Here is a 144,179-nt window from a genome sequence, read left to right on the forward strand (position 1 = left end):
AAATTAATGACTTTGTATGTCACAAATATGACTTAATGTCATAATTATAACTTTCCATTTCATAATTTAGATTTACCAAAGCATTATTTTTTTTTTTTCTTATGTGGCGGAAATGGGCTTCCAAAAATAGCTGTAAAAGATATTTGTTGACCTATCTACACCACTCATAATATTGAAGGTGTCTGAAATGCATTGGCAAGCAGTGCTGCAACCACTGTAGGCACTGAAGGGGACACTTCACACCAAATATTCTGATGGCTTGTTGACCAATATGTTTTTATCCTTACAGTATGTTTTCCTTTAACGAAGGATACAGTTACAACCTTGTTTGGAAGTAAACACTATTTTTACAATCTTGTTTAAGCTATGAAAATCTTCGACTATAAAGATAAAAAGATAAAGATTTCAGTGAGCAATCTGCATGTCACGTGTACACGAGCGCTCTGTGTATTACGGTAGACAGAGCTGCGCTGATATTGTGTATGTGTGACATTACGGTAAATTTATAGATCCGTCGGAGTCTTGGTTGTTTGCAAACCCAAAGAGCACTGCAATGTAAATGTATCCAGAGAATAATCGGACAGCATACCGAAAATAGCGCAGCAGAAACGCAGAAGACCTCAGAAAGCTTCTTTCAACTAAACTGGTAAGAAATATATTATTTTTTGTGGATTTTTATTACAGGTTAAATATCTTTGTGCGGACGCTACACCTATCCATCTCACATAGTTATACACAGGAGTACTGGCTATTCTCATTTGATTTATAACCGACCAAACCTATTAGAGAAACGCACGCGGTGTCGCGGGAATGACAAAAAGTGTGTTTTCTTGCAGTAGGAAGTCAATTTTAATTCACTCTTGAACAGACCACGCTCAACACCGCTCAACATGTGGTGTATAAAGTAAAATAGAGTATACAAACAGCTTGGAGTAGTACTGAAGGTATGCGCGCGCGCTCGAGCACGCGACAACTTACTACTCCACAACACAAAACTGACTCTGGTTTGACAGTTATGAACGTTTACTTAAGAAGCACTTCCTTTAAAACGTAAGATTGGATTGAAAAGACTTGTGTTGTGTAATATCCCACTTTCTGAGTTGCTTGAATCACATTTCTGTCTTTAAAAATGGTCACCAACCGGCGCGGCTCTGGACGTTGGTGAGACGATCCGGATTCCCTCACATTCTGTAATGCGCACAGGATTGTTATTATTCTGTTATTTGTCTTTAGGTTCGGTCATTCCGGTGAATGAGCCTCTTTTTCATGTTGAAAAAGTGATTTTAAAGTAGATGTTAAGGATTTGAGGACATTCCTGCCATCTCAAACTAAAAGGAAACAGCCTGTATAGGCTATATGTTGGGACAAAAATACTATAGTGTTTTTGAACCATACTATAGTAAAGTACTTGAATTAATTTGTTGTGGTAACTCTATAGTTGCTGCTGTGGTAATATAACAACTATAGTAATATAAACAAATTACTTTACCCAAAACTGTACTAAGTTTTATACAACTATTGGGTATATTACTACAATTCACTACAGTTTACTGTAGTAAAAACTAAAGTATACTACAGTATTTATTACAGTTTATCAGTTCTCTATAGTTAATACTACAGTATGCTGTAGAATTCATTAACAAAGTGTTGTAAATACTATAATATATACAGTATACTACAATTTCTATAGTATGGCACAAAAACACTTGTATTTACTATAAATTACGATAGTATTTTTTCATGTGTGCCTTTCTACAAATAATCAGTTTTTAATATTAAGTTTCCTTTAATAAAGGAACAGTATTGAAAACACGGGTCAAAAAGACATCCTCATTATACTGTTATTTTTTAATATGTGAAGAAAAATGCCTGTAATAACACACAAATATGGTTTAGAGTTCTATACTTTCTGTCACTTTCAGTTGTACTCAAAATTATTTTTTAACCGCATGTGCATACTTTAATGCTTGTTTATCTGTTGGTGATTACTGGGCAAAGTCTAGATATGTTTTTAAAAGTTAAATGAAAGTCTGCAGCACTGCACTGTTTACTCTCAGAAATGTTTTTTTCTTTGCACAGACAGAGATTTTGAGCAAAGCAGGGGCTGAATTTTTAAACTGTAATAATATTAAAAAAAGCCATACTGAATGCCATTTCTATGCAAGAAGCTTTTGAAAAAGACCCACGGTTGTGTCAAGAAAAGTCCATTTTCTCCTCTCAGACTACCAGCATTTGAGCTTTGTTGGGGTTTCAAGTATTTACTATCAGTGGTCTTGTTGCATATAATCGTGTTCTTGGCATTGTAAATGCTTTCTTGGAAGTCTCCAGCTCTCAGCTCCCTGTCTGATGTGTTACTTGCTCTGCTTAAGGTCAGAGAGTAATTGTTGCTTACAGTCTTAGTAAAACGCCATGGACAAGGACAGTTGCAAGGAAATGTTTTTGTAATGTCTGGCTGTTTTATGTCCTTGTTTCCTGTCATGTTTACACCTTTTTTCACCATTTGTTTCTGTGTGGTTTGTCACATAACAGCTCAACTCAAATAACCATCATGGTCTCATTGGCTGAGGTGATTCCTCAAGCTGATGATTTATGAGAAAATCCTCGTTGCAGAGATCCTTTTTGAGCTTCTGGCGTTTTTGATCATCAAAGCATAATGCAGCGGTTGTAGTCATTCCTGATCTTCATTCTGGAGACAGGTGTGGGTGGTGAATGTGTGGGAATTTATTTCTCAAAGGAGGAGGGAACGGTATCCCGTTCTTCCCGATTCTGTTACCATGGTAACATAGGGATGCAGGGGCTATGAATTTTATATAAAGTGCGGATACTGACCATTTGCTTTGTTTGAAATAGGGGGCTTGAAAGGGCATGATAATCTAAATCTAAATCATATGTACACAGGACCAGAATCGCCTTCAGATGTCTCATGAGAACAGAATTCATAGTTATGCCCGTCTCTGTGGTTGAAATATGGAAGAAAACACCTTTTTTTTGTTTGCAAACTTCAGTCTAAGATTGATTATGGTGAGCTGCATGAAATATCTTCTTAATAGATGACATTTCTGGGTGGCAATGCTATGAAGTGACCTGTAAAAAGTGTCATTATCCCTTAGGCTATTGCAGCTTTTATCCTTACTTTCATTCGATGAGGCTGGGAAGTGCTCTTCAAGTCAATATGATCATTATGTTTTACTAATCATATCGATAGTGATGATGATAATGATTTAATGTCACTGCAGAGAGGCAAACCACTCTGTTGCTAGTCCTCGAGAGCGCAGCACTCTGGGAAAGACAAGCAGATGGTGACCTGCTTTCTGTCCTGTCTTATTCTATCACTGGGTTGATTAATCAAGCACTGTCCTGTGAAACTGTGACGGCACCATATTTTCAGATACTTGGACCAATGAATCTTCAATTGCTGTATGATCCTGTGGTGTTGGAGAGTTTGGTAGAAATTGCTGCAGTGAAAAGGATGATTTATTATTGCTGACAGGGATGCACAATATATCGGCCACCATCTCTGTATCGGCCGATTATATGTTCATTTTTAATATTATCGTTATCGGCCCAATAAGAAAATTTGGCCGATATATTAAAGCCAATAAATAATGGATTATTTCCTTCAGCTGAGACACTTCAGATGCGCACTGTCCGCCATGATGGTTTTGAATTGCTTGAAATATGATTGAAATCACTTAAAAAAGGAAAGTACAGTTAAGTGCAACATGTGCAGTGCAAGTTTGTCATATAGGCTACATAATATTACAATGAGAACATTATAATTGTGTGCTTGGGACATGGCTTTTAATGGTGAGACTTTTGTTTTTGTAATCAGACTCCCAAAAATTATATAAAAAATTTGGATTCAGATTTATCGGCTTTCAAATATAAAGAATTATCGGTTATCGGTATCGGCCGAAATTTTCCTATCGGTTCATCCCTAATTGCTGATGTTAATAGTAGTGTTTGTAGCATTTTTGTTGTTGTTTCTATATTAAAATTTAGGCTACCTGTTATCAAAGTGCTTTTCATAGGACTGCGGTGTTTCTAAAGAGAACAAACACTTGAGTTGGATGTCTGAGTTACATCCTAACACTTTGTAGGCAAATCGCAAAAACAAAACAAAAATAACGGCTTTATTCAAAAATTCCGTCTCCTCCCTGTCATTGTCATACACTGTTTACGTTCACCACTTCCAGGTTCTACATCAGAACGGCAGCTCGTTATTGGCCGGCTCCTGCATCAGCATCACACGCATGCGTCGTGCTGCTCACGTGTGCAGCGTCGCCAATACCGAGTCTGCGTTCGGACGTAGAACCTGGAAGTGCTGAACGTAAACAGCGTAGGAGAATGACAGGGAGGAGATGGAATTGTTGAATAAAGTCGTTATTTTTGTTTTGTTTTTGCACACAAAAAGTATTCTCGTCACTTCATAACATTAAGGTTGAACCACTGTGGTCATGTGGACTATTTTAACGATGTCTTTACTACCTTTCTGGGCCTTGAAATGTGCAATGATGTTGTTGCCTATGTGTGGTTCAGAAACCTCTTGGATTTCATGAAAAATATCTTAATTTGTGTTCCGAAGATGAGGTCTTATGGGTTTGGAACGACACAAGAGTGAGTAATTAATGACAGAAATTTAATTTTTGGGTGAACTAACCTTTTAACCACAGAGCTTATTTCAGCCATTTAACCAAAAACCCATTAAAAAAACACATTGACTTTGGAACGATGGAACCGGAAGTGCTAAAAGGCTAACATGCTTCCGGGTTTTGGCCTACAAAAATGCATCGTAGTTCCACCATCTCAGTTATTGGCCAAAATTTAATGACTAATTCTTTTACATTTTTTGGTATTATCCCATATTAGCTATATATTGGTAGATATTTGAGGCTTTATTTATTTGGATATTATAATGTTGTGATGCCTAAAATATAATTTTATTCCTTGTGAGTATTATTTTAATTTTTATTCATAAAAAGTATAGTATAACATTTTTAAATCGACCATATAATGAAAATAATTATTGGCTTCAATCAATATTGGCCAGAATATTATTATCGGTACATCATTCCCTACATGCACACGGATTCCAGTCCAATATTTGGTCTTGGTGGCCATGAACTTGAAAGCTACAAATATGGTCATCTATTTTGAAAGATTGAAAGCTTGTGTCTTGTAACTGTTGTATTTCAGAAACCTCTTTCTGAAAAGAATTTTGTACGCTGACATGTACAGCACTAAAGGTGGTGACTATACTATTTATATAACATATGATTTTATATCAAGTATCTGTCAAGTGTCAAGTATTGATTGGTCCCTCAGAGTGAGGGTCTAGTTTAGCTTCTAGTTTAATTTCCTCCAACACTGTTATGTCAGCAGGGCACCGCTGTGCCACAAAATGAGCAGATGTCCTCCCCTGGATTTCTCACAGATTGGATTACTACGCCTAGGCAGCCCAGGCTCTTTAGAGACTGCATTGTTGCAAGGATGAAAACAATTCCTTTGATTTTAGCCAAGGTTTAATATGGTAAAACCGAGACGAAAAGAATGTTTTACACATTTTTGGGCTAAATATTTCTAAATTGGTGAATAAGTTTCTGTCAAAAACATCTTAGCTCCTGAAGCTCATGCTTGGCCTTATCAGGTTACAGAGGGTGCAGTTTGGGATTTAATTTGTTGCACGGTTTGATGTGAGTCGTTCTGACTTGTATTATGTCTAGTGTCTACACAACCTGCTTTTGTTTGGCATGACTCAGGCAAGCGGACTTCTGTGTAGAGTTCAAAACAACTTAAGCTCTGTCAGAAGCATCTGTCAGTTGCTGCAGGAAATGATTTCAACTTCGACAGAGAGTAAAAGTATATATGGTGAATATCCAATGCCGCAAAGGTATAGAGCTTAAGTTGAATTAACCTTTCTTTAGATACACCAGTAGTCCTAGGGCTAGGGCTTAGTTTGAGATGGTTAGTTTGATTTATCACCATAAGGTGTAATTAACTGGATTGAAATTTTCAACCCTTATGTGTCCCCCTCTGATAAATCAGCACACTCTTTTGCCCGGTTTCACAGACCACTGTCTTCAGTCGGAAAGAAATTAAGGTTTTTGAGGAAAACATTCCAGGATTTTTCTCCATATAGTGGACTTCAGTGGGGTTCACCGGGTGGAAGGTCCAAATTGCAGTTTCAATGCAGCTTCAAAGCGCTCTACACGATCCCAGACGAGGAATAAGGGTCTTGTCTTGCGAAACAATCGGTCACTTTTTAAAAAAAAAAAAAACATTTATATACTTTTTAACTACAAATGCTCGTCTTGCGCTGCTCTGCGATGCCCCACGCGTTACGTTGAAAGGTCACGCGTGACGTAGGTGGAAGTACCGCAGTTGTTTTACCTTTTTTTTTTTTTTTTTTGTAAAGGCCGTTTGGCTTAATCTTTGCATGTTCACTTTGTAGACACTGGATTGGTACTTCCGCCTACGTCATGTGTGACCTTTGTAACGTGATTACGTCATGCGTGCGAATCGCAGAGCTAGTGCAAGACGAGCATTTTTGGTTAAAAGGTATATAAATTGTTTTTTTTTTTTTTTTAGAAAATGACCAATCATTTCGCTAGATAAAATCCTTATTCCACGGCTGGGATCATGTAGAGACCTTTGAAGCTGCATTGAAACCCCTTCAACCCGTTGAACCTCACTGAAGTCCACTATATGGAGAAAAATCCTGGAATGTTTTTTTTGACTGAAGAAAGAAAGGCATGAACATCTTGGATGACACGGGGGTGAGTAAATGTTCATTCAGAGGTGAACTAATTCTTTAAATATCCTAATTTAACTAAGGCCTAGTCCTGGCTTAGTCTAAGCCCTGTCTGTGAATCCAGGCCTTTGATCTCTAAGTTAATCAAGGCCTGCACTTTCAAGGCTCTTTGACTGCTCTCTATTGTTCTATTTTGCAGACTGTACGAAATGGAAACAGGTAAGGTTACTGACTGTGTTTATGCAACACATTGCAGCACATGACCGTCTTAAATTAGAAAGGGTAGATCTTTTCCATACTGTTAGAGATGGTCATGCTGTCTTAACTACGTTCTTCTCATTATTAGCTCTAGCTCAGCTATGTTTTATTGTCATTACTGGTGAGAAAGAGCATGCTCTTTTCTAACACTACCCAGTGGACCTTTCTCACTTGTGCGAGACAAACAGCAACCAATAAGCAAAGCACTACAGGGCTCGGGGACATACTGATATAATTTCTAGGAGTGATTTTTCTCATGAAATTGGGTTATGCTATTAAAATGCTGTATTGCCACATGAGTATCCAAAAGTCTGTTTAGCTGGTGTCTGTGTTCAGTTCTCTGCAATCTTTTCAAGGGCTCAGCATGCAGTTTTGTTCCTCTGTGATGTATTTGGTGATGCAGGTTGACACAGATTAAGCAGATTTTGTGTCTCTTAAAGGGTTAGTTCACCCAAAAATGAAATATCTGTCATTAATTACTCACCCTCATGTCGTTCCAAACCCGTAAGACCTTCGTTCATCTTCAGAACACAAATTAAGATATTTTGATGAAATCCGAGAGCGCTCTGACTCGTCCATAGACCGCAATTTAACCACCACTTTCAAGGTTTAGAAAGGTAAGAAAGACATTATTAAAATAGTCAATATGACTTCAGTGGTTAATGTTAGGAAATGTTGTGAAACACAGAAGCGCTGAACTGCGTTCACTGCGTCAACTGCGTACGAGTTGAATAAAGTCGTTATTTTTGTTTTGTTTTTGCGCACAAAAAGTATTCTCGTCGCTTCATTACATTAAGGTTGAACCACAGTAGTCACATTGACTATTTTAACAATGTCTTTACTACTTTTCTGGACCTTGAATGATGGCAATAATTATGTTACTTTCTATGGTGGATAAAAAAAAAACCTCTTGGATTTCTTCATTAATATCTTAATTTGTGTTCCGAAGATGAACGAAGGTCTTACAGGTTTGGAACGACATAAGGGTGAGTAATTAATGACAGAATTTACATTTTTGGGTGAACTAACCCTTTAATCTTAATCAAAAGTTTGAAATTGAAGTATTTATTAAAAATAATAAACAACACATTCTTTTATGTGACCCAGGACCACAAAACCAGTCTTAAGGGTCAATTTTTGGAAATTAAGATTTATACATCGTCTGAAAGCTGAATAAATAAGCTTTCCATTGATGTATGGTTTGTCCGAATATTTGGCCAAGATACAACTATTAGAAAATCTGGAATCTGATGGTGCAAAAAAATCAAAATATTGAGAAAATCACCTTTAAAGTTGTCCAAATGAAGTCCTTAGCAATGCATATCCACTCACAAAAATAATTTTTTGATATATTTACAGTATGAAATTTACAAAATATCTTCATGGAACATGATCTTTACTTAATATCCTAATGATTTTTGGCATAAAAGAAAAATCGACAATTTTGACCCATACAATGTATTGTTGGCTATTGCTACAAATATACCCATGCGACTTGTGACTAGTTTTGTGGTCCAGGGTCACAGATGTCTCTGAAAGACAACAGTGCTGAGTTGAACAGACCTGAAACAGCCTTTCGTGACTTTCGAATTCTCCAGTGTAATGCAGAATACAGTGCAGTTTATTCTCATTAATTATGCGGACCGAGCCTCTTAATAATGAACTGAGTCACTCTGAGACCCTCACTGTTATTACGAGGCGCACGCGCTTCAAAACATGCAGCGCATATTTATATAATTAAATCACGGCTTTTGCGATTCAAAAATCACACTTAGCAATATCGCAATTTCTATTTAATGTTGGTGTATCATGCAGCCCTAGACTAAACTGTTTGTGTGTGTGTGACTTTGTGCGACCCACCTTTTCCCACTCTGCGACCCACAGTTTGAAAAGCCATGGTCTAGACCAAATCAGGGCAAAAATCTGAGCAAAAGTCGTGTAGTGTCTTCCAGCCTTTAGGTGTATCAGAAGTGTTTACTGTTCTTTCTTCTGTGGAATGTTGTTGTAGTAATTCCACTTCAATTGAAATGGCTACAGCAGTTCTTTAATCCATGCATGGAGTGGAAACATAGTTATTTTACTCCTTAAGATTAGTAACCAGAGCAGCAGTCAAACAATAACATTCCTTTGCTTGATAAAATATATTTTTACCTCTGTGTTCTACTGGATTGTTGAGCCTAGTTCATTACATTACTTTTAAATTGTAATAATATCTCATAATATTACTGTCTTGTTGATCAAATAATTGCAGCATCGGTGAGCGTAAGAGACTTCTTTCAAAAACATTATTAAAAAAAAAACCGACTCCAAACTTTTGAACGGTATTGTACTTTTTAGATGCACATTCCTGGTCTTATTGTGACTGATTCAGTGGTATATTTTAAAGGGGTCCTTGATTATGGTTTCACTTTTTTAACTTTAGTTAGTGTGCACAAAAGATTAACATGACGGCACATGCTAGTCGATGAGTTGAATCAACTCCACAGCAACTACATAAATTTATCCACTAACCATTCAGAAACGTCCAGTTTCATTCTAAAAGTTGTAACTTCTTCCTGAGTCTCTCCATCAGTGTCCGACTCCGGTTTGAGCAATGTAAGGCTGAACACCGTTACTGACAATCCTCATTTTGGCTGCGTGAGACTCTCCAGCTTTGTTGTTGTTGAGCAACCGAAGTGTGAGCTGTTAAAGCTCCGCCCTCTTCTGGAAAAGGGGCCGGGAGCAGCAGCTCATTTGCATTTAAAGGGACACACACAAAAACTGCGTGTTTTTGCTTACACCAAAATGGGGGTAAATTTGACAAGCTATAATAAATGATCTGTGGGGTATTTTGAGCTGAAACTTCACAGACACATCCCGGGGACACCAGAGACGTACATCTTGTAAAAGGAGCATTATAGATCTCCTTTAATACAAACAATTTAATAAAAATGTAACTTGCTTTTCCTCTGAAATAACTTTCCTTTTCTGCTGAAGTCACTTACACAGACTATAATGTTAACTAATAGTTATTTTGGCAAACGTGCATTTGGCCTGGCACAATCATGTTGTTTATTGGCCAGATTTCACAATCCAAGCAATTCCCAGTGGATATTGTATTGGATTGACTTTAAGGAGAACCAGTCGTGCAGCCCACACAGAATCTGTGCTGATAAAGAGAGAAGATTGCTTCCAAAATCAGTGAAATAATTGTAAATATAGTAAAGTTTCTGCAAAATGCAGTTACAATAACATAAACATAAAAAGTTCTGAGGAAATGTTCAAAGCTGTGGGCACTGATTCCATGCGGGAAACGAATCAGACCAATTTTTTCTTGTTAAAGCGAGCAGGAGTGGCTGTGGTGGGAAGCTTATCTGGCCTTTTGAGCATGACTGAAGTATATTCTGTTAAATTTATCATAACTTATGATGGTGGTATACAGGTTTGGTATATGCCCTGCTCATAAATGGTGGCGTTTACAGTCAGAACCTTATAAAAGAACCATTAATGGTGGCTTGCAAGCCTTGGGCAAAACTGACAGTGTTTCAAACAGAAGCACTGTTTTGACGCAACTAAGGCTTTGTAGCAGCAATGAATGTATGTTCATAGTAGAACATTGTGTGGTGTGTGTGCCGGTGTCATGTTTCATTGGCAGTGTGAACACAGATCTCTTTCACATTTGTTTCAGTGGTCTATGGCCGTAATTCATCTTGTTGCATGGCAGTGTTTGAGGGTGTGGTGATGGAAGAGAGACAGAGAAGTACAGTAAATCTCCAAAATTAGCTGGTCTCCTAGTCCATGTTTCATCTTTCACATCTGTTCCCTCCAGCGCTCTCACTTGAATCCCTCTATTTATGAGCTTCTAGATAATTGGGATTGAAGATGGATAGAGAATGGGATTTTAGCACACCTGTTGGTGTGCAGTGAAGTTTACTGCATAGACATCTCACACTGAGTTCAGACTATTTTTTTGCCTTTAAAGCAAGTTTTGAAATGAACAACACTTTGGAGGAATGATGAGATGAAGACCATGAAGTATGATTGACCAAGTTATTGCTACTACTAATAATCAAAATTACAATAATAATGCTTTTACTTTCATATATTTCTATGAGTGCTTTAGAAAGCATAAACATAACTGCAATACTTTGATTCTATTATATTCAATTGTAATATCAGTGACATTGTTTTCATTCGCATTTATTAAAAACAGTTTACTCGTGTCTAGTTAATATGATATATAATAAATTCACTGTGTTCTGTGTGACTTCTGCTGCAAACTTGTTTCAAAGGATTACATAATGTTAAACAAGACTACACTTTAAACCTTAAAATGTATAGCATTTTTGTAATCATTTAACCATTATTTATCATGTAATATTTATTTTGTTTGCCGTGGGATTCAAAAGGCATTTTCTCAGTGTAGTCCTATGCTGTGACTGACAGTAGAAACATAAAATATATCAAAAATGCAACATAAATTCACAAAAGTAATCAATTTTATTAGTGCGCTGTAATCCAAATCTTTAAAATCCATACGATTGTGAGAAACAGACCCAAATTCAAGCCTTTATTCAGTGATCATATTTTCCATTCTCAGCAGCGACCGTAAACGTCAAATCCTGCTCTCGCTATAAATTCAAAAATTGCCGCCTCAAAGCTTTACAACACGTTTTATGGCAGTTCAGTTCACATTTATTTCTATAGCACTTTTCACAAAACATGTAATTTCAAAACAGCTTTACAGAAAATGCATGTTTTGTACATTACAATTTAGAGTAATCTGCAATACCAAAGTAATACCTCAGTCTTATCTGAATTTAATAAAAGAAAATTACTGGTCATCCAGTTTTTTATCTTTAACACACTCTGTCAACTTGGATAATTTAGAGATTTCATCTGGACGTGATGAAATGTATAACTGAGTACAGCACAGCACAACTGCTTTTAACATTGACAATAATAAGAAATGTCTGCTGAGCACCAAATCAACATATTAGTAAGATTTCTTTAGAATCATGTGACACTGAAGACTGGAATAATGGCTGCTGAAAATTCAGCATTGCCATCACAGAAATAAATTACACTTTAATTTGTAATAATATTTAACAATATTATAGGGATGCACCAATATGATTTTTTGGGGCCGATACCGATTTTAACAAACAATTATTGGCCGAAACCGATATTTGTCACTTCCTCTCTTATGTGAAATTTTGTCATCAAAATAGATAGTATTTTGATCATGTTTTAAATAAGCAAAGTTCAAAAACACCTGCATTAAAATATACTAGCAGGTTTATTACTGCATCATCAAATAATTTTTAATGAACATTGATTGGATCCATTTGACATTCAGCAGGCCTACATAAAGACAACAGAACAAAGATACATATGAAACAGTGCTTTTTAGGTATGTTTAATAGTTTTGAGGTAAAGAAATAAAGTAAACAAATGTAAAATAACACTGCATATTCTTCACTGTATAAATTATATACATATTAATCCTTCTTTATTGTAACAGACTTCTAACATCTTCTAATTTGTTTTTGTATACATTTTAATATTTTTTGTAAGTTTAAATATGTATGAGATCTCCTTTACTAAGGCGGGACTCTTATTTTGACGGGTTTTCTCGTCTACGGAATGACAAGGAGTGCACGCAGTTCTTCAGAGATATTTTGCAGATTTAAAGTTTGTCAGTTTATTAAGCACCCCCAAAAAGGTATAAGATCTGTATGAGTTTGTTTACTGTTAGTTGTAAAGTGGATGATAATGCAATGGAGAGAGAGAGAGTTTAATGCGCACTTCTTGTGGTCTGTATTGTTTAGCTTTTGTGGTGATTTTTTTTTTTTTGGAGTGAAAATGGACGCAAATAGGCTTAATAAAACATCAGTTTTAGTCATCATTCGGATGGGGTCCGCTACACTTACGAAAGTTACGGAAGTTATTTAGTCAAGAATAGTGTGATTTGATTAGGATTAAAAGCGCAGACAGCAGCGCTAGGATTACGCAATAGTCATTATAAAGCTCAGCGCCTTCATGCAGTTGATTAAAAAACCATATTTGGTTTGTTATATCGGCCTTTTTCCTCCTACAGCCGATATGCCGATGGTTTTAAATTGAGCAAAAATCGGCCGATAAATATCGGCGGCCGGTGCATTCCTACAATATTACTATTTTCACTGTATTTTTGAACAAATAAATACAGCCTTGGTGAGCATAAGAGACCTTTAAATAACAAAAAAAAAAGTACTGATCCCAGAGTTTTGAATGGTAGCGTATAGAGGTCGACCGATTCATCGGCCGGACGATATATCGGGCCGATTTTTGGCATTTTTTAATTAATCGGCATCGGCCGATTGTGCTGCAAATTAGGCCAAATAATAGGCAGGCGCGATTGCCATTCCACCGGCATAAAGGACCAGTTATACTTCATTTTCCGCATTCCGCTGCATCTCGCGCACAGTTGAGCACGCGAGCCTTTCAAAGTATACCCCTTTGGCCGTGAGCACGGAAAAAGGGATTTAGTGGACTGCTGTTTTGAAGCTCTCAAGTCACTCACACATACCCTGTTGTGCACGCGGACGGGGTGTGTGAGCCTTTAACCAGCTGTAGTTTAGGCTACAGGTAGGCGCGGGTGCCAAAACCTGGTAACGAGCCCAGCGGCTAAATTATTATACAAGCCTGCATTGTATAGATAAACTCTGACGTTATCAATTCTGTTTCTGTACGTTACTGGAGAATTTCTCTCCCTCTGAGGCTGCGTGTGAGACGGAGCAACTCACACTCTGCAGCCGTGCCTTGTTGACACACAGCTTCAACTAACGATGGCAGGGGAAAACAGACCGTTTTGAAAGAGTAATTACGTTGTAGCCTACTAGAATTGATGCCGACCATGTTTATCACAAGTGCAACAAGTCATTTTGCATGTGAAAGTAGAAACGTGCAATTCAGACGAAACTTCTGGCTAAAACGTGCATATTAACTTTCCTCATTAAATGTGTCTGTGTGTCTGACACATAGCCTCCACGACGTCATCGCTCGTGGCCAGTGCACTCGATGCAGTTATGAGCAGCAGGCTGTGCAAAATGGGTGAACTCTTATTTTTGTTATCACTTAGATTATGGCTATTTGACTTACAGTATAGAAGCATGCTTCAGAATAGTTTTGAGCAGGTGCTTAAAAAGTTGAGCCATGTATTACTATGAATTAGGCTACTACTAAGTTAATTTGACAGTCTAGATTACCTGTTTTGTGTATTTAATATTTAACGTATAAATTATTTTTAGTGCACTGATTGGAGAGGCTTGTGTTGTTCAGTAAATGTTTAATTTAAGCAATTTTCTGTATAACTTCTTATTACTTAACTGTTGGATTTTATGAGATGAAGGGGGAAAAATAGAAAATTGGCCAAACATATCAGCCAAAAAAATCGGCATCATATATCGGCCATCGGCTGCCCTGATTTCTAAATATTGGCGTCGGCATCGGCATCTAGTACCTGCAGGTCATTGTCAGAGGGGATGTTCAGTGTGTCACAGTTTCCTGTTTCATCCCCCACAAGCAGTGAGGAATGTAGGCTATGCAGCTAGTTTCCTGCTCCTGCACACATTAAACATACTGCCATGACGTAATACAGTGGCCTTAATTCACTCTGTTTACAGTCTGTTATTTTAAGTTTGCTTGCAGAGAAGCCTTGAATGGGTGGAGGGAGTTTTCTGTTCTTTGTTTATTTTTTGTTATTTCATCTATTTTAATTCAAGGCCAAACATGATATGCTGGTTATCTCAGTCGTTTGAACATGACAAGAATTTATCAAAAATGTATAAAGCAGACTACGTGCAATGTGAGTCTAAAGTGCTATGCAAAGATGAAATTTCTGTCATTTACTCACCCTCACATTTTCCAAACTCATTTGCTGTTATTGTTTATGTGGAACACAAAAGGAGAATTGTTATTCAGCTCATGCCATATAAAAGTTTATAGTAAAAAAAAGTATATATTCCCACTATATTCTTTTGAATCCATATGATAGACTGAAATTCACTGAAAAGATGCATAATGATTCTTAAAAAAATTTGTAATTTTGTTTTCCATTAACAAAAATAACAGCACCATATGGGTTTGGAGAGACGTGATGATGAGTAAATAATAACAGACTTTAATTTTGGGGTGAACTAATCTCTGGAAAGTTATGTGGTTATTGGGCTTTTTTTCCAGTATTTTTATTGCTAAACGATTCTTTTTTTCTCTGATTAAGTTTGTTGACATGATTCAAAAAGATTACATTTAATTTTAAACCTCTAGTGTGCTGTTATTTGAAGTCACAATGAAATCAAAATGGAGTATTTATCAATGATTTATTTGTGAACATCATAATTCAAGTGTCCTCATAATCTTTGACGACCTTTCTGCAATCTTTCTATAATCCAATCAATTCCCATCCTACATTTTTTTTTTTTTTTCTTGTTCAATAAGTCGTTTCTCTCGGATACACATTGCAATATTAAAGAAAAGTCAGTCACAATTCCTGGATCATGCTGACTTTAAAAAATAAATCGATTCCTCATCCCATAATGTGATTTTGAAAATGGTAATGGCTACAAATAAAAACAAGCCATTACAAGATTGAATGATTTTCATGGGGGCAGATGCAATATTATATGACTTGCTGCTCAATTGACCTTTTAGGCCATTTTTTTTGTTATTCCTTGTCCTGTTTGGCACCTTATTCCTCAGTGAAACATATCCAAATAATTTTGAGAGAAATTAAGCCAAATATATGTTAATGAATGCAAATGTATGCCAACAACCTGGCCACCTGCTGACTGAGTGTTTGAAATCCATGATCCAGTCACATAATGCAGGTTTAAATCCTGCTGAATTACCTCTCAAAATAGACCTTTATTATGGTGAAGATGTACTCTGTCAAGAGATGAAGCAAGACTGACAGGCATGGAGAGTGATAGAGTCGAATGAGAGAAGGAACACTGGAGACAACTTCAATGTGCTGGAGTAATTGAAAATCCCATTTCTAACCTCTTAGCCGAGTTGTATTCTCACATTATGCTTTCTTGCTTAACCCTTTCGGTATATCTTCTGCTAGCAGCCTTTGGCCAAAAAGCCTAGTTGTTGAGGATGAATGGGCAGTAGAAAGCGCTCAAGCATCAGAATGTGTGATGCTGACGTTCAGCATCCCCTCGAGAAAACAGCTTTGTATGATTTTTCTGTTAAGCAAATTGGAGCTCTGTAATAGCCTCCAGGAAAGTTCATTTCCATCAATATAATTTTGTATGAAAAGAGCATACTTGTGTCAGGAGGCATTGATTTAATCTGTTCCGGTAGAAATTCTCATTCATAGATCCAGATTCAATTGAAGCCATTCTTTTTAATGTGATGTTTATTGCCTTTTCTAAAAATATAGAAAGGTACAAACAGAAACGCACAGCATGGGAGGAAGAACGCTCACTGACTGATTAACATAATCAGAATTTGGAAAAGCTCACAAATTAGATTAGCATGAAATGTACTGAAAGCGTTTGCGCTGTTTGTTCCAGTTTTGCCCTGAAAACACAATGTTATTAAGGGGATATGAATTGGAAGATGTTATTGTTAACCATTATAAAGCACCGGAAATTAAATGCTCTTATGATTGAAACTGTGTTGAACTGTTTTTAATGGCTACCAGAAAGAAGTGATAAACCTTCAGTTTCGCTGAAAGACCTACTCACATTAGTGCGTTTACACAGACACACACACACACACAGACACAGACAGACACACACACACACACACACACACACACACACACACACACACACAGACACAGACAGACACACACACACACACACAATTGTGTTCGGGTCATTTCAGGTAAATGAAATAATGAAAGATTATAAGGAAAATTGACTTCTTTGACAGGGTGCTGAGTCACGGCTGCTGTAATTTAGAGCCTTGCAAATTACAGTGTATACTCAAAAAAATGCTGGGTTAAAAACAACCCAAGTTGGGTTGAAAATGGATAAACCCAGCGATTGGGTTGTTTTAACCCAGTGAATGGGTTGTTTAATGGGTGGTTTTATTTAACTCAACTATTGTTTAAAAAATACTGTATTGCTTGCTTAAAATGAACCCAAAGTATGTTGGAAATTAATGTTTAATAAATGAACATTTCTAAATAAGTTTAATGAATAATAATTAAACAATAAACATTTATTCAATTGCTTATTAATAAATGTTCACATTTTAATTATTATTGTTGCCTCTAGTAATTATGTGTCTGATTTTTAATTTTCACCCTATTTTGGGTTAATTTTAAGCCAGTCATATAGTCATTTTTAAACAATAGTTGGGTTAAATAAAACTGCCCAGCAGGTTGGGCAAACATTTAACCCAACCGCTGGGTTTGTCCATTTTCAACCCAACTTGGGTTGTTTTTAACCCAGCATTTTTTAGAGTGTACTGTCTTTGACTATAATAGCATATTATAGTATATACAATATAAATGAATAAATAATAGTATACAGTATATTGTTTTGAGGATATATATCACCAGATAATATGCACAAACCTCTGGTTTAATAGTCATTTTGATGGATCTTCAACACATACAGGATTTCCTGTTTAGTTTTTTTTATTATTATTATTATTATTATGTGTATACACCAAACAAATCCTTGGTGGCGATTCTTCAGACAACTGTGAAAAACACTTGTTTTCACCTCTTGCCAAGTGACATTATGTGTGTGTGTGAGATAAAGTGTGAGTGAGGAAGAAGGGGAATGAGAGAGCAATAGAGACTGAAGTGTTATTCTTTGGTTGCTTATATTGAACAACAAAAGAACAATAGTGTAGTACTTAGGACAAGGCTGAAATGATAATATTGTCAAGGGAAATATTGTTTTCAAACTTTAGAATAGTTTCAGTGTACTTGAGTCACACTGTGTCCCAATCCTAAATATTATGCAAGATCAGAAATAGAAAGTCAAGAGTCATTAAAAGTAGTATACCAAAGATGGCCAGATGGTATACTGATTTACAAAGTGTGCATCCATTTAAGACCTTTTCTGGTAATCATGGATGACTGGTGGAAAACAAAACAAAACATGTATATTTATCAAATAGAAACACTGGACATTGTGTTCTATGGTGTCAATACTCATTTCTACACTCTAAAAAAATGCTGGGTTGTTTCAACCCATGTTTGGGTCAAATATGGACAAACCCAACTGTTGGCTTTAAAATTTAATTTAAAAACTTAAACCAATGGTTGGGTTTGTCCATATTTCACCCAAACTCTTTGAAATTGCATACTATCATAGTATGCTTGTGCTAAATTTGATAGAAGTCCACACTCTAAAAGAAATTTGGGTTAAAAACAACCCAAGTTGGGTTAAATATGGACAAACCCAGCGGTTGGGTTAAATGTTTGACCCAACCTGCTAGGCAGTTTTATTTAACTCAACTATTGTTTAATAATTACTATATGGCTGGCTTAAAATGTACCCAAAATAGGTTGGAAATTAAAAATCAGACACATAATTACTAGAGGCAACAGTAATAATCAAAAGGTGAACATTTATTAATAAGCAATTTAATAAATGTTTATAATTTAATCATTATGAAACTTATTAACAAATGTTCATTTCCAACCTATTTAGGGTGTGTTTTAAGCGAGCAGTATAGTAATTTTTAAACAATAGTCGAGTTTAATAAAACTACCCAGCAGGTTGGGCAAACATTTAACCCTAACCGCTTGGGTTTGTCCATATTTAACCCAACTTGGGTTATTTTTAACCCATCGTTCATCACCATTCGAATTGGCTTTTAAAAATCAGCAGCAGGTTGTAGATTGTGTGATTACGACAAAACCATTTTGCCATTTGAATCATTTATAGTTGAATCTATTGCACTTTTGTACTGTATGCTATTAGAACATTAGTATACAATTATGTGCTTGGTAGACAGAAATCGTGCATGTGGAAGTATGCTGTACAGTAAAAATCTATCAAATAAAATACAGAACACATTCAGCTTTGCTTAGCCAAAATGTCATAAAGCCACGGAAGGTTGAAATGAATTGCTGTTTACAACCCATTTTACTTCTGTAATGACATTTCTGACTGAAACGGGATAGAGAAAAGAAGTGAAAATGTAGGGAATTGTTTGGATTGTAAAAAGTAGGCTTTATACACCAGAAAGGAGCCAGACTGAATGCCAGTTTGCTAAAACAGTCAGTCTAAATAGCTCTTTGGCTATTGTTTAACATCCATTATCCATGAAACATTAACAGATCAGGAAGCAGAAACTTGCAGTAAGGAAGTTAATGGCGTTCATTTTGATTTCATGTTGACTGTCTGAATTAATTAGGAAATGATATTTGTTGACACCTTAACCCAGCTCTAACCTAAACCTCAGTAATGATCATCTTTCTAAACTGGCTATTGGTGCTGGCAGAATGGTGAAGGGTTTTTGATCAGTTGCTTCTGACGCTTGTCTTCAAGCATCTCTAAACTTCTCTGTGGAGCTCCACCCACCACACCAATTCAAAAGCATGACAGATCAAGCTGTAGGGCCGTGTAACACTGCTAAAAAGTTGCTTCACTTTAAAAAAAGCAAGCAGGATTTAGCAGTGAGGACAGGTCAAAATATATCAAGATGTCTGTTGATGATACGCTTGCAGTCAGCGCTTTCAGTGCTGGAGTATAATGCAATGTCATATGTCAAGAGTGCTTCTCAGTTTGGCAATGTGATTGCAAAAGTTAAGCCCCCGCAACATGGGAAACTGGAAATTCAGGCTTTTTCGTTGTGTATACAATGCAGTGCTCTGTGAAAGAAAACAATAAACCTTGTATCTTGCGCATTTTCAATTCTTTGACGTTTTGTCACTGGGAACATTGATGGAACTGCAAAGGTACCTACAAATAAACGCTGTCGTGTTTGTGCCACTCTGTGGGGGCTAAACAGATAATGGTGTGTCTGTCAATATTCCAGGATTAGAACCTGAGTCCAAATAGCCTGAAACTGTTGCTACAGGAGACCAAATGTCATTGGTGGAGACTCATGCTGATGGAAATTGCACAATTATCGATGGTTCAGTTGAGGACCTTAAAAACCTGCCCACTCAAGAGGAACATTTTGTCTTGCATGCTTTTCTTGCAAGATTTGCACAGTTTTATTAATTTTTTTTAGGTTTGAGATAGCCAAAGAGTAGCCTAAATACTCAATGGAGAAATCAAAGGTTTCAGACACTTAACTGCTGTACTTTGTGAGTCTGTTGCTATTTTAAGCCATCTAGTCTTCTTGCTTCATTAATTTCACAAGCCATAAAAGACAGATTTCAGCAGAGGTGAGCTTGTGTTTTCGAATCACAACTACTTCAGAGTGTAAAAGGTCTAACCCAGCTCAAAAGTAACTATCAGTGACGTAAGTGTACGCTGATTCGTCGAATGCAAAAAAAAAAAAAGGGACAAACATGGAAAACAGTGATAGATGGACCTCTCAACCTTATGCTAAGAAGAAAATCCAGCATGACTTTGAGCGGACCAAGCAAAACATAATTATGTATTTCTGCTTAGCTAGCGACATTAGGCATCAACCACACGGCAAAAGGTAATACTTTTTCATATACTGTCTACTTTCTTTGTATAACGTTCTACCTAATAACATATTAGACATGACTGTTAAACAGATCATACAAACTGATGAAGATGGAGAATGTTCTCATCACCTTCAAAATAAAAGTTAAAAAAACAAGCGCCGTTTACCTCACTTCAGAGTTCCTACTGGCGGTGCGAATGCAACCTGGAAAATGGCCCTAGGGGCACATTAGTTCTCGGGGAACCACCCTGGTGGAGCCTCTAGGAGAAGAAACCAAACCAATGTATAGTTGACATTTTGAGGCAAAATGCAAAAAAAAAGAATAAGAAAATAAAAACAATAAAAAAGAAGGAAGAATGTTTTCAGCTTGTTTTTTTTATTTTTACATAAAAATATGGCATGCACTTGCTTTAAACAATGGTATAAAGCGATTCAAAACATCATTCAATGTAATTGTGATAATCGTAATTAATAATTGCAATTACTATTTTAAGGGAATAATCGACAGTTATGATTTTTGTCAAAATCGTACAGCCCTAACTGTATTGTTCACAAAGAGCATCAGAAAAGGGCCTTTGATTGGCACCTATTATACATTGCTTGATAGTAATCCTGACATGAAAGGGATATCATTAAAGATAATGGAATGTCAATTTTAGAGTATAAGTCGTCTTTACCTTGTATTCACCTGTGGCAAATCCGTGCAGAGGTCTGCTGTGTTTGTAAAAAGTTTTCAGTGTGGTCTAAGGCTTTTAAAACTTTTTCCCCAAGACTTTCAAACAACATTTATTAAGCCAACATTGAAAAGTTGTCTTGATAAGATTAGCCACAAAATTGTGGCAGCACATTTTAGGGTTTAAGAGACTTCCTAATTCAGTTTTGAGTGGTGGACGATCCTGTCATACAGTATATGCATCATGGTTTATATGCACCTTACTTCTAAATATAAAATATATATTTTTATGAAGTATATAAAATATTTAATCAATGCCGTAATATAGATATGGTGTCAAGCCACAGCGTATGTGTGAAAACTGCAATACGTTTTTAATGAAATTTAATTGAACAGCAGTTTATGTACAGAATCTGCCATAAACTTAAGGACTATTGGAATGAGCTTTTGAAATTGTATTTTTTCGGAAATGGATGCCTTTGTTTTTACATCATTTTACAACTTTCTAATGATCTCTCCCCCCGATCAAGCCTGCTGCTCAGCTCTAATAGAGGAATACAGTCACAGTGAGTTGTGCCAGAGGACATGCAACACGGAATTGGTAAGAGACTGGAAAGTTCCTGCTATATCACTGTTGTGCCCTTGAGCAAGACACTTGACCCACAATTGCTCCTGTGGTTGGAGTGCTGAAGTCACTTCAGATGAAAGTGTGATTCACTCAATGGCAAGGAATGAGTAAGTGGAGTGATCTGAGGTACTTTAAAGGGATCATAAACTGCCTTGTTTTATTGTTTGATAATGTTTCCTGGGGTGCACTTATAACATTAGTATGCTTTTATAATATTTTATCATAATTTAGAAATAAAAGGCATTTTTGCTGCCCTGATTTTAACCCTCTTATTTGAACGCTCTGTTTTAAGTGGCGTGTCTGCTGTGAGACTTCAGTGTAAACGCCCACTGATGTGATTGGCTAACATCTATGCATATGAAATAGCTAAGTATTACTCTCTCGAAAACTTTTAGCATGTTTTTCTATTACAGCTTTTAAGGTTAACCAATCGTGAAAAGTGTTACATTTAGATCTGTGGCATTATATTTAGATTGTGGCATGAAAGGTTGCAGTGATGAACATTGTGGCCGATGACAGAGTGCAGTGATCTCGTCATTGCAACTCAATTTCTTCACACTAACGAATGCTTTCATCGTCACTAACAGTGCAAACGTGATTCAACTAAAGAGATTCATTGAATAAAACGGGAGTTTTGGCGCGAGTGTCACTCAGTCACTGATAAATGCTGTTTGATTGACAGCTCCAGTGATTGTAAAGGGAGCGTTCTTTGATCAATAATGTTATTTTTAGTCTTGTATTGCTCTTCTCTCCTCGTAATCTCACTAACACGCCAGTGGGCGGGGCTAACGTTGCAATGATGAAGTAGCCGTTGATTTCTTCTGCGAAGGCGGAGTTTCACCTATCTATGATAGGCACATTCCAGGATCAGTCGTTCATTGGGCCCGGTGTCAATAAAAGCTTTTATTGGACTAACAAGGAAGTTTTCAGTTCTGGAACTTACAGGATATTCTTAAAGAATGATATATCAAAAGCTCAAGGAAAAGTTGATTTCTCAATTCATGATCCCTTTAAATGGCTCAAAGGCTGTTGGCAATGCCAGAATGTGCAGCCAATGGTCTTCAACATCCTGCTAGACTAGTGCACTGTGAATGTCTGCTTATGTGCTGTGAGGAGATCCGGTGTCATTTGTTGTTTACTTCAGCAGAAGAAATACGTTGGTCGAAAGATCAGGCGTGTGCTGGGATGGACAAGATGTTTGAGTGGCTTTTTCTTCACACTTTCATCACATTAGCACGAACAGAGGCTTAATGAGCTGTCAGCAAGCTGCTGCCACTCATGGGGCCAACCTCTTCCGAACGTCTCGGGAGGGAGGCTTTCTGTGTGTGCGTTCGTCCTGCCATCCTCCACTTGGTGAAGGGTGAAATGGCTTAAGACAGAGTATTATTATTATGGCACTCTAACCATTTCCAAACAAAGCTGAATCATCTCCTTTGCAAATGTTTTGATTTCAAGGCCATCTGTCTCTGCGTGTTTGGAGCGCAAACGACTTGAGCTTCACTGGCGGCTCTTCACACACCCACTCAAAGAGAACAAACTAGTCTCGTATATGTAACGTCAGTACGTGTGATCCTTTAATCTCTCAATCTCAATGCCTATAGAGTTGTTCATTTGTAGTCCTAAAACCCTGAAGAGTATTATGGGTTCCCATAGGAATTTCTAGAATAGTGGTTTTTGATTTATGAGTAAAATAAGGTCTCTGGTTAACATTACTTCAAAAAAAATTTCACATTTTGCTCTACAACATAAATTGATTCTGTAGCTACAGCAAAGATGTGAGTTTATGTGCTTATGTAACGGCTCAGGGTCTGAAATTAACTTTATAGCCTGCCAACCAAGGTGGATGGTAGATGCTAAAAAAAAAAAAAATTAAAGCAATTTTAAAGCAATCTTTTGCCTTTTTTGTTTATCGAAGAAACAAGGCAATTGTTGTTAAATATTTAGGTGTATTCTCTACAATTTGTGTGCTAAATAAGTGATAATATACATTCAGCTGATTGTTATCGCAATCAAACAAGCAAGCTCAGAACAGCACAATAAACCCAGACACAGTGATCAGTCTTGTATATCACCCTTAATGAGCTTATTTTGCAACAACAACCGGCTGGATGCAAGTTATCACGATTATTACATGGCTTGCCTCATAAGTATATCATTAGCAGTGTGGGGGAAAGTTACTTATAAAAGTAATGCATTACAATATTGCATTACTCCTGAAAAAAGTTACTTATTTTGTTACTTAGTAACTACTTTTTATGGATAGTAATGCGTTACGTTACTTTTGCGTCACATTTCCTCATCTGTTCTGAGCTTGCTTGTTTGATTGTTAATAACAAAAAAAGTTATATTGGTAAATATAAAGTCCCTTTTACACCCAAAGTGAAAATAATGTTTAAGCTGAAGGAAATGCAAATTCATGCCTGTACAGTAGATGATGCAGCTCAAATCTTTAAGCTGTGCAGCCATTCTGGACTGCAGAAGAACAGGATGCAGGAAAGCGAGTTCAACCAAAGACTATAGATATAGTCTTTGGTTGAACTCGAAAGACTGTTCACTACTATTAGTTATGAATGGGAGAAATTTCAACGTGCAATATGGCGGAATCCGTCCTACCTTCTAAGTAAAAGTGCCAATCGCTGATTGATAAAGTCATTGCGTCACTGCAGCTGCTGTTAGAAGCTCCAGTTCCCACAAAAACCTGAGACTCGCGCTTAGGTCTGCACATGCTGGTCTAGCCTGAAAAATAAGCTTTTTTTTAATGCTATTTGAGTGTAAGAAACAACGTTTATGAGATAGTTTATGTCAGATTTTGTTGCTGGTTTAAAATAAGTTATTTAATTGGGAGTTCGCCAAGTAGTTTTTGAGATTTCAGGATTTCCCCATTGAAATCGATAGGACTTGGTTGCACAAAATATCTGTCCAGAGGCACTGTAAATATGGCCGCCGAGTGAACAGACTTTCCTTGAAAGGGACTTTGGTTCTACACTCTTGCTTCAGCAATAAAAACAAAAAATGAACCACAAATAGCAATTTCAAGGGATATATATAATTTCAAGGGATAATTACACACCCCTGTTTTCAGTTGATGAATGAACGGAACATTGTAGTGCACCTCCCATCCAATAAATCGCAATAATCTTTGTGCTTTGTTACTTTTGATATGAAACAAAGTTTAAAATTATGTCCATTATGAAATTCAAAAAATAAATACCGTCTTGGCGCTGTTTAATGTGGCGTGACAGACCGCTGTAACACCTCAGATCAACACGAAGGGCACTTGAACTGATCATTTCCTCCTCTTTACCGAAAATCCTCTTTAACCTTTAATATTATGGTAATGTAGTACCAACTGACTCCATGAATAGTTTACAGCATTAGTTAGCATTAGATCTTTTTTTACTCAAGAAAATTTGACATGTACTATATCTGATATACATTCAAAATTTGATATTGAATCAAATTGCAAGCTTGTGAATTAAAATCGAATCAAATCAAGAAATTTGTGTCAATAACCAGCCTTAAAAAAACATTTTTTTTTAAAGTATCTTGTATTCCATTTTTGGGTGAACAATCTCTTTAAGTGTAGGCACACAGCAGTTTCAAAATTTACATTTGAGGTACATGGAACATGGAGTTAATTGATTCAAGTAGACCACAGACCTTATTTTATTCACAACCCCCCAAATAAGCCATTCTTAAAACCTACAATACATTCCCAAAGGAACCCATAGTGAATTAGCCTCCCGGGTTGGTCTACAAATTGACGTCATGACTGAACGGCTATATTTGTGTGAACTGTGGCCCTTCACATTGGTCAAAGTAAGAAAGACGTCTTGATGACCCTCTTGAGTAATGCTGGAAGGTTGTTTCCTGCCTGCAGTATTATGAATCACAGTGGTGTCTGTTTATTACATAAAAGTCCAATTAAGAGCAGCTTTGTTTGTTTCAGTGTGTTAAATGTACAGTACCTTGTGTTTATGCGTATTTCCTTTTGCATCGATTATTGTTGCTCTTGTTCGTGTCTTGAAATTGAATGAATTGTTTGGTCAGACTGTGATCCATCAGTTATCTTACAATATTTTAAATGTCACTGAGATATTGTGGCAGTGTCCTGTCTGATGTCATTGTTTACAGAGATTGTGAGAGCCCCCCCCCATAATAATGGACTTTTTTTTACAGCTAGTGCTGACAGGGCGTCACTTTCTGGCGTCTCGATGAAGATTGTGGATGGATGTACAACTTTCTGGTAGCATCAGGCCTAATGTCATGTCTCTAGGGATGTACCGCTGGTCTGTTGATTAAACCAAATGACAGCTTTTGTATTATTTATCAGCCAAAAGGGGAAACATCTAATGTCAGTGGATGATCTTATACAAGACCTGTTGACTGACTGCAAGAGACTCGGCTGGATTTGTTAGCACATCCACCTCCTGTGCGTTTGGCTCAGTGTGATGTGGATCGACTTTGCATATGATCTGCATTGATTTTGTTTTTCATTCTACAAAGATGCAGGCAGCTGAGCTACAATGAGTTCCTCTGGGAGTGAGAAATGAATCAGTGCACAACTGCTAGTTGAGGGCATGTGCTAAATGTAACACAGATTGTGCTGAGACATTTTAATCAGCTACATTTACATAATACCAAATAAAATACTATTTCCTTCATTTCTTTTCTGAAGCGGATACAGTAGCATTGCATGTTCAGTTAAGCTCACTGGTATTCTCTTATTTAAGGAGAACCAATAAACACAGAAAATGAATGATTTTCATGATGTCCAGTTCTGTTAGCGATTCTTGACTGGTGAATGGAACACTAAATGACTCCAATTCATGACAAGAGGATTCTTTTGAGTTGCAGTTCTTTTGAATTGGTCAAATTGGAAGTTCATCTTTAAAAATCTGAAAATTAATGTACATTTTTTTTATACTGTATTTGTGGTGCATTTTAAAATGAAACCCTATGATAATCCTTATTTAAAATTAAAAAATAATAGATTTTTTGGTTTTTAGTGCTTAATTTTTCATTTATTTGGACAAAATACTAGTAAAATAGTATGTGTCAAGCCCTACAAAATAGCTCCGAAAAATTTTCTTGCCATTTTGGATTTTCTTACTTTTTCAAACTCCTCCTAGGCCATTGGTCCAATCTTCACCAAAATAGGCGCACAGCAGCTAGGGAGAGTGCTGGCAAAAAATTATCAAAAGAACTTTGTTTGTCATAGCATTGCAAAAAAAGAAAAAAGGTTAATTAATCGTTGAAGCAATGCCAATTTTTACGATTTAACCTATAGCTGCTGAACGCATTGTCCAAGCTTAATGAAACTTGACACACAAAGACAGCGGGACATTCTGAGGACTCACACCAAATGTGGTACAATTCCAACAACAGGGGGCGCTACAACTAAAAAAACAATTATAACACTTTAACCAAATGATCCATAAAGTTGAAAATTAGTAAATTGGTATGCATCTTTTTTGGTGAACGTCAAGTCAAGTCATCTTCATTTATATAGAGCTTTTCACAGTACATATTGTTTCAAAGCAGCTTCACAGTGACAATAGGAAAATTATTATCGAGCTAAAGTTGGTCTTGATTGAATGACTTCCGTTGTAAAAATTGTTAATTATTACTTTATGGGCCGCTTAAATTACACTTTTCCTACTGAAAAAACCAGAATACCTTTAATGCATTCTTGCCGTTCATTTATGTGTTTAGTCTATAGGTTTGCGTGTTTGAGTGTGTATGTGCACAGAAATAACATATCCTAACGTCCTAACATATGTTCTAGTATGACTAAAAAAACATGGCCGCCAGCAGCCAATCAAATTTCAGTGGCTAATAACATCAAATCTGAATGGCCTACCGTTACAAAAATGGATATGTTTGTACATTATGTGAAAATGAATATATGTACCAAATTTTGTGAAAATTGGCCTCAAGGTGGCGCTATAATAAGCTAATAATTCTGCGACCGTTTGTGACCGAATCAAAATTCTTGTTTCTTCTGAATTCTTGCTTTAAGCCCCAACAGTAGCAAATTAAAAACATTGCTGTCGATATAAAATGAAGAGACAATTTTATGTCTTTTCACAATAATATATATTATACAATTTCTATAAAGACACTTATTTTTTGTTGTGGTATGAATAATAAAACGCTTGTGTGTTAAACTCTAAGCATAAGATTGGAAAGCAAATACATAAACAGTAGAAATAAATTATAAAATGAGAAGGGCGTTGATATAAATGCTTCAGATAAAGTTTTGAGCTGCAAATCTTTACATTATTTGAAATTGTCCTGTCCATGCGTTTCATCTAAATTTAAATGTTGAATATGAATCCACCCATACACCACATAAATTTTGATCAAAGCCTAACTTTCAGTGAAGATTCAATCTTTGCTATAAAAACACATCATAAGATACATTTCAGTTGAATCTCTAATCATCCATTGGTGCTTGGACCCTGATGAATGCTGCTTGTGGCTTTATTTGTTTGTGTATTTATTTGTTTGTTTGCATATCTCTAGCAGTCATTTGCTGATGTATTAGGTTTCACAATCAGAAATCTTCCCCTCAGTGAAATCCAATCACAAGTGGGCTCAGGAGACGTTTTTGAGATGCATGTTAATATCCGCTGTAAATGTCATTCAGTTTTGTGATCGGATTGCCAAAGTGAATATAAACAGAGCCTACAAGAATGTAACCAATCCAGGACTGTAGAAAACAGAACAATTTTCAACGTAAAAGACCAGAAGCTGGACACATTTTTTTTAATTACAAATAAGGAACTGATGCAGTTGCATTACTGATCTGAATTTGACATCTTTTTTTTTTTTTTGATTTGTTTACTTTCTGCATGTAAAATGTTTTGTCTTACAGGTGTACCAACACAACGCAGTTGCCACTTAGTCTCTCAGTTGTGTTTCTGTGTAAATAAAGGTAATGTTTACTGCTGAGCTCTGCCGAGGGAGCCAATGTCTCAGCTGGGTGCATCAACAAGAACGTTCCACTTTTTTGGCCCGTCACTCACAGTAAGCTCTTGTGACAGACCATGAAAAAGTGTAAATAGACAAGTGCAGGAAAGCTCCTCAAGCTCAAACAGATAGAAAAACTCATCACATCTGTCCTGATGCAGCAAATGTAGGAAATGCCCTACAGTTTATAACTGCTGATGTCTTTTTCAAGGCCTGTACTATGACTGTAAAATCAGTGCTGTGATTATTACGTAATTCATGCAATTGCGAATGTGTAGTACTATGTGTGCCACCCATATTAGTGCATTTTACTGTGAAATGTTCATAAACGTATGAGACAGAGTGTCAATGCCAATTATAAAATGAATGCTTCCTTAATTATGAAAGCTGTGATTGCTGAAACTGGAAGTTCTGTAGTAGTAATCAAGAGACGTTACTAATATCTTTAATCAAGTATATACTGTAGCCTTGTGTTAATATGTTCCACTCCCCTAATAATGGCATGTTATTACTGCAGTCTGCTAAATATGGGGGAAATTACTATGCCCTTAAATTATATGCCTTTATATAAGAGGAGTTTTAAATAGGGATGGGCATTTTTGGCAGTTTTTCATTTCAATCATCGATCATCAACAAAAACGAGTAATCAAGTACTCAGGGGGCGGGGCGTGTGCGGGGGGCGGGGCATGGCGATAATAAAAATATCTGAAGACTGTTATGAAAATTATTGTTAAAAATAAAAATATGACATGAAAACATGAACATGTAATTAGAACACTGTTAGAGATTATGAGGCAGCAATGTTATTAAGAAGCATCTAAAAGGAAGAGCTGCCTGAGGTGAAGAGTGACTTTATGCCAATAAACTGAAGCCCGTTCTATGACACATCCTATGATATTAATCAGATTACTTAGATACATAACATAGACGTAACATTACAACTTGTATCTGCATAAAAGGATGCAAATGCCAGTGAACTTTAAGTTACGTGCTATAGCGCGAGTGTGAGAGAGAGAGAGAGAGAGAGAGAGAGAGAGAGAGAGCTCCCGCCGTGATGCGCTTTCATGACAGCACACTAAAACATGGGCAAGGAAAGAATTTACTATAGATTTCTATAAAGTTCTCATTATAATGCTATGTTTATGGCAAATTTGTGCTTTATTTTCATCTACATTATTAAGTGATTCCATTCCATAAATCGCCTGCGCATTTTCAAAGCCATACGAATTATACGAAAAGCATATGCCATTGAACAAATATGACGAAAAAAGCACTGCTGCATTATTATAACATCAGTATTTTTTTTTAAAGAAACATCTAGCCTAAAAGCAATATGACCGTCTCAAATAACTCAGATATCGGGCATTGTATTTGAGCATGAAACTAAACACTGATATGCAGCGCATTCAGCATATTAATACATGTTGATATTCCAACGCATCCTATATTAGATTAATCAGATGTAGCTATTACAACTTTCATCTGCAAAAAGTTTGTGAATGCAATCGTGAGCTTGACCAAAAGTATATCTCCGATTGCGGTTTAAAACGAAAGCCAACGAAATGAAAGCACAACAAATTCACATTCTATTAGGCTACATTAGTGTCACTATTGTAATTTTTTTATTTATTCTAATATTTCAGCAAAATTTTGGATTCAATTTGCACTTTCTGATTAACTAAAATGTTATTTTACAGCATGAAAATCACTGATTATTGCTAAATTAATTATTAATATAATTTAAAGGATATTTTCAGCACAAGATAAAAGCTTGGCGCTGCACAGCTTGCATTGAACTGAATTTTAATCTGTCTTGTCAAAGTGAAGCCAGACATTCTCTCTCACGTCTTTTGACGCATGCTGTGGCAAGCTAAACAATCAGAGCTCAGGGCGTCGCCCAAAGTGCTGCTATAACCAATCAGGAGAAGAAAAGAAATTTCGATCATCGTTTACATGATCGATCGTCGCTGTCACGGTCGAGTACTCGATCGCTGTTGCACATCCCTAGTTTTAAAGGGGTCATGACATGAGAAATCAAATTTGCCTTGATTTTTTTTTTTGACATAAAAGAGGTCTTTGTACCATTAAAACATCCTGCAAGTTTCATATCTTAAAACGTCCTCCTCATTATAAACAAAGCATTTATTTAATCAGGTTCTAAAAGTGGCTCGTTTTAATATTGTGGGATCTGTGACGTCACATGGGCAAATACATTTGCATATGACCTCCAGAGCAAGACATCGATGAATAGTTATAGATCATCACTCTGTAGGCGCCGCCACTGGCATTCAGTTATTTAATGGCTGACATTTGCCCACACTGGATGTAAGTGTTGCGTCAAAAGCAAATAAAACTATTATTTTCAACCTTCATTCTGACACTCCTTCTGAAATGATCCGTTTTTATGGGCGGCTCCTCCTACAGTACAATGACTCTTCCATTTGTCCTGTTGTCGGCAGACTCAAGTGCCATGTCAGAAACTGAATATGCATCTGTATATTGTATCAGCGTCAGTGATTATGATGGGTTTTCCCGCATATATATTTGTCTTTTTGTGCAAAAAACGTTATTAATATTATAATTGAATCTCAGGGAACATTAAAATAATAAAAATCTACATCATGAGCCCTTTAATTATAATTATATAGGGTTTTAATTGCAGTTATACAAGGTAAATTGCAAATATTTTGTTATACAAAGTATAACAAATTCTATATAGTAAACACCCTTTTTTATTAGGACTACACCAATGATTAGCAACTGCACCAAATTGCATATTTTTGCTCAGTTTTTTTTTTTTTTTTTTTTTTTTTTTTTTTGAAAAACTAAAGTGTTTTTTCCCCTCTTAGAGCCATGAATGCCTGATGTATCAAATATGATACTCAACAAAAATACGTAAAAATTGTCTAAAGGTTCAATAAACTGTTAGATTATATTGATTAAGCATTTTCTCCTTCCCCTTATTCTGTCTATCTACTAACATTTAGGTTGTTGTTCTTGGCAGAGATTACCTAACAAATCTGACCTTTAAAAATGAGTGCAGCAGATATTTAAATCCACAAGTCTGTAGTCTTGAAAATAGGTGGTTGAGTTGCAGCAGATATAATCTTGAGAAAAGAAACCTCACTAATGAATCAGTGATCAGTATAATCATAATATACAAAGTATAAATATGTATACAAACATGTTAATCTAACCATAACAAACAAACCATAAGTGTCTGATGCACAGAGAGTACTTGTACATCCCAGATGGATGTCTAGAGAGAGTTGGAGAGGAGAGATTTAACAGGTGTGATGTAAAGATGATGGAGTCTGTTTTAAGTAGGTCTCTTCAGCAGCTGCACTAGCTGCAACATTTTACTGCTGTGCAAGTTTATGTATGGCTAGCCGAGACACCACAAAACTAGATCGTCTGCAGTGTAAACATGAAGTAAAACATGCCTTTGTATGTCAAATTAATATATACTTTGAATACCATTAGTTGTTAAATGTCCACGACTGTAAATTTTCTACAGCATTGCAAACTGAGAACCTCATTAGTTATTTTAATCCACTTGTATAGTTTTAACCAAAATGTTTATTTGCATTTCATTCAGCAGTCCATCTTTAACAGACGTTGAGTGTGAATGTGTAAGAAATCTCTTGCTTTACTGAGAGAAATTCAGTTTGTGTAGCAGTAGCCATACAAAGAGCTCTTCAGTGCAGTTACTAAAGTCCCCAATATTCTTCAAGCGAAATCGAAGAAGGAACTGGTGTGATTTTCAAATCAAAATCAGGCCTAAACAAAGTTAATTTTGGGAGTTCGAAACAGCTTGCGTTGCACCATTAAACTTGAAGCGTTACTCTACATAAACTAAATATTTCCATAAGCCTCCGATCAGGAGTAACTGTTGGAATAATATATAACTGACTGAACTGCATCAATAAGCTCTTGTTTTACCCAAGTGTGCCGTACAACAATGTTTCGATCGCCCCCAGGGCCCTGTACCATGATGGTAGTTGAACAAACTCAGGGTTATAGGATTAGTTTCGAGTTGACAAATTCGAGAGATTGAAGAAAATGAAGAATTCAAACGCATTTACACTAAAGAAAATACTTGTCCATGGGAAAAATAAAAGAAATGATCTTGCTCTATCAGTGCAAGTGAAACTTGTGAAGTTAGTTTATATAGTTGCTTGATAATATATAGCAATAGAGACTCAAACATGTAAGGTCACATGTAGTCATTTTTAAAGAGTTATCTATTTATTCTACAGCTTATTTATATTACATATGATCTGTATATATTAATATTCATTTAAACTAAATGCTTAATAATAACTGTTAAACTAAAATTGCTTGTGTGCAATGGATTAATAATAATATAGATCATATAATAATTATATAAATCATAAAATAATTCTAATTATCATTAAAGCCAGACAATTTCATCTTTAAATATTTTTTACTATATAGTGACCTTTAATTTGGAGGAAGTGAAACCGGGGGCATGACTTTATTGCGTTGGATGTGTCAGTATCACTTTGCTCACATCTGATTGGTCCAATTTCGGTTTGAGATCTCTTGCCCAGAACATAACCTGCCCCGGAGCAGGTTAGCTGTGGAGCGTAAGTTACTATGGTGATGAACACCGCTAAAAGCCAAGTCACTTTCATGGTACCTAAAACCCAGGATTGGCACAAACTAATCTGAAACTTACCTGGCTAGCCAGTGAATCCGGCTTCATGGTACAGGCCCCCGGTGGCTGGATGCAGTATAGGTCATAAACCCTGCCCTCTCCATGTAATCGAATGGGACGTGAGACAAACTAAACTATCAAATTACACTTCAAAAACATTTTTTTCAAAGATGGTTTCTGTCATTTTAGGTAGTTTTTATCACATTGATGTAAGTTCAAGTGTTTGTTTCTTTTTTTTAAATAAGTTTGGTTTTAGTTAGTTATTTGATGCTATAAAAATGGGGGTGTGACGTCATGATTGACAGCTTCTGAGGGAAGTAGTCACTGATGCACCAACAGACTTTTTTCATGATTTTGGAAGGAGATTGGAGCTTTAACTTTAATTTCTATATTTCCATAACTATTTATTTCACACCGATATAATGACGATCTAAGTGCATGGTCTGAAGCTCATGGCGCAGGTGCACTTACGGCGTGTCCGAATCCACTTTTGCTAGTATAACGACGGGAAAAAAATGGTCGCCGCACCAGTTGCATGGTCCAAAAGGGTTGTACCTAGTCTCTTAATGAGTCATGGGTGTGTTTTGGGCGTAACGTACAATAAACCAATCAGAGTGACATCTCACATTCCCTTTAGAAGACGTGCACCAACGAGTCAGTTTAAATACATGTGTGTATTGCCACGATTAATCAAATAAATTACTGCAAATAGGCAATTCTGATACATGCAATGACTATCCATTATGACATGTAGGCATTTTAATCTTAATGTTCACAATAATAATCTTTTTACATTTGTAATCCTTTTATTTTTAATATTTGACACGTTTGTGTGCTGCTGCGTGTCCCTATGTGTGTAATAAGCAGAGTGTACGTGCGTTGTGCACCCACCTATAGGTGCATATTACTAACACGCCCTTTAAATAACAAAAAAAAAAAAAAAAACTGTGGAATTAACTTTAGACCAGGTTTTTGTTGGTCAGTGGCGCAGTCGTTTTCAATTGCCTCAAAATAGCAACACGCCAACAATGCGCCTGAACACCTCGTTTTCAGACCAGCAAATGCGAACAAATGGACGCGAGTGCATTTGCTTTTTAAACTACGTGGTGCAAGTGATAACTGCGTCATGCTGAAACTAGCAAAAAACACTTGCGTTGCGCCTGGCATCGCATTGCGCCGGGTGTATGATAGGGCCCAATGAGTTGTTCTGCAGTAAACTGTATTAACCAATTCTGCAGGAGTGTGGGCAGGGCCCTGATACCGCGTCTCCACTACTGCGCAGACTCGAGTTTCAAGATGTCACCGCCATATTGGGACATTGCCAGCTTCACTTTATTAAAGTGGAAGAGAGTCAATATGCATTGTCTCTTACCCGATAGACTTCAATTCTTTAGACCTATATGATAATATAGGTTTTTTCCAGTTGAAATATACCGAGCCCCACACATGACATGCGAGGGGAAAAAAAGTATGTCGTGGCCACGAATTAACAATTAGTTCTCAGGACTTAATACATTTTACCAATTCATGTCATGTGCGGGGATGAACTGAACTGAATAAACTGAAAAGCAGCTATCAGTTTGACATTTGTGTGGCATCGGGTTTAATAACTTCTGCGGCAGCTTGTGCTTGTCCAGCAGCTGGTTAGCATCAGGAGGAGATTCCTTGCTTTGTTTTTGTCATGTTGTCACAAGCTGTCAATTAGAGGCTTGTTCCTTTTAGCCTGCAGCTTATTTGCCCTTTTCTCACAACGCATCCTGCCATAGTCAAGAGAACGACATGATGGCAGCAATTACTATAGGAGCAATGGACTCTGACACATCTAACTCAACTGGTTTTGCTTTTAGGACCAGGTGTATGAAAAAGTATGGAAAAATATTTGTGGCTCCAGACTATTGCCCCTCTTCAGTTTTCTAAACTATAAAATAAAGAATTTCTCAAAATGTATCACATAAGTGAGTGTTTTTATGGCAAAAGTTTAGTGATTGTCGAACACGACTGAATTCATTCAAGGCATTTATTTTCATTACGCAAATCTGTCTTTACCATAAGCTAGTCTCTTTTGAACTTCACTAAACGAATGTTTACTCAAATGCCACTCAAACCAGCAACAGATAAAGTAGCAAACGATCATCTAAATCAGACTGTACTTTGCTGTTTGGTGATCGTTATCAAGCGAAAGATGAATATGTACCGAAATACCATTTTGTTTAATTGTGAGGCAGCAGACAAAACAAAAATTTCATTCTTTTAAGATCCACTAATAAAATTAGGTGCTAATAAAAAAAATCTTCTATATTATAAATATAAGAAATGTAATTTGCCAAAAATCACTTCTAATTTTTGAATGGTCGTCAATGGGCAAAATGTATTTTTTGTTCCCGAAAGTGTTGTACTGCGTCAACCGTGGGTTTGTAATCTTAATTTAAAATAATTTCAGCTGTAATGTTAATGGAGAACATAAGCTCAATGAGCAATGAGAGAGATGCATTTGCAAGACTGAACACCCAAATCAGATGCACGTCTATGTTTATGACAGATGCTTTCAGGAAATAAAAGCAGCATGCTTTGTCCCAGTGTTGAGGACTAATGGACTAGCAACAGTACATCACATTGTAGCTGTTTGTTAAAATGCGTACATTTCAATTTTATTGTGTATGAAATGCATTTAGACTGCACTTTGATAAAGGACTTTTTAATTAAGATGTTGTCGTGGGTGATGAACACCATTCAGCCTCTGCACAGTCTTTATTTGAGGTGTGTACTTATCAAGAGTTCTGATGACTACTCTGAAGATGGATTATAATTTAATGCAAAGTTAATAAGCCACAGATTCTACGGGACAGCATGCTTTGAGACTGATGTAATCACTTTGCTTCTTGTAAATGAAAATGATCATGTCATCCAAGATGTTTATGTCTTTAGTCGAAAAGAAATTAAGGTTTTTGAGGAAAACATTCCAGGATTTTTCTCCATATAATGGACTTCAACAGTTACCAACGGGTTGAAGGTCCAAATTGCAGTTTCAATGCAGTTTCAATGCAAAAAAGTTTCAGTGTTTTTTTTAAAGGGCTCTACACGATCCCGGCCGAGGAAAAAGGATCTTATCTAGTGAAACTATCGGCCATTTTCTAAAAAAATAAAAATTTATATACTTTTTGACCACAAATACTCATCTTGCAGTGCTCTGTGCTGCGCCACGCATTACGTAATCACTTTGAAAAGGTCATGCGTGACGTAGGCGGGAGTAAAACTCTCATTTTGTTACGTCAATGCAAAGACACAAATAGACATCCTGTGATGCGATCCGCACAAATGAGGCGGCGCGAATTGAGCGTTTCGGGCAAATCACCCGAGTTGAAAAATCTGAACTTTGGCGAATATTCGCGCCGCGTTAACCAATCAGGAGCTTGCTCTAGTAGTGACGTGATTACGACGTAGCGAGCAGATGCAGAAATCCGAAACAACAATGGAGGACAAAATCATCGTCACTGTACAATACATCTTTGTACTTTTATAGAAACAGGAATAAAAAGGATCTTGCTTGGAAGAAAGTGAGTGAGGAGGACCCTTATTCCTCGTCTGGGATCATGTAGAGCTCTTTGAAGCTGCACTGAAACTGCAATTAGGACCTTCAACCCGTTGGTAACAGTTGAAGTCCACTATATGGAGAAAAATCCTGGAATATTTTCCTCAAAAACCTTAATTTCTTTTCAATCCTTAGTAGACTGGTGGGAGTGGCCTTGGACGGCAACATGCCCAGTGCATTATGGGTGTTGAAGTTTTCCTACCTATTTGGCAAAAGGGAAGACAGTCTTTTTTCTCATAGTTTTCCATAGTCATTTAGCATTGATTTCAAATTTTCCCACCTTTCTACTGTATAGGCAGACAAGTTTTACTGAAAGCCCATCTTGCCAGTGGTGAAGTACCCCTTCAAGTAGTGTAACGAAATGTAGAGATCTTCTCATCAGTGAAATCCAATTAGAAGTGGACTCAAGAGACATTTGAGATACACATTAATATCAGCAATAAATATTTATTAATTAATTAATTAATTAATTAATTAATTAATTAATTAATTTGTGTATTCATTTATTGTTGTTTTATTCTTTTAACTCTGGCAACAAATTATTTCAAGTATATGTCTTGTCATTGTCATCATGCGTAATAATTGTTTACAAGACCATTAAGAAAATTACTTAAAGGTGTGTGTATGAATTGAATGACATGACATGAAAAAAAAAAAACAATTAATTGATAATTGCAATCATTTGTATGTCCAGAGATGTATACGTGTATGACTGTACAGGAAATGGCACTCGTTTTATTGTTTTATATATTTATAAGATGCAAGGGCTGTGGAAGATTATTTGACTCAAACTTACACAAGCAATTATGTGTAGTATCAGAGGGCTAATTAATGCTAGTGATGATTGCTTACTTGTTTCATTCATTCGCCTTGACTGGCAGTTCTAATATTATACAGTAATAAAGTAAAATAATTTATTTATAACATGAGTTCTCCAAGATTATTGATGAAATTGTCAGTTATAAAATTCCATTCAGTTCACATGCTATCATGATCATTCCCATTGGCATATTGTATAAATGTTTAATATCCCCAACATACTTATGCTGGGGAGAAATGCTTTGGCGGGCTTTTGTCCTGCAGCTAATTTCTTTCATTCACACACATAAGCACATACTTGTCTATTTTTCATGCAGTTGCAATCTGTTGCTGTTTAGAAAATCGATTAAAGTGGACCTATAATACCTCTTTCTCAAGATGTATGAAGTCTCTGGTGTCCCCAGAATGTGTCTGTGAAGTTTCAGCTCAAAATACACCACAGATCATTTATTATAGCTTGTCAAATTTGCCCCTATTTTGTGTGTGTCCCTTGAAATGCAAATGAGCTGCTGCTTCCGGCCCCCTTTCCAAAAGAGGGCGGAGCTTTAACAGCTTGCGCTTCGGTTGCTCCACGACAACAAAGCTGGAGAATCTCACGCAGCCAAAATGACGATTGTGTTCAGCCTTACATTGTTCAAACCGGAGTCGACACTGATGGAGAGACTCAGGAAGTTTGAGTCCCTACCAACCGTTTGTTGTAGTCCTTAAAAAGTGATTTCCGTGAAAGAAAATATCTCCCTTTGCATTGAACTTTGAGCGTTGTAACTTTGCAGATGTTGTTTATGCTCAAACAGCAACATTACACACTAACTAAAGTTAAAAAAGTGAAATCATAATCAACCCTTTTAATATTTAATTTCTCCTTTATATACTCACCATCTAAGGCTGAAGACTTCTCAAAATGTGTCTGGATGCTTTTTGTAGATTTTTGTGGATTTTTGAAATGAACAATGAAGCCTTTTCTTCATCTTTCCATCTGTCATTAGCTTCAGAATTCTATATACGGTAGCCGCACTTTAAAAATTCCTCATCCCATGGAGCCTTTAACCTGACAAATCCAGACGATAAAACTTGCACATGGCCGCGAGATCTTCAACTTGCGTCAAAGGCGTGATTTGACCGCCAGAAGGGTAACAATGGGGTGAGTTGTCAAGATGAACAGAGCCTCGTCACAGAATATATACTTTCAATAATGAGGGAGGGTGCCAAATGCGCAATCTGTGGGGTTGCTAGGCAACTGCATCAGCATCACTCCAGCAACCTCATGTCAAGAAACGCATTTGAACCACGCTTTTGAATGGCATCGCCTGGCTCGTTTATGTGATTTGCAGCACATTGATTGAAGCATGGCCCATTGCCTGCCTATTATCCGTGATGGTAAATTCACACACAGGTTGAGTCGCTCCGTAAAGGAAGTAATGATTCATTCCCATCACCAGTTGGCAGCATTAGTGTGACTATTGTTGTGGATTTGGTGTCTACTCAAGTCTTCAGTCACAAAGTATCACCACCAGTTGACAAATGACCATGTTTCACATTTCAGAACATTCCGTTGCCCTTCGTCTGTATGTAATGCTATGATCAGTTATGAGCAGCCCAGCGTTGAAGGTCTTGCTGTGTGATCATTAGTTAGTAATCAGTAGGACATGATCAAACTGTGAACTGCTCGCTAGTGTCATTGCTGATGGCAACAGAGCACATTTATAAAAGAGAATCTGTGCTCATTAATTCAGATTTACAGCCCTAGCAGATTATACATTTATATACTTATAAATAGGCAACACAAAGCTACTATTCCTACCGGGATTTAGCATCAGTCTTTTCATCTTCCCTCACTTGAAGTTTTCCTGTGTAACAATCAGCTGATGTTTTTTTTTAAAATGCCGATACCACTATTTTTGTTTGCATTAAAAAAATGCGTAGCCTACAAATATAAAATATAAATTAAATAAAAAATCAATATAATAATTATAACTTCAGCAAAAAGATACGTTCCACCAGATACTACTTTTGATATTGTTCCTCCCCTTTGATCAGGGACTCATTATTCCATTTCTGTTCATCAGATGACTATGAAATTAGTAGAAAGTGAGAGGACGTTTCTTTTTTTGCAGAGTATATATGTATTATATATGACACTACCGCTCAAAAGTTTGGGATTGGTAAGACTTTTTTTTTTTGAGTCTCTTTTGCTCATCAAGGGTTAGAGCTGCACGATTAATCTCGATTCAAACATCCACACGATCTTATTTATTATTGGCAATGATTCACCTGTGTCTATTAAACCTTTGACAAAATCATACTGGAACATTCAAATCTGTGTTTGTGCTGCCGCTGAGCCAGAGAAAGCAGTTTTTGAACCACACACTATAGTTATTTCTGTTACAAATATTCAAATTATCACAGTATTATCACTTTAAAAGTTTATAGTTTGGATATAAACACTGATGTCTATGATAGTGATCAAAATCAGGATTGCTAGGTTTTCACAACAAAACCCACCCTGGTAAAATTCGCATCAGGGGCTAAATATCATGTTATTTGGGGTTGCTTCCACCCGTGGACATGAAAAACAACCCGTGACAACAGTGTTAAAGTAGCCCAATTCTGCGAGAAAACTACAGACTTGGCAACACTGATCAAAATAGAGCAAATCACCTTTTGAAACTAACTTCAAATAACGGTTGTATCATTATATTGTTATGCCACCAGGTGGCGACAAGTGACTGTTAAAAATGTGTTTGTCATTGAATTATTCATTAAAAAGATTTGTTCAAAAACACTGATTCATCCAGTAAAGGCGGGCGTACATGCACACATCACGAGTGAGTTTATCTGAAAATAGTACGGACGCAGTGATACACGATTTTACGTCCTGCCGATTTCCGAAGCAATCGCACAGAGTTCTGTGTGAGAGTGTGTGTGTGTGTGTGTGTGTGTGTGTGTGTGTGTGTGTGTTTGAGAGAGAGAGAGAGAGAGAGAGAGAGAGAATTAAAAAGCCTAGTTACACACTATAACTAGCAATAGCTGTAGCTATAGGTAACATCTCATCTGATAACTGTAGCTCTTGGGCGATCCGCTGTAAAATATAATTTCGGACGACCCTATCATGGTACACACTGTTTGACACCTCATACAGCGCTCGCTGTTCCTGCCAGAGTTCAGTGGTAGTCTTTACTACAGTTAAGGCCACTGGACATGCGCACATCAATATTGCGTCCTTTAATATTTATTTATTTCATTTAATAACTGTATTTGCAGTATTGTAAAGGTAGGTTTAGGGTTGGGGGTAGGTGTAGTCGTTAATAAAACACAATCTGGTAAGTAGCAAATTAATTTACTGTTATTTTATTGTGAAATTTTGGCTCACTTTTGGCCATTGCTGTATCCCTTCTAGACACAACCGAGTTCAGTAAGTTAATCCTCCTTTACAATGGTCCAAATTCGCCGTGGCACTGTCATCTTTCTTCTTCTGTTGTTTTCCTTAGCTCCTGATTTGTCAACTTCAGATAGATAGACAAATCGTCTCGTTCAACCGCACATGTCACAAATTCAAACCGATAGCTTCTGAACTTTTTCGACATATTTAAAAATGATCGGGAGGTCGGGAAGTGCTATTCATCACACACGAAACAAGCCGCAACCATACGAGCATCAACAATTTCCACGTGATTGAAAAAAGTCGCCTGCGAGCTTGTACGACAGCAAAAATCACACCGTGTACGCCCGTCTTAATGAAACAAGCATATTAGGGAGTCATTGAATCATTCTTTCAAAACCATTAAAAAAAAAAAAATCATTCAAATTAATTAAACATTTTTAAATATGCTGCTGTAATTTATATTTTGTCAGAACCTCTAGTAAATTACATGTTATTTCGTTTAGTTGTCTGTTCAGAATCATTGGAGAATTGTGATCTCTATTTTAAACAAAAAAATTTTGATTCTCATGTTATCCAGTATCGTGCAGCTCTTTTTAAAAAGTCTTCAGTGTCACATGATCCTTCAGAAATCATTCTAATATGCTGTTTTGGTGCTCAAGAAACATTTCTTATTAATTTTCAAAACAATTGCCACTTATTTTGATATATTAATCATATATTTTAGTTATTTACTTTATATTGTACATACTGTGTGTTTACAGTTTTAAAGAGTGTAGTTCAAACGGATAGCTCTTATGCAGACAGCTTTCAATCATAATTTCTAAATGTATAGCTTTATTATTAACAGAATTTAAATTACATGTTATATCTTTAAATTAGTAGCCTGTAATTTCATCTGTTGGTTTTGTTAGGTTCGTTTCATCAGTCTTGGACAGAGTGACCAAAAATGATTGCAGTGTGTTGCAGTGGTTGATTTATTCCTTTTATTAATGCATTCATCTATAATTTAATTCCAAATTTTTTATTATTTTTTTTAAATCTGATGGTGTAATGACATTTTCATTAGTACTGAAATGAATACTACTTAGCTTTTTATATACTTCTACATCTTGCTGTCCGAAGAGCACACTGGTGATGGCTGTACTTTTAAAATCTACCCCTGTTTTTGCTCTTGCAGCTTCCTGAACACCTCCAGGCTCAATAGTGCTGGAGCCTCAGACGCATTTCATACTTTCCTCATCGATTGTGACGCCAAACTCCTCTCTCCCTCTGCTGAGGGAGCGCTTGCTGACCCTCTGTACCTCTGCTGTCCAGTACACAAAAGCAGGTGACTTGAGTGCACACATTGAAAGACAGTCCTTTTATACTCACAAGTTCCCTGTGCCTTTTCCTTCACCTGAGATATCATATTCCTGCAGACCAAGCAGTACATGCTATAGTTCTGTCTACATCTGACATTCAAATGTCCTTTTTCTATTTGCATCTGGGGAACAAACCTAGTTGAAGGCCTCGCATGTCACAATTGTGAAAAGTAATGTCCAAATAACAGGAAATTACATTGCAGACTTGAAAAATAAGGCCACAATTGCAAGATGAAAAAGCTGCAGTGGCTTATGTCCTCATGTCAGGATGCTCATATTCATGTTCTCTCACAGAAGTGCTGTCCCCGAATTGACCGCAAATGTGCCGCAGGAACTAAGGAGCTGGTCAAAACCGATATTGTCCCATGTGATGTCTTTTTAGTGCCTTTTTGAGAGCAACATATAATTGATTCCCTTGATCCTTTGCCTCATAGGGGGTTCACTGTATATTTGTCGCACATCAAATTTGGCTGAGAAATTACCCTCAAAAGATGATTTAAAGTCATTATTGTGTTAAATTAGAAAAGCATCAAATAGACATTACAAAAAGTGGCTTTAAAAAGAAATATTTTTATTTGATTCAACAGAGAAGTTATTACATATAAACTTTTTTTTTTTCAGAAGCTGCATCTGAATTAGTATTCAGATATATTTACAGACCGTTTATTGCAGCTCAGAGGTGGCAGGAATGCATTTACACTGCAATTACATCTGCATAAATAATGCATGTGATTTAATGGGTTTTAAATGGGTATTTAAGGGATATGAACATTTTGTCATCATTTACTCTCCCTCATGTCCTTTCAAACATGTATTTCTTTCTTTCTTCTGTGACGCATAAAAGAAGATGATTTGAGAAATGTCTCAGTATTTTTTGTTTGTGCAATGGGAAGTCAGTGGTAAACAATTGGGATTTAAACTATTGAGCACTTGTATACATATATATTTTGAGTCTCTTATGCTCAACAATTCTGCATTTATTTGATGAAAAGTATATTAAAAACCGAAAACAGCTATTTTAAATTGTAGTAATATTTCACAATATTACTATTTAAAAATATTTTAACATGTAATTTTTTACTGTGATAGCAAAGCTACATTTTCAGCAGCCATTACTCCATAATCCTTCAGAAATCATTCTAAAATGCTGATTTGCTGCTGTCCCCAGTTTAACTGCAAACATGCCACAGGAACTAAGGATCTTGTCAAGACTGATTATATCTCATGTGATGTCGTTTTACTGCCTTTTTGAGAGCAAAATATAATTGATTCCCTTGAGTAATCCATTGCCTCATAAGGAGGTTCTCTGGTATGTCAGGACAGCCTGATGCGCTAGAGGATTGTACATAGTAAAGATCTTGTCTTGTTAGACTCCATTCCCAGTGCACATAAGTACATGCATGAACATGAATGTACACAAATCAGATCTGATCTTGTTCTCACACTCCTCTTCTCCTCTGTAGACTGCTGGAATGGCTTCCAAATCTCATCCACCTCTCATGAAGAAACACAGTCAGACCGATCTGGTGAGCCGACTCAAGACTCGCAAGATCCTGGGCGTGGGTGGAGAGGATGATGATGGAGAGGTGCACAGGTCAAAGGTCAGTATTTGTATCTTGCATCCTTGCCCAAGTTCCGTGACTTGCATAGCAACTTAAACACACTGACGTGTATGTTAATGTTTTGCATTCGGAAACAGATGTTCATATTGTCAGTGTTCGATTAGGAGCTGTACAAAAACCAGCAGTGCAATCTGCTTGAAATAGTTGCACTAATAGGCTCATTAATTTTACCTGAGTAGCATTTTTTGAGTAGTGTGTTGCCATTAGTAGTGTTTTACGAAATTCCTGTCCAATGTGAGTAAAACTTGTCCTTGTCGAATAAATACATTTTACTCGACCTTAGACGGTAAGATTATAATTCATGGCTTTCAAATTAAATTATTATGTGAAAGATCTGTTGTTGATGTAAGTGACATGCAAGATTTAAAGCAGATATACAAACCGTCTTCTAAAGAAATCTGCCATGACTCGCACGTCTCACCTCAGTGGAAAAGTTTTAGAATGCATTTCTTTCCCTCCAGAACTCATTACACATGAAATATCCCTTGCACTACAGCAGAAAAACTAAATTATGAAGAACGTGCTTAGGATTTTTTGACCTGCGATATATGATACGCATAGCCAAAAAAAAAAAAAATCCATTTGCCATAAGGGCAAAAATTATTTATCACCAGTGAAATGTATTTGCAGCTGGCAAATAAACTTTTTTATTCTGATTTTACTTGTAAGTTGTTAAAAAAATCTTTAAAGGGGTCATGAATATTTTGACATACAGTAAGAGGTCATGGTGCTATACAAACATATGATTTCAGAGCACAATTTTTTTTATTTTTTTAATAAAACCAAGCTGGCAGTATGACCTGTTTTCTGTTTCTGACTGAATAGATCATCACTTGACTTCCTGGAAAAGGGTCATTGCATTTGTGTGCTCATCAGACATGACTGTGATCGGCTACAATGCTCATCACTGCAACCTTTTATGCAATGGGTGTAGATTTAAATATAATGCTGTAATCAACATTTTTCAGGATTAGTAAATTTTGTCAGCTGTAATAGTAAAAACATACTAAAAGTTTTCAAAATAGTTCATGTACTAATAATAATATTAATAATGCTTATACTACTACTACTAATACTTATTTCATATGCAAAGTTAATGGGCTTTTATTTTGAAGTCTTAAAGGAGACCTGCCCATTTAAACAGAGTGTTTAAATCAAAAGGGTTAATAACAGGGTATTTTTATGACTTTTTTTTTTTTCTTTCTTTTTTTAAGATTTATTTGGTAACACTTTACAATAAGGTTCGGGGACAGTAAGGGGGACAGAGATCGGGAAAGGACCGCGAACTGGGACTTGAACTCGGATCGCCCGAAGCGCATTGGCGCTACATGTCAGCGGGCTGCCCACGAGGCCATCGGCACCGACAAATGATGGCAATTTTTAATGTAAAAATAATACTAACATTATAAGTGCACCTCAGGAAACATTACAAAATAAGTTTATGAACCCCTTTAAAGAGGTCATGACATGAGAAATCAAATGTGCCTTGATCTTTTGACATATAAGAGGTCTTTTTACCAATAAAACATTTTGCAATTTTTCAGAGCTTAAAACTTCCTCTTCATTATAAACAAAGCATTTATTTAATCAAGCTTCAAAAACAGCTCGTTCTGATATTGGGTGCCCTGTGACGTTACAAGGGCAAATACATTTGCATATGACTGCCTCCAGAGCAAGATATTGATGAATAGTTAAACATCATCACATCATAGGCCCCGCCCACTGGCGTTCAGTCACTTAACGACTGAAATTTGACCACACCAGATGTCTCCCGGCTCGCGCCAAAGGATTATATGTTTGTTCGGAGCATTTTGTTTTGTAAACGAGGTAAAAATGAAAGATGAAGCTGCCAATTCTTTGTTTGTAAATGATGGTTTTATATGGATCATTTTTTTTCAAAACACAATAGCGAGTAGGCGTTGATACCGTTTCCTATTAAATGACGCTAGCGAATCATAACAGTAGCCATTTACTGACAAACCTTAAAGGAGCCACCCCATAAAAACAGATAATTTCAGACAGAGGGTCAGAATGAGGGTTGTGCAAAAAACTTTATTAACATTTTAAGGAACATATTAAAAAAAATCCATGTCATGACCCCTTTAAAAAAACTGTTTGACCTCACTGTTAAATTATAAAAAGTGTCATATGTATTGTATTTTCCTTCATCTGATCACTCCTATTGCTATAAAGCAAGTAAAGCTTGTGTTAAGATACCGTTTGCTTGGTACTTGTACACAAAGAGCTTTTTGCATTGAAAATGAGATCTGCACAACGTAATCCAGCATCTCTTGGGTGATATGAAAAATTGAAACATCTATATACTTCCGTGCTATATATAAATGTACAGTGCTCATGTTCACAAATATGCTCTGTGGTGCTTGTACCTATTTCTGAGGCGGTTTGTCCTCGCTTGTGAGCTGGTTTGCGAGACAGGAAGATGGACCCATTCACAACTAAAAATATATAAAGGAAGCACTCTATTTTACTTTTCAGTCATCCTTAATCTGTACACCCACAGGACAGTGATGCGGTGAAACGGCTGTTGTTTTCTTCATGAGCAGGAGGGTTGAATTTCCTGTATAAAGAGTGAAGGTCTTGGTTTGTGTGGAGACGTTAGAGTTACTCAGAGCTGTGGTATGAGCCCTGTGCTGCACTTCCCCTTTCAGCACATTTGATTCAGCTCTGTGGTTATTTCACTAATATAGGATCTTTTGTAGGATTTAACAGAGCCATTCAGCAGTAATTCTGGTGAACACACAGTGGCTATTCAGTATAATTTGAAAAGACTAATGCAATTGTATGATTTAGACATCTAACAAGCTCCAATTTGCAGAGGTTGCAGTGAAAGATCTTCTGGTTTGCACAACTGTGCAGTGCGGTGTTGCTTGCCAGTTACAAGGTTACTCATGATTTAAATTAAACTTCAGTCAAGCTATCCTTATGGGGAAAAAGAAAGTAGTTAACTACTTTGAAGCTGCGGTGTATTTTTAAGTAAGCAGACTGGCTGTATGTATTAATAAGAGCAATATTTCACTGACTCAACAATAATAGGACTTTAAATACATTTCGACAACTAAACGACTCAGGGTTCTCATGCTTCTTGAAAGTACTTGAATTTCAAGGAGTGAAAAGTATGTGAAAACAAACATAGGTCCTTGAAAGTGGTTGAATTCAACATAAACTAAAATTTTGTTGACGTGCTGGGTTGAAAATGGACAAACCCAACAATTGGGGTTGTTTTAACCCAGAGGTTGGGTTAAATGTCTGCCCCACCTGCTGGGTAGTTTTATTTAACTCAACTATTGTTTAAAAATTACTATATTGCTGGCTTAAAATGAACCCAAAATAGGTTGGAAATTAACATTTATTAATAAGTTTAATGAATAATTATTAAACAACAAACATTAAATTGGTTTTTTTTTTTTAATAAATGCAATGGCTTTTAATTATTATTGTTGCCTCTAGTAATTATGTGTCTGATTTTTAATTTCCAACCTATTTTGGGTTCATTTTAAGCCAGCCATATAGTAATTTTTAAACAATAGTTGGATTAAATAAAACTACCCAGCACGTTGGGCAAACATTTAACCCAACCGCTGTGTTAAAACAACCCATTTTCTACCAAACTTGTGTTTTTTACCCATCATTTTTTAAAGTGTATTATCATTTCTTTTTATTATCAATTTTGAAAACAGTTGTGCTGCTTAATATTTTTCTAGAAAACCATGATACATTTTTTTTTTCCAGGATTCTTTGATGAATAGAAAGTTAAATGCATTAAATGAAATGGAAATCTTTTGCAACATTATAAATGTCTTTACTGTCACTTTTGATCAATTTAATGTTGTTGTTGAATAAAAGTATTAATTTTTTAAGAAAAAATCTTACTGACCCCAAACTTTTGAAGAGTTGTATACAGTGTAGAAAGTATTCACAGCGCTTCACTTTTACAACATTTTATGTGTTACAGCCTTATTCCAAAAGGGATTCAATTCATTATTTTCCTCAAAATTCTACAAACAATACCCCATAATGACAACGTGAAAGAAGTTTGTTTGAAATCTTTGCAAATTTATTTAAAAAAAAAAAAGAAAAAAAAAAAAATCACATGTACATAAGTATTCACAGCCTTTGCTCAATACTTCGTTGAAGCAACTTTAACACCAACTACAGCCTCAAGTCTTTTCAGTATGATGCTACAAGCTTGGCACACCTATTTTTGGGCAGCTTCTTCCCATTCTTCTTTGCAGGACCTCTCAAGCTCCAACAGGTTGGATGGGGAGCGTCGGTGCACAGCCATTTTCAGATCTCTCCAGAGATTTTCATTCAGTCAGGTTCAAGTCAGGGCTCTAGCTGGGCCACTCAAGGACATTCACAGAGTTGTCACATAGCCACTCCTTTCTTATCTTGGCTGTGTGCTTAGGGTCATTGTCCTGTTGGAAGATGAACCTTCGCCCCAGTCTGAGGTCCAGAGCACTCTGGAGCAGATTTTCATCAAGGATGTCTCTGCATTTATCTTTCCCTCGATCCTGACTAGTCTCCCAGTTCCTGCCGCTGAAAAACATCCCCACAGCATGATGCTGCCACCACCATGCTTCACTTAGGGATGGTATTGGCCAGGTCATGAGCGGTGCCTGGTTTCCTCCAGACATGACGCTTGCTATTCAGGCCAAAGAGTTCAATCTTTGTTTCATCAGACCAGAGAATTTTGTTTCTCATGGTCTGAGAGTCCTCCAGGCGGGCTGTCATGTGCCTTTTACTGAGGAGTGGCTTCCGTCTGGCCACTCTACCATACAGGCCTGATTGGTGGAGTGCTGCAGAGATGGTTGTTCTTCTGGAAGGTTCTCCTCTCTCCACAGAGAAACGCTGGAGCTCTGTCAGAGTGACCATCAGGTTCTTGGTCACCTCCCTGACTAAGGCCTTTCTCCCCCGATCGCTCAGTTTGGCCGGGCGGCCCACTCTAGGAAGAGTCCTGGTGGTTCCAAACTTCTTCCATTTACAGATGATGGAGGCCACTGTGTTCATTAAGACCTTCAATGCTGCAGAATTTTTTCTGCACCCTTCCCCAGATCTGTGCCTCGATACAATCCTGTCTCGGAGGTCTACAGACAATTCCTTGGACTTCATGGCTTGGTTTGTGCTCTGAGATGCACTGTTAACTGTGGGACCTTATATAGACAGGTGTTTGCCTTTCCAAATCATGTCCAATCAACTGAATTTACCACAGGTGGACTAAGTTGTAGAAACATCTCAGGGATGATCAGTGGAAACAGGATGCACCTGAGCTCAATTTTGAGTGTCATGGCAAAGGCTGTGAATGCTTATGTACATGTGATTTTTTTCGTTTTTTATTTTTAATAAATTTGCAAAGATTTCAAACAAACTTCTTTCACATTGTCATTATGGGGTATTGTTTGTAAAATTTTGAGGAAATTAATGAATTTGATCCCTTTTGGAATAAGGCTGTAACATAACAAAATGTGGAAAAAGTGAAACGCTGTGAATACTTTCCGGGACACTGTATATATGAAAGAGAGGAACATTAAAAGGGATATTTTGATCAAAAAATTAAACTTTTGTCATTATTTACTCACCTTCATCTTCAAAAGAAGATATTTTGAAGAATGTTTCAACCATTTTTTGTCCATACAATGAAAATCAATGGTGTCCAGAACAACGCTGGATGGCACTGGCTTTCATTGTATGGGAAAAAAAAAATTGTTACACAGAAGAAAGAGTCATACAGGTTTAGAAATGGCATGTGGGTGAGTAAATTATGACAAAAGTTTCATTTTTAAGTCAACTATCCCTTTACTGGAGAGCTTTTTTTAATGATCACATCTTGCTTGGTTGTAAAGGTGCGTTTACACCACTGTTTGTTGGTAGTTAAATTAGATTAGAGGTCACAATAGTACTCCCTAACATTGTGGGTCACATCCTTCCGGTGACAGATTTACTGTAGGATTTCTGTTGCTTTCCTTTCCCGGCATTGCAAACTTTTTTTCCTTCACGCATATGTGCCGGTGCTTGATGAAGGATGAAGGAGCAGGCGGTCACACACAGCAGATTATTCTCTCCAAAACAGCATTGTTTATTTCTTCCTCTTCCTGCCTTCCCTCTGCCTCGGTTCACTGGCCTGTGCCACACTATTCTGCATTATTATTCCTGCTAAATGCGTCTCACGCTCATGATTCAGGTCTGCTTCCTGGAGTAGGGTCTGTTCCTGTGAAAACCACGCATGTTAGAATGACTGTACAGATGCATGATTCAGTAATGTCACAGCAGCCAGAGGCCAAACTCCCTTTCAAACAGATGCACATGTCAGAACACATGCACAATCACATGATGCACACCTAGGGGAAGCACTGTTTTTATTTGTGCATGACCTTTTGGTGTAAATGGCCCGCAAAGTATCCTAATGGAGGTTGTTTTGACTGCAGTACAGAGAGACAGAGCCAGTGTAAAGATGTGGTAATAAACCCACTGATTCCGCCATTTCCTTTTGCAGTGTTTGATATCCTGAAAAGCACAATTTATTTTTTATATATCTTCCACACAAGTCGACCTGGGCTTTGGTTATAGCTCCCATGAGATCACTCTCATTGCTATGCCTGGCTTTTATCTTCTGCGTAGACTCTGACCTGCAGTAGCCTCTAATCAGGATGTTGGTACTCACTGAGAATTTCTTGCAGAGGCCAAAGCAGTCAGCAAATTGAAATATTTGTGCTGTTTTAGAGCTCAGAAAGGTCTCGGCTGCTCACACTGCTTGAATAAGATGGCCATCAGAGAACCAACCACCAGAGGAAATGCAATTTGCAGTTAGGCAGTTGGGAAAGCATGCTTTAGAGCCTGAAATCTTTACTGCTGTGAATCCTAATGAAATATGACAGCTCTAAAATTAAAACTGGATTGGATGTAAATATAATCTAATAATGTCATCACTACAGTTGATCACCTCTGACCTGGAAGCAGAAGTTTCTAATTAGTGATGTAACTCTGTGTAATGTCTTTTTAATTCTTGTAAATTACAGATAAATTTTATTTATATTTATTTTTTTTATTGCCATAACCTAGTTGTCTGGATTTTTTCCTGGTGAGCTCAACAACATACACTAAAAGACATTAAAAGCATAAATACAAAGAATGAAATCACAACTCATACATAACATAAAACATACATACATACATACATACATACATATTCCATCAATTACAAGGAATGAAATGCATAAATACCAGAGGAATTAAAAGCATGAACAACCTACTATAAGTGCTTGTCATCCAAATGTTTATGTCTTTCTTTCTTCAGTCGAAAAGAAATTCTGGTTTTTGAGTAAAACATTCCAGGATTTTTCTCAATATAGTGGACTTCAGCAGTTACCAACGGGTTGAAGGTCCAAATTGCAGTTTCAGTGCAGCTTCAAAGAGCTCTACACGATCCCAGACGAGGAATAAGAGTCTTATCTAGAGAAACGATTGGTCATTTTCTAAAAAATATAAAAATGTATATACTTTTTAACCACAAATGCTCATCTTGCAGTGCTCTGCGATGCGCCACGCATTACGTAATCAAATTGGAAAGGTCACATGTGACGTGTTTTCCTCAAAAACCTTAATTTCTTTTCGACTGAAGAAAGAAAGACAGAAATATCTTGGATGACATGGGGGTGAGTAAATTATCATTCTGAAGTGAACTAATCCTTTAAGAGGTGTCCGGACCTGGGTGTTAGACCTTTTTTCTGCAAACGTGAGACATAAATGTCATCAGTGGTGGAAAGATCGTGACCTATAATTTGAGGCAGACCGCACTATTACCGATCTGACTTCTGCTGAACTGTGGAGCTGCCAAACCACACTGTAGTTGAGAAAGTCAGTATGCTTTCTATAAAAATTGACCATAGCAACTTTAAATACACCAAACATTTTAAGCTGTTTTAAATCTTTAATGGGATTTTTTAACAATGCATCTTAGGTTATCATCCCTCTTTAACAATGCAGAGATGGTGGTTCGCAAGAAACTTAAGGCTCAACACATTCTCACTCCCAACTCACATATTGACGCTTGGTCAGGACCCCTTGATGTCACCTTTTAACACAGGGTACAGGTACCCCTTTAGTGTCATTTTTCGATGTGCAGGGTACTCCATTGCTTTCAATGAGTAACCTTTGGCATCATACACAGGCGTGGGAATTTTATCGTCATGATGGGTATAATTTTGCCATTATGACCAACCAGCATAATTTTATTTACATTTATTTTACTTTACACTATTTAGACATGTTTGAGCAAAGCCAAACGATTGATTTCTGTGAGAAACAGACCCAAAAACGATCACCGTCTCCATCTGCCATCAAGCTCAGATCTGTGCGCACACATTCAAAAATTGTCAACAGAAGAAGTGTTACGTCAGCTTTAATTGTGAAATGGCACTGGCTCTTGTGTGTCTTGTGACCGATTGCATCATGCTGTTGTTCGGGTGTATCTTTTGAATGAGATATGACTGTTTTCACTCTGTTTGTATGGCTTCAGAAGACTGCAACACGAGTTGTTTGTAATACTTTTATACTGTTTTTTTGGTCAGTTTTTGCAATAAATACCTGTGACTGTGCTTTTATTCACCTGTTATATTTTTGAGAAGTGGGTAGGAGTGGGGTTATGTGTTTTAAAATATCTGTTTATAAATATTCATAAAATCATTTCCTCTTTTATAAATACAGAAGTAAATGTGTCAGAATTAAATCTGACACATAAGACAAACATCTGAAAGCAACGGAGTACCCTGTACATTAAAAATGACACTAAAGGGGTACCCTGTGTGTTTAAAATTGACGCTGAGGGGTTCTGACCGAGCGTCAATATGTGACAAGTTGGAAGCGAGAATGTGTTTTAAAGCTATGCCCATTTTCAGTGACCTGACTTATAATGGTTAATGGCTGAACAGCATTTTTTCTCCATCGGAAATCAAACACCATTTCCTTTGCATGTCCTAAAAACAGCTTAAGATTATGGGTGCAACTCCATTCAATCAGTGTAGACACCTCCCTTCCATAGTCCAATTCATTATTGTCTGTAATCACAGGGCTCCAGCCATTGGCTCCTATAGGGGGAAAACCAGGCGCCAAATAATTTTTTTTTAAGAGCCAAACAAGGAACTTACATTTTTTTTAAATCACTTACTTTTAGTCATCCTGTTGTGTTTATATATCTCCCTTTACAGTTTATATATATATATAATATATATATATATATATATATATATATATATATATATATATAATTATTAACATGTCCAAAAGCAACTTGTTGAGCTTTGTATAATTCCGTCCTCGTATAGTTTTTTTTCTCATTAAAACCAAAGGTGTTCATCAGTGATTGTATTTCAAGAGCAAAGACATGTTTGTGTGCATTTTGTTTTGTGCTTTTAGCAGAATGAAGCGCTCGATCGTCTGTGTGAAGATTGCATTGTGCACGAGCGCCACGAGAACTGATAACAGCGGCAACAAGCAAAAACAACTAATTCCAGCGAAAGATTGCCTCTTATTTAACACAGACCAACGAATTTCTTATCGAATTGAGATGTTTCTTTCTTTTAGGTACATCCGTTCGTGCTGCAAGATCGTCCCACCCGCAAATTATGCCTATACAATAAGTAGGCCTAGCCTAGCCTACTTTGAGGAAACTATTAAAATATTCCACAAAATGAATAGTCTTGTTTTATTTGTTATATGTCATATGTCGTTGTATTAGAAACACCCTCGCAGCATTAACATTCACAACATGAGTCAGGAGAAATTGTGCATCTCTTTAGTTTCATACAGATTACATTGCAGGAGAATATTTGATTTAAATGTGAATTGTGTTATTTAAAAGACATTTCATGCTTTCTTTAGACATATGTTTCATGTTTGTGTGATAATTATTCGCTGAGTTTCAGTTCGTTTTTTAGACATTTCAGAAAGATTCAAAGACAAATGAAAGCGCATCCCGTTTTTTTATTTTATTTTATTTTACAAAAGCAGAAGGTTTTGTTTTTATTGTGAGCGTACACAAATAAAAGCAGACCATTTGTAGTTTGTGATGATGTCTTGCACTAATCTGTATTGCCAAAAATGACGGAGTAGGCCTATTTTAAGTTGTTTCAGCTGTCATGAGGAAAAATCCATCAGAACGCGCCGGCGCGTTCGTCGGCCAGAGGGTCAAAGAAAACGTAGCCTAGCTATTTAGTTTCATATTTATGTTTAAATATTAGACTATAGCCTAATATTAGTTTTTAAATTTCATTTTGTTGATCATGAAAAGTGAACAGCATGACTAAGATAGGCTAATAAGATGCGCAATATGTCAGGAGACATGCAGTGGGTCAGACGTGATTTTGACCATTTCAATAAGTTTTGTTTTGTAGTAAGCTTTCTTTAAAGTGAATTTTGTTTTGTATAAATTGTATCTTAATTTTAATCAATGTTTTATCAACCAATTGCCTGGATTTAATAAATAGGAAGAAAACCAAGAATGTTGGATGTAAACGTCATAATTAATTGATAAGATATTGTTGGTCTAACAATATATTTTAGGTGAACATTATCTGTAGACATCACAAGTACTGGAACCTTAAAATGATCATTAATACTCTTGTTATACCATTTAAGGTACTGAAGACTTTTATGCCCTTAAATTTATCTGATGAGCATGAGCGGAGTGGAATAATGAAAGTGATCATGATTGATATTCAAAACGGTAAGCACGCGATGCATTGTGTGTGTATCTGCAGTATTTTTTGCACCGACGCGAGGCGACAACACAGTCGGCTTTCATCAGTGATAGTTCTTTGGCGTCTGTTTGGTGTATGATATCTTCCCCTACCAGTTCATATTTCGGTGCTCTAACCCAATGAAACTTTAAGTCAACACAACAAATGATGTGATAGGCTACTGGTCACAGAACACGCAAATAACTGCAAATTTTACAGTCATAACGTGTGAATCTGTATGGTCGCCAATGGCGACCTCAGCAAAAATATCACTCGCAAATTAATATTTTTAGTCGCAAATACGACCATTTTAGGCGCAGTCTGGAGCCCTAAATCAGGCTATTATGTAATCAAAATTGACAATTCTTATTTTTAATGGAACATTGTGGTATTTATTATAAATGATTTATTTGTGCACATCATTCTTTTTTTTGTGCACTCATAATCTTTAATCCAAATCAAAATAAAACCTTCAATAAAAATGGATTGTCCTTGGTATATCTGTCTGAAATACCTGATGTTTTATTCATAGAGATTTTGATTTTGAGGTCAAGCTTGAACAGGCATGTAACTGTGCTGTCCAGAGTCTGAGACCACTAGTGAAAATCCTTCTGTATTGCATTCTTTTCTCATTTAATGCAGGTTTTTCATTATAAATTAAATGATCAACATAACAGTTTGAATGAATAGTTGATTTAACAAGAATTTCTGAGTGCCTTTAGTATTTTGGTTGGTTTGGTTGACAGCAGCAGTTGAGCTGCATGAATGATGTAGGCTAATCAAAATCTTTAGAATTCATACGATTGTGAGGAACAGACCAAAATTCAAGCCTTTATTCAGCGACCTTCATCTCCATTCTCAGCAGCGACAGTAACCGTCAAATCCCACACTCATTATACATTAAAAAATTGCCACCTCAAGAAGCTTTACAATACATTTTACGGCAGTGATACCAAACGCTCATTGGCTCTCACCTGCTTCGTCACAGATTCAATTGATGTGCGTTTGAATGAGAAATGCGCACCTTCACAGAGTGGATCGGGATAAGATTTTCAATGATTAATAACTTCAGTTCCGCTCTGTACCTCATACATAACTATTATATACTGCCATAAAGGACTACGACTGCAACACATTGTCTTTTGGTACCGCTTTTGACATTTTTGCAATAAGTTATTGTGATTACACTTATCTCTGTCTGTTATGTTTTTCTTTATAACCATACATATTTTTAAGAAACGGTTATGGGTAGGTTTCAAGGTAGGACTGGAATTAGCAGCTCAAAATATCTTTTTAAAGGGGTGGTTTATTATGATTTCACTTTTTTAACTTTAGTTAGTCTGTAATGTTGCTGTTTGAGCATAAACAACATCTGCACGATGACAGTTATGACGCTCAAAGTTCAATGCAAAGGGAGATATTTTCTTTTAAAGAATTTTTTGTTTAAGGACTACAACAAATGGCTGGTAGGGACTACAGCAAGCTTCTTCCTGGGTTAGAGACATCACTAACCCTAAAATTTACATAACCCTGCCCCCGGGAACACGTAACAAAGGGGGTGAGGCCATGTTGGGCTGCTTTAGAGAAGAGGAAGAATTGTTGTAGTAGAGTGTTGTTGCCATGCCGCCATTTTACACCGGACTGCTTCACAAATGAGGGTCAATTCAACGCTGGATTTGCACAAAAGATTAACATGACGGCACATGCTAGTCGATGAGTTGAATCAACTCCACAGCAACTACATAAATTTATCCACTAACCATTTAGAAACTTTCAGTTTCATTCTAAAAGTTGTAACTACTTCTTCCTGAGTCTCTCCATCAGTGTCGACTCCAGTTTGAACAATGTAAGGCTGAACACCGTTACTGACAATCCTCATTTTGGCTGCGTGAGATTCTCCAGCTTTGTTGTTGTTGAGCAACCGAAGCGTGAGCTGTTAAAGCTCCGCCCTCTTCTGGAAAGTGGGCCGGGAGCAGCAGCTCATTTGCATTTAAAGGGACACACACAAAAACTACATATTTTTGTTCACACCCAAATAGGGGCAAATTTGACAAGCTATAATAAATGATCTGTGGGGTATTTTGAGGTGAACCTTCACAGACACATTCTGGAGACATCAGAGACTTATATTACCTCTTGTAAAAGAGGCATTATAGGTCCCCTTTAATGCTGTATTGTCAAGCTCAAAACCAAGACTGAATACATGCAGTAATCTTATTTCAGAATCATTTTTCTTTTGAACAACCCATTTTCAAGATATGATTCAAATTACTTGAACAGCTGGGCCCTGATAATCATTTGATCTGGCATGATTTGAAATGATCTAAAGAGTGTCTTTAGCTTTAATGGAAGAACTACATCTGACCTTCTGTACAAAGATCAATGTCATCAATGTCAGAATGTAACAAAAATAGTTCAGAAACTGAAATATTTCTTGTTCATTTTACTTTTACATTTAACTTTTATTTGCTTTTACACGTTTCAAAATTCCAATAGCCCGTTCACACACAGAACGATAACTATGAAGATGAATATAACTATATTAGTGTCCACACCAACGCACGATATCGTTCAGTTTATTATAAACATGCGCTGAAGTTGTCTGCCGCTTTAAATGATCAAACTCTTTAAAGCAGGATGGATTCTGATTGGCTGCCAATGTTTTTGTCATTCATTAGCTGGATATTTAGAACATTTTTAGAACTTTACCTTTATTGTTATCGTTATATACTTGGTGTAAGCAGGCCTTATATTTTGACATTTGCACCCCACAATGTAATTTTATTCGCTGTGTTTTATAGTTTGACATTTCTTGTCTTGTCGTGGAGAAATCTGATTTTGCTCTGTTCTTTCAGCACTCTTCAACTGGAAAATAAGCCTGTCTGTCTGTTCTTTGAGAGAAATTGTGGTATTGTGTTGTTGTTTCATTAACTTGAACAGTCCCTCAGCAGAGGCTCAGTTGAAATACATGTTGTATGGCAGCACGATGCGGCAGTTTCGGATGTAACGGGGAAAAACAATCCTATTATTTCTCTTGTTTACTTTGGGTGATATTGGAAGTTGTGGTGATTGTTTGGGCAGCTCTGGGCATCTGCATTCTGGCAGTCACCAAATCTAATTTATTTTCGAGTCATTAGCACATCCCAGTATGAATCCCAGCAGCAGCATCTGCTGTATCACTGTGGCAGGATCTACAGGGACCTGCACAATCACAGCCCTCGTAGTGCGCATTCTCTCTTTATCTCTGCATGCTTATTTCCCCACCTCCATTCTGTCTTTTACAATCATTTTCTCTTTATCATCTCCCTTTTGTGCTCCCATTCTGCCTTATTTCACAGTCTTTAAGGAAATCCATACAGAGTGGGATGCTGGAGGTTTGGCTCTTTATTGACATTAGCTGAACACCCACTGAGAATAAATGAAACACATCCCGCTCATATCCGTCACAGCATTTATAATGTCATTAATCAGCAAACCTGGAGTTGTGGCGCAAAATTAAAATCCTTCTTCCTTGCACAAATCAATAGAAAAGCAATACATCTTGTGATTCTGGTTCTACTAACCTCCTATCTCAACAGACCTTGTAACATACAAACATAAATACATTCACAGACATTCATGCTGATTTAGACTCAAATGTTATGTTATGCTGATCATATACACTACCGTTCAAAAGTTTAGGGTCAGTAAGGTTTGTTTTTTGGAAAGAAATGAATGTTTATTCATCAAGGACACAGTTGATCAAAAGTGACAGTAAACACATTTGTAATTTTACAAAAGAATCTGTTTAAAATCAATGCTGTTCTTTTGAACTTTCTATTCATCAAAAAATCTTGAAAAAATGTGTTCGTTTCCACAAAAAATATTAAGCAGCACAACAGTTTTGAACATTGATAATAATAAGAGATGTTTTTGAGCAGCAAATCAGCATATTAAAATGATTTCTGAAGGATCATGTGACACTGAAGCCTGGAGTAATGATGCTGAAAATTCAGCTTTGATCTCAGGAATAAATTACATTTTAAAACATATTATATAGAAAACAGCTGTAATAATATTTCACAATCTTTACTGTATTTTTGACAAAATAAATGGTGAGCATAAAAACATTAAAAAATCTTACCACCCCCATACTTTTAAACAGTAGTGTATCTATATGAACTAATAATAATAATAATAATAATAATATATTATTATTATTATTATTATTATTATTAATATTATTATTATTTCATATAGACATTAATTCAAATTATTTTATTTATTTTAATTAATTGTTTATATTTTTAAGTGTGGGTTAAAAACAACATCACATATTTGCATCACAGCAATAAATTACATTTTAATAGAAACCAGTTATTTTAAATTGTAGTAATATTTCACAATATTTCTTTCAAAAACTTTCAAAAACCTTACCAAACCTTTGAACGATATTGTACATACATACTGCAAAGTTTTAGAAGTGACTTTTCAAATTGCAGTGGAAGGATTGTAGGGTAATATACTTCCAGATTCAATTCTGATTCACAAGCACTTGTTTCAATTCAGTTTGATTCCATTTGATTCAATTCCCATTAATTTGGATATATTTCAATGTCAATTTACATTTAAGAAAAATTTCGTCTTGACTAATGCTGTAAATTATGCAGGACAAAACAAGCAACTCAATATTTTAAATTATTCATTGAAGGATTAGTTCACTTCAGAATTCAAATTTCCTGATAATTTACTCACCTCCATGTCATCCAAGATGTTTGTCTTTCTTTCTTCAGTCGAAAAGAAATTAAGGTTTTTGAGGAAAACATAACAGGATTTTTCTCCATATAGTGGACTACAACGGGTTGAAGGTCCAAATGTCAGTTTCAGTGCAGCTTCAAAGAGCTCTACATGATCCCAGATGAGGAATAAGGGTCTTATCTAGCGAAACGATCTGTCATTTTCAAAAAAAAAAAAAAAAAAAAAATGATATACTTTTTAACCACAAATGCTCGTTTTCCACTGCTCTGCGATGTGCCACACATTGGAATCATTGGAAAGGTCACACGTGACATAGGTGGAAGTACCGCTCCAGTGTTCACAAAGTGAACGTGCAAAGACCAAGTCAGATGGCCTTTACAAAAAAAGGTAAAACAGCGATGTCAGGGTGAATTTGAAGTTTTTCACCCTACCGCGATACTTCCGCCTACGTCACGAGTGACTTTTCCAACGTGATTACGTAAAATAATGAATCTGTGAAGCTCTAGTGCGACTCCCCCCCCCCCAAAAAATACTCTTTTTGTTTGTTCTTTTAATGAATATTTTCTTGGTTCTTAAATAAAAGATTTCCTTGGAAACCATAATGCTCTTTTTGGAGAAATTAATGCTCTTAAATTTTATTAAACAGTTTGAAGCAGCCATATGGGAATGCGTGATATGCTGCTAACAGTCTCACCTCCCAAAAAGGTGATTAAACAAAGGAGGAGTTTGCCAACACTTTTATTTCCTTGTTGTGTTGCCATCTTTGTTTAACAGCTATGAAGAAGTAGGTGGCTGCGTTGAATGACAGCCATAAACCTGAATATGTGTGAATCTGTGGAAATCATCCGAGAGTCAGTGTGGGTGGCTGCATTTGCTAATTTATCATCAAATTGGGTTTCATGCTAAATATAGTGTTATTAATCCACCTATTCACCGGTGGCCACCAGACGTCAATGTTCACAACAGGTTTCTTCGCTTTAATTAAAGACGTTTTCCTGATTCGCCCCACACCACTGTGGATAACTCACCATGCACTATTAATTCATCATGCTTCAGACTGATTTAGTTGTTTTTGTTCATCCGAAGTGAATTCAGAATGGAAGTTTCTGTTGCTGGATGTCAATTTTTTATTATTTTGAGTGTTGCGTTTTTTTCCCTTGTGTCTTTCTCTCTCTCTCTCTCCCCATCCTTCTTTATTCCTCACTTCACTTCCTTCTCTTTCAGATCAGTCAGATGCTGGGGAATGAGATCAAGTTTGCGGTTCGAGAGCCTGTGGGACTGAGGTAAGACAACATCTCTCTCTTCACTGTGGTACTTGGGAGTTTGCTCTCATACACCTCATTTATTACATTCTGCCTTGGGTCAGCAGTGCAGAAAATAGCAGGCCTTTAATTAAAGCGCAGTTATTTTGACAGGCCACAGCTGAACCCTGAACTCGATAATTGTACAAATTCATCTGCTGTTTCAGAAACATGTAGCATTTTGTCTGTCTATGGACACTAAACAAATGATTTATGTAAGAAGAATTCCCTGAAATATTATTAACTCCTAATTTATGTGCATTATTTGTGAAGTCTCCATACCTCAGTTTGAATTATGCACCATTCCACACGTAACACACTTCTATGAGGTCCAAACGTCTGAGACCACTAGTGAAAATGCTAATATTTAGCATTTTTCTTATTAAAAACTTTTTTAAATCATCATTCACACTATTGTTTAAATATGTGGAGTTTTTGTTTATGTTCTGTTAATATTATTTATTTAATTAGTGCCCTAAAAATAGGGTAGAATCCAAAATATTTCTCATTCATTTATCTGACCTTCTGTAAAAAGTGTCATATAATCAATGTCACAAATTTGATTAGTTACTTAAAATAGGGTAGAATCTAAAATATTTCTAATTAATATTTTAATTTTACATTACATTACATTTAATTTTACAAGGGGTTATGGCATGAGAAATCAAATTTGTCTTATCTTTTGACATAAGAGGTCTTTGTACCATTAAAACATCCTGCAAGTTTCAGAGCTTAAAACGTCCTCCTCATTATAAACAAAGCATTTATTTAATCAAGCTCCAAAAACGGCTCGTTCTGATTTTGGGTGCCCTGTGATGTCACACGGGCAAATACATTTGCATATGACCGCCTCCAGAGCAAGACATCGACAAATAGTTATACATCATCGCACCATAGGCCCCGCCCACTGGTGTTCAGTTGGCTGACATTTGCATACACTGGACGTGAGCGTCGCGTCAAAAGCTAATAGTACTCATTATAATCACTGATGCTGTCTACACTGATACAGTATACAGATGTGTGTTCAGTTTCTGACATGCTTGAGTCCGTCAACAACAGGACAAACGGAAGTGTGAAAGAACATTCGCTTTGACGCGTCTAGTTTAAACAGCTCGCTTGCGTCTCTGTACAGACTTCAGAAGAATCCCAGTGTCGGAAACAAGTAGATGGTTTATTTTAATGGTGTCCCAGATCACACCTAAAGGCATGTTTTCATTCACTTCTCCTGGTCGAGTGTTTGGTGCTACGCTATTTCTTTTTTCTCATAATGCTTTTTCTGTAAATTACGGTTTCATATGGATAATGTTTTCAAAAAACTTGCTCATGTGCAATAACAAGTGGGTGTCATTTCTATGGAAACTTGTTTCTGCCACTAATTAAAAAAATAAAAAAGGTAATTGCAACTTTTTATCTCGCAATTCTGACTTCATTTCTCAGAATTGCAAGATATAAACTCGCAATTGCGTGTTATGTGCAATTTTATCTCAGAATTATGTTTATATCTCACAATTCTGACTTTATAACTTGCAATTGTGAGTTTATATCTCGCAGTTCTGAGAAAAAAAATCTGAATTGTGTGATATAAAGTCAGGATTGCAAGATAAAGTCACAATTCTGACTTTATATATCACAATTCTGACTATCTCGCAATTCTGACTTTATATCTCGCAATTCTGACTTTATGTCTCGCAATTCTGACTTTATATCACGCAATTCTGACTTTATTTTGCAATTCTGACTTTATATCTTGCAATTCTGACTTTACTATGCAATTCTGACTTTATATCTCGCAATTCTGACTTTACTATGCAATTCTGACTTTATATCTCGCAATTCTGACTTTATAACTCGCAATTCTGACTTTATATCTCGCAATTCTGACTTTATATCTCGCAATTCTGACTTTATATCTCGCAATTCTGACTTTATATCACGCAATTCTGACTATAACTCGCAAATCTGACTTTATTATGCAATTCTGACTTTATAAATTGCAAATCTGAGAAAAAAGTCAGAATTGTGATATAAACTTGCAATTGTGAGAAAAAAAGTCAGAATTGTGAGATATAAACTCGCAATTACCTTTTTTTTAATTTTTTTATTTCATGGTGGAAACAAGCTTCCATACATTTCAGACAGAGGGTCAGAATGAAACTTGAAAATAGCCACATAAATATTTGTCTTATGCAAAAAGCTTTACCAACATTATAAGTGAACCTCAAAGAACAACAACAACAAAAAAAATCCATGTCAGGACCTCTTTAAAAAAGTTTCTTTGTTTATTTCCAGCTTTAAAAGCAATTTTGAACCCCAGATATTTGGTCACAGGCTTTTAAATCCCTCTGTATAGCATTGCTAAACTGCCCATGGCATTTTGAATAGAGAATATGCAATCAAAGTTAGCCATTTTCTCTACTGACTCTGATGTTTTTCCTTCTCTCAAGGTTATGGATTCTCTTCTCTGCTGTGGTTTTCACAGTCATGGCCCTGATGGTGAGTTTCAGTACTTGCAGCTCCATAAGTTCTCAGGACCATTGCATTCTTACTATCTTCAGTACCACAATGAATCTATTCATCATTAAGTGATTGTGTGTGTGTGATTTATAGGCCCTAGTCTTCCCCAACCAGCTGTATGAGGTTGTATTTGATCAGGAGCAAACAGCCACCAGTGTCTCTATACGTCTCTATGGAGGGGCCATTCTCAGTAAGTCATATTCCTCTCATTTTGTATTTTTAATAATGCAGCATTACCTAATGATCTCTCACAGCCTTAGTTAGAAGTTGTCATGAGGTCAGCGCATCTATTAATGGGCTGTAAACAGACTGCTCTGTCTTTTTACCCTTCTACTCAAGGGGCTCTTAGGATGTGTGTTTTTGTGTTTACGCGAGTAAATGGCCAGTCAGCCAGTTGATTGTGAAGGGAAGCGAGGAGGAAATATTCCCTGCAGGACTGCACGCTCTCCGCTGCTCATTCATTTAATTGCACATTAAATCTGACTCTTTCTGGTCCACTGCAGACAACAAATTTGCACAAATTAGTTGTGCAATTATTCCCCTCTCTACCTGCTTCCTTTTCATATCTTGCCCTCAAAATTTATTTAATAGACGAGACATGTTTTTAATATTACTCATTGAATCCTCCTGGTGATTGCCAAATCTGTCAGTACATGTCAGCCGCTGTTCTTTGGTGTCTCAAAGTGAACAGGAAGGATTTTATATCTCAGCTCAATGAAACACTGGTGTCATCTCGCTCATTTCTTAGTCTCTTTTATGCCACTTTTTTTCTGTTTTTATCTGCCATTTCTACAATTCACTTCATGTATTCATTGGTTTAAACTTAAATTAACTAAACTCGACCAAGTATTTGAAAGTTGAGCTGCAAGCTCATTGTCTGCTGATACAGCAGGAACCAATCAGCTGTGCCCTATAGAAAACAGGGTGATTGCAACCAGATTGAGTTAAGGACATGTCAGCCCGTGCCATCTAGAGTTTCATGACAGAACTTTGTATATTTATATTATATAATTATTTTATTATATTTTATTGTATTATTTTATCTAAATGATGTTTGAGGCACATTGTGAGACACAAGGTTTGTTGAATATTTGTTTATCAGTTAAAAAGTTTGGGGTCAATAGGAATTTTTTCTCTTATGCTCACCAAGGCTGCATTCATTTGATCAAAAATACAGTAAAATATACTATAAAATTGTGAAATATTGTTACAATTTAAAGTAGACATTTTAGATTGTAATATATTTTAAAATGTAATTTATTCCTCTGATGCAAGTCTTCATTGTCACATGACCCTTATTATTAATGTTGAAAACCGTTGTGCTGCTTAGAACTTAGAATGGAAAGTTCAAGAGGAACACGATTGATTTGAAATGGAAAACTTTTGTAACATTATAAATGTTTTACTGTCACTTTTGATCAATTTAAAGTATACTTACTGAATAAAAGTATTAAAAAAAAAAAAAAAAAACTAATCCAAACTTTTGAAACGGTAGCATACATTTATCACATTACCTCACTTTTTGCCCTCTTTTTGTCAGGTCTCTCTCTGATCATGTGGAATGGCTTGTACACTGCTGAAAAGGTTATCATCCAGTGGACGTTACTTAGCGAGGCCTGCTACTTTGCCATCCAGTTTTTAGGTTTGTATCAATGAGCACTTGAGTCTTACGCATGCTGTATTTTGTCAGTTCTAGATGGGTCCTGTAATGTCAGGATGGCACTGCCCTCTAGTGGTTGTGATCTCTCAATGAATTAATTCAAGTACAGTACATACAATATATATTGTAACGAACATTTTCTGTGGCTTTTTACACATGTAGTTGGCTGAAATGTTTCAAGAAGTAATATTAATTTATATTTTTTATAATATTAACATATTGAGCAGTTGTCCCAAATATGGTAGTACAATAGCATTATCAACAAATAAACTTATTACACGACTACTTACCAGATAAATAAGTAAATGGCCCTGAAAAAAATTATATTGAAATTGATTTATTTACCTGATTTTATTAATAAAAATTTTTTATTAACTTTATTTAACAGTGTAACATGTCTTTGTGTCTCTTACCTTTTTGTCTCTGACCTTTTTCTTCTGAGTGAAAAAGGGCATTTTTATTACACTCAGTTGTAGTAATTGTTTTGAGATGCAAGATGTGACCAGTTAAGTTGATGTAGAAAAAAGAGAACTTAGAGTAATATCAAAAACAAAACACTGATATGTTGCAGTGAAATAGGTTAAGGGTTGGGGTTATTATATAAATATACTGCCACAAGTATTGCAGAGAGCTGCGTAGCATTTCAAAATGTTAGTCAATAAGTTTTTTTTTTTTTAAAGAAATTTATATTTTTATATAGAAAAGTTTAAAATAATCAAAAGTGACAGTGAAGACAATTATGAAAAAAAAAAAGTATTTAAAAAATATGTAGTTTTTTTTTAACTTTCTATTAATCAAAGAATCATGAAAAAACAGTTTTCAACATTGATAATAACATTGATTCTTAAGCTGCAAATCAGCATATTAGATTGATTTCTGAAGGATCTAAAGACAAGAGTAATGCTGAAAATTCAGCTTTGACATCACAGGAATAAAATACATTTTAAAATATACTCAAATAGAAAACGGTTGTTTTAAATTGAAAAAATATTTTACAATTTTACTGTCTTGACAGTATTTTTGATCAAATAAATGCAGCCTTGGTTAGCGGAAGAGACTTTTTCAAAAACATTGAAATATCTTACCAGCTCCAAATATTTGAACGGTAGTGAAACACGATTTCCTAACCAGACGCGATGCGATAAGTTTCCAGCGACAAACAATTTGTCTATCCACACTAGACGCAACCTGACGCGACTTTGAGACGTGATAAAGTCAATAAAAAATCACAGCCAATCAGAAGAGGGCGTGGGCGGCTCTCTCTGCAAGCTCCTGGTGTCATGAGAAATTGAGTCCCCCCCAGGAATCGGGTCTCCTTTAGGACCCATGCGGTTACCTGATCAAAAGTTGTTATTGTGATGTCTTTACTAATTATAACCTATTTCACTATTGTATGATGTTTACTACATTAAGTGCACAAACAACAGGCTTGAAATATAAAATGAATGCCTATGTATTGCATAATAAAACAAACTGGAAGCAGATATTGGAAGCAAGAAACATACCAAATATAATATAATATAAACTAAGCTAGCAGCCTAATCAGGTAGATGTATGCTATGCTAGCACATAAGCTAACTTAAAAAACAGTAAGAACGAGAAATGCTTGATTTCACAACCTACAGCTTCAGTTATATACTAGTATATGAACCATGTCATTTAAAAGACATTAATGGTCATTATAACACATTTTAAACATATATATCATAACGTGATTTTGCAGGAATTATAATCAGGCGCTAAAAATACTACTCGTTAAAAGCCTGTTGAACCAATGGGATCACTCGGGGTCCTAAAGGAGACCCGATTCCTGGGGGGACTCAATTTCTCACTACACCAGCACTCGCAACGAAATGGATAAGTACATAATCAAATTCATGAATATTACACCATTTTAACATTATTAAAAATACACACTGAGTTACTGAAACAATCTTTGTCATATAATACCCTAGTCTGTTCACAATGAGTTGACAGATTGAACGTTCTTGTTTCCTTTCATTTATTTTGAAGATCTGAGGTGAATTATAAATTGTTGCTTTCAGTACGGCTATAAAAGACACACAAAATGATATTCAAACTCATATTAGACACTTTTAACATTAAATAAAGCACATAAACAGTAACTGAGATTATCACTACAATACTTTGTGGTGTTGTTTCAGCCGCGACGTCGCAGAAAAATAGAAACCGTTTTTTAAAAATGAATCGTCGCGTGTCGCGGCTGGTTAGGACAAAAACTCTGATTAACATGGAAAAGATACCTTTTATCACGTTGCGCCGTCGCGTCGCGTCTGGTTAGGACACTGTGTAACTTAATTAGTCATTGTGATATTTATAATCATTTACCATTCATAATAATTTCCTCAATTTTTTTTAACTTTGGATCATGTATGTCTCTGTACTTGTCTGTGTTGCAGTGACTTCTGTCACTCTGGTGGAACTGGGCTCCCTGCCAAACGCTGCCATCCTCCTCCTCCTCAGTCGCGTATTCTTCCTCACTGTCACGCTGTCCTACTACTACAATCTGGGACGCCGGCCCAAGAAGATCTGAGAGCCCCGCACACACCTAAGTGACGCTGGGCTAGAGTTTCCATCTGAAGCTTTGAACAGTGACACAGTCAAACAACATCAACCTGTTCATCTGGCGTCGAGCCTCACTGCAAGGACGACGCCAACCAGGCCTTCATTTTAATTTCAACTTACACACAACACAGGAGTTTGCCTTTTTAATGGGAAATGCTCACAATCTGGTCAAATAAATTCCATTTTTAAATTTCAGATAGTGTGCAGTCACAGTGTAGCCCTCCTCATTCAACGTTTATCACGTAAAGTATTGCACACCGTAGCCGAGCTTGAAATGCTGGCGTAATTGTCTGTAGCTAAGGTATCAATAAAACTGTAAATCATTTCATGTAATAATGCCAATGACTTTGAGCTTGTAGTCATGTGACGTGCGTGAGGGTGGCTAGTGAACACTAGAATGTGTGTTTTCTGTGCAGGTCATTCAGTATTTGAGCAGTTGTTACTGGTTGGTGTATTTGTGTCACTGCTGTATCACTGAACCAGGAACATCCTGCTCTATGTGGAACGAGTTCTCATATGAGAATGGTTATAAAAAGTTTATGGATGACACACACAACAGGTTAGTTTGTTTGGTTAGCTAGTTGGTGCATTGACCTCGAAAACCCCCTCTAGTCGCACTGTTTCAGGAACTTCAATTTGAACTAATTATCCATGTTTCAAATAACAACTTTATCCATGTTTTTCTTATTGCCAAGTTCATTTTCATCAAGTGTATATGAACAAGACACTTTTTTCTTTTAGTAGTAATGCCACAGAACATGGTTTTGTAGCACAATGGTATGTTTCATTCATTTTAATAAGCAATGTAGCAGTATTTTCCCTCACATTTCCCTAATGTTGCCTTAATATGCCAAACTGCACAAGCGTTCCACATGTCAGCACACTGCCAGTTGTTTGTATTCCTCAAAAGAGCTGTATAAATATACATATTTTTTGTTGATTTGCAATTTTCCAGTTGCTTATTTATTGGCCTGCCCAAAAGTTTTTGCATACAGTAGGTTATTTTTTTTGTGGTATCACTTGCATGTTTATTGTCTGAGTTGTTCAGTCATTGTATGCCCTTGATGACAATTCTTGTGCGAGTTCTGCTGAGACAAACTGCAAAATTAACATGAGCGGTGTGTGTGTTTTTACACGTTTGCTGCCTTGTGTGTAGTGTTGTCAAAAGTACCGACCGTGATACAAGTCGATAGTGAAACACCTCTGATTGGCCATCGTGTTCACGTGCTCATCAGATATGTCTGTGATTGGCTACAATGATCAACGCACGGGAGCGTTTGAAAGTAAACAAGTGTTCGAATTTGGAAGCGTGAAATGTGAAATACACATTTTATGTGTTGTTGACGTGTTAAAATTCATGTGTTTTTGAACCATTTGACCTTCCATATGCTGATAGACGCCTGCTTTCAAACGCTCCCGTGTGTATCTATGTAAACATATCGTAAATAGACATCAACGACGCTCTTCACCGAGCGCTTACACAGATACACACAGGAGCGTTTGAAAGCAGGCGTCTGTCAGCGTATGGAAGGTCAAAAGGTTCAAAAACGTGAATTTTAACACATCAACAACACATAAAATATGTGTATTTCACGCGTTGAATGCGTTTGCGCTTGAAAAATCAGCGCAAAAATATATTTAACACGTATTTAACGTGCAAACAATGCGTATTTAATGCGTGAAATACGTGTGAAATACACATATTTTACGTGTTGTTGACGTGTTCAAAATCACGTGTTTTTAAACCTGTACGGATGGCCAAAAGGTTCAAAAACACTTGAATTTTAATAGGTCAACAACACAAAATACGAATATTTAACGCATATTTCACGTGCAAACAACGCGTGTTTAACATGTGAAATACGTGTAAAATACACATTTTACGTGTTGTTAATGTGTTAAAATTCACGTGTTTTTGAACCTTTTGGCCTTCCATACGCTGATAGACGCCTGCTTTCAAACGCTTCCGTGTGTATGTATTTTACGTGTTAAATACGTGTTGCTTGCGCGTAAAATACGTGTTAAATACACACATTTTACGTGTTGTTGACTTGTTTAAAATTCACGTTTTTTTTAACCTTTTGGCCTCCGATATTCGCTGATAGACGCCTGCTTTCAAATTCTTCACTTTCAAAAGGCTTTCAAACGCTCTCGTTCATTGATCATTGTAGCCAATCACAGACATATCTGATGAGTGCATAAACACAAAGGCCAATCAGAGGAATCCGCTCAACAGCGCTCAAAGCGTCACATTTTTTAAATTTCTGTACCCACTTGGTACCGAAGTCTGTACTTTTGACAACACTACTTGTGTGTATTTGCTGTTATTTTTGAAAGTGTCCATTAGTTACAACAGTGACAACATCTGCTGAAAGCATAATCGAATTGAAAGCATTTTATAACTTTAATAGCATAACTTTTTTGGATTTTGGAAAAATGTTGATCGGATATATTGAAGGAAGCAATACAACCTATACAGGAAATTTCTGTTAAATGTTACGTGCGAGGCTACCATGCTTGTTGGGTATTTTCATATATGATAGAGCTTCAGTGGAGAAAAAAAGTCTGTATGTTTGTGTACGGTATGTGGACAGAAGTAGCAGTTACTCTCTCTAAGGTTTATTTAGGTTTTCGCATTTAACTAATGGGTAATAAAGAAGTTCAGCCTTGTAGAGGCTTACGTTTCTTTCACAACCCAGTTTGATTTAGTCTCTTTGTTTGTTGTCTTTACTTACGAACATGTAGTTCAAATCTCAGTACAAACCTTTCCTCTTACTGTTCTGAAAATATATTAAACCAAACCAATCCTAGCTAGTAATTCAGAATAGGCACGGCTGTTACTGTATGTTCTGTTCCTCTCATTAAAAAGCAAGCTCTCGTCCCTCTTTACACTCGCTCAGCTAAATATGATGACGGCAAATGGCAAACATGAATCATTTGTTATTCATGTCTCCATGATGAGAATTGTGTTGCCATGCTATTAGAAATAAATAGTTAGCTGCTAGTGGCTTCAGCTGTCTGCCGACGGTATACATAATGCCTCTGAAGGGATGTTAATGTACTTTTTAAATGTGTGTGTAAATATTTAATTGAGAAATGTTATTGTTATGGACCTGCATCGTTATCTTTTTGGAATAAAGAAAATGTACATTTATCGAATCTGTCACTCAGGGTCTTTTTTTGTTGGTGAATAATGAGCTTCCACCTCACACTAGCTTTTTTTTTGTTGGCATATACAACAATATTGCTTGGAAATATTACCAAAAGAAAAATAGACCTACTATGGTCTCAGTTAAGTCCTTGCTGAATTAAAAAGGTTATTTGTAATGACCTTAGCACTTTGTAACATATTAAAAGTATTCCAGGGACTGTATTTTGTAGCTTTTCCTAGAATTTGTACCCGCTTGAGCACTAAAATTTCCTCTACAACTATTTACATTTTGATGAGTGTTTATCAATTATTAAATGCCATTTCAAGTGATTCCACCTCACTAGCACTTGTTCACACTTTGATATGATTAGTGATGTTTAATCATCATTTTGTGCCAGGGCCAAAAAACAGATTTTTCCACGTTTGGCCTGAGGAGGGCAGTATTGTCAAAACAATAAATAACTCCATTACTGATCACTTGCATTGTAACAGTAATGGGATCAGACTTCATCAGTTGGTGGGCAAAGAATCCCTCAAGCTCTTAGTGACTGAAGTAGAAAGAAGATATTTTGACGAATGTTGGTAACCAGACAGTTGATGGTAGCCATTGACTTCCATAGTATTTTTTTTTTTTCCTACTATGGAAGTCAATGGCTACCATCAACTGTTTGATTACCAACATTCTTCAAAATATCTTCTTTTGCGTTCAACAGAAAAAAGAAACTCATACAGCTTTGGAATAACATGAGGGTGAGTAAATGATGACAGAATTATCATTTTTGGGTGAACTGTCCCTTTAAAGGATTTGTTCACTTCCCCAAGCTTTACTCACTCTCAAGCCATCTTAGGTGTATATGACTTTCTTCTTTCTGATGAACACAATCAGAGAAATATTAATAAATATCCTGACTCATCCGAGCTTTATAATTGGCATCCACATCTAATCATCATAAACATAATCCACACGGCTCCGGGGGGATAATAAAGGCCTTCTGAAGCGAAGCGATGCATTTGTGTAAAAAAAAATATATCCATATTTAACAAGCTATGAAGTAAAATATCTAGCTTCCGCCAGACCGCTTTCCGTATTCAAATTATGGAAAAAAACGGAACTGGCGTCGCATCAGTTAAGCTTTTCCCGTAAGTTTAATAGGGAAGGCGTAGGACGTAGCGTAAGCTTTTTGAACTGCGAGAGTTAAATATGAAAGGCGGTCTAGCGGAAGCTAGATATTTGACTTTATAACTTGTTAAATATGGATATTTTTTTTTACACAAATGCATCACTTCGCTTCAGAAGGACTTTATTAACCCCCCGGAGCCGTGTGGAGTATGTTTATGATGGATGGATGTGGATGGAAGCACTTTCTTCAGCTCATATCGTTGATCCCGCTCACTGCCATTGGATGCGTCAGGATATTTTTTAATATATCTCCGATTGTGTTCATCAGAAAGAAGAAAGTCATATCACCTAGTATGGCTTGAGTGTGAGTAAAGCTTGGGCTAATTTTCATTTGAAAGTGAACTAATCCTTTAAAGGGACAGTTCACCCAAAAATGATAATTCTGTCATCATTTACTCACCCTCATGTTATTCCAAACCTGTATGAGTTTCTTTCTTCTGAGTAAAGCTTGGGGTAATTTTAATGTGAAAGTGAACATCCTTTAAGATACATTAAAAAGCTAACAATAAAATAAGCCTTGCAAAGGAAAGGTGTTAACTGTTTTTTATTACCATCATTGTGTTTCTGCGGAAATACCAGTTACTACAATAAAAAAGGAGGAAACATGGTATTTGCCAACTCCGTCATTAAAAAAATGCAATTAAACAGACAGGATGGTCCAGAAAGCTTTTTGTAATTTTTAAAAGAGATCCTTTTAGTTTTTAGTTTTTTTAATCAATTATAATTTTTACAGTAGGCACCAGGGACGTGCACAGACATTTTGGGGGGCAGGGGCTCAAGTGGAAAAAAGGGCACTTCTCATAATTATTTATTTAAAAAAAATAATAAACCCTTAAATATATTAAGCCAATTTTGACTTCCTTACCAATTTATTTTAATTCCCTTACACTCGCGCAATTGTTTTATACTCCACAGGTTTCTACAAAATAATCAGTTCACACAGAGACCATGGTCTTCTTTAGTATTCACTAGGTTTATCACAAGAGAAGGAAACAGCAACTATTTTCAAGTAGCTATATATTTAGAATAAATGACTGCACCAAGGAGAGGGACATAGTTTCACTAATAATTTGTTTATTTTGCACAAATCAATAAATCGTTTTAATTCTTTTGGTGTTATTGGAATACTTCTTTCATGTAGAGGACAATTTTAAGATTGTGGTCCATTTTTGCTTCCATGTCTTTTACGCTAATGGAAAGAAAACTTAACCCTAACCCTACACATTTAGATGGTGTTTGTTTTAAGCCTACTACCCTCCATCTGTTTGCACCTGTAGATTTCTTCTAAATTAACCAAAACGAGCTAATCTGCATATTTAAACACATCAAGAGTTTTTTTTCTCCTGAAATGTTATAAATACATTATATATTATAACAAATGCCTGCAGAGGGCGCCAAACGCCTGCTGATTTTTGTTGTTACACAGCACAATCAAAGCCAACCACCATGATTAAAAATATATTATTAGTTAAATAATAATATTCGGACACTTTTTTTATAGAAATGCTACAGCCACTGTAATTTCTTCAACAAGAATATGTGGACATCAAACATGCAAAGACAGAGTGAGGGTTTAAACTTTTATTGATGTATTATCCTGTGTAAGCGTAGATTTAAGAATAGCATTATGTATTATGATTTTTAAATAGTTTTAATTGGAATAACGCGGTTCATGGATGCTCGTCCGTGGGATTCTCCTCTTCTGGTATTGACAGCCCTACAGATATCTTTACCATGGTTCAAAACGCAATGCATGGCACATTAAAATAATTCACATGTTTGAGAACATACATAGGCTACCTGAAAGAAATGCACGGGATGGATCCATCTAGGGCTTTTTTCTTTTTCGCTTCTCATCGCCAGACAGCAGTTGCATTTTCCCGTGCATAGTTGTCACAAGTTTTCAGCCAGCAGCAAACACGAGGTGGGGCGTTTCGCGCATGGGTGCGGGAATGAATGGCGTGTTGAGGAGGGAGAGGATCTGAACTCGACAAAGCCGACCTGATATTTATTTATTTTTTTATTTTTATTTTTATTTTTTTATTTTTTCAGTAGCCTAAATATATTTGTTTGACATGGAAGCTGTGCGCAAACAGGAATATATGTTCATTTATTTAAAAAAAAAAAAAAAAAAAAAAAAAAAAAAAAAAAGCACCCCCCAAAAAAAGGGCAGGGGCTCAAGCCCCTTTTATGTCTATGTGTGCACGTTCCTGGTAGGCACAATAACTAGTGATTATGGCAGAACTCTGACTTTGGCGGAAACTATGGTCTTTATGGTAATTGGTGTTCAATCAGTCAGTCAGGGCAGTAAAGGGTTAAACAGGGGGTTCTCCAGCTTCTCTCGTCTTTTTGTTCAGACTGCAGAACGACAACGAACTTACTGACATCTGCTCAACGGATCTTCCTTTTGACTTGACACAAAAGAGGTAAATGAGTTTCCCTTGCATCTAAAAGGCCGTACATATCGTAAAAAAGTGACTGATGAAGTAGTGCAAGTAAGTTAATCTAAACTTATTAGTAAATAAGGTCCTGGGGTCGGTTGCGTAAAGTGCTAAGACTAGTCTTACAAGTTAGTCACCTTTTTTTTCTTTAAGACTGGTCATAACTTTTTTAAGTCAGTTACATAAAAACATAGATTGGTCTAATTTGATACAGTAAAGTAAGACTGATTAACTAACTGTTCGTACTAGTTCTTAAGACACAGACTTAACATAATGGCTATGTTTATGCAACTGGCGCCTTGTTAACTTTGTACCTTATTCGCGTTTTCTATCATAGTAAGCTAACTAGTTCTGTGGAGCAGTTTGTAAGTGCGTTTTCTTCTGTGTGTATAGCTTTAAATCTTCGCTGATGTGGCACTGGCAGGTTTAACCGTTTTCTGTGATCAAACGCGGCTCGACACGCACATTTACTTCGTTCCCACGTGCAACTGTGGTTTCGCTAGTTTTTAATGATGATTAGGCTTGTTTAGAAGTTAATGATGATCAACAAGCTGTCTGCTTTGAAACGGAGAGCAGCGAAACTGCCTCTTTGGTTTGAAAAATAAGTTCTAGTAGTCGCGTGAAGTTTAGCTTTGTTTGTATAACGTTAGGTGAATTGAGAAACTTCATTCCGTTGAGACGAAACATGTCAGACCACAATTCATAACGCATTAACGTCTTTTTCAGGTCAATTACTGTCTATTTTAGCCATTTCACGTCTTAGTACTTGAGTAAAATACGTTTCTGGTCTTACGTTTAAATGTCTGAGACATTAAAGGGATAGTTCACACAAAAATGAAAATTCTGTCATCATTTACTCGCCCTCAAGTTGTTCCAAACTTGTATGAATTTCTTTCTTCATAATAACATAATAGAAGATATTTTGAAGAATATGGGTAACCAAACAGTTGATGGACCCCATAGTATGGAAAAAATTACAATATAAGTCACATATCTCAGTGCCAAGGAGACAATATAGAGTTAACTACAAATGTTTGTGCCATCAAACCGGATGTATTGTTATCTTATAACATATTGACGTTAGGTAACCTGTTTAACAAGATTATTTTCTGTTGCTCTGACATGGCAGTACTTGTCCTGAGAGAAAAACATTTAATAAACATACTCTGGGATTATAGGGGCACTGGTTTTCTGTCAGAATGGCACATGAAAAAACAATGAAAATAAAAAATGAAAACACAGATGTGAAAATAGGTCAGAATTGACTTTGGGCTAAGTACTGGATGCTTCTTCAGGTCCATAAGAGGTTAAGGGCTGGCAGACCTCCCTGGATGTGTCTTGACTAGAATGAGCCCACTGAGAGAGAGAGAGAGAGACAGGATACAGATGTTCCTCTTCTTTTACTTCATTTTTCCTTGCTGGAAAACTCCTGCTCTTGGAGCCAGCTAAAAATGGGATGCCACTGCGTTTGAGAGCTGCCTTGCCAAGACAGACCCGCAGCAGAAACTTAACAGTCAGATCATTTTCATAGGGGGAAATTTAGGTTTGGGGGCTTTCTAAAAAAAGATTTAATGTGGAACAACATTTATTTTTGCAAACAAGTAAACCAGTGATGGTCTTTGCTTCCCTATTGTGACACATCTGAATGAAACAGCTTCTCAAACAAGAAACATTGTATGGCGGATATTGATTTTGTTAATAATTGATTGAATGGTTGTGGATACTTCTGTTTCATTTGCAGCACTTCTCCAATCATTTAGTCCACTTAGTCTCATTTTCATCTGCCTCCACTTTTGAGTGCAACAGCTACATTTAAATATCCAGTCAACAACTGATGCGTAGAGCCAAGTCGATCATTTGTTACACTCAGATGTACGTCACAATATGGAAGAAAAGATTTGTGACTAGTTCTGTTTCATCGTGACTTTAAAATGAAAGTCCTATTTGCACAAAGGGGTTTTCATACTGTGTCTGAAACCTCATTAATAAAAGTGATGGTGTCACAGCCCTTTAAGTGATGATTTCTGTCATGCAGAGGTTGCGTGCAATGCTTTTGATGTCCATGGCACATTTCACGTAGTGTAAATGTAGTTCGATTAAAGGTGCAATATGTAAGATTTTTGCAGTAAAATATCCAAAAACCACTAGGCCAGTGTTATATATTTTGTTCACTTGAGTACTTACAATATCCCAAATATTTCCAACTATTTGTAAATCGAAAATATCAAAATCAAAAGAAAATAGCAATTTTAACCAAGGCTCCGGGACGTGTGAGGAGTCGCCTGTCAATTGCGTCATACCCGCGTTACCCTCGGTTTCCGGTTTTATTTTGTAGAAACCATGGAAACACCAAAGACGCTTTATATATTACACGTTTTAATAGACAAGGGCACAACTGTTTTGATATATTTATAGACAGAAAACTAATTGTTGTTATATAGCTCAACACTTTGTCTTATTGTTTAGATTTAATTTTCTTCATTTTTTGCGAGTACCATGCTTTACCATGCCTCAGAGAAAAACACTTTTGTCAGATAGCTAACATAGCATAATCTGATGCAGCTTTATTTTTAGTAACAGTAATACAGCATTTTCTCCATCATACAATACGTTTTAAAATTAATTGCATGCCATGTATCAACACAAGCCACCCAGTATTTAATATGATATTCTAAAATTTTACTGCAGTGTGTCTCAAACAAGTGTCTCACAGCAGCCACCAAGCGAACGCACAGAGTAACGTTATAACATCATTTTCAACACACTCAAATGTATCTGATATGATAAACAGAGCTGCGTTACCTCATACTCATGACCGGAAAAGCAGAAGCAGCGCCGGCGACTGTGACATAATAAATGTTCCTCTGCTCGTGAGGCGTGTGTTGCGCAATCACTCCAGCGGCCTCATTCAGCTCCCACAACACTCGGTCCTGCTCTGCTTCATACTACAGTAACGTTAATAATCGCATCCATGAACGTGATTTCTTCCCAAATCCTATCCCTATTCTTTTGCACTGTTCGTTGAGGTGAAGACCACATGTCCCAAGATTCCACGCTCAAACTTGGCGTCATCAAGCTATGCCTTTGTTTTAAATAGGCCTCTATCGACATCTAGCAGACATAAATCTTACATACTGCACCTTTAAGGGTGTTTTCACACTTGTAGTTCTTTTGGTCCGGACCAAAAAAGAAAATGGTACATTTAGTCCTGGTTCGCTTAGCATTCACAGTCATTTTTAACATCAGACCAAAAGATAAGAAATAATAAAAAAACAGCTTTTAAGATGTACATTTTTCAATGCAACTTTCCAAACATCCAAAACAATCCGTGTGCGCGTATTGTATGTGCGTTCATATGACATTTTTACCAGCTGAGAACTCACAAAGAGCTTATAAAATGTATAAAGGAGTCAAAACAGCACCTGGAATTCCTCATCATGTCCTGTTTTTGGTTTGGAGTTTCTTTGGAAGTGGACTGAGACCCAACTTTTCCAATTGTTTGGTGCGCACCAGGTTTCGGATGACAGCGTTCACACTTAGGCTCGCGTTCATCTGCCTCCACTTTGGAGTGCAACAAAAACACGCCATTTTTGTCTGTGTCCCTTTAAATGCAAATGAGCTGCTGCTCCCGGCCCCCTTTCCAGAAGAGGGTGGAGCTTTAACAGCTCGCGCTTCGGTTGCTCAACAACAACAAAGCTGGAGAATCTCACGCAGCCAAAATGAGGATTGTCAGTAATGGTGTTCAGCTTTAAATTGTTCAAACCGGAGTCGGACACTGATGGAGAGACTCAGGAAGAAGTTACAACTTTTAGAATGAAACTGGACGTTTCTGAACGGTTAGTGGATACATTTATGTAGTTGCTGCGGAGTTGATTCAGCTCATCGACTAGCATGTGCCGTCATGTTAACCTTTTGTGCAAATCCAGCATTGAATTGACCCTCGTTTGTGAAGCAGTCCGGCGTAAAATGGCGGCATGGCAACAACACTACTACAACAACTCTTCCTCTTCTCTAAAGCTGCCCAACATGGCCTCACCCCCTTTGTTGCATGTTCTCGGGGGCAGGGTTTATGTAAATTTTGGGGTTAGTGATGTCACTATCCCAGGAAGAAGCTTGTTGTAGTCCCTACTAGCGGTTTGTTGTAGTCCTTAAGAATCGATTTCTGTAAAGGAAATCTCCCTTTGCATTGAACTTTGAGCGTCGTAACTTTGCGGATGTTGTTTGTGCTCAAACAGCAACATTACACACTAACTAAAGTTAGTGAAAAAAGTGAAATTATAATCAACCACCCCTTTAGAATGAAAGTCCTATATTGCACAAAGGGGTTTTCATATTTTGTGTCAAAAAACCTCATTAGTGAACCACACTAACAGAGCAACCAATCCAGAGTTTGTTCAAATATATCCAAAATGTGAACACACCCTAAAAGTGCATCAATACAAAGTACCATAATGAGCCAGAAATTTTCAACAGACACTCCAATCCCCTGAAACTATGGAAGGCTGCTTTGCAAATATTTGCAGAGAATGATGTAGGATAACTAAAATGTGTCGACAAATATAGCACAGGAAATTAAGTTGATGGTATAATTGTTTCCCCCTATGATTGTAGTGCTTGTGATGTGGCTGTTGAAGACCCGGCTCTCATTTAGCTCTGGCTCGACCTTCTTCTTGATGGAGGGGGACACTCGTGGGTAACTGGGGCGTGAGACCATTTCCCCTCTTTAAGTGGAGCATTCACGCTGCCTCAATTATGGTTGCCATAGGAATGCCCTTAGAGTATAAAAGATGTTGGCTGGGGCGAAATCATAGGGTTATGCAAAAATAGTGTCTTGTGTGACCTAGAAGGGGGCGAATTAGTACTTGGATAGTAATTTGGGTCTTTGGGATCAGCCTAAATTACTAACAAACGATAGAGGCCTTGGTTAGTAATGTTTGAACTGTTTTTTTTTTTTATAGTTGACTTTTGAACTTGAGGATGTAAGGAAAGAACGCAGACATGAAAATTGTATAGTTCTGTTATGCATGCTCTTGGCATCCACCCAGAATAGTGTATGATATTAGCATAATGATGGTTAAATGTTCTGCCTCCTCCTTTCCCTGAAGACAGCACTAATAATTTCGCTGCACCTCCTTTTAATTTGTTTTCTGTTGAGCACATGGTGGCTCTCACACAAGAGACAAACTTGTGTTGTGTACCCATCCATTATCCATTACACTGATACACATCTGGTTTACACCCAACTGTCTACCTTCACTTGAGACATAGCCGGCTGTGTTTACATGAATAGGCTTCTCCACATGATGAGTATTTTGACATAATTGCTTATGTATTCGATAGGGCTGGGACAATATATTGATGAATAGCGAATTGAGAAATAATTCTGGATGGATTCTGAGATTTTCTGAATGCATCGCGATTCTCTCTCGAATCGATTCTGAGTTTAGTTTTTAACAGCAGATGGCACTGCGTGCTTTAGAAACAGCCGTACTCTACTTGATTCAAATTCCTTACGCACACACCACTTTCTATAACGTTCTATAAAAGGTTGAAGCGAATTACAAGGGTGTTTGCAGTGGGCTGTTTACATTAATCTCACATCAAAAAAGCACTCTGAGGGGCAAATACATTCTTAGACTCAACTGCATGCTCAAATGCTCATGAAGAAGAGCGCTCGTGCATTCAGCTAAAAACTAGCCTTGAGCGCCTTCTGCTGTTAAAAACTAAGTTCAGAATCAATTCGAGAGAGAATCGCGCTGCATTCGGAAAATATCAGAATTGATCCACGAATTGCGATGCATCGATATATTGTCCCAGCCCTAGTATTCGACCATTCAAACGCAATTAGACATGAAAGCGAACAGAATTAGCAATCACGTTTTTTTGCGCACGCACTTAAGCTGTGTGTCAGTCAGCGCATGCACCGCATTGAGTTCTCTTTCACTGATTATTGTGCTTAATAACACTTTTTAATATTGAGCACGTCCCAAATACGCGATCGCCTTAGGCAGCTTTCTGTGCGCGCACTTTGGCAGTGTGCCAGTCAACACGAGCACTGCATTGAGTTCCTTTTCAGGATATATTACACTTAAAACTCTTTTTAACATCAAGCACGTCCTGCTCTTTATATTCTCGTTTGTGCATTTCATCACTTTGATGTGTCAGTAGTGCTATATATTTACATACTGCGATATAAACGGTATAGCAAAATCTCTAGCGATAGACATTTTATACGGTGGTAATGATATATATCGTCATACCGCCCAGCCATAGAAAGTATCTAACATCAGCAGTGTAAAGCGTGCTTGGGTGTGTTCAGATACCCCTTTGTGTTGTGCTAGAAGTCCTAGGATAAGACCGCTTTTGTCTATTGTATGTAATGGGGCAGCATGCCATCATTGTATTATGGAGGGGATGTTGTGATTGACAGAGAAAGGGAGACATCTGCACAGTTGAGTAACAGTGCAGCTGACAGTGACTGCAGAGATCAGGGGTACGACGGTTCAAATTTCTCACAGTTCGGTTTTTATCACGGTTTTACGGTCATTGTTTTATGGTCACGGTTTCGATGCGGTTTGGTACAGTATGTGCTATGTTCAGGGAAAACAGGACAACTGTCAAAAATAAATAAAATAAGAACAAATAATCAAACTACAAGCAACAGCACAAATAAATACAGTAGAGCAAAGATACAAATAAAATAAACTGTGCTTTTCAGGATTTTCAGGTATCTAACAGTAGTTTTCAGGTACAGAAACTGAATAAAGTAGCTAATCAAGTGTAAAACAACATTGCATATGATCTTCACTGTATAAATTAAATAAAGATTATTAATTAAGTTACAAAAGCTATTCAGTCAAGAGCAGTGAGTGATTTCATTGTCTTTTGTTGTTTGATTAACATTAAAAACACATACAGACAGGAGGAATATTAGGCTACTGTCACTTTAAGACATAATGCAGTACACTGATACTGAACCATAGACTATAAAAAAAAACACATGCGTTCTTTCTCGAGTGTTTAAGTTCACGTAAGACATAACCTACTATGTTTGCTAGGATACTCGACAAGACGGGCATGTTGACATTATTTTTGTGTGAATTTGTCCGTTCAAGTGCAAGACTTGAAAGAGAACTCTGTATTTGCACGCTGTACAAATCAGATCCCAAAACCTAAATCATTATAATCCTGAGAGAGATTGTAATGTGTTTTGGCCTTTTAAATGGTATTGTACTTCTCGATTTTCATTATTTCTGATGGCTTCTGCAGTATGTTTTGTGAATGTGAATCGTTTAAGTTTTTAATGCTGTGAAATGCTGAATAGAAAGCCAAATCCTCTGAAACCTGATGAAACTTGCATTTATTGCCGTTTGTACTTCCCCTTCCATATTTATGATTGTTTTCTCAGGCTAAACTGCTGAAGGTTGAAGAATAAGAGTCAAATCTTGTGTAGTACAGTATTTTTGTCATGACTGTGAACATGCTTACCAGTGGAAAGAGAGGGAAATACATTGGCTGTCTTATTATTTCTCTGAAGTCCCTTTTGTAAAGTAATAAAATAGAGAAAAAGACTTCATTCAGTGCAGAAAAGTCCAGACTCTGGTTTATAGTTCCCTGGAGTACTTAGAAGAGATGAAGCCAAGTAAGCTTGGCTCTCTGACTCTCTGGCTTCATATCCTGATATATTGCTTATTACTTTGGGTTACTGGATTGTGTGTGTGAGTAAAAGAAACAGTCTAAGTGAGAAATGAAAATGTCATGCACTCATGGTTACTTTTTGAATCCCTCTCACAGAAATCTCACACTTTATTCCCATGGTCTTCATAGATGTTCATATAGAACCTTTAAAGAGAGCACAAATATTTTTAAGAGCAATTTTATTATGCCATTTAAAACATAAATGTCAAGATTACTCCTGTGGATTGCTTTAAGTCAGTAGTTCTAACTAGATTTGCTTCAGAAATTGATTTTATGTATTGTTTATTGTATATGAAAGAAAAAGCGTCTTAGGAATCAAAAATTATATTCGGTACCCACTGATAGGGCTGTGCCAGTATTTACTTGAATATGACACGAGTGAAGCACAAAGCTTTGTTTACAAAAGAAATAATAGGTTAGCAATCCTTTCGTTCGCTTTTAGGCCTATTATAGGCTATTCGCATTCTTTATTGTGGTAAGTAGAAAAAACACCGTAGGACAGAAACCTTTTTGCTTGCACGTCAGTTTCTATTTAACACAGTTTGTGCTTGTTATTAGACTTGATAAGGCGCGTCAAGTTTATTTGTATAGCACTTTTCACACACGCTGGTAATTTTTACTTTCGCTTTTTTTCTGGCAGCGATAAATCAAATATAGCCTGAATGTGTGAAGATAAAACTCGCTCTTCAGACCTTTTACAACAAGTTTCAGTTCTTTGTAACATCAGGAGATAACATGAAGATATTAATAAACTTTCCTGCTCGTGTCCCACATCCCTCTCAAAGAGCAGAGCAGTAGGCTATATGACGCATCTTTGTGTAGAAATAAAAAGTGAATGTTTTTTTTTTTCTTTTTTTTTTAAATAATTAACTTTCTTATTATTTAGGTTACCATTATTTACCGATATTTATTTAATAGTTTTACAGGCTGTAGTGTGTCGTTTCATTGAAGGAATAGCTAAAATAAACACGCACGTCTGTTACAAAATGGATGTTTGAGCATTTATTTTTTTTATATTTCAACATTTATTTCATTGAGGTATATATACACACACAAACATACACACACGCTCCAAATATTTATATGTATGATTACCATACTTAATATGTTTTTAAAATAAGCTATATAAAATAGTAAAATAGTTCCAACAGATTTTGCTGTGGTACCGAAATTGGTACCGAGAACCGTAAAATTATGGTATTGGTACCGACTACTGGAATTTTGATACCGTGACAACACTATCCAGAGGTAGTTGAAAACATTTTCGACCGGATTGCTTTCGTAGTGTAAATGCTCATGTGGTCAAATGCATTCGAACAGCCACAAAAGACCACCTACTCTCCACCTCCTGACCTAATGCGTAAACATGTTAGCCAAATGGGATTTAAACTTCGTGAGCTGAAGACCCAAGTTTGGTTTGAAGATGAAAAATGTACCAAGCACAATGGTTTTCTCACCATTCCTGATTTCTAACACGTACTCACAGCGTTCGGCCGGTCTTGCGGCTGTCAGAGCAGAAGTGATCTCCGGTCACGTTCATATGCAAATTGCATGAGCTGAGTTCTGAAAAAGCCCAATGGAAGGCTTATTTCTTTACCGTTATATTAATATAATTCATAAATGGAACTGAAACTAATCAACCACCCCAGAATACCCATACTAGGTATGCAGCTGTGATTTATAGAACGGTTGTTTCCACTTTATATCGGCGAGAGATTAGACATTACACCTGCTGACTATTTTTAACATTGTGCAGATGGAAACTCTCTAATTATCTTTTGTCATGTCCAAAACTTGTCTCCATCAGAACTGTTGTTCTTCATCTCTCTCAGAGTGTTGATGATATTTCCTCTTTTACAGAGCAGCAGTCATGGGGAAAGGATGCATTGCTGCCACCAAGTACTTCCTGTTCTTGTTCAACCTCCTGTTCTTTGTAAGTGTACACACTCCTACACATTTATTCCATGTCTCATATGGAACTCTGCTCTTGAGCTCAGCTCATTAGCCATGCGGCTCCCTGTCATTAGCTCTAGTCTTCAGGTTGACCAGGGTTTGACACTAACACCTGCCAACCCGCCAAATGCTGGTGGATTTCAGCATTGGCGTGTAACGCAGTCACTCCTACTAGCCACTTTGGCAGGTTGAATTTTATGTATAATATATACATTTTTCAATTGTAGTCTTTTTAAAAAAAGGCATTAAGTGCATTGTAGTGTTGTCAAAAATATAGATTTTTCAATACATATTGATACTGAAAGCTTCCAATACTCAGTTTCCACAGAATAGACACACGATACCAGCTGTGCTTTTTTGCTCTTTCATCTCTTGAACAGTGAGTTGACACACAAACCCTCCTCCCCTCACTCACTCATTTCATTTGCTCCGGATGAATATTGTTGGTGAACAGGGCTTGAATTTCGGCGTGGGATTGCGCGTATTGCGCATAATTTTACTCATTCACGCAGATTTTGTGCTCACACCCAAAGTGTGCACACATAAAGCCGCCTCTCAGTGCTAAATTGTTCTTTTTCGCCACTTATTGTGCTTAAACAGTCAAATACACACAAAATAATGTCAAAATGCTCTCTTAGCGAGTATTCACGTAAACACAGTCAGTTAGGTTTTAAGTGAACGTAAACAGTTGAGAAAGAAAACGCATGTGTAACAGTATAATGGATCCGTGCGTCAGGTCTTAAAGTGACAGCAGCCTAATACACCTGCTGCCAAATTATGAGAATATTAAAAATATCTATATGACAGTTTTTCCCCATTGTGTTGTTGTCAAAATTGTGGCCGGTGAAAATGCTGAGTGGCTAGTAACTTTGGAAAACCACTATCCACAGTGGCTGGTGAGCAAAAAAGTTAATGTCAAGCCCTGAGGTCGACCATGAGACAATGCAGGTTGAAACGGAGGTTACTATTGAGAGTGGAATATTAAAAATGCAGCCTTTTGGGAAGTCTGGAAGAAAATGTAAATATTTATGTATAAAGATGTTTCTGAAAACTGATGCTTATAAAAACGCTTTTTGCATAAGCTTCAATTTATGCTGTGGAAAAAAATAGTGACCTTAAAGCAGGCTCTATTTGACCCTATGAATCACCTGTAGTTCAAGCCAGGGTCGCCAGGGGCCTGTACCATGAAGCCGGATTCACTGGCTAGCCAGGTAAGTTTCAGATTAGTTTGTACCAATCCTGGGTTTTTGGTACCATGAAAGTGACTTGGCTTTTAGCGGTGTTCATCGCCATAGTAACTTACGCTCCACAGCTAACCTGCTCCGGGGCAGGTTATGTTCTGGGCAAGAGATCTCAAACCGAAATTGGACCAATCAGATGTGAGCAAAGTGATACTGACACATCCAACGCAATAAAGTCGGTTTCACTTCCTCTAAATTAAAGGTCACTATATAGTAAAAACAAATATTTTAAAGATGAAATTGTCTGGCTTTAATGATAATTAGAATTATTTTATGATTTATATAATTATTATATGATCTATATTATCATTAATCCATTACACACAAGCAATTTTAGTTTAACAGTTATTATTAAGCATTTAGTTTAAATGAATATTAATATATACAGATCATATGTAATATAAATAAGCTGTAGAATAAATAGATAACTCTTTAATACATGTTTGAGTCTCTATTGCTATATATTATCAAGCAACTATATAAACTAACTTCACAAGTTTCACTTGCACTGATAGAGCAAGATCATTTTTTATTTTTCCTCTTTCATGGACAAGTATTTTCTTTAGTGTAAATGCGTTTGAATTCTTCATTTTCTTCAATCTCTTAACCTTCAGCAAGAGTTTTGAATCACACTGGCTCTCTCGCGAGAAGTGAATCAGGGTTTCTCTCTGTTGCAAGGCATGTGATTGGCTGTTCACCACTGATGTCACGCATTCATGTGCACACGCTCCACAAACTCAGGATCAAAGCCTGAGTTTACAGAGAAAGCTGATGATCAGCATCATGGTACCAACAAAGCCGGATTGGAGTGGTTTGGTTTTGTCAACTCGAAACTAATCCTATAATCCTGAGTTTGTTCAACTACCATCATGGTACAGGCCTCAGGTCTTCGGGTTTTCCCTACACCAAACATTATTTGTAGCACGCTTCCTATCCAATTATCACAAAGAGCTTTGTGCTATGTTACTTCTGATAAGAAACAAAGTCTCATCTTTCAAATTCTGCCCATTTTATCATGAAATTCAAACAATAAATGGTGTTTTGACACTCTTAAATGTGACGTGACAGATCGCTGTAGCGCCTCGTTCAAGCAGCAGCGTGGAGCTCAAGTCTTTTCTTCCATTTTAATACAAGTTATAGCACAAAAAAATATGCCTGGGCATAAAAAGGTATGTTGAAAGATACAGTACAATGTACCTATATGAATCATGTCTCATGTAATGGCTCAGTCAGTTTCAAACTAGAGATCGACTGATATATCATTTTCCCAACATTTTTTCATAATCGGGTATCGGTTTTGTAATATCGGATTCACCAATAAATGGAACTGTTTGTTTACCTTATCAAAGATTGTATTTAAATAAAGACACTTTAGTGACAGTGTACTATATATATATATTTTGTTAATTTTTTGCACTCTTTCAGACTATTTATTAATGTAGAAGTGTATTTTGTTTTGTATGTAAGAAGGGAGTGAAACTGCAAAAATTACAGTATTTAAAAACAGTTTTTCAGTTCAGTGCTGTTATAACTGTCAAAAACAACAAAATAAAACTATAAATAAATATCAGTTCTATATATCCGTTATCTGCTATATATCCGTTATTACATAAACATGCAAATAATTGGTATTGGTTTTAAAAAATCAATATCGGTCAATTTCAAACGTGGAAAGACGCCAATAAAACGAATGAAAACAATGTCACTTAACGTTGCATTTACCTCAGGAAAGTTATCTAATGTTCATTAGTTAGCTATAAAAACACTAGAAAGGAGCTTATTTACTGTTAATTATATATATGTATGTTTGAATAAATTTGTCAAAGACAACCGAGTTGTCTAGTTTATGTGCAACTGAGTTGTATACAGACATTTCAGTTTTTATTTGAGTGTAATTATTATATCTGAAAATAAATAACAGTTTGGGCTCGTTTGTTCATTTTAACTTCTAATATAATAGTAATGTACCAAATGAGAGGGTTCATGTCCAGTATAGTTTACAGCATTAGTTGGGAGAGATTTTTTTTTTTTTTTTTTTTTTCCCTCAAGATATATATATATATGTGTGTGTGTGTGTGTGTGTGTGTGTGTATATATATATGTATTTGTTTTATTTTTGGGCAAAAACAAAAATACCCAGAGCAGTGTGATATTTTGAAAAACTCTGTTAGGAAATAGTTTAAGCTCTGAGGAAGCAGGGCTTTTCTCTCGGTTGCATTTCTAAAACCTTCATCTAGACATGTTACGAAAGGTCAAAGGCTAATGAAAAGTGTGTGTGTCTCTCTGATTCTCCCTCCTGAAGGCCCTTTAATTGTACAGTAGCCTGGTGTTTTACTGCTTCCCTCTTCACAGTGGCATAGAGGACAACCCTCAGTTGTCGAAGCCACAGACGCCAGACTGATACAGAGGAACTGCCCCCTGACAAGAGGAAATTAAACTTCTCTGATTCAGTTCATTTAGAGGACACCTTGGATCCATTAGTTTTGAACTTTGTGGCTGGAATGCATGAGAACTCAGTTCTGTGGAGAGTTGCTGTCTCTCTTTAGCAGTTATCTGGGGTATGTTAATGGCAGCACAGTGTTCTCATCCACAATCCAGTCACAGTTCAAACTAAGATCAGCTGTGAGGAACCAAACGGGTCCAGAAGGAGACAAACACACATGCAACATGTTCTTTGTGTTTGTTCATGCCTGTTTCTTTTTGCCCTGTAGATTTTTGGAGCTGTAATCATGGGCTTTGGATTATGGGTCATGCTGGATAATCAGAGTTTCATCACGGTTTTACGTAAGTACAAAAATGTAACATAATTTCCTGTTCTTAATAGTGTCCCTGAGAATGTGTCTTATTAAAACCGGTGACATCTCAGGATTTGTGATGGCAGCACAAATGTTTTCTCATATACATGAGAAATTCTTTTTCTCATAGTTTTGCATCAGTACTTTAGGTCTATTGCAGCAATTTTAAGCAGCAGATCAGCATATTAGAATGATCATGTGACACTGAATACTGGAGTAATGATGCTGAAAATTCAGCTTTGATCACAGGAATAAATTACATTTTAAAATCTATTTAAATAGAAATCAGTTACTTTAAATTTTAAAAATATTTCACAATATTGCTGTTTTTAGCCTTGGTGAGCAGAAGAGACATTTTAAAAATCTTTTGAATGAGTGTATATTCTCTTTTTACGTCCGTTTGTCTGACAGACGGTTAACCGTATTCATTGAGTCAGCAATACGTTGCCAGTTACACATTTTTCTGTCTTCACTCTTGAGTTCAAACTGGTGTTTATTTGATATACAGGGGAATGCACAGTAAAAGCAGCTGTTATTCGTGCGCTTGGCGTGGGGAGTTTTTTTTTTTTTTTTTGCCATTAACCAAGTTTTCCACAAACCCCCTCCCACACTGTACTCTCTGTGTTTATACACGCACACATGCGGCCGCACAGATGTTAAGTAAACCATCTGATGCTCACTTAAACTGAGAGAGAAAGTTCGCAAAATAAGGGAAGAGAGATATTAAATATTAAATGAATGAGATTAAAAAAGCCAAAGAGATTAAAAGTACATGATTTGTGGTGAATCATACTCATACCCATAATGCCTCTGTATGGACAGCCAAAGCCACTAAGACTCCATGCTGAAAGAGAGTGGAACATAAAAACGAGGGTGGAAAACTAGCGTAAATCTTCTTGACATGTTATTAATGCTTCCAAACTGCTCAGCACTGATTTAGCTTTGAACAATGCTTTACCAAAGACTTTAGATATACAAAGACAGTGCTCTCATATTACTATGAATGGAAGAAAGTGCAGTGTGCAATATGGTGGAATAAGTCCCGCCTTACAAATGAAAAGAGCCAATCGCTAATTGGTAAAGTCATTGAATCATTGCAGCTGCCATTAGTCAGTTGGTTCTACTTTTTTTCCAAATACTTTTTATTCTGACATACTACTCTGTTGGCGTATTGTTTTTTTGCATGCCATTTAGTATGGAAGTGTTCGATTTCGGACGCAGCGAGTGTTTAGAGACACACGCCTATGACATTGGCTGGTCTAGCCTAAAAATACGCTTTTTTTAATGCTATTTGAGGACAAGAAAATGAAATTGAGACAGTTGTTGTCAGATTTGATTGGTGATTTCAATTATTTCTCCAGCTTTGGAGAAATTGATGTTTCCCCATTTAAAGAGATAGGAGCTGCACTTGCATGACTGAAATTGCTGCCCGAAAGGTGTTTCAAAGATGGCCGCAGAGTGAAATGACTTGGCTTAAAGGGACTTTGGCTTTACTCCATTTTTAAAGGGAAAGATTACCAAAACATTTACTCACCCTTATGTCATTCCAAACCTACATGCCTGTTCCTCTTTGAAACAAAGTTGTCTTTTTTTTTTTTTTTTTTTTTTTTTACCTACATGCCTGTTCCTCATTGAAACAAAGTTGTCTTTTTTGTGTGTGTGTGTCAAAACAGTGAAAGTTAATGGGCACCTGTGTGGTTACCAACATTTTTCAAAATATCTTCTTTTTTTGTTCCACATAAGAAAGAAAGAATGATGTGATGGTGAGTAAGTGACAGAATTTTCAGTTGTTGATGAACTATCCCTTTAAGGTTTTTTCACACCGTTGCTAAAGAAAACTTCATTTCAGAATTGAAGTCCAGTGTTTGAAAATAGACATTAAAATTAAATATTTTCTTAAGACCAAGCCAAATTCCCTCAGTCAAGATCATGGTGGTTTAGAGAAGTTTATATATAGCACATGCTCGGTTAAACAAATTACTGCAGGGGGATATTTATGTGAAGCTGACAAGCTCCAAAATTGTTTGGCAAGCTGGTCACATGGCCATCCTTTCCAGTCACTTTGTCTCTACAGATATCACAGCGCTGGAGTCTCCGTTATCATGACCATTTTTGGAAACATTGTTCCTCTGATTCAGCTGTTCCTCAGGAGATAGCAAGGAATATCTTAGGATATCCTCATGCTTGGGGACCCTCAATCTTTCTTTCTTGCTAACACATGTTTTACTGTATAAGTCCATTGGCGGTCTCTCTCACACTGTGCTGCACGAGGAGGAGTTTGTTTGTTGACTTTGTTAGTCTGTGGTTTAGGGCCCTATTGAGCACAAAATAACGGGAAGGTGTGTTCTCTGATCTCTGTTGTATTTTCTTCCCTTCCTCACAGTTTGGTTTTTTTTATAGACTTCCACGGAACTGCTTGGCTATAAAAGGGAGTCTTGGGAATTTATTGTTATACATGTTATACTATTTTTTACGTAAAGGTTTTACTTCCTTTTCAAATAAGTCATTAATTTGTGCAATGAAGTTATACAGCAATAGTAGGCTATAACTCAATAACAAGAACATGTTACAGCATGAGTCTGTGTTTGGTTGTTTGGAGCCTCTGAGGTTTGTATGTAAATTTTCAACTCAGTGCAAGGTCCACCCAAACAAGTTGTACATGTTTGGGTATGTTTACATTTGTAACGAACAACCAAAACAATGCTGTGTTAAATGCGCTTGTTGTATGTGGCTACATATGGTGTTAATTTTATCAGCTTAGAACTCGCAAAGAGTTTATAAAATGTGTAAAGGAGTTAAAACAGCTGCAGGAATTCCTCCATTAAAGGGTTAGCTCACCCAAAAATTAAAATTCTGTCATTAATTACTCGCCCTCATGCCTACTCAAGACTTTCATTCATCTTCGGAACATAAATGAAGATCTTTTTGATGAAATCTCAGAGATTTTTGTCTCTCCATTGACAGCCCATGCAACTACCACTTTGAAGCTTCAAAAAGTTGATAAAGAGATCATAAAACTAATCCATATGAATTGAGCGGTTTAGTCCAAATTTTCTGAAGAGACTCGATCACTTTATATGATGAACAGATTGAATTTAGGCTTTTATTCACATATAAACATCGATCAGCGAACATAAACAGAAGCTCAACCAAACATGCTTGACGCGCAAGAACAAACAAAGCTCAAACGTGCTGCGTAACACGAGAATGAATCTCACTGGTTCTCTCATGTCATGTGAGCATATGTGTTGGTTGATGAATGTTTATGTGAATAAAAGCCTAAATTCAATCTGTTCATCATATAAAGTGAACGAGTCTCTTCAGAAAATTTGGACTAAACCGCTCAATTCATATGGATTAGTTTTACGATCTCTTTATGAACTTTTTGAAGCGTCAAAGTGATAGTTGTGTAGCTGTCAATGGAGGGACAGAAAGCTCTCAGATTTCATTAATATCTTTATTTGTGTTATGAAGATGAACAAAAAGTCTTACTTACAGGTTTGGAACAACATGTGGTAAGTAATTAATGACAGAATTTTCATTTTTTGGTGAACTAACCTTTTAAGCACACATACAAAGATATGCTGCAAGGAAACAGTAGTTCAATCTACTCCTGTAATGGGCAACATAGATTCAACTTGTGGCATCGCATCCTGTTTTTGGTTCATTTAGATGTCCGTGTTGCGTTCATGTATGTCAAACCACACCAGAGTTTAATTGGAAGACTCAGACCCACCTTTTCTGCTTGTTTGGTCAGACCAGGGTTTGGACGACAGCGTTCACATTTGTTCAGATGAACTGCACTAACAGAGCGATCGCTTAATTTAACCAAAGTGTAAACACACCCTTAAATGCAATAAATCAATAAATACTTATCCTTTAAAGTTAATGACGAAAAAATTCAAATTTTTTGTTAGATTTTCTATTCATATCATGTATATGGTGCTTGAAAGGGTCTAAGATAATTTTTTCCAGTGGGAAAACACCACTGGGACTGAATTTCTGCCGATGTTACGGGGTGTTTGCCACAGTACCTTGAAACATCATAGCAACTATGAGCAACACACTGAGGTCATGGAAACCTCAAATTTACCCTCAGACAGATGTTATGCGCTAGGCAGGAAGCCTGTGTTTAGAAATGTGACGCAGAATTCTCGCTTGAGTCGAGAGGTAATCTACGGACCATCTATTATTCTCGGTTTATAAAATAAAATGTTATCTGTCATAAATGTGATGTCACAGTTTTGCTTTTAAAGTCATACAAGGGCAACATAACCTCATAGTTTTGTGAACTGGTGCACGTTTTGGATTAATTAGGACTGAAGGTTGGAAGAGAGGCTGTTAATATCTTTCTATTAGGGCTGTCAATCAGTTCAAAACAATAATTGCATGATATGCTGATAAATTATTCAAATAAATTAAATGTACAGTATTTAAAGGGGACCTATTATGCCTTTTTTCACAAGATGTAATCAATCACAAGAAGTCTCTGGTGTCCCCAGAATGTGTCTGTGAAGTTTCAGCTCAAAATACCCCACAGATCATTTATTATAGCTCGTCAAATTTGCCCCTATTTGGGTGTGAGCAAAAACACGCTGTTTTTGTGTATGTCCCTTTAAATGCAAATGAGCTGCTGCTGCCGGCCCCCTTTCCAGAAGAGGGCGGAGCTTTAACAGCTCACGCTTCAGTTGCTCAACAACAACAAAGCTGGAGAATCTCACGCAGCCAAAATGACGATGGTTAGTAACGGTGTTCAGCCTTACATTGTTCAAACCGGAGTCGACACTGATGGAGAGACTCAGGAAGAAGTTACAACTTTTAGAATGAAACTGGACGTTTCTGAATGGTTAGTGGATAAATTTATGTAGTTGCTGTGGAGTTGATTCAACTCATCGACTAGCATGTGCTGTCATGTTAATCTTTTGTGCAAATCCAGCATTGAATTGACCCTCGTTTGTGAAGCAGTCCGACGTAAAATGACGGCATGCCAACAACACTCCACTACAACAACTCTTCCTCTTCTCTAAAGCAGCCCAACATGGCCTCACCCCCTTTATTGTGTGTTCTCGGGGGCGGGGTTTATGTAAATTTTGGGGTTTGTGATGTCACCAACCAGAGAAGAAGCTCGTTGTAGTTCCTACCAGCTGTTTGTTGTAGTCCTTAAAAAGCGATTTCTGTGAAAGAAAATTTCTCTCTTTGCACTGAACTTTGAGCGTCGTAACTTTGCAGATGTTGTTTATGCTCAAACAGCAACATTACACACTAACTAAAGTTATAAAATAAAAGTGAAATCATAATCAAGGACCCCTTCAATATTGACAGCTAGTGGTTGAAATGGGTACTGCAGTCCAAATTCAAAATATCGGAAAGGGTTTTTTCCCCGCCCCCACCCCCTCCTCCTCAGATTCAACATTCATGCGGGTTGCCAGAATGAGGACGCGCAACATGGGTGCAATTGACAATGGAAAGAGCCTTGCACTGTAATTTGATCAGCTAATGTATTCATTTGCAATGTTTTTATTGCCAAGGCTTTTAAGGTCAAGTAGAATATGTGACCTCTGACCTAGTTAATTTGCTTGCTTCCATGGCAATAAGCTGTGTTTTCTGCCAACTGGCAACCCAGGGTGTTGAAATACTATTGGGTGAAATTGGCAGTGGGTGGGATCACAGATCAAAACAAAAACAGACATTCCGACACGGAACTCACATTTCAAAGTAGAATAACTGGCTGTTGCATTGTTTTTTTTTTTTATTGTTTCCTAAATCTCTGCAAACATATTATGGTATTTTTATGCTTTAGGACAGTCAAAAAAATTACATACAACACTTAAAAAAATGTATAACAACAAATGAAATTACAAAAAGTGACGTTTTTTGTCGTCTTATTTTTATATATATATATATATATATATATATATATATATATATATATATATATATATATATATAAAGAGTTCAGATGCAAAAGCCTCTTAAGTGCCGTCTGAAATTTTCTTCTAAAATGAACATTTTTATCAAGCTTGTATGTTTATGTTAACTTATTTAACTTTAATGGCAATGAAAGGGACCTATTAATTGCCGTTAAAGTGAAATTACTGAACCTAAACATACAAGCTTGATAAAAATGTTCATTTTAGAAGAAAATTTCAGATGGCACTTAGAGGCTTTTGCATCTGAACTCTTCATACATACATATATATAATATTATTCAGACATTTTTGATATATTTTTACTAGTGGGTGCAGGACACTATAGTTAATTTATGTAAGTGAGGATAGCAAAATAAACTGTGACATATTATACCCATAAATTCTTCATACAGTGGACTACCAGTGAAACTGATAAATTTGCAGTCAAAAATTATTCAGACACTTTGACCTGACCATGTTTTTCTTAAGTGTTATCTGACATAACTGATTAATGTTTTTGACAGTTTAACTCTGAGATCTTGTCATATTTTATTACCATTTTATTTAAACTATACTGAATAAACTGTAATAATGAATGAAATGTTCAAGGTGTCTGAATAAATTTTGGATTGACTGTATATAAATATATATGTGTATATATACTGTACATTGAAGACTTGATGGTTCTTCAGAGCCACAAGCCACATGTCTTTGCCTTGTTTATTTCCTAAAGAATCCTCTTGAACAAATACGAGCAGCTAAACTGGTTTCTTTGACTTTCCACTCCCTTTACTGCTAGTTTCATGCCTTTAATTACTCTAAAGCTATTGAAATGTATGTAGCTAAGGATAGTAAGAACAACCTGCCACATGAGCACCACAACTCAGTGCCAACTTTAATAAGAGATGGAGAGAAAATGCATGATGACAAAAAAGGCCACACAATAATTTTAAACCTCTTTCATATGCTGAGCCACTATAGAAGTGTAGAAGGTTTGCGGTGTTATGAGGGTGTTAGCCATACCAATAGTGGTGATAGTGAGTTGGTTCTGCCATTTATTTATTTATTTATTTTTTGAATAAATAATAACTAAACATTGTTATTAGACAAAGAAAATTCAGTTTGCATACGTCTGGGTCACAATAAGACCTGCATCCATTGTTTAAAAACGTGGATATGGTGAAGTGCGATGACATGGTGATTATTTTTGCTTACTGCACCAACGGCTTTTTTCAGAAAGTATTTTCCTGTCAAAGAGACCTTCCTCTGCACACATCTGAACTTGCTGCATTGAGTTGCAGAACTTAAAGCAAGACTGATGTGTAGTTGCAGAAAAACTGTCTGCCACTGTCTAAAATCTGCCATGTACCTTCCCCTTCCCTCACACCGTCCTCTAAACTCAGTTTCATTTTCAGCCTCTCTGCTACTGTTGCAAAACACACATCTGCTGCGTGACTGTTTAAATATTAGATTATGGCAGTTTTGTTAGTGAGGTTTTAACTGTTATATTTGCGTTATAATATCAAATAATAATCACATTTAAAGTCAACCTTGTCAGAGAGTGTGACTGGTGTCTTCTGTGTTTGTTGTCCATGCAGATGAGTCCTCCACAACGCTGAAAGTTGGCGCCTACATCTTGATTGGGATTGGATCTCTGTCCATGATCATGGGTTTCCTGGGCTGCATCGGTGCCATCTATGAGGTCCGCTGCCTTCTTGGACTGGTGAGTAATTATAGAGAGTTATAGAGTCTTTTATTACTTACTTTTATTTCACTTTATTTTTTTATTTTATTTTTTTTTAATGTAATTTTTATTTTATTTTATTTATCAAAGCCAACCAGTTTTAGTATCTGTGCTAGTATGTATGTATGTATGTATGTATGCATGTACGTATTTATTTACTTATTTACTTATTTATATGTTTATTTACTTGCTTGCTTGCTTACTGCTGACTGCATCAAAGCCAGCCAGTTTTGGCCTATTTTATTTTATTTTATTTTATTTTATTTTATTTTATTTTATTTTATTTTATTTTATTTTATTTTATTTTATTTTATTTTATTTTATTTTATTTTATTTTATTTTATTTTATTTTATTTTATTTTATTTCTGCTGACTACACCAAAGCCAGACAGTTTTTTTTTTTCTCTGTGTATTTTATTTTATTTTATTTTATTTTATTTTATTTTATTTTATCAAAGCCAACCAGTTTTGGGATCTGTGCAATTATGTATTTTTTACTTACTTACTTTATTTATTTGTTTATTTACTTACTTACTTACTGCTGACTGCATTGAAGCCAGCCACTTTTGGCCTATTTTATTTTATTTTATTTTTTTTATTTTATTTTATTTTATTTTATTTTATTTTATTAATTTATTTTATTTTATTTTATTTTATTTTATTTCTGCTGACTACACCAAAGCCAGACAGTTTTTGTCTCTCTGCTTTTTATTTTATTTCATTTATTTATATATAAATAACTGCTGACTACATAAATAGTTGCTGACCACTACAGCCAGCTCATTCTGTTCTCCGGGCTATTAATTTAAATGATATTTCACGTCTAACCGTATTTAGTTGTAGCAAAACTTGCATTACCTGAGAATTTTTTTTTGTCAATATTTTAAATTCCATTATGCATTATTTATAAAATAAAATTGTAGTGTGTTAATAGCTTCAGGTTTTGCAGCACAACTTCATTGAGCAATGAAAAATTCACAGAAGTCACAGAAGTTTCTGCTACGCTTTCGTAATCACAGTCACAACAAGACCAGACTTATGTGTGCCCAGACGTCTGCTGAGGGAGGTTCATAAAACCCTTCCCCATTAGCATGATAAAGAGTTTGAAATGGCTCTCTGAGGTTAATGCTGCTGGATTTACTGAGCTGGAGTGACAGGGATAATCCAGTCAGATTTAGGGGATGTCAGTGGAAGAACTGGGGGCCATATTAGTACCCACAAGATCACTGGATAAGCTTAGCGGTCAGCAAAAGTCTTTGTTAAACTGTTTGACCCATTTAGAAAATAACGTTAGGTAGCTGTCATGTGCTTTATGTCGTCATGTATTGTTGTAAGTTAATATGTCCAGATATCAACTAAAATAAAAGGTTTGTCAAGACTGTCCAGTAATAGTAAATGGACTTTTCTGTCCTCTGTTTGCAGTACTTCACCTGTCTCCTCCTCATCCTCATAGCCCAGGTGACGGCCGCTGTTCTCATCTACTTCCAGCGAGACCTGGTAGGTTACCATACCTCTGAAAGTGCACAGTATGGTTTTGTTATTTTCAGTGTTGGGGAAACACGAGTTACGTAATCAGATTACTTTTTCAAGTAACTAATAAAGTAACACATTACTTTTAAATTTGCAACAAGATATCAGAGTTACTTTTTCAAACAAGTAACGCACGTTACAGCTGTCCTGTCCCCATGTTGAGAGAAATCCATAAAATGTAACCAAGTAATGCAATTTGTTACTTTTTTAGAGAGTAACTCAATATTATAACTCATTAAGTTTAAAAAGTAACTATCTCCAACACTGGTTCATTTAGGATTATTTCTATATAGTATAGATAATAAAAATAATAATAATAATATAGATATATAGTTTTTATTAATATTTACAATTTTCAGTTTTCATTTTCATTGTAGTTTAAGTTTTACTAATTTTATGTTCTTTTGTCATTTATATTTTTTTAAATTAATTTTATTAAAAAAAAAAATCCATTTAGTGTTTACACACACACATATATACAGTGTTGGGCTCATTACTCAAAAAATGTAGTTTATTACTCATTACTAGTTACTCCTTTCAAAAGTAATATTATTACTTTCTGGCAACAGTAATTCGTTACACTACTAGTTATATTACTTTTCCTTCACGCCCCACAGAAGTTGTAATTGTGTATCTTCCCCATACAATTCTTCTAAAATGTCTCATCATTTGACCAAAATCCACACTGGATCGCAGTCCGAAGTTATTTCAAACACTCAACAGTGATTGATAGTGACATTTATATATTTACTGTCAAACCAAAAATTATTGAGACATTTTTGATATTTTTGATATATTTTTTACTAGTGGGTGCAGGACACTATAGTTCATTTATGTAAGTGAGGATAGCAAAAAACTGTGACATATTATACCCCAAATTCTTCATACAGTGGACTATCAGTAAAACTGATAAAAATTTAGAACCAAAAATTATTCAGACACTTTGACCTGACCATGATTTGCTTAAGTGTTATCTGACATAATTTAAGATGATTTTTTTCTGACACAGTTTAACTCTGAGATCTTGTCATATTTTATTACCATTTTTTTTTTTTTTAAACTAATTTTTTTTTTCATTATATACAATATATCTACACACTGTATGTAATTTGCATATTAATGTGTTTTTGGAGCGACATGTAATGAAAAAAGAAGTGTAATAATGGGAGTAATAATTGGCAAGATTTTCATAATAATATCTAATATTTCACAGAAATATTGATATATAATTTCTTTCCCTTTTCACTTGTTGTGTCTCCCAAAATGCCTGATAAACATGATTTAAGTCCTGGTGTCCTCTAGTGAGGACATGTATAAAATCGATGTCCTGTTTCGTAACAAAGTCATATTTTGATTTAAAACCCCATAACATTTTCCTGAGATGTTGATTTATGAAAAACAATTTGAAAATTAGTCAGATGTAAATGATAATAACAAAATATTATCATATTTCCATAAGGGTGTTAAATTTGATCACTAAATTAATGTCAGTCGTTTTTAAAGACCAAAGAGAGGTTAAACCTCCGAACTAAAACTGTGACATGTAAGGTCTCAGAGAAAATCGCTAAAATATAATGTCCTCTATAGAGGACAAAACACCATTGCTGGTAGACAGGAGGATATATATGTGACCCTGAACCACAAAACCAGTTATAAGTCACATGGGTATATTTGTAGCAATAGCCAACAATACATTGTATGGGTCAAAATTAAAGATTTTTCTTTTATGCCAAAAATCATTAGGATATTAAGTAAAGATTATGTTCCATGAAGATATTTTGTAAATTTCCTACCGTAAATATCTCAATCTCAAAAAATTGACCCTTATGACTGGTTTTGTGGTCCATGGTCCAGCTTTATTTCAAATAACGAAAAAGATTTGAATAGTTTTAGTTAACTAACACTGATATGGTTATAATATGTTGCCAAGGTTAGTAAAAGACTGAGATATACTCAAATACTGAAATTGGTACATTTTATTAGTTATATTTAATGTAAGTGTATCTGTATAAGATCAAATATTCTATCACTCTAAATGAGATCTGCATTTTTGTTCCAGATAAATACGACTTTGCTTTAAAAAAACAAACAAAAAAAACAATAATAATCTGATGGATATGTTTAAAAAGATTTTACCACCAGTTAGCTCCTGTTTGTTAATAGCTTGTAGTGTAGCTAACTTTTTAAAAGAGTAGCTTTACTGTAGTTTAAATTATGATTAGCATTTAAAACTAGCTTCTCCAACATTAGTCTGATGTAAAAACATCTGATTTAGTTAATCTGGAGCAGTGTTAATATATAAATATTTCTCCTAAATGGCCTAGCAGTATGAATCGATGTGTTTCGATGGAGTTTCTGATGTTTGCACATCACTTCTCTGTTTAAAAAGCATGTTTCGTGCAACGGCGTCACAAGCTTGCAGCACTTCTTCTAGTCAGCTGTGACTGTCTCTTAACCCCTTTGGTTTTAACCCATCGTGTTAGGTGGTAACAAGAAATGTGTCAGGAAGTTAGCAGGTAGTGTAGACACTGGGATTTTAAATTAAGCATCTGAAGAAAGTTTTGAGATTTCACTACTACTCTACATATTCCACTTCCTAATTCATTTGAATGGAGGAAGTGGAACTAAATCACTTTCCGCGGCACATCACCTTTCACACAGGATGGTGTGTGTGGCATGACAAGATGTTTCCGTGAGTAACAAAGACACCAGTCGTGTTTGAGGTGGGTGATTCCCCTGCCTTCACTCACTCACTCTCTCATGTGAGACTTTTTGACAACAGCGCCCTCTTCAGGAAAGCACAGACATTTCACACCAAATGGCTTTGAGATGATTAAAAAAAACAACAGGAGCTGCACTTCATCTTAACAGCATTTCTATAGTATTAGGAAGGATATATACATCCTCTAATGCAACTTGTGCTTAGTCAGCCTTCCTTAAATCAGTTTTAGTTAAGTAGCACCAAGCCTAACCACAGCCATAAGCTCATGCTTAATGCTCAACTTAACTAGCTGTGTTTAGTTTCTTTCTGTGTCCGTATTATCAGACATGTGCATAGATATTTGAATATTAGTTATCACGTGTTTAGTCTTCTTGTAGAGCAGGTAATTGGAGTCTGTGCTTGGGCATGCTTCAGTTTTTCTTTATACTTCACCACAGGGCATGGTGACTGCTTTCCCAGAACAGGGCGAGGTTCACAGCCGTCTCTTACGCCCTCTCTGCAGAAGCAGTGTTTTGCAGCTTTAGTTTATCATTGTCGTAGCCCCCTCATAGCTGTCGGCGGCACCACACCTCCTACTCGAGCACATCAACTTCAAACAAGCTCTTCTCAAGATAAAGTTCACTTTAACAGTGATTTTAGGTTGAAAGGTTTTCGACATGAATGTATATGATTTTGAAATGTTAAAGGGTGGTTTTTAAAATTGTTAATGCCAATTTTATCACTTATATGAACAAAAACTGTCCAAAAATACCCTACTGTTCAAGAGTTTGGGGCAGTAAGAGTACTTTTATTCAGCAAGGATGCATAAAATTGATCGAAAGGAACAGTAAAAATATTTGTAGTGTTAGAAGCGTTTTCTATTTCAAATAAATTCTGCTCTTTCTACTTAAAATCTTAAAAAAACCTTAAATATAAAGCAGCACAACTGTTTTCAACATTGATAATAATAATAAATGTTTCTTGAACATCAAATGAGCATATTAGAATGATTTCTGAAGGATCATGTGACACTGACGACTGGAGTAATGATGCTGAAAATTCAGCTTTGATCACAGAAATAAATTACATTTTAAAATATATTACAACATTAAAGTTATTTTAAATTGTCATTACATTTTCACAGTATTGCTGTTATTTTCACGTATTTTTAATCAAATAAATACAGCCTTTGTGAGCATTAGAGACTTATATTTAAATATTTAAAAATCTTAAGTTAGATAATAGTTAAATAATAAAAAAATATTTTAACAAGCAAGCAATCCCAGCCCAGGTGAAAACTCAATTAGTTACTTTTTTAGGGAGTACCGCAATACTATAACGCATTACTTTTAAAAGTAACTTTCCCCAAAATTTAGAATTTAGAATTATTTCTATATTGCATAAAAAAAGATAAAATGAAAAATACATAAAAAATTCTCTGTATTTTTAATAAAGAAATACAGCCTTTGTGAGCAAGAGCTCACTAAAGAGCCTTTAAGAGACTTAAAAAAAATATTTAAATAAGTTAGATAATAGTTAAATAATAAAAAAAAAAAAAAAAGGAAATCATAGCTAATAAGATATTTTTGCTTCAATTAATTTAACAAATGCAAAAAATTATGCAAAAATATTTAAACATTTGAAAAGTAGTGTATAAATATTCTTGTTTCCAGCAATAGAGTGCAGCAGTCCTTTATCAGCGGTGCTGGTTCCCAAAGTATTTTTTTTTTTCCATTCATTTTTCCCATAGGGATTAAGTCTTCATTAAAGAGTTATAAGCCATGAACCAAGCCAAATCAGCTACAAGGGGAATCATAACATTACAAACTTTGATTTAAAGCAAAAAAGATTTAGAAAATCGGACAAAAAGACAAAGGTACTTAACGGCGTTAGTGAGGGGAAGCATGAAGCACTGCGAACAGCATAATTGAATTAAAAATGGAGAAAACTACTCATTTACAAATGTTGATTATATAAAGAATATATTTTAAGTTTATTGAAAAATATGCACATATATATACAAACATTTTAGTATTTTAAGAGCAACATTTGTAGTGCTATTTTGACACGTTGCTTGTTTCAACTCTCTGATTGGTGTAAATTTCTGTACAGCATCATGGGTAATGTAGTTTTTCACCATGAATTCTGCTGTTAAACACGATTATTTTAAAAATAAGCTGAAACAATGCATGCTGATGGCTTCAACAGAAGCAAATACCATCGATTAAGAACCTCAGAGCTCACAACAGGTGTTTCTTAAAAGCTTTATAAGTTATTGTTCAAAATCAAATTCCCTATGAAGAAAATGAATGTTTGTACTTCCAGAACCCGACTGTTGCACTCTATAAACAATGTTGATTGTTGATATATCAGATGTTATTACAGTGGGTGCCATTCAGTTCACAAGAAAGTTCAAATTGCAGATCCATCCTAACATTTCTCCATGTTTATTTTCAGCTGAAACATGAGATGTCCACTATTGTGAACAAAATTCTGGTGAACTACAGCGGTCATAACAAGACATCTGAGCATGCCTGGGATTATCTCCAGAGAACGGTGAGCGTGAGCTTTTCCTTTTGTTATTGTCTGCCGTTTCCTTCTTTACTGCCATTTTCCATCATTACCTTACAGTGAAGTTACGATAATATCTGTTGCACATCTTAAGAGCATTTTTTTACTGTAGTGGCAAATGTTTTTTTCCTGCTTTTTGATTCTCACAGATGAAGTGCTGTGGTTGGACTGGACCATCTAACTGGACGGAGAACATCTTGATAAAGTCTGAAAAGAACAATTCCCAGAATCTGTATCCATGTTCCTGCAGAAATGAATCCATCAGTGGCACGGATTTGAAAGAAACAGGCTTGTGTCCTTCTTTGTCCTCTGAGTGGCCTGTCTTCACTACGGTACAGACATACAGCTTTACTGCACACATTCATTGACACATCCAGATGCAAATTCCTGCTTAAACTTTCCTGATTCTGGTCTTGAACCCAATAGCTAAAGCTTCAATCCTTGTAGCGCTCACCATTACACAGACGCACACACAAGTGCTTCTCGTTGCTAATGCAATAATTCTCTCAAACCTGGCGTTTGTGTTTCATACTGCTAGTGAGAATTCCCTCTCCATCTGCGCCACATTCTCTCCCTCCTTCCTTTTGCTTTTAGTGCAACATATGGATTTCCTTTGTAGACTGGATATCAGCTTTTCTCAACCATTCAGTCCATGCCAATATTTCTGAGTCCCCATTCAAGCATTTGACACTTTTATTAATAATGAATTGATTCATGACTTGTGCTTCTGCTCATTAGATCTCAAAGGCCAGGCCAGTTTTCAGACCCTCCAATACTTACATTTAAAGGGCAATTCTGAATGCTTTTCCATTATGCTATTAGTTTAATTCATTTGGAAACTGTATCATATTAGTAGCATATACACAGTCCAGTTGTTCTAGTAAGCGAACAAAGCGTTTACTGTAAATCAAAAAGTAGTTTCCTGTAAACTAGACCACTGACTGCTCTGGATTTTGGCCTAGCTTGAGTTTGGCATGTTGTGTTCGTCTCTTCTGATGTTATCTTCGCAGAGCTCTGTCTGTTTAGGATCATTTCCAAACCCTGCATTTTTTTCCCCCCCCAGTTGTTCTGTTTATTTCATTCCTCTCCTTTTTCCTGTATGCAGGGTTGTATATCTAGTGTGGAGGACTGGTTCCTGAGGAACTGTGGAGTCATTCTGGGAGTCTGTGTTGGAATAGCAGTGATTGAGGTAAATCTAGGAAGCGTGTCTTTTGAAATGCATTCCTAATTTATGATTATTCCCTTCTAACTGTGTTTGTGCGTGCTGTATGGCTTTCATTAACCTTCATTTCTGTTATTTTGGTACTTTCCACAAATACTGTGCACTTTGGTGTCCCATTCCTTTTTTTTAAGCACATTAGACACTAAAAACTAGAGCTGGGACAATACATCAATTCTTGATTCGCGATACAGTGAATCCGGATTGATTCTGATATTCTCTCTCTCAAATCGATTCTGAGCTTAGTTTTTAACAGCAGATGGCGCTCTAGGCTAGTTTTTAACCTCACACTCAAATGCTCATGAAGAAGAGTGCTCATGCGTTCGGCTGAGTCATGTAAGTGGTTAAATATACTTTCACCTCGGCTCAGAATGCTTTTATGACGTGAGATTAATGTAAACACAGCCCACTGTGAACACCCTGGTAATTCGCTTCAACCTTTTCGAACTTTATGAATGATTATTTTAGGTTTAAGTGGTGTGTGTAAAGGAACCGGAAGCAAGCAGAGTAACGTTACGTGTGTTTCTAAAGCACGTAGTGCCATCTGCTGTTAAAGGGTTAGTTCACCCAAAAATGAAAAATTCTGTCATTAATCACTCACCCTCATGTCGTTCCACACCTGTAAGACCTTCTTTTGTCTTTGGAACACAAATTAAGATATTTTTAATAAAATCTGATGGCTCAGTGAAGCCTCCATTGACAGCAAGATAATTACCACTTTAAAATGCCCAGAAAGCTACTAAAGACATATTTAAAACAGGTCATGTGACTACAGTGGTTCAACCTTAATGTTACGAAGTGACGAGAATACTTTTTTGTGCGCCAAAAAAAACAAAATAACGACTTTATTCAACAATATCTAGTGATGGGCGATTTCAAAACACTGCTTCATGAAGCTTCGAAGCTTTACAAATCTTTTGTTTCGAATCAGTGGTTCGGAGCGCGTATCAAACTGCCAAAGTCATGTGATTTCAGTAAATGAGGCTTTGTTATGTCATAAGTTTTTTGAACCGTTTAGAAACTTCAGCGGTTCACCACTGGGGGGCGATGAACTCTGTGAACCCATGAGTCAAGTCTATAGGTTTTACCTGATCTCTGATCATTTTTTTACATTTGTAGACGTTTTAATTAGACATTAAAAAGAATAATAGTAGTTAATAGTCTCCTATTACTTCCTTGTTTGGCACAAACAACATGTATGTTATAACTGGTCAACGCTTGTCTGAATCGTTGTGAAGGTTATTTCAGGATCAACAAATGCAAGTGACCAATAAGTGTCACCGTTGTTTCGAAGCCTCGACACAATTCGGCTCATTTGCTTTAACTGTTTCAGTGTTTCATTAAAACTTCAAAGCTTCATGAAGCAGTGTTTTGAAATCGCCCATCACTAGAAATTGTTAAATTAAAGTCGTTTTGTTTTTTTGGCGCACAAAAAGTATTCTCATCGCTTCATATCATTAAGGTTGAACCACTGTAGTCACATGAACTGTTTTAAATATGTCTTTAGTAGCTTTCTGGGCACTGAAAGTGTTAATTATCTTGCTGTCAATGGAGGCCTCGCTGAGCCATCGGATTTTATCAAAAATATCTTAATTTGTGTTCCGAAGATGAACGAAGGGTGAGTAATTAATGACAGAATTTTCATTTTTGGGTGAACTAACCCTTTAAAAACTAAGCTCAGAATCAATTCCAGAGATAATCGTGATGCATTCGGAAAATGCTAAAATCGTTCCAGATCCATCATACCACGAATTGATAATCGATGTATTGTCACAGCACTACTAAAAACCAAAACCAAATATTTTTATATAATTGTATTTGTACTCAATTGTTTGAAGTAAAAAAAAAAAAAAAAAAATTTGGTAACACTTTAGTTTAGGGTCCAGTTCTCACTTTTAACTAGTTGCTTATTAGCATGCATTTTACTAGGATATTGGCTGTTTATTAGTACTTATAAAGCACATATTAATGCCTTATTCTGCATGACCATATTCTACATCCCATAATCCTACCCAATACCTAAACTTAACTATTAATAAGCAGTTTATTGAGGCAAAAGTCATAGTTAATAGTTAGTTAATAGTGAGAATTGGACCCTAATCTAAAGTGTAACCAAAATTTTATTATATTTAATTCAAATGAAATAATATCTTTTTAATTAAATAATTTAAATGATCAAAAAATGGTCAAACAAAGATTTTAATCACTTTATTGGAAATATACACTATTGTTCAATATGGCTTTACTTCTTTCTTTTTTTTTTTTTTTTAAAGAGACCAAAAAACAAATATTTTTGCATAATCTGTAGCACTTATATTTGATGAATTAAAGTAAAAAAATATTTATTTAATTTGTATTAAATATTTTATTATTAAATTAACTAATTTAAATGATAAATGATCAAAAATATTTTCATTTAATTTATCGGTTTATCAATAACTACAAACCAATGTTTTATATAAAAACAATAAAAGTCTGTGTGTGTGCGTGCGTGTGCACGTGTGCGCGTATGTTTTGTGTGTATGAGAGAGGTGGGGGACCAGATTGTGATCTCTTGTCTATTCTGCTTACTCCAGCTTTTAGGGATGATCCTATCCATGTGTCTGTGCAAGACCGTCCAACAGGAGGATTACACCAAAGTACCTAAATACTGAGAGCAACGCCCCCTTCAGTGACTCAGTGTTACAGCCTCTGCACACCAGCAGAACAACTGGAACAAAACAGACCAGACACCATCTGGTCACACACACATACACTTTTTTCACTTTATTATCCCCTTTAAACATTGAAACATCACCCTGTTTGGGATCAACAGTTTTCGATTGTTGTATCTCTTTGTTTTAAAGAAACTAGTGTTATATAGATGGATCTTTTTCTTGTTCGTGCTCTGCAGGGTCTGAATAGCTTTATATATTTGATCTCTCACTCTTGCGTAGTTATACTGTACGCTGACTGGTTTTCATCGTTAGTTAAATCTGAGAGCACTTTAGTGAATAGAGAGTTGGGAAAGAGCTTTTAGCTAAATATTTGTATAAAACGGAGGGGAAAATCTACACCTGTTTTATCAAAAAAAAAATGTTTTTGTATGACAATTGTGTACTTTCAGTTCACTTATGTATATATCAATACTTCAATGAGGTTTGTTCTTAGTGAGTAACTACATCCTAGTTATCGCAGCACTTAATGATGGCTTTTCCATGTTATTAGCCGGGTTGGGTCACTCAGGGTGGAGGCAGGTGCGGTATGGATAAAGATGGCTGCGGTTGAGGAATGGTAGCGCAGATGACAAGACTGAAGTCTAGAACGGCGTAATGTAGTGTTTCTTGTGGTTTACATGCGAGTCGACCTACATCGCTCTGTGGATCAGGGTGTGGATGTGGGTTTAGTTTGTGCGCGTATCCCACAGTTCCTTACGCTGTGCTGGTGTGGGTGAAAACAGCTGTGCATGAGTGTCGATAACAGATCCTGCTGACTAGCTTCAGCTGTAGGCTGCGGGACCAGAGCAAAATCCACAGATGTGACATCTGTCTTCCTGTTACTGACCCTATTTCAGCTGAACCAAAAGTTGTGTAAGGCTTTGCGTTTCTACTTTTTAATATTTTTGTTTATGGTTTTATTACTTCGCGTGAAGCTGATGTGAAGTGTTAGTCCAGAACAGAAGCAAAAGAAGCTTCCTCTGAGAAGGTAAGAGCAAGGAATGACCCGGCCGCTGTCCGTAAGGACATTTTTCAAACACTCTGTTGCTTTTTGACAAAGAAGTCTTTTTGTTTCCTAGATCAGTCCTTTACAGTAAACTGCCGGTTGTATTGTAATGTGATAGACCTAGAAGAGAGAGAAATTAGTCATGTATCTTTATGATTTTAAAGATTTCAAGATCTAATAATACTTTTTTTTTTTTTTTTTGTCAAATGTTTTTGTATCTCATCTAGAACTCTAGTTTAGATATTTAAGAGCTTTTTTTTTTTTTTTTTTTTTTTTTTTTTAACTGAAAACATGTTGTATGGAAGCTTGTGACTTTTTATCTCACAATTCTGGCTTTTTTTTCTCAGAACTGCGAGATATAAACTTGCAATTTTGAGAAATAGTCACTTTTTTTCTCGCAGTTGCAAGTTAGTCTCGCAATTGTGACTTTCTTTTCTCAAAACTGCAAGATGTAAACTTGCAATTGTGAGAAAATATCACTTTTTTTCTCAGAATTGGACTTTATAACTCACAATTGCAAGTTTATATCTCACAATTTTGACTTTTTTTTCTCACAATTGTCAGTTTATATCTCGCAATTGCAAGAAAAATAGAATTATGAGTTAAAAAAGTCACAATTACCTTTTGTATTTTTTTTGTATTACTCCGTGGCGGAAACAAGCTTCCATAACATTGGGATAATTTTGTATTTCTTAGGTAAAGTGAAGGGCTTTTTCTACTTTCTTGTACAAAATTTTATGTTTAACTGGGAAGCCATGTTTATGTAGAGTGTTTTACCAGCTGATTCAGTAGTACAAAACATGTCTATGCAAATAGTTAAGACTTTGATTAAAAGAAAACCTTGATACAATATGCTTTTTCGTTGTGATCTGTTACTGAATGGTTGTCGTTTTTTAAAATCTTTATTCATTTCAGTCTGAATGTAACATTTCTCATAGACCTTTCCTTGCTTTCATTAAATAGCAAGTTGTACTGTAATGTTTTATTAATGTTTTTAAAAGAAGTCTTTTATGCTCTCCAAGGCTGCATTTATTTGTTCAAAATTACAGTAAAAACAGCAAATATTGTTACACTTTAAAATTGCAGTTTTCTATTTTAACATATATTTAAAATGTAATTTATTTCTGATGTCAAAGCTGAATTTTCAGCATCATAAATCCAGTCTTCAGTGTCACATGATCCTTCAGAAATCATTCTAATATGCTGATTTGCTGCCTAAGAAACATTTCTTATCAATATTGAAAATATTAATATTTTGTTGGAAACTGATACATTTGTTTTCACGGTTCTTTGATGAATACAAAGTTCAAAAGAACAGCATTTCGATCAGGCATAACATTATGAGCACTGACAGGTGAAGTGAATAACACTGATTATCTCTTCATCACGGCACCTGTTAGTGGGTGGGATATATTAGGCAGCAAGTGAACATTTTGTCCTCAAAGTTAATGTGTTAGAAGCAGGAAAAATGGGCAAGCGTAAGGATTTGAGCGAGTTTGACAAGGGCCAAATTGTGATGGCTAGACGACTGGGTCAGAGCATCTCCAAAACTGCAGCTCTTGTGGGGTGTTCCCGGTCTGCAGCGGTCAGTATCTATCAAAAGTGCTCCAAGGAAGGAACAGTGGTGAACCGACAACAGGGTCATGGGCGGCCAAGGCTCATTGAAGGCTGGCCCGTGTGGTCCGATCCAACAGACGAGCTACTGTAGCTCAAATTGCTCAAGAAGTTAATGCTGGTTCTGATAGAAAGGTGTCAGAATACACAGTGCATCACAGTTTGTTGCATATGGGGCTGCATAGCCGCAGACCAGTCAGGGTGCCCATGCTGACCCCTGTCCACCGCCGAAAGAGCCAACAGTGGGAACGTGAGAGTCAGAACTGGACCACGGAGCAATGGAAGAAGGTGGCCTGGTCTGATGAATCACATTTTCTTTTTACATCACGTGGATGGCCGGGTGCGTGTGCGTTGCTTACCTGGGGAACACAGGGCACCAGGATGCACTATGGGAAGCAGGCAAGCCAGCGGAGGCAGTGTGATGCTTTGGGCAATGTTCTGCTGGGAAACCTTGGGTCCTGCCATCCATGTGGATGTTACTTTGACACGTACCACCTACTTAAACATTGTTGAGGACCATGTACACCCTTTCATCTTCAACATCTTAGTGCCAGATACCACAGCACACCTTCAGGGGTCTAGTGGAGTCCATGACTCGACGGGTCAGGGTTGTTTTGGGTGCAAAAGGGGGACCAACACAATATTAGGAAGGTGGTCATAATGTTATGCCTGATCAGTTTTAAGTGTCAGTAAAGACTTACTAATAATTTTTTGGTAACAATGTAAGTACAAGTATTAATTTCTTTAAAAATTATTATTATTATTATTATTATTATTATTATTATTATATGCCTTATTCAGAAAGTACATTTATGCAAGAATTTTCATCATTCCTGCTGCTGAGAGCTGCATTGACGGCTGTAACCAGAACAGAAGAGGGCGCTATTGGCAAACATGTGATCTTGTAAATCTAACAGTGAGGATCCCAACTGGAAACCCCAGTTACGGACCAATAGGTACAGGCTGCATGTCCTGATTTTGCCGAGTTAGATGTGTTCCTGGGTCAACATATTTTGTAGTCCTAAACCCTAAGTTACCCCTAAAATCTGAGGGAAATGATAGGTGAATAACACTGATGTAGAAGCATGTTTCCTTGTTTGTAAGCCTAAACTTGACATAAACGTAAACTTGTCCCTCAAATCTGATTGGTTAATTGGAATGTTGCTCTATGATCAACAAAGTGCATGTTGCACTTGGTGAAATCAGGTTCTGCTAGGTGGGCTACTAGAACAGTATGTAAATATTGAACTTTAATCATTTGATGGATGGTTTTCATGCTATTTCATGTCAGCATGATGTTTTAAAATCATTTTTATCTCCCAAAGATATATTATTAATTACAGACGATATACAGAATTTTCAATTCCTTCTGATGGATTTATAATTAAAGGGTTATGCATGTTATTTGTGGTTGATAATATATTCTCAGATTCCCTCAAGAGATGAGTCGTTATTCTCCTCTGAGGTCCAGCGGTCTGTTCTAATGGGAGAAAAAGAATGTGGTTTGAGACGACGATGAAAATCTGTCCTCTGCCTCGTATGAACCTCTGCGGTCCCGCTGAGAGAAATGAAGAAACCGCCTGGCTGAGTGACCTCAGAACCGCTGCCGGGAATTCTGGGTCTGTAGTTAGACTGACAGTGTCTGAATGCAAACTGGTGGTTTGCTTTTGCATATGATCTAAATCCATGACCCACATTCAGTTATTGAGTTCCACATCCAATAAATAATGTAAATGCTGCCTTTTTTCTTTCCTTTATTTCATTTTTTTGTCTTCCTTTACAATTTGCAAGTCTGCATTACTTTTCAAATGATTGTGATTTGTACGCCCACAGGTTGTAGTTGCAAATAGTAGCAAATGTTGAATATGTTTTAATTTAAAATGGTGTCATGTTCAGCTATTAGTTATGTAACACCCATATGTGTCTGAAAGCAAATGCAACAGAATATGTGAGTTGGCTCATTGTGTGCTGCATCCTTTGTGTGCTCTTTTCCTGGAAATGATTTTACTCATCCACAGCACAGAAGTCACCTCCACCTGATGGCCTCTTCCTCATCCTGCCGGAACGCCCCTGCTGGACTTCCTGTTTTCGGTTGTTGGTTGCCTGGCATACTTAGGCTACTGACTCATACTGTAAAGCTCTAGTCAGTGATACATTCATATCTTACTTTACTGTAAGTGAACTTTAAAGCTTCCACAACAATGGCATTCTGGCCTTCTTGAATGGCAAACTCATATGGGTACTTCGTGACCTTTGTGAGTCCTTGTCCAGTTTATTTCTAAATAACATTTGGCACATGTTTGAGAAAAATTCGCAATTTAAGAATGAGCCAATCAATGAGCTGGAATTTGAATTTAATTGTTGTGCCCTTATTAGGGCTTTTCACACTTGAAATGGTTAACCTTGGGTCAATCTAAACCCTGGGTAAACGAAATCCTGGGTTATCTTGTCTCACATTTCACGCTGCTCATAATTAACCCGGGGTTAACAATTAATTTGTTACGTTTTTTTCAAGTATGGCCCTGTATCACGCTGGATTTGCTGATCGCGGGCGCTGAGTAAAACTCCATCAGATGTCTGTGTTTTGTTGCCATAAAATATAAACAACACTTTCCCTTTTTATTTATAATGATGTCACAGTTTGCAGACGGTCTCTACGAAAAGCTGCGCGCGCTCGTGACTCTTTAGCTCCGCCCACGGCACTGACGGCAGGCACGCCTCCAGGAGCTCTGCTTTTTTCGGAAAGACTCGGTACAGATACTCAATATTAACATGAGATTGGCGGAAACTGTGTGTGTTATGTAACATAAACTGTAAACTTGCCCCTCAAATCTGATTGGTTGATTGGAATGTTGCTCCTGGGGCCAGTTGTTCAAAAAGTTTAATCTGGATCAGATTGATCTGGATTTGGAAATCCCATGTTTCGCTATCCAGGATCAGGTAATCCATCTTACTTTTGTGCTGGTTTTTCAAAGAAAAATTGGATTGGATCACCCAGATCCAGATTCCACTTTTTTCAGATTACCAAATCTGGATTACTAGTGCTATACGGAGGCCCCAAAGGGACATGGAGATAGAAATAATATGAGATGGCGGGGGAAATTTCTATGCTTTTGCGTTCTCTCAGAAAAGTTCTGCGTAGTGTTCACCTGAAAAACTTTGTTTGCGTGCAAAGAACTTTTGACAGGTTCATCTCTTATGATTGTGTCAATGTAGTTTACAAACATTGATAAAAAAACACGTATTTTAGTTTCATATTTACAGCTGTTTGGGGATTATTTTATTGCACCAAAATCTCTTTTTAACTTTACAGTAGGTTACCGAAAGGCTAAATATGTAGCCTAATATCTACTTCTAATTTATTACTTTAACAGTTAAACTAATCAAGAGTGAAATAAAAAATGTGTGTATGTATATTACATGATAAAAATGTTGACTAGTTTTAAAGTTTTATTACATTTTTGTTCCTGAAATCCACCCGTCTGGTGGGATCAGTATAATCCAGATTTTTTGGATCAAAGGTATCCCAATCTTACTAAAAATTTTGAACAACACAAACTGTTGATTTTATCCAGATCAAAACCAAGATTGGATTTTGTGATCTAATCTGATTTCAGAATCCCTTTTTCCTTCTGAACAACCCATTTTCAAGATTTCATCCAACCCAATAGCTGAAATCCGATCAGTTACTTTTGAACAACTGGCCCTAGGATCATCAAAGATGTTATAAAGTGAAATCACGTTCACCCACCATACCCACAATATTACTGAATTTACTGTATTTTGATCAAATAAATGCAGCCTTATTGAGCATAAGAGACTTTTAGAAACAATACAATTTTTTTCATATAATATATCAATTAAATAAATGTTTATATAGGTGACATTTCAAATATGGTTAATTTCATTCAACAAAAATATATAATATTGATATTTAACATCAATGGAAATACTCCATATGTTGTGCATATTATAACATTCAGTTCATACTGAAAAATAAAATAAAAACAAATTGGAATTAAATAGACATTCTCATTTTAATTCTGATTGGTGCACTGATTCCAAAGAGCACAAATCATCAAACCGAGCAAGATAAGAACACTGCTGCAGTTCATTGAGTGAACTACACAAGAGATTTCCATTACTAAAACAAGTACGAAGACCCTTTACAAGGCACTTGTGTATCATAGTTCAGTGTTAAAGGGTTAGTTCACCCAAAAATGAAAATAATGTCATTAATTACTCACCCTCATGTCGTTCTACACCCCTAAGACCTTCGTTCATCTTCAGAACACAAATTAAGATATTTTTGATTAAATCCGATGGCTCAGTGAGGTCTCCATAGCCAGCAATGACATTTCCTCTCTCAAGATCCATAAAGCTACTAAAAACATATTTAAATCAGTTCATGTGAGTACAGTGATTCAACCTTAATATTATAAAGCGACAAGAATATTTTTTGTGCGCCAAAAAAAAAACAAAATAATGACTTTTTAACAATATCTAGTGATGGCTGATTTCAAAACACTTCTTCGGAGATTTACGAATCGAATCAGCGGTTCGGAGCACCAACGTCACGTGATTTCAGCAGTTTGGCGGTTTGATACGTGATCCGAATCACTGATTCGACTCAAAAGATTCATAACTCTCCGAAGCAGTGTTTTAAAATCGGCCATCACTAGATATTGTTAAAAAGTCGTTATTTTGTTTTTTTGGCGCACAAAAAATATTCTCGTTGCGTTATAATATTAAGGTAGAACCACTGTACTCACATGAACTGATTTAAATATGTTTTTAGTAGCTTTATGGATCCTGAGAGAGGAAGTACCTTTGCTGTCTATGCAGGCCTCGCTGAGCCATCGGATTTAATCAAAAATATCTGAATTTGTGTTCTGAAGATGAACGAAGGTCTTACAGGTGTAGAATGACATGAGGGTGTGTAATTAATGACATTATTTTTATTTTTGGGTGAACTAACCCTGTAAGTGATGGACGAGGCCATCGGGATGTACTTTCCGGCTTAAGGGTCTCTGGTTTTGCAGTATCTCCACAGTTTTTGAGTCAGGAATTAAATTAGCTGACTCTGCTGATAACTCTGAAACGAATGTCCACATTTCCGCTCTAAAGTAGGTGAAAGAATTTGTTGAATCAGGATTTTTTTCCTCACATTTGTACCTCTGTGGTTTGAATGTAAATGCAGAGTCTGTACTGCTACTTTATCACTGTTCAGCCACATGACAATTTCTCCGCTGTGTAGCAGATAACATGATTAGCATTACTTTTGCATACCTGCACATTATCACTTGTGACAAATGTGTTGTGTGCATCCAGTCCTCTGCACTGGGTTTCACCATTTAGCAAATTCTGACAGTTTTTTTTTTTTTTTTTACCCCATTTAATGGTTACTCGTAATATCTTCCCTTTTTTTTTTTTTGAGTCTCATCTGTCCTCTGCCTGTCTGAACTCATTTTGTTGATGGACATGTGGGAGGAGAGCGTGAGTAAGTGTTTACCTGCTGTGTGTGTGTGTGTGTGTGTGTGTGTGTGAGATGCTTATTAAATCCATATAATGAGCTTGTTATCTAAAGATGATGGCCTGAGATAACTGATGCAGAGAAATGTGTTCAATGTAACTTTTTTTTGTTCAAAATTAACCAAATTTAAATCAGTCAATGCATCATCAATCCTTCTTCTAAAACATGTTTTTGTCTTACCCTGATTCACTATTATAAGTGTTTATATTTTAGACCTGTGGGATGGTTTTCGTGGGAAATTGTGTACATACATCACTTGCCTGTCTGTGTCTCATCATATCCGTAAATAGAGAAAAGTTGCTCCGGTGTCATGGCAAATCGAGTCCTCCCTCAAAATCAGGTCTCCCCAAACTGTCAGTTAATGATTATCCTAAGTATATCCAAATTATATTAATTTAAAATGCACATAGCTTACTATATAATGCGTACGAAAACACCTTAGTGCATAATTAAACCAACTGAACGTAATTTCTTACACTTGATTAACTGTTAAATAATAAATAGCCTAATAATAAGCCTATTAAGTGAATAATTGAACATCATTGATTTGTTTTATTTATAACTTAAATATTTGGACATTTAACACTTAATTTAACAATTACATTAAAGATGATTGAGAATAAATGTAGGGTAAGTGCAAATATGTGTATAAACTAAGCTATCAGGCTAATCGCTTATATGTATGTATGTGTATATATATATATATATATATATATATATATATATGTTCCATTTTTGTCATTTAAAAACAAATGTCTTATACAGCTGCAAATGATCAAATTAATCCATATAAACCAGCCATTTATCCTTGCTGGTTTTGGGCCATGCCTGTCAAATTTGTAGCTTTATAAACGTATTTGCAGCGATAAAGTATTTTCAGTGTCTGAAAGCGATTTGATATAATTTTTCTCCCTATGCTAAGCAGATGTCATCTCTCTCTGTTTATTCACAGCAGACTCATTTGCTATCTAATGTATGCATATTGTATGCTCCCTCTTGGCAGTTTTGCTATCATTAGTTCACAATACACACTACCCACAGTAACAACATTTTTCAATCTAAAGTCTTTAGAATAATATGATTACCCATCAGCCCATTGTTTTAGTCTGAGACATGAGGAGAAGCACAGAAGAACGATATGGAATAAAAGAAAAAAGATGAGCTGAAGTGTAAAGAATGATGTTTTTGTGGTTTAATAAAATGACTTTCTGTCAGTTTCATCACACCTAAAACATTATATTTTTGCTATCATGTCAACACTTATCATTCTTTTAGACTTAAGTCTTCATCACAGAACTCCACAGTCTGTTTCTCAGTATTGCTCGAAACAGCATTTTCTTCATATTTTTGCCTCTGTCGTGAACAATGGCGCTGTGGCTACTGTGGCCTTTTGCTTATCATTTTTGCTTCAATGGCCAACAATAGCAAAAATGTCAATGGGAAACTTGGCTTTGTGTGCAGATGTAAAGCGATTACATGCTAATGATACAAACAATTGCGTATAATCCATTTCCAATGCCAAAGTGAGCTTTGTTTTGCATCTGAGACATCTCATTATCTCTCTATGTCTCTTATTTTGTTGCCATATTCTGATATTACAGCAGATGACTAATGATAATGATTGACAATGCTAATTCCATGCCTCTTTAGGGTGATTTTGTGCATCCCTTTCGGTGTATTAGCAGTGTGTTTCAGTTGCTAATGGGAAAAAATGTTGCCACGGTAAAAAGGAGCCTTACATTTTGTTCAGCTGCTCTGACTTACAATAACTTACTTTTGGCAGCAGTTAGACTGATTGTGAGTTTTGGAGTGAATATGCGATAGTATTTTCTTTGTAAAACACACTCCAGTTGTTTTGTTTTATTTATTTTAGAGACACTATTTCAGTCTTTCTACTTCAAAATTTCAAATTTATTTCAATGTGTTACCGCCAGTGTTGGGTGTAACTGTGTGTTCACACCGCCGCCGGTGAGAGCATCAAAATTCGCCTTGGCTGCCCTGCCAACAACGCTGTACTGTGCGTTCAAACCGCCGCCGGTGGGAGGGTCAAAGTAAATGACAAGTTGTGGCAACCAATCTGAATCCTCTGAAGCGAGGACCTCTACATTCCGATTGGTTGCCGCTGAACCGCTTCATAGCTCATTACCATAAAGTTGACCTGACTTCAACTCTCCTCGACGCTCTCACCGTCCAAGACGCGCCGTGCCGCTCTCGCCAGAGCTCACCGCCAGCTCACATTGAAAATGAATGACTTCCTGTCAATTTGACACTCTCGCCGGCGGCGGTGTGAACGCACGGTAAGTAACGCGTTACTGTAATTAAATTACTTATCCACTGAAAAAAGTAAAGTAAGGGATTACTGTTCATTTTTAGGTAATTTAATTACAGTTACTTATAATGTACTTGCGTTACATACTGTAAATTAGTTTAACAGTTCTGTATAAATCAATATTGAATTTAAAATCTAAGGCAGAAGCGAGTGGCTTTTATTATGCAATACATAAGCACTCATTTTTATTTCAAGCCTGTTGTTTGTGCACTTAATGTAATAAACATCATACAATAGTGAAATAGGTTATAATTAGTCAAGACATCATGATAACAGCTTTTGATCAGGCAGCGACTTCTCATGACACCGTATTGTTTTCAGTTGTCACTCTCCTAGCAAAAAGGTGCACGTTTCTGGGTGTTTGTTCTTTGTTGTGTTTGGAACGACTTGAAAGCCTAGTGTGTGATCCGCAGTCATTTAGTTCAGGAGATTTCAGTCTTTTCAGATGCCATGGTTCCCCATATATAATCACTCTGATGCAAGGGACCTCATCCTAAAATTTAAAAGGCAGCTATAAAGCTATAATAAAGACCCAATTTGTACATGAAAAAAAATAAATATGTGTAAATTATTATTTGAAAAATATTTAGTTTTCTAGTCACTATAGTACTATACTGTGTATTGTTTATTTTATAGTTTATAATTCATTTTAATCTATTTTTATTTATTTTATTAATTTATTAATCAGATTTTAATTCACGTATTTATATCAAATTTAAATTTTGAATCTGTTTTTTAATTTAATTTAATTTTTTATTTATTTTTAATATTTTATTTTATTTAAAAAAAAAAATTCCCCTAGTTTAATATATGATGCCCAGTCAGCAAATGTATCATTCCTAGTGTTAAAATCTGTTCCGATTTTAAAAGTCATGTAGTGTATTCGAGTCTTGAGCTGATGTTCAGTTGTGTCTACGTTCCCAAAAGAAGAACCCAGACAAAGGTTAAGGCTCCGCCATCAGTATCAAGTGCAACAGCCTGCATGCAAAACAGCCACTTTCCCTGGGTGATTTAATCAAGCCTCTTAATAAAAGGAATTCAAAATTTATGCATTAGTGCTGGCACAGTCTAAATGAAAATGAGGGATGACAAGGGGGCGGGGAGGAAGCTCGGCACAGGGCTTGTGGAGAATATTCCTGGAGACTGATTAGAGAAGCAGTGATAGCTAATGATATTCATTGGCACAAAAATGAAGCCCTTGGTGTGCCGCGTCTCTTCTTGTCCCACATCTGACTCTCCAGACTCTTTATAAACTGGCAAAAATATTTTGTTCAGAGCAGGCTTGTTCACGTGGGGATCACTTCTTCTGATCACCATGTTGATGTTGTATGTTCAGTGGTGCCAAGAAATTGTACGTGTCCCTTTAGTGCTTGCCCGCTGTAGGAGGGAACTGTCAGGCAAGGCACCCTGGGATTTCATCTAGCAGCAGCTGTGGTGTGTCGAGTGGGCTGGTGATGAACGTGTCACTACTGTTGGGGTCCCTCTGTGTTTTACTGCTTACACATGTGTCAGCTCTTAGAAGACGCTCATTACTGCAACAAACCACAAACTGATATTGATCACCAGAGTACTCAAATAACAATCAAGTACGTGTTTTGGCTTAAAAACGTCCGTGGCTGTGTTTAGAATAATAGCTTACTGGATACTGTGCAGTATACAATCAAGGGTGTGATTTTTACATATATATTCTGCCTAAGTCACACGTGACCTTTCCAACGTGATTACGTAATGCGTGGCGCATCGCAGAGCAGTGTAAGATGAGCATTTGTGGTTAAAAAGTATATCAATTTTTATTTTTTTTTAGAAAATGACCAATTGTTTCACTGGATAAGACCCTTATTCCTCGTCGGGGATCATGTAGAGCTCTTTGAAGCTGCACTGAAACTGAAATTTGGACCTTCAACCCATTGAACCCTGTTGAAGTCCACTATCCAGGAGAAAAATCCTGGAATGTTTTCCTCAAAACCTTAATTTCTTTTAAGTTGATTATATTATCTAGTTTATTTATCATCATCACCGGAAGTGTAAAGTTGAGTCGAGTGTGTTGCAGTGTGGGATACTGTTCGGTTCAGTGTGCCCTGTATCCTGAATATTTTGGGGCATGTCATCTGGGTAATCTATGCATGCAGAAAATTTGCATACTGTGCACAGCATACATACTCTGTACTGCAGCAATAATTAAGAGTAGTATGCTAATATGCTGTTTTGAACATAGCCATTGTCTATCTGAATAGTTATATATAGGATTGAATTGGGAAAAATTGGGCCACTTTTTGCCATTCATTTCAATGACAAAATGTGGCCCAATTTACCTGAATTCACCAGAGGGCTCATGGACTGTGAATGAATATTCTAATAGTCTGACTTCTTTTTGGGACAATTGTTAATGAGATGAGATGGAGGAGTTACAAAAGAGGCTTCTAAAATTGTAGAATAATGAGGAAAAAAAGGACAAATTTATTTTCTCAGCAAAGTTTTTTGGTTGTGAATTAATTACTACAAGGTTAAAATATCAAAAAGTTAAAGGGAACCTATAATGCCTCTTTTACAAGATGTAATATAAGTCTCTGTGAAGTTTCAGCTCAAAATACCCCACAGATCATTTATTATAGCTTGTCAAATTTGCTCCTATTTGGGTGCGTGCAAAAACACACTGTTTGTGTGTGTGTCCCTTTAAATGCAAATGAGCTGCTGCTCCCGGCCCGCTTTCCAGAAGAGGGCGGAGCTTTAACAGCTCGCGCTTTGGTTGCTCAACAACAACAAAGCTGGAGAATCTCACGCAGCCAAAATGAGGATTGTCAGTAACGGTGTTCAGCCTTACATTGTTCAAACCGGAGTCGACACTGATGGAGAGACTCAGGAAGAAGTTACAACTTTTATGAAATGAAAATGAAACTGGATGTTTCTGAATGGTTAGTGGATAAATTTATGTAGTTGCTGTGGAGTTGATTCAACTCATCGACCAGCATGTGCCGTCATGTTAATCTTTTGTGCAAATCCAGCATTGAATTGACCCTCGTTTGTGGCGTAAAATGACGGCATGTCAACAACACTCTACTACAACAACTCTTCCTCTTCTCTAAAGCAGCCCAACATGGCCTCACCCCCTTTGTTGCATGTTCCCAGGGGCGGGGTTTATGTAAATTTTGGGGTTTATGTAAATTTTGGGGTTTGTGATGTCACCAACCCGGGAAAAAGCTGGTTGTAGTTCCTACCAGCTGTTTGTTGTAGTTCTTAAAAAGCGATTTCTGTAAAAGAAAATATCTCCCTTTGCATTGAACTTTGAGCGTCGTAACTTTGCAGATGTTGTTTATGCTTAAGCAGCAACATTACACACTAACTAAAGGTAAAAAAGTAAAATAATAATCAAGGACCCCTTTAATACGCAACATGAAAGAGTCTGAGAGACATTAGTGACATCATATGAACTAGTTTTATGGGGTCAGTAGTGACTTCACTCAGGTGATAATCAGTGACCTCACCAGAGTCCACTTTGATCAAATCATCCGTGACCTGTGATCTCACTGAATACCTCAACAGTCATTTTCTGATGGCCTCAGTGCTTAGTTAGTTACCTCATCAATGAACTTTCTGCCGATTCCAGTGATTAGATCAATATTGAATACATCAATTAATCAATCACAACTAACCTCTGAAAAAATATATAATTTGTGTAATATTTTTTTTCAGCCTGTGCCATGTTATCATCTCAAACATCTCTCTCTCTCTCTCTCTCTCTCTCTCTCTCTCTCTCTCTCTCTCTCTCTCTCTCTCTCTCTCTCTCTCTCTCTCTCTCTCTCTCTCTCTATATATATAGTGAGTTTAGTAGATGTGAGGCTGATTGTGGTGAGATCAGGTTTCTGTGTGAAGAGAAAGCAGTGTGTTTCCTTGAACACGCTCATTGGTTTATTCAAGGTCTGTAGTCAAAGAAGTGTGTGGCAGGAAGTAAAGTCTTGAGGATGAGAGGAGGAGACCAGGACAGACCCAAGGGCATAGTTTACACACAATGAGGTTGGAGGAGTGGATACAATTATGTCAATATAATGCATAGTAAGCAACTCTGGACATATGCCTCTAAGGACAGAGATACCCATTTAAAGCCTCCTGTTAAGATTAAATTACCTTTTGTATGGTAAAACAATTCATTTTCTTATTGAGTTAAATTCCTTCATTCCTTTAGTGCCGTATACGGATCCTCTCTTAAAGCTGAAGTGTGTGTTTCTGTGCAGCTAGAGTCACCCAAATGAATTGTGAAAATAATGACTGTTTTCAAACAGGTTTCCCTAAACATCTGTTTATGGTTGGACAAACTGGTTAGTTGCACCAGTTTTGCTGTGTTGGGCTGGTTGGGATGCTCAAACATTTTTTTGGTTGTTTCTGACATTAAACTTGAACTGGAGAAAGTGTCTTAAAAAACATTACACAATTTAGCTTTAAATAAAGCAATAAATAAAGTGAATACCAATGACATTTTCAAGGATAGTAGAGTGGGCATGAAAAATAAACCAAAGTGGGTCACCATCCAACTGAATTAACTAGAGAGAGACATGATGCAAGAAAATAAATTGTATAACAGTTCATTCCTATATTTGGATGTGCTTAACGGGCCCTGCAAGTCACAGGAATTCAGAGCTCTGATTTACTTTCCATTGACTTAATGTTAACAACAGCAGACTCGCGTGGCTCTTTAAATCTTTTTCCCCGTACACAGATGTCTCCTCAATCTTGGCGTCACCTCTCATGTGTCTTTTTGGCTAAAGTTGCAGTGCTAACCTGAGGATTCGAAGGACAAGTTTCAGATTTCTAATTTTTGCTCAATGAATCTCTTTTGATACTGAAGCTGAAGTAAAGATTTAAGTAGGTTTGCAGATTACAAGCAAAAACCTATAAACAATTTATTAAAATTTAGGGAAAACTCTGAGGTTATAAATAGCAAAAAATGATCAAATTTATGCACCATATAATGATTGTATTGCTTTCGTTTAAAGGACTTACAGTTATTTACCCACGGCTCTACATTAAAAGACCACGGAAATAACCACAGCCACCATATAACTTTCCTGATTGCTCTTAAAATTAATGTTTGTTGCATGACTGAACACATTATTGAACCTGTAAACTGAAGCCACCCAGGCATCAACCAGATGACTATGGCATCCTAGTGATAAGCCAATGAAATCTCTCAGGGTGTTTTTACAAGCCGAGCTCAACTAGCAAGACAACATAGAGCAGAGGGCTTATTGTTTTATGCACTTTATGGGACTGAGCTCTTCCATTACAACCATATTAAAACTGCAGTTCCCCAAAAGCGGTTTATTTTTAAAAGATTCTCATGTCTTTTAGCACCTGGTGTCCATCTATGAGAGGATGTGGATAGAGCCTCTGGCCAACGCTGAGAGAAAAACCTGCATATGTTATTGCCATCAACACGGAAGTGTTTATTTTAACAGTTCTTTCTTTTTTGTAACTTGTAATTTTTTATCAAATGTGCATACAATGAAAGATGTTTTACAATATTATAGTATCAAAAATATGTATGTATCAGATGTATGCATGATTTTCCTTCATTGTAGGTGCATTTAAAGGGGTGGTTGATTATAATTTCACTTTTTTAACTTTAGATAGTGTGTAATGTTGCTGTTTGAGCATAAACAACATCTGCAAAGTTACGACGCTCAAAGTTCAATGCAAAGGGAGATATTTTAGAAATCAGCAAACGCCTGGTAGGGACTACAATGAGCTTCTTCCCGGGTTGGTGACATCACAAACCCCAAAATTTACATAAACCCTGCCCCGAGAACACACAACAGAGGGGGTGAGGCCATGTTGGGCTGCTTTAGAGAAGAGGAAGAGTTGTTGTAGTAGAGTGTTGTTGACATGCCATCATTTTGCGCCACAAACGAGGGTCAATTCAATGATGGATTTGCACAAAAGATTAACATGACGGCACATGCTTTTGTTAAAGCTCCGCCCTCTTTTGGAAAGGGGGCCGGGAGCAGCAGCTCATTTGCATTTAAAAGGACACACACAAAAATGGCGTGTTTTTGCTCACACCCAAATAGGGGCAAATTTGACGAGCTATAATAAATGATCTGTGGGGTATTTTGAGCTGAAACTTCACAGACACATTCTGGGACACCAGAGACCTATTTTACATCTGGTAAAAAGAGCATTATAGGTCCCCTTAAGTAAAAATAACAGCATGTGTTTATTATATACTGTATTTATTATTACTTCTATATTCATTTTATAATTTTTTTTAAATTATTTTATTATATATTTTTCAGTTGAAATTATACTACTAAAATACACTGTTCGAGAGAGTGCACGTAGCTTAACTGCATCTGACAGTATGATGCATGTATGAGCCACCAGTCGATGTGTCTCTCCCTATGGATGTGATTAAGGAAACATTCTGTGCTCTGCTATAAAAGCCTTGTGACACAGGTGGGCTTGGAAGAAGATAGATTGTGACCATTCCCTTTTAATTCTCAGCAGAAGCAGTTGGCCATTAATTGAAATGTCAGCTTTTTATTGCTGTTGTGTTTTCTTTTATGGCTGCAGCGGCCACTCACAGGATAATGTTTTCATTGAGAATACGCCTGGTAAAATTCCCTCATCAGCCGTCTTTCTCTCTCCTTCTCTCATGCTGTGTACAGACTGTCCTGTAGAATTGAGAGGAAAAGTGACAGGGAGCAGACAACATGAACTCCCACATCTGTCCCTTTGCCTCATCATTGTGAGTAATGATGTCCGAAATAAACCAAACTGATTGTGGCACTCTGGCATGAACTGACACTGCATTGCCACAAAGGAAAATGAGGTGGCCCGACTGTCTGACAGCACCTGTCAAGCTAGGCCTTGTTTGTGGACTTTGTGAGGAATTGAAATGCAATAAAGACATTACACCAACTGCTGCTGGGCCTGTATCTGTCACTCACAAACCCGTTTACATCATATCACCTCTATAAACCTCTCAGAATTGCAATAAATCTGCTATGGCAATTAAACTAACTTAAGTCTTTTTAACAGGAAAGGGTCGTCTTTTTTTATTCTTTCACATTCTGTCAGTAATTTGTAGTGTATGACAAATAATTCATTTTTTATTCAACACCCCCATTTACTGGGATATCCACCACTCACTATCTCACTTATCTTTTTCTCAATTTCTCGCTTTCTATATTCGTGTGAAAATGTGCAGTTTTTCAGAGGCAAGTCATTATCCCCATGAATAGTTCAGCCAGACTAGTGCACTTTCTTGCACTCTATTTATTTAAAAATAACCTTCGCATTCAATATTGTTTCTGCTTTATTACAATGAATACTTAGCCTTGGAATACAAAATCTTTTGTCTGCTGTTGCCATCAATGTTGTGTTCTTTAATGTCAAGTGTGCTGTTTTAGTCTACATACTGTATGCGCTGTATTGTGCTCAGCTGTAGTAGGGTAGGAGGTAGAAAGACAATAAGGCACATCCGAATCAAATGATTGTGTCGCATCCCGTCTTCTGAGATACCCTCATCTGATTGATTTTTGAAGGCAGCATAGATTCCATAGCATTGATGTATTCTGTATTCATAGAGAAAACACCTGAACTCATCTTTCCTTTCACCAAACAACCAGCTGGATAACAATCAGTTTTTTAAAGCGGCCACTCAACTGAGACTGCCTTGCTGTTGGTTACAGAAGCTCTGCGGATTGCGAAAGCTGATTCCTAAAGCATCAATTCTCATTCTGCTAGATATATCTGCAGCTTTCAACACTGTTAATTATCAGATCCTTCTGTCCACCTTCTCATCACTGGGCAACACAGAAACTCTACTTCACTGGTTTGAATCTTTCCACTCAGATAGGTCTTTCAGGTTTCATGGTTGCTTCCAAAGCACATCAGCTGGTCATGGTGTTCCTCAGGGATCCGTTCTTGGACCTCTCCTCTTCTCCATTTACACTATATCACTGGGTCCCATCATACAGACACATGGTATCATTTCTATGCTGATGACACACAGCTCTACTTTTCATTTCAGCCAGAAGATCCAACGGTAGCTGCACGGATCTCAGACTGCCTGGCAGACATCTCGGCATGGATGAAGAAACGTAAATTACAGCTCAACCTAGAGAAGACAGAGCTTCGTCTTTTCTGCAACTCTGACTGTACTGTACAATTTCACCATCCAGCTAGGTTCATCAACAATAATACCATCAAGTTCCCCCCGGAATCTTGGGGTAATCTTTGATGACCAGCTGACCTTTAAAGACCACATTGCAAAGACAGCATGATAATGCAGGTTTGCATTGCACAACATTAGGAAGATCAGGCCCTTCCAAATGGAGCATGCTGCACAACTTCTTGTACAGGCCCTTGTCCTTTCTAGGCTGGACTACTGCAATACTCTTCTAGCCGGACTTCCATCATGTGCAAACCTCTACAAATGGTCCAGATTTCACTGGTCTTCAATGGCCCCAGGAGAGTCCACGTCACAACCCTCTAGAAGCCTGAGGTCGGTAACTGAGTGACGCAGAGAGGCACAAAATAATTTTCCAGAATGTTTTCATTCACTGTTACTTGCTGGTGGAATGATCTTCCCAACTCTATCCGGAACACCAAATCCCTGACAATATTCAAGAAACAACTGAAAACTCATCTCTTCCGTCAGCACTTAATTGTATCCTGCTGAAAGAAAAAAATTCTTCCCCAATGCTTTCACTATTCCTTAATCCCTCCCTGTTTTAACTTGTACTATTCTAAATGATGTCTGAAACTTTGTATTACTAGCATTTCTCATGTTTATTGCCAAAGACTTTATATATAGAAAGATTGTGCACTCGTATTATTATTATTAAGAATGGGAGAAAGTGCAACGTGCAATATGGCTGAATAAATAAGATCCAATCGCCGATTGGTAGTCATCGCGTCACTGCAGCAGCCATTAGAAGCGCCGGCTCCTATAGAAACAGACACGCGCTTCCTATAGAGGGTATGCATTGACGTCAATTTCCCACCGGAACACGCCCCTTCAGCCGGATTGAGTGGCAAAAGAGCCTGCTACTTGACTGGATTTAATAGGGGCAATTGCGAAAACAATAGTAAAACAAACCATTATCAGTTTAAACTAAAGGCTGGTCTTGATATAGTGTTCCTTACAACTTACCAAAGATCCAGTGTTCCATGGATATTGACATGCAGCCAGGAATCATGTTTCCTGACATTTATATATGTCTCATTTCGACACCTGGAAAATACATAAAGAAAATTTGCCTGTGAACATTGTATTTATATAAATACAATATAGGTAGGTCTAAATCCGGGTGATCCCATATATCAATGTTATATATATCGTCATATCGTCCAGCCCTAACACTTTTATAGTTTTTGTCAGTGTTTATTTAAATTATTATACAGAATTATACAGAAGATAAGATGGTAAATATTTAATTGAGGAGTTGTCAATAAAATACAATACAATACAATATATATAGATTTTACCTCAAAATTCAACATATTGACACAAGATGATAACTGCAAATCCACGTTTTGCTGCCTGTTTTCTGAGAATTGCAGTGATCCATTTGCTTCTCTTTTCTGTAGCTTTCTGTAAAAATATACCTAAGATTTTTTGTCAGATCTATTTGTACAGTTAATCGCAAGGCTCTTTCCTGTTTCGGATGTGTTTTGTGTGTTTTTCGCGGCATTCACTCAGTGGGCGTAACCGCAGTCACTCCGGCCGACGGTGACGTCAGTGCATACCCTCTATAGAGACGCGCACTTAGGACTGCGCATTAGCTTGATCCAGCCTGAAAATGCCATTTTTTGTCATGATTTGAGCGTTTAGAAACAATATTTATGAGACAGTCGTTGTCAGATTTCATTAGCGATTTCAAATATGAAATTTAATCAAAAGCTTGGCAAACAGCTTTGGAGAATTTGATGTTTCCCCATTCAAAGAGATTTGCACTTGCAATCCCGAGAGGCATTTCAAGATGGCCGCTGAGTGAAATGACTTGTCTTAAAGGGGCTTTGTTATTGCCTCTTTATGATGAATTGCTTGTTGTATTCCTCATTTGTAAGTCAGTTTGGATAAATATATTGGATAAATATATCCTTCACTATCCTTCACAATCCTGTGTTCCATTCCATGAAAATTGAGCTACAAAAATAAATATGGCATCTGAAAGTTGCGGTTGGTGGTCAATTTTTGCTTAAATGTCATTTTTTTCTATTAAATATTTGCATACTAAAGCTCTCTCGATTTTGTTGTAGATCTTTAAACCATTATGCTGTCTGAAATCAGTTTCTTGAGGCACCCTCATGTGCAAACACTGCCTGTGAAGTCATTGCCTGTAACAAGTCAGATGCCTAAGATTTCAGACGCAGCCTACATAAGATCAAAACACGTTTCTGCTTCAGTGTAAAAAAATAAAAAAGGTAATTTTGAACGACATTAGGGTGAGTATAAATGATGAAAGAATTTTCATTTTTGGGTGAACTATTCCTTTAAGGGGGCTTTTAAAAGCGCCATTGTACCCTACTAATAAAGTGGGTTCTTGCTCTCTATCTGCCTTATGCATTTTCTGCATTTCCAGAATGATTCAGATCAACTAAATGTCAATCTGCAGGGCTGACATGACTCCAGAGGGACTTCAAGCAAATCAAGCAGGTTTCATTTGCATCAGAGTGACTGTAAATCAATCATAACATAATTTTACTAACTGTCTGATTTAAGAAGCATCTGTAGATACGCACACACACTGTGCTGTGTAAAGCTCATGCCGGCGGACTGTAGAAGCACGTGAGGAATGATGACAGGCTCCACACTTTAATGGGTCCCTCTCCTCGGCCTGTTTTTCTAGCTCATCTGGATTCTATTAAAGAGAGGCTGTCTGACCGCTGCTGTCAGAGAGAAAGAGGGAGAAAAAATGAATGGAAGAAAGTGAAAAGAGCAGTGATAGAGAAAGGAGAGAGGGTGATAATGGAAAACAGAAATAAACAGACAAGAAAAGATCACCAGAGAACATGATTACAGAGAATATTTAGGGAAAGAGGTCTTCCAGAAAGCGCTGCTAGAGGCAAAGTGACAGAAAATCTGCTTATAATGACTTTACACTGCATAAAAGACCAAAAATAAAGCTGTTCAAATCTTTCCCTAATGCTTCTGATCAGAAGGATCACACTGTGATGAAAGTGGACGGTGTCTGCCAGGCATTGGCTCCTCTTGGCTCAGTTTCTCAGCACTCATGCCATGGCACCAGGGCGAGTGGAAATTTCTCCCAGCTCATCCAAATCTGCACACTCCCCATAAATCATTTCAAGATGGATGTTTCAGAGATTATAGACAGAATGAGAAGAAAAGGATAGTGAAAGAGAGATAGAAAGAGGGCAGCATTTTACTGAATGCTCAGGACATTTTAAAAGGGTTTCTGCTCTAATTGTGAGTTCTTTCTGAGATTAAGAAGAACTAATTCCCAATTAAGAATTCCAACTCATTCTCAGAACTGATGTGTTTTTATTTTATTTCACCTTTAAACAGTTAGATCACATCCTTAAATCGGTTTGCCTGTGCTGTGTTCTAAGAGCGCTGATATTTTTCCTACGCTCATACATACTTTGATAAATCAAGATTATGAGAATAAAAAAAATCGAAATGAGATACTAAGCCATAATTACAGGATAAGTCAGTCAAAATTGACAAAAAGTCTAACTGACAAGTTAAAATGTTAAGTTATGACTTATCTCATAATTTTGACTATTTATCTCATAATTACAATAGTCTAAATTATGAGATAAAAAGTAATAATTATAATATAAACATTAATTATTATGAAAAAGTCAAAGCTTGTATAATTATGACTTTAAATCTCATAATTGTATTTTTAAAAGTATGAGATAAAAAGTAATAAATATGTCAAACATTAATAATTATGACAGAAGTCTAAACTTTTATAATTATGACTAAATCTCATTATTTTATTTTTAAAATTATGAGATAAAAAGTAATAAATATGCCAAACATTAATAATTGACAAAAGTTAAAACTTTTTTATGACCATAAATCTCATAATTTTGACTTTTTATCTCATAATTGAAAGTCTAAATTATGAGATAAAAAAGTAATAATGACATAAACATTAATAATTATGAAAAAAAGTCGAAACCTTTATAATTATGACTTTAAATCTCATAATTTTATTTTATTTTTAAAATTATGAGATAAAAATAAATAAATATGTCAAACATTAATAATTATGACACAAGTCAAAACTTTTTTTATTATGACCATAAATCTCATAGTTTTGACTTTTTATCCCATAATTATAAGTCTAAATTATGAGATAAAAAGTATTAATCATGAATTAAAATTATGAGATAAAAATTCATAATTATTACATAAGTTGAAATTTTGTTATTGTGACTCATCTCAAAATTTTGCCTTTTTATCTCATAATTATATGAATCTAAATTATGAGATAAAAAGTAATAATTATGAAAAAACATTAATAATGACAAAAGTTGAAACTTTTATAATTGTGACTTTAAATCTCAATTTTATTTTATTTTATTTTTACAATTATGATAAAAAGTAATAAATATGTTAAACAATAATCATGACAAAAGTTGAAACTTTTTTATTACCATAAATCTCATAATTTTGACTTTTTATCTCATAATTATAACAGTCTAAATAATCAGATATAAAAAGTATTAATCATGAATTAAATGTATGAGATAAAAATTCATAATTATGACGTTGAAATTTTAAGTTATTGTGAATCATCTCAAAATTTTGAATTTTTCTCTCATAATTATGACAGTCTAAATTTTGAGATAAAAAGTAATAAATATGACAAACATTAATAATGACAAAAGTCGAAACTTTTATAATTATGTCTTTAAACCTCAATTTTATATAATTTTTTTTAAAGTTGTTACATGCCATAATTATGATTTTTTTTTATTATTATTCAAAATTATGTCATAATTTTGACTTATCTTTTTTGGCAGTGCTGCATAACAGACCAGGTAACTGAAACTGGTGCAGTCTCTCTTGTTTCGTACAAATTCAACTGTGTCTCAGTTATGGATTGTAGTAAATATGACCTCAGAGGACTTCAGCATTAATCCTACTGTAATGTTAAAGCTTTGTTCATCTTGTTGCTAGGCTAGTTAAGATTATACAAAATTAATATGTATTTGAAATTAAATTGATAAATCTGGTTCCATAAAATAATTGTTCACGTTTCGCACCTTCTGAAATTCATTTCAGTCATTAGTAATATAAATGTGACTGCAAAGGCCCTCGGCTCTTTTACAGCTCTCATGTGTCACAGATGAGTGACAGTTAAACTCAAGCCAGTTTTGGTTAGGCGGGCTTCTTATGCAGCACTGTTGCCAAGCCAACAGCTTTTGTGGGTCAGGCTTAATTGGTGACCTAGACGAGCAAGACTGGATGAGATGAGTGATGTCTGTGTGTGTGTGTGTGAAACAGAGTTTTTAATCCTTGCCCTGGTTCTTGCTGAACTCCAAGCGCTATACGCATCTCTCAGCACGTGTGTGTCTGTTTGCACATGTGTGTGTCTTCACAGTCTTCGTGAACAGCCTGTCCGGATATTCCACTCTTGCTCTTGTCTGGAAGTGGGTTCTGCGTGAGAAATACATTTTAACAGCTTTTCTACAACAACTCTCTGTGCTGGAAGTGTCATGTTTAATAATGAATCAGTTTCAAGCCTATGCCTTTAAGTTCCCGCATCTCTCTCTGAGCCGTTATCTTTTGTTTGTTTTGTAGTGTATGGAGGTTCAAACTACTGTTTGGATACTGTGTTTTTGGCCTGTACTTTCACACTCTGACTAGTTTATATAATTTATCTGTAATGTCCAACAGTGTGTTGAGAATTTTCATTTTTTTCTGAAAGGCTTGCATGAGCATTTCCACTAGAGTTTCATCATAAATGTATTGTTTATTAGCATTCTGTGGTAGAAATGACAGTGGTGGAAATTTTTTTAACATTTTTTTTTTTTTTTTTTGGGATCTATATATATATGTGTGTGTGTGTGTGTGTGTATGTGTGTAGACAGATAGAAAGAAAGAAAGAAAGAAAGAATGAATGAATGAAAGAAAGAAAGATTCATAGACAGATGATAGATAGATAGATAGATAGATAGAGAGAGAGAGAGAGAGAGAGAGAGAGAGAGACAGACAGACAGACAGACAGACAGACAGACAGACAGACAGACAGACAGACAGATAGATAGATAGATAGATAGATAGATAGATAGATAGATAGATAGATAGATAGATAGATAGATAGATAGATGGAAAGAAAGAAAGAAAGAAAGAAAGAAAGAAAGAAAGAAAGAAAGAAAGAAAGAAAAAGGAAGAAATTTTCATAGATAGATGATAGACAGACAGACATAGAATGATAGAAAGAAGAAAGAAAGAAAGAAAGAAAGAAAGAAAGATTCATAGATAGATTATAGACAGAGATAGATAGATAGATTCATAGATAGATGGAAAGAAAGAAAGAAAGAAAGAAAGATTCATAGATAGATGATAGACAGAAAGAAAGAAAGAAAGAAAGAAAGAAAGAAAGAAAGAAAGAAAGAAATTTTCATAGATAGATGATAGACAGACAGACAGAATGATAGAAAGAAGAAAGAAAGAAAGAAAAAGAAAGAAAGAAATTTTCATAGATAGATGATAGACAGACAGAATGATAGATAGAAAGAAAGAAAGAAAGAAAGAAAGAAAAAGAAAGAAAAAAAGAAAGATTCATAGATAGATGATAGACAGATGATAGACAGACAGACAGACATAGAAAGAAAGAAAGAAAGAAAGAAAGAAAGAAAGAAAGAAAGAAAGAAAGAAAGAAGATTCATAGATAGATGATAGACATACATAGAAAGATAGATAGATAGATAGATAGAAAGAAAAAAGAAAAAAGATTCATAGATAGATGATAGACAGGCAGACAGACATAGAAAGATAGATGCCTAAGAAAGAAAGAAAGAAAGAAAGAAAAGAAAAAAGAAAGATTCATAGATGATAGACATTGATTGATTGATTGATTGATTGATTGATTGATGGATTTAAATCTGTTTGTTTTCAATCTTGGGTCATAATAAATACCCCAAGGTTGAAGAAGCGCCCGTGAATGAAGTTGTTTTTCTGCATGTTTAACTAATACTCATCACTAATGTCTGATTTTATCCCGCTGCTCTTAAAGGTTGACATCCCTTCCTATCTAATTAAATATGAATTAAGCTCTTTAAGCTTTGCAGAGTGTGAATGTGTGTAAAAACAGCAAGACTTCAGAATTTAAATCCTCTCATTATTGTGCTCTCGGTGCCGATTTCCTATTCGCAGTCGCTCAGTAAGAAGTGTGTGAAAGAGACAGAAAACCTTTTAATTAGAGGAGAGTCATGTGCAGGAAAGGGGGAGCTGGTCTGGAAGTCTTCATGTAATAGAAAATAAGCAAACACATTTTGCTTGATTAAAGATTGTGAGGGAAAAAAATGAAATATTCTTCTCGTTTTAATTGGTCTCCTCAGTCTGTTCCTGCATTAAAGAGGTTATCTTTCTCCTGCAGGTCTGCTGTGTGTGTTTGAGAAATGGATTTCTATCAGAGTGGGTTTCGTAATTGTCACTGTCTGGAGTAACTCGAGTGACTTCTCCTGAGCAGAGCTGTGCTGAGCTACCAGTCATTAATAATACTCAACGCTTGTCCTCGGGCATCTTGTCTTCCCCCACTCTCTCTTTCCTTTGCTCTTTTTCTTTTTCCTTCTTGCTTTTACTGTCTCCCCTTGGGAAATGTCAAAAGCAAAGAGAAATCATGTTTCTGCTCAAAAATGTCAGCACTGGCAGCCTTATCTCAGTATGCAATCACTCTGTGTGTATATGTGTGTGTGTGTGTTTACATGTCTCCTTGTCAAAATCTTTTCATATCTACATGTTTGACAAAAGTAAATATGCCATATATAGCTTTTAAGAATCCATCACCAGCAACAGCCCAATATTTTTCAATGTTTTTTTCTTTCTTTTTTCCTTTCAGTAACATATATATATGTATATATATATATATATATATATATATATATATATATATCAGGGGCGTTTCTTCCGAGGAGGCAAGGGAGGCAGTGTCTCCTCAAAAAAAAAAACTATATGAGAAATTAAATACAAAAATAAAACAACGCAAACATTACAAAATGTGACATTAAAAAGTGTAAAAGTCGCTCTTTTTAATAAAGTAATACTGTCCAACAGCGACACCCACAGGTAAAGTTACGCCACGTCTCTTAACAGACCGCGGTGTGTTTAGTGGGGGGTAATGAGAATGAATGGGTGAAAGTTACGTGAGAGGAGGCAATGCCTCCATCTGATTGGATATGATCGGTTTTGATTGGATATGATTGGTTCGTGCGATAAGTCCCACCTCTTTTTTCCCGTGTGTTCTCGAATCGGCCTGAATGAAGACAATACTGGCGTTAATGGGAAGACTACTTTAAAAAGTAAGTAAACAAAGATATCACTACTTTATGTCATGTCAAAATCAAACTTTAAATGGCCTGAAACATGATGACTGTAGGGGTTTTTAGTGAGTAATCAGCTCGAGGAAATTAAAGGTATCTTCGTGCCTGTGACCAGTACAAGCTTGATGACTGCTGAAAATAAGTTGACTATTAACAAGAAAAGCTAAACATTAGCAAAGTCCCTTTCAAGGAAAGTCTGTTCACTCGACGGCCATATTTGCAGCTATTTCGGGCATCCAAGACTATCGATTTGAATAAGGGGAATCCTGAAATCTCAAAAACTGCTTGGCGAATTCACAATTAAATAACATATTTCAAACCAGCAACAAAATCTGACATGAACTGTCCCATAAATGTTGTTTCTTATGCTCAAATAGCGTTAAAAAAGCTTATTTTTCAGGCTAGACGAGCCAATGCGCATGTGCGGTTCTAAGCACGAGTCACAGGTTTCTATGGGAACCGGAGCTTCTAACGGCAGCTGCAGTGACGCAATGACTTTATCAATCAGCGATTGGCTCTTTTACTTAGAAAGCGGGACGTATTCCGCCATTTTGCGCGTTGCAGTTTCTCCAATTCATAACTAATAGGAGTAAACCGACTTTCTGTATCTATAGTCTTTGACATTAGTTCACAAATAATATATATTGTTTAAATTGTTACTGCCTTTGGTTATTATTTTGTAATAAATATAAAAATGAGTAAGTTAATGAAATTTATACTTGGTTTGAATAAATGGAACATTACATAGTGTAAAACATTTTACTCAGAATACAATATGATTGATAAGAGCTAATATTGTATTCTGAGACAAATGTTTGTATTTTGTCATAAATATGCATGCCTTGCATGTGTTTTGTCAGATACACATGTTGGTGGTATGAAATTTTTGTTTCCTTTGTTAGCAGAACGCTCTGCGTCAGGAGCCATATAGCCCCGCTCTGACTGTGAACTCTCTGTTGTCATGGCGACAAAGACACAGTAACATGTATAGCTCTTAAACACAAGCTCACACCACTGCTGTACCTTTATGAGTATAGAAACCGTGACTCTAAATATCAATATGCTTTTCATAGCTGATATCGTTTTATTTTAATCTGCACTTCAAGTATTTCAATGTGTATCGATGCATGAAAGATGAAGCGTGTGTGCATATTTTAAAGAGATTGTTAACCCCTTTTATTTTTATCCAGTCTTCTAGAAACACCCACTCTAGTGAAGCCTTTGTCACTTTGAATGTGGTGATGATATTCTGCGCATCGAGTCTCTAGTCCGCAATCCAGAACACACGATTACACTGAAACCTCTTTAACCTTTTCTGTTTCTGGGTTTTTTCTTTATCTGCTCACCACAGAGCAGTAAATAAACGTCTTGATATTTCAATCCAACAATCCTGAACAAATATCAAATGTTTCCAGACACATTTCTGTCTTGCATGAATAAACACTTGTACATTTTAGTCTTATTCCCCTGTTTGTCCCAGTATTTCCATTTCATCTTCACCTGTTCTCCTTCTTTCTCTTTCTTCATTTAGTTCTCCCGTAATACTTAAAAGTGTGTCACATTATATAATAGGATGGTACAAAAAAAAAAAAGCTCTTCCTCAGTTGCGCCCCTTTTAAATTGACTATTATGAATTTGAATAGGAGGATTTTTTTTAGAAGTTAAGCAGCATGACTTTCCATTTTAAGTAATTGCTGCTTTAAGTGGACTTGATAATCTATAACTGTCATGAATTAAAGTAGTTATTAAGAAATTAAAGTAGTACTTGTCATGTGATCACAAGATGTTCACAGTAGACATAAAATCTGTAATTCCTTGGTTCAAAAGGAAAAATGTGCACAAATGTTTAATACAGCGGGATAACACAAGTGAAAATGCTTATATTATTTTATTATGAAATGTTTAATTACAAATTTTATAGCAAAACGATTTGAGTGAAACGTTGATACAAAATTTTTTATCACGGCTTCCAAAAAAATATTAAAAATAACAGTTTTCTTGAGCAGCAAATCAGCATATTACAGTGATTTCTGAAGGATCATGTGACACTGAAGATAGGGATGCACCGATATGAAAATTTTGGCCGATACCGATAACCGATAACTCGTTATATTTGAAAGCCTATAACCGATATATTGGCCGATAAATCTAAATCAAAATTTTTATATAATTTTTGAGAGCCTGATACAAAAACAAAAGTCTCACCATTAGCCATGTCCCAAGCACACAATTATAATGTTTTCATTATAATATTATGTAGTCTATATAACAGACTTGCTGTACTTAACTGTATTTTCCTTGAAGTGATTTCAATCATATTTAAAGCAACAATTCAAAACCATCATAGCTGACAGTGCGCATCTGAAGTGTCTCAGCTGAAGGAAATAATCCATTATTTATCGGCTTTAAAGGAACACTCCACTTTTTTTGAAAATAGGCTAATTTTCCAACTCCCCTAGAGTTAAACAGTTGAGTTTTACTGTTTTCGAATCCATTCAGCCGATCTCCGGGTCTGGTGGTACCACTTTTAGCATAGCTTAGCATAGTTCATTGAATCTGATTAGACCGTTAGCATCTCCTTAAAAAATGACCAAAGAGTTTCAATATTTTTCCTATTTAAAACTTTACTCTTCTGTAGTTACATCGTGTACTAAGACTGACGGAAAATGAAAAGTTGCAATTTTCTAGGCCGATATGGCTAGGAACTATACTCTCATTCCGGCATAATAATCAAGGAACTTTGCTGCCGTACCATGGGTGCATCAAGGAACTTTGCTGCCGTACCATGGGTGCATCAAGGAACTTTGCTGCCGTACCATGGCTGCAGCAGGCGCAATGATATTACGCAGCGCCTGTGACCCCCTGTTTGCACAGGGAGCGTGCCTTGCAACCATGGAGACATTTGTGAGAGACGCTGCGTAATATCATTGCGCCTGCTGCAGCCATGGTACGGCAGCAAAGTTCCTTGATCATTACGCCGGAATGACAGTATAGTTCCTAGCCATATTGGCCTAGAAAATCGCAACTTTTCATTTTCCGTCGGTCTTAGTACACAATGTAACTACAGAAGTGTCAAGTTTTAAATCGGAAAAATATTGAAACTCTTTGGTCATTTTTGAGCGAGATGCTAACGGTCTAATCAGATTCAATGAACTATGCTAAGCTATGCTAAAAGTGGTACCGCCAGACCCGGAGATCGGCTGAATGGATTCGAAAACGGTGAAACTCAACTGTTTAACTCTAGGGGAGTTGGAAAATGAGCCTATTTTCAAAAAAAGTGTAGTGTTCCTTTAATTGGGCCGATCACAATAAAAATGAACATATATCGACCGATACCGATATGGTGGCCGATATATCTTGCATCCCTACTAAAGACTGGAGTAATGATACTGAAAATTCAGCTTTGCCATCAAAGGAATAAATTGCATATTTAAATATATTGAAAGAAAAAGTTATTTTGAATTGTTGTAATATTTCATACATTGATTGGTTTGTCTCCTTTTTACATTAATGGCAGAAGCACTCAAACTGCACTGAACTCCGTCCACAAGTTTTGTCAAATCTTATCATATTCTCTAACATGATTTGAAATGATCCAAAAAGCATCTTGAGCTTCAATGGAAGAAGAATGTCTGAACTGCCTGAACAAAAAAAAAACAAACAAAAAAAACAAATGAATCAACATAAAACAAATATATGTTAATCAACCCTCATTTGTGGGTTCTCATTATTTCTATACTCGTCCCCTGATGCTCACCTGGTGTCATTTGTACGTCAGAGTTCTAAGAATGTACCGTGATTTGTTCCCGTTTTCAGCCTTGAGTGTTTTGTCAGCGGGAAATGTGCCTCAATTATTAAGCAGGGCCCTGTGGCAGTAGTGTCCGTAGTGCTAGCAGTAATTAACAATGTGTTTTCTTCGGTGTAAACAGCTTAATAAGAGGAAGGAAGTCTCAACGGGAGCGTCGGATTAGAGGTGTGAGGTACGGGTTCATTTACAGATGCCCTCTTCATAAAGCTGGTAAAATGAGCTCCTGTTTACAGCAATCTTTTAGAGATCTGTGGACTGCAATTCTCGTATTAACTCCATGTATTAGCTTCTATGCTGCCTACTTACTACATAGGGAGCTGGCTTCTAAGGCCCTGTTTTCACCTGGTATAAGTGGTACAAGTGGACGATGCTAAATACAGGTGTAAATGATGTCTAAAATGTTTTGAGCTCGTTCACTTTCGAGCACTTCCAGAGGTAGTCGAAAACGCATTAGACTGGATTGCTTTTGTATTGTAAATGCTCATGTGGTCGAATGTGTTCAAACAGCCACAAAAGACCGCCTACTTTCCGCCTACTGACCTAACTCGTAAACATTATGGGACGCTTGCTAGCCAGATGGGATTTAAACTTTGTCGACTGAAGACCCAAGTTTGGTTTGAAGATGAAAAATGTACCAAGCACAATGTTCTCTCGCCATTCCTGATTTCTAACACACATTCACAGTGTTCGGTGTGGTCTTATGGCTATCAGAGCAGAAACAAAAGCTGCTGCTTTTTTCGTTGTCTCCGGGCACGTTCATATGTAAATTGCGTGAGCTTATTTCATCCATTAGATGGAAAGATCTGAAAAAGCCTATACATTTAGCCGCCCATAAACCCTCCCCTCGAAGAAATCAGGACAGAAGTGGTCGAAAGTGGACAAAAGAGACTGATTAAAACACCAGGTGAAAATGGGAATGTGTCCCACATCTACATGTGATTCGATCAACCAAAACGCATCTTAATACCAGGTGTAAACAGGGCCTAAGACAGCATCACTGTTTTCAACATTGTATATAATAAGATTTCTTGAGCAGCAAATCAGCATATTAGAATGATTTCTGAAAGATCTTGTGACACTGAAGACTGGAGTAGCCTAATGATGCTGAATTTTATAATGTATTTGTGTTGTTGAATGGTAAGAAAGGCAGGCAGCTTGCAAGCACAGGAATTAAATGACCCACCTACTCTTTTCTAAAAATCAATATATCTTTTGTCTTGAAAAAATTATTTGTTCGGCTCCAAACTATTGATCGTTGCCTTTGCAATTTACCGTAAGCCTGAGTCGTTTATGTAGATAAGCAGGAGTCTGTAGAGAGCTCTGTCTCTCACTAACACACTCACACATACATCCCCCACACACAGGAGCTGCCATAATGAATCATATTACAGAAATTTCGCAATTTTATTTTGGCTCGGTGCATGACAAATGTTGTTTGGGCATTCCCCTTAGAGGCTGTTATTATTATAATGACTCGTATCAGTTTCAGCCTGCCAAAGAGGGGTTGAGCTGAAACCCAGTCCAACAATGCTGGAGCTGTGTCTGAACAGGAAAGAAGAAACATGTCCAAGTGCTCTCCGAGCTCAGCGCAGGCAAGAATTATCTCAAAAACACGAACATGTGTTTATGTACTTTTATGGATCGTTTTCATTCTGTCACCATTGTCTTTTGCTGATGTTAACTGCTGTTGTCTTGTGTTTTCCAGGTGGCTTATACTAACATCCACATTCTCAAAAACCTAGAAGCAAAATTACACTACATGGCCAAAAAGTACACTGTAAGGAGCCATTCACACAGAACACATTTTTCCATTCCAGTGCGCTACTTTTCCATTGTTTTTCCATGTAAACATGCGCTAGACAGACTTGTGGGCTCGTTCACATAGAACGCGTTTTTGCTTTGAAAAACGCAAGGCGCGGGCAGTGGAATGAAGAAAAAGACGCGTTTTTTTACTAGAGCGGCGCATTTTTAGAACGCCGTGTCATGTGCGAGACGCTGCAAAAGACGCAAGACGCGAGCGCAACGGTCATACACGTACGTCTAGCGCGTTTACATAGAAAAACAATGGAAAAGGATTGGAATGGAAAAACGCGTTCTGTGTGAACGGCCCCATGACAGTTGCGATTGCGTCTTTTGCAGCATCTCGCGCATGACACAGCGTTCTAAAAACACAGCACTCAAGTTAAAATCACTTCAACTTTTAAAAAACAAAGAGGGCGGAGCTTTAACAGCTCGCGCTTCGGTTGCTCAACAACAACAAAGCTGGAGAATCTCACGCAGCCAAAATGACGACATTTTAAAACACTAACAATGCAGCGCTCAAGTTGAAATCTGTTCAACTTTTAAAAAATGTGTCTCGAGACCTTGCATTTTTTACCCCCATTCTACCGCTCGCGTTCTGTGTGAACGCGCCCTAAAAAATTATTTTTCAATGTTGTTAACAATTTCGGTCTTTCTACTTCAAAATTTCATGTTTAATTAAATGTTACTTGCCATTTCTTTGTAATTACCTGTGAAAAATTTAGTATCGATTTCTAAGTGAAACTAGTTTCGAAGTAAATCACCAATCTTATTTATTAGTGTATATGTTGTTGTTGAACATTTAAAGTCATCAATCAAAATTGACAATTCTTATTTTTTTCTTATTTTTTATTGTATATTGCAGTATTTATTTTCTGTCATCTTTTTTCTTCTCTGATGACGAGAAGAACTTTCACTAACGTCAAAGACTTTATATATAGAAAGACGGTGCACTCGTATTATTATGAATGGGAGAAAGTGCAACACCCAGTATGGCAGTCCCACTTCTAAATAAGAGCCAGTCACTGATTGGCAAAGTCAGCGCGTTACTGCAGCTGCCGTTAGTAGCTCCGGCTTCTAGAGAAACGGTCAGATATGTGCTTCCTATAGAGACATGCACTTAGGACTGCGCAAAAATGCTGTTTTTTTTTGTCATGATTCAAGCATTTAGAAACAAAATTTATGAGACAGTTTTTGTCAGATTTCATTGGTGATTTCAAATATGAAATTTAATCGAAAACTTGGTGAACAGCTTTTGAGAATTTGATGTTTCCCCGATTCAGAGACATAGGAGCTGCACTTGCATGCCGAGAGGCATTTTTAAAGATGGCCGCCGGGTGAAATAACTTGTCTTAAAGGGACTTTGTTATCGTGAGGGCGGGACAACCTGTCACTCACATGAGATATAGCAAACCACAACCCTCCAATCAGTTCCCGATGGACAAAATCAAGTCCCGCCCTACATTTTTTCTTGTTCAAGAAGCCGTTTCACTCACATAGAAAAGACTATCGCAACTTCTGTTTCGACTTTATTTTCAAAACCATGAGCATTAATACAGAGTTTGTTTTCTCTTTGCTGGTACAGGACAGATTTTAGAAGTTGGAATATGGCTGCTTTGGATTTAAACCCATTCAACCACAAAAGTATCAGTGAAGTCAAGCACCAATATTGGCTTTCCAACTCTCAATCCTGAAAATGGGATTCAGGACTGGGTTTACCCCAGATGCTGTAAACCATTATGGTGGCATCCTATGACATATTAAGCACTTGCATGGCCTTATGTTTGATTTTATTTACAGGTGTAGCTGAAAAAGGCAAACCCCTTAATTAAAACGGGGTGTCCGCGTATATTTGGCCATATGGTAGTATGTATTTTCTTTATGCTTGATTGACTGAAGGTGTAGACGGGTAGTGCATCCCAGATGAGCTCTGGAGTGCAGAGTAGTAATGAAAAGTGAGACAGCTCTTCTCCACTGACAGCTGTAGCCAACTGTGCACACCTCTACCAGATGTAGCCGCCGGCAATGTTGTTGCTAAGGAAGTGCTAGTATCTAAGAATCAAATAGCAAGATAACATCCTCAACATATTTTGTTCCTTTAACTACGTGTGAGTAAAGACATAATCAGGTATTCTCTTTATGCATTTACAGTAAAAGTGATGAGGTGGAGCAGTCTTCTTGATGGAGCTTTATTAAGATGTAAAGGTGCTTTAAACTAAACAAAAGGGGACCTATAATGCCCCTTTTACAAGATGTAATATAAGTCTGTCCCCAGAATGTGTCTGTGAAGTTTCAGCTCAAAATACCCCACAGATCATTTATTATAGTTTGTCAAATTTGCCCCTATTTGGGTGTGAGCAAAAACACATCATTTTTGTGTGTGTCCCTTTAAATGCAAATGAGCTGCTGCTCCCGACCCACTTTCCAGAAGAGGGTGGAGCTTTAACAGCTCATGCTTCGGTTGCTCAACAACAACAAAGCTGGAGAATCTCACGCAGCCAAAATGAGGATTGTCAGTAACGGTGTTCAGCCTTACATTGTTCAAACCGGAGTCGACACTGATGGAGAGACTCAGGAAGAAGTTACAACTTTTAGAATGAAACTGGACGTTTCTGAATGGTTAGTGCATAAATTTATTAGTTGATTCAACTCATCGATTAGCATGTGTCGTCATGTTAATCTTTTGTGCAAATCCAGCATTGAATTGATCCTCATTTGTGAAGCAGTCCGGCGTAAAATGGCGGCATGATAACAGCACTCTACTACAACAACTCTTCCTCTTCTCTAAAGCAGCCCAACATGGCCTCACCCCCTTTGTTGTGTGTTCTCGGGGGCGGGGTTTATGTAAATTTTGGGGTTTGTGATGTCACTAACCCAGGAAGAAGCTTGTTGTAGTCCCTACCAGCCATTTGTTGTAGTCCTTAAAAAGCGATTTTTGTAAAAGAAAATAATGTTAATGTTTTTTATAATCTTACCCAAACGTTTGAATGGTATTGTATCACAGTTTCCACAAAAAAAAAAAAAAAAAATTCAACATTGATAATAATAATAAATGTTTCTTGTGCACCAAATCAGCATAGGCTATTAGAATGATTTCTGACAAAACATTTACTGTGTATAAAGTCTTCTGAAGCCACTCTGTGTGAACAGACACATAAGACAAACATGAAAAGAAATACTCCTTACTCCCAATAAATCATGACATTTTCAAAAAACGCTACATTCTACATTAGAAAAATACAAAAAATAACTGGTCCTTTTTTTGTCTTGCCTAGCCCTAAATGCAAACTACAGGGTGTAAATCAGAGTTAAAGTGGACGAATTGCTCATATTCTCATTACATCTGGCAACATCGAGCAGTAAACCACACATAAAAGTCTGGAAAGTTCATTTAATTGAACTTGAAATCTATGACGAATGGATTAAAAATAGAAATGCAATGCAAGCATAAAGACGAAGCAAGCAAAATGAATTTGCTTTGACAGAAATAATTGATAGTTGCCTTGCAGTGAATCAGCGGACTTGCCCTTAAGAAGGGGACGAGCCATGCTAGTCGTGCCCTACTTTTCTCCTATCACCATCCAGACAGCCTTTGTGAACTGAACACTCGAGGTATATAGAGCCTTTCTGGCACGCTTGGCCTGTCACAGAGGGTGAAGCACAATGCAGACATCCGAAAAGGGAGGGGTGGTTACATTGTTAAATGAGATGCTTTTCTTTTTCGGCTCCCCTTCACACTTTCCCTTGCTGTCCTACGCCCATCATGTCTCTGTAACTGTCTTTGTCTGAATGATGTGCATGTCTGTCACTTGTCTATCTAAAAGTGCCTTTGTCAGCAACTGACTGCATATTGTGACAGTTCGGTTGGTGAGCTAAAGGCAAGCACCCGAAAGTGCTGAGATGAGGTATCTGCGCTGTAGTCAATGTAAGAGCACAAATTGGGATAGTGGAGGTTTTAAAAGTTTGCGAGAGCTTTGAATCATGCTACTCATTAGAAACTTTTCCTACCGTCTAAGCTGCTAAAGTTTATCAAAAATAATGATATTTTCATTAATGTCTCAGTGTTTTTTGTCCATACAGTCGAAGTCAGTGGGATTCAGTTTTGGACCCCATTGACTTTCATTATTGAGAACAACACTTGTATTATGTGGCTGGTCAGTTTGACCTATTTCGTTTTTGAGTTGTTTTTGATTGAAATTTTGTGACTTCTTCTAATTTAGAACATCCCTGCAAAGTGTCGATACTCTGATGTGTTGTGGAATGTGCATACAATTATGATTATGATCTTTGCAGGTCAATTTGACCATGATCTTGGCGTTGCTAGCGCCACGCACTTTTGTGTTTCAGGAAAGCGATTTCCACACTTATTATGGTTAAAGGATTAGTTCACTTCAGAATTAAAATTTCCTGATAATTTACTCACCCACATGTCATCCAAGATGTTTATGTCTTTCTTTCTTCAGTCGAAAAGAAATTAAGGTTTTTGAGGAAAACATTCCAGGATTTTTCTCCATATAGTGGACTTCAACAGTTACCAATGGGTTGAAGGTCCAAATGTCAGTTTCAGTGCAGCTTCAAAGGGCTCTACAAGATCCCAGACGAGAAATAAGGGTCTTATCTAGTGAAACAATTGGTCATTTTCTAAAAAAAAAAAAAAAAAAAATTATATACTTTTTAACCACAAATGCTCATCTTGCACTGCTCAGCGATGCGCCACGCATTACTTAATCACGTTGGAAAGGTCACACATGACGTAGGCGGAAGTACCACGGTAGGCCGAAAAACTCCATCTCATTTTCTCCTCTAAAATTGTCCGATATTGTTGTTTTACCATTTTTGTAAAGGCTGTTTGACTTAGTTTTTGCAC

General features: G+C 36.5%; 2 protein-coding genes across 4 annotated transcripts; both read left to right on the forward strand.

Moving 5' to 3' along the window:
- The first annotated feature begins 478 nt into the window (after window positions 1-478).
- tp53i11b (tumor protein p53 inducible protein 11b) lies at window positions 479-71,028 on the forward strand. Of its 2 annotated transcripts, XM_051869948.1 has the most exons (8): window positions 479-646; window positions 42,515-42,664; window positions 44,162-44,299; window positions 61,033-61,091; window positions 63,554-63,602; window positions 63,717-63,813; window positions 65,164-65,265; window positions 67,704-71,028. In XM_051869948.1, exons 3-8 carry the CDS (start codon window positions 44,171-44,173, stop codon window positions 67,835-67,837), a joined length of 570 nt encoding a protein of 189 aa, XP_051725908.1. In that variant the 5' UTR covers window positions 479-646; window positions 42,515-42,664; window positions 44,162-44,170; the 3' UTR covers window positions 67,838-71,028. The 2 variants fall into 2 exon arrangements, with proteins under 2 accessions (XP_051725908.1, XP_051725909.1); XM_051869949.1 differs by lacking the exon at window positions 42,515-42,664.
- Window positions 71,029-74,402: 3,374 nt separating this feature from the next.
- cd82b (CD82 molecule b) lies at window positions 74,403-108,554 on the forward strand. 2 transcript variants are annotated; one of them, XM_051869942.1, is made up of 9 exons: window positions 74,403-74,626; window positions 84,200-84,272; window positions 88,245-88,317; window positions 95,836-95,960; window positions 97,404-97,478; window positions 102,670-102,768; window positions 102,933-103,115; window positions 103,889-103,972; window positions 106,579-108,554. In XM_051869942.1, exons 2-9 carry the CDS (start codon window positions 84,210-84,212, stop codon window positions 106,654-106,656), a joined length of 780 nt encoding a protein of 259 aa, XP_051725902.1. In that variant the 5' UTR covers window positions 74,403-74,626; window positions 84,200-84,209; the 3' UTR covers window positions 106,657-108,554. The 2 variants fall into 2 exon arrangements, with proteins under 2 accessions (XP_051725902.1, XP_051725903.1); XM_051869943.1 differs by having other exon boundaries at window positions 74,428-74,626; window positions 84,205-84,272.
- Window positions 108,555-144,179: the final 35,625 nt, after the last annotated feature.

The sequence above is a fragment of the Ctenopharyngodon idella genome, chromosome 18 (assembly GCF_019924925.1).
Source record: "Ctenopharyngodon idella isolate HZGC_01 chromosome 18, HZGC01, whole genome shotgun sequence".
Classification (NCBI taxonomy): Eukaryota; Metazoa; Chordata; class Actinopteri; order Cypriniformes; family Xenocyprididae; genus Ctenopharyngodon; species Ctenopharyngodon idella.

Coding starts and splice junctions, on each gene's coding strand:
- tp53i11b (XM_051869948.1), top strand. CDS start 44,171: ATGGCTTCCAAATCTCATCCACCTCTCATGAAGAAACACAGTCAGACC. Junction 61,092..63,553: donor CGAGAGCCTGTGGGACTGAG/GTAAGACAACAT, acceptor CCTTCTCTCAAG/GTTATGGATTCTCTTCTCTG. Junction 63,603..63,716: donor TCACAGTCATGGCCCTGATG/GTGAGTTTCAGT, acceptor TGTGATTTATAG/GCCCTAGTCTTCCCCAACCA.
- cd82b (XM_051869942.1), top strand. CDS start 84,210: ATGGGGAAAGGATGCATTGCTGCCACCAAGTACTTCCTGTTCTTGTTC. Junction 84,273..88,244: donor TGTTCAACCTCCTGTTCTTT/GTAAGTGTACAC, acceptor TTTGCCCTGTAG/ATTTTTGGAGCTGTAATCAT. Junction 103,973..106,578: donor TTGGAATAGCAGTGATTGAG/GTAAATCTAGGA, acceptor TGCTTACTCCAG/CTTTTAGGGATGATCCTATC.